Source organism: Callorhinchus milii, unplaced genomic scaffold, assembly GCF_018977255.1.
Source record: "Callorhinchus milii isolate IMCB2004 unplaced genomic scaffold, IMCB_Cmil_1.0 Scaffold2, whole genome shotgun sequence".
In the NCBI taxonomy this organism is placed as follows: domain Eukaryota; kingdom Metazoa; phylum Chordata; class Chondrichthyes; order Chimaeriformes; family Callorhinchidae; genus Callorhinchus; species Callorhinchus milii.
The window spans coordinates 26012203-26123309 of record NW_024704743.1 but is presented as its reverse complement, the minus strand read 5'-3'; the positions used below and the strand labels follow the sequence as shown (position 1 = coordinate 26123309).

The 111107-nt window shown below is 42.4% G+C and overlaps 2 protein-coding genes across 13 annotated transcripts; one reads left to right on the top strand and one right to left on the bottom strand.

Annotated features, from left to right (window-relative positions):
* Positions 1-23560: 23560 nt before the first annotated feature.
* Positions 23561-60065, bottom strand: brd9 (bromodomain containing 9). Of its 12 annotated transcripts, none has more exons than XM_042331742.1 (17): positions 59966-60065; positions 56141-56361; positions 53123-53258; positions 52433-52493; positions 48891-49035; positions 47494-47604; positions 46409-46587; positions 45114-45246; positions 43420-43495; positions 42923-43027; positions 41634-41766; positions 40051-40162; positions 38819-38878; positions 37456-37527; positions 34757-34868; positions 32163-32333; positions 23561-23984 (listed from the first exon to the last, which is right to left on the bottom strand). In XM_042331742.1, exons 1-17 carry the CDS (start codon positions 60012-60014, stop codon positions 23863-23865), a joined length of 1998 nt encoding a protein of 665 aa, XP_042187676.1. In that variant the 5' UTR covers positions 60015-60065; the 3' UTR covers positions 23561-23862. The 12 variants fall into 12 exon arrangements, 10 of the variants coding, with proteins under 10 accessions (XP_042187676.1, XP_042187680.1, XP_042187674.1 ...); XM_042331746.1 differs by having other exon boundaries at positions 42923-43087; positions 46409-46524; XM_042331740.1 differs by having other exon boundaries at positions 42923-43087; positions 52433-52490.
* Positions 60066-60592: 527 nt separating this feature from the next.
* trip13 (thyroid hormone receptor interactor 13) lies at positions 60593-81729 on the top strand. Its single transcript, XM_042332462.1, has 14 exons — positions 60593-60705; positions 62957-63056; positions 64000-64165; positions 65590-65719; positions 66846-66901; positions 67630-67720; positions 69772-69844; positions 70901-70964; positions 71559-71645; positions 75336-75442; positions 76154-76307; positions 77219-77331; positions 79162-79231; positions 80310-81729. Exons 2-14 carry the CDS (start codon positions 62968-62970, stop codon positions 80403-80405), a joined length of 1296 nt encoding a protein of 431 aa, XP_042188396.1. The 5' UTR covers positions 60593-60705; positions 62957-62967; the 3' UTR covers positions 80406-81729.
* Positions 81730-111107: the final 29378 nt, after the last annotated feature.

The window sequence follows — 111107 nt, the reverse complement described above, 5'->3', positions numbered from 1 at the left end:
CGGGCTAATAATACTTATACATTTCCCTGCTGTGAAGGGTGAAACGCTCCTGTGAATCAACAAATAGATGGGCTGAAGGGACTTCTTCATCCAAACATATCTTGTGATCTTGAGCTGTAGACTGATTGGCCTGAATGATCTGTTTCCACACTTTCTAGGTAAGTGAAGGATACCTTTCGGAATTTCATTATTTCTGGCTGTGAAGTGATTCAATTGATATCCTCTGAAGATCTTCACTTAGCAGCCTGTTCATTTGAAGAGCCAAACCATCTGCGAGAGATCTTGAGAGAAATTTATGCTCAATTTAAAGTAGTCTAGTCGACTAACATACGAAGAGCTACAGTACGAGAGATGTCCTGTTCTGGTACATCCATAAACCAAACATTGTCGACAGGCTATCTCTGCAAGAATTGGATCCAAAGTACAATAAACTCCTGATAATTTAACCCTGACTTAACTTGTCATTACCACTTGAGTCATCGTGCTGTCAATATCCCGGTCGCATTTATTTAAATGTTTATACATATGCCTAACTCACTACTCCAGAGCAGTGAGTCCTTTTCCCTTGGAGCGACAAGTTATCAGTTTACTGCAATTCCAGGACAATTTGACCCAGATGCTAATCTTCCATAACCACTTTATCAGAGGAATGTCCAGCGTCAAGTGAGTCCTGATAGAGGAATCAGTGTTGGATTTGAGATTTCTTTCTTTGGAGATCAAGTCAAGGCATGCAGTCAATGTCTTATGTTTGATGCCGATGCTCCAAACTATGGGAGAATTGTGTTAGGTGAAACGATGGTGTTTAAGGGGTGAATCATCTACAGAAGCACTCTGTTACTATCAGGTTGACAGGAGTATGTGTTATTAGAGGCCGAGTCACTGAACAATGTTTCTCAAGTACATTTAGCAGGTAGCCATTATGCAAAACATTGAAACATTAAAAGAATATTTGTACATTCCTTCCTCGCCAGCCTTTGGTATATTATTTTTTGATACTCAAAAGGCTGAGGCCTGCGATGTGTTTTAAGTATAAAGTTCTCTGAGACGCCACCTTGCGTGGAGGTTTGCTATATAAGTGTAAGTTTCTGTTGTTATTGAGGACAATAGTAATAAATAGGTCACAAACAGTAAAAGGAATAATTTGGGCAGCAGATGAATCTGTTACACTGCGTCCTGGGAGCGTAGGTCAAATATTTAAATTATAGCAGGAACCAATTGTTGAGTGGACAATTACATTCGAATTTCTGCGAGACATCATCTGTGATTACCTTTGAAGTTGTCTCGTGAAAAATTACCTGAAATGCAACTGAATTGCAACTCCATCCAAACCTACAATGCAGACAAATAGAACAGATATTCGAGAGGTTTCCATGGCACGCGTTATTGAACAAGCAGCCAGGGTGTTATCTTAGCTTTATTGTTGAAGCAAAATTATAAGCATAGGTGTTGACGGCCATAATTGAGTCATGTAAGTAGTGCTTTGTAAAAGGCACTCGAGTGACTTTTAAAAGAACGTAGTGCTCAGCGGACAAACACGTAAAATTTTCTGAAAAAGATCATCTGCGGCGACATTTGAAATTGCATTTTAAAAAGTGACCTGAAATTGCAACTAAAGCTCCATCCAAAACGGCAATCAAAGCATCAAACCTCTCTGCTCAGCAGCTCACAGAATGAGATGAAAAAGCAGGGCAACTATCTTCCTCGGGGAGAAGGTAAGCTGGATGTCTTTGGGGAGACATCGAGCTTACTTCTGAGGCTGAGCTAGCTCTTAGGAGCAAGAGTGACATCTAGTAATGAAATGTTGGAAGCGAGTTGATTTTTGATGGTGGTTTGAGTCGTCTGGTTCCTGAGCCAGGTAAAGACATTGGTGCTTCAAAGCACTGCTGATGATAGACCAGTCAGCCTGGCTCACTAGCAACAACGACTTGCATTTATTTTGCGCTCTTCATGCAGGATAGTGCTGGATAATCCAACAGGACGTAGAGCACCAACCAGTCATTGGGGGCCTGAGATTTTCCTCACTTAACCCCCTGTTAACCCTGTAAACTCATAGGATTAGGTGAGCAGTGTCCCTCCAGGAAGAGTGTGCGCACTGCATCTCCATGCCAGATACAGGCAAACTTCCATTCAGATGTGGGACTCTCAGTAGTTTCATTTGAATATTCTTAAGCACAGTGATAGGTTTCCATGTGCAGCTGACCCCCAAAAACTGAGGGAGAGAAAAAATAAAGTGAAATAGCAGGAATATCAGTTGCACAGATTAGTTTGTGTCACAAGCAGATGGAAAAGGCTATAATTTTGCTGAATGGTTCACATTAAATTAAGCTTGTGATTAGATTAACAAGCTTGTAGTTTTGATACACGGTTAATGCTGATAGCAATGGGCTTTGCTACTGTACTACTTTGATTACACGTTATATTCTGTCATGTCATGTTAATGCACAATTCTAGAGGTTGGCATTGATTGTTATGCTCATGGTAATCACAATGAAAATTATGGCATGATACACTGCATTAAATGTGGACAAATAAAGTAGTCGGTTAGTAGAAAAAAAACAGTAATGACCATTCCTTGGTATTCCTACAGTTAAGCTAAGGATTGATAACGTACCTATGTTACTATACCTGATAAGAACTGGTTGTTGTGCTCTATCGTTAAGTATTTGACCTGCTTTTAATGCAAGCTTGCAAGCCAAGAACAAGAACTTCACTTAAAGTAACTCAACCAAAGTGCAGATTACCTCACAAAATGTTGTGTTTTGGGGTACATGCAGAATATGAATAGTCTACCCTTAAATCAAATAAGGCATCCAGACTATGTGTCACATAAATGGATCAGTTACAGTATAAAAATATGCCTTTGTAATCTCTTGTAACGTTTATAATAATAATAATAATCCTTGCATTTGATATAGCGCTTTTCACATCGGGAGGACGTCCCAAAGCGCTTCACAGAACACACTGTAAAGTGAATTGACTGTATATTTGTGGGTGAATGCGGCAGCCAATTGCGCACAGCAATGTCCCACAAACAGTCATGGATTGAAAATGACCAATTTATTATTGTTTTTGGTTTTGATGGGATTATTATTACGTGTGTGAAGTAAGGAAACTTGCCCAAGGTTTCGCCCTGCCTGGAATTGAACTCGGGTCTCTCGCTTGCAAAGCGAGTGCTCTAACCATTGAGATACAGGACTCCAGGGGGTTTGAGGGGTTATTAGAGAAGGTGCAATGTAGGTTCGTAAGGATGATATCAGAAATGATAGAAGCATTTTAGATAATGAAAGGATTTGAAAGAATTCATTGCAAAAACACTTTCCACTTGGAAAGGGATTTGAGAACAAGAGGGCATGAATTCAAGATTGTAATCAGGGGAGGTTGAGGCCAGGATACTGGACTCATTTTAAAAAAAAAAGCTGTGATGGGAAATGGTAGGATGAACAGATGAGCCGAAGGATCTTCTTCATCTGAACTAATTTAGTGATTGTGTGATACAGAGGAATGGAATTAGAGAGCGCAGGGAAAGGAATTAGTATTAGGATAAATTGTTTCTCAAAATACCAAAAATGGGCTGAATGGTCTCCTATATTCTACATTTCTATTGCAATGGAGATTGGGCTATGAAGTTATTACCACATAGGTGAAAACAGCTCTTAAACCAAGAGTTTGGAGTACTGAAATCATGCTTCTCCTCTCTAAACATTCTCCAACACTTCAACACCCTGTTGAATGTAGGATGTCCAAAATAGTTTACATTATATTCCAACTGTGGCTGCACCAGTCATATGTAGGGATAGAAATAATGCCTTTTAACTTATAGTTAAATTCTCCTGAGATGCAAGCTTGTATTTGAGATGCAACCTTGGTATTCTCACCGACACTTATCTCCATACCCCCATCACACCAGTCCTTGCCAGGCTCCACTGGCACCCTATGATAGTTTCAGATGTGTCAAAATAGCAGACTAAGACACACAGATTTGGGGTTGCCAAGCATAATTTCAGGCCAGACAGAAGAAGTTTTTCTTTACCCAGGGAATGATTGACAGGGTAATTTTCCAGGAAGGGTGATTGTTACCAGGATGCTGGACTCATTTAAAAAAGTTTGTTGTTGGAATATAAGGTAGGTATGTGTCAGAGTATGTATTAAGAACATTGTGCTTCTATACAGGCAGAGTAACTTGCTGATGACGTAGAAAACTGCATTCAGAATTATAGTATCATAGCTGGTTTTGGAAGATAATTTCTATATTTAAATGGCTTTGCTGGGTCAGTTTCTGAAAAACTTGATAACGCTGTCATCCTAACAGAACCTCAAGATTGTCACTGTTAACTGGTAGTTAAAGAAACCTTTTCACGCAGAGCATTATCAGAGCATGGAATACTTTGTCATCTGTAGCCATTGAAGCGAAAACTGTAACATTTAAGAGTATTGAATAAACACTCAAAGGGAAACAGCTAATTAAAGGATAAGGGACACAGAGTTGAGAATTGGGAATATTTGAAAATAAATCTGAAACAAAAATTGTCTACACAGCAAAGATAAACCAAAATGTATGCAAAAGAAGAAAGCAATAAACAAAATTAGGCTTTAACTGCAAAATTAAAAAAAGCATAACAGAAAATGTTGACAAACACATAATGTCAGAATCTGATAAAAGACAGGTGTCAGCTGCCTCAGCTGGTAGCACACCCACGTCAGAATCAGAAGGTTGTGGGTTTAAAAGCTTTGAGCTCATAGTCCGAATTTAGGCTGAGTCTCCTTCATAGTGCAAACGCTGCATTGGAAGAGAAATTAAACCGAGGTCTCGTCTGCCTATTCGGATGGTCATGGAAGATTTCATGACACTATTCGAAAAGAGAAAGGTGCTTCTTTCATTGAACTGACCAAAATTCAGATAACATTCCAGATAAAGTTGGTGACTCATTTCATGGCGATTTGTGGGGCACCTCATGTTGCAAATTGGCTACCTAATTCGCCTACAAATAAACAGTTACTACGCATACAGAAAAAATTAAATAATTGGAAAAGTTGAGGTTATGGGTGCGTGGTGTCAAATGCAAAAAATATTATAAGACGTGTTACATTTCAGAACTCAAATGAAGCATTGTCCTAACTTTCTCCTTCAGATGCTGAACGACCTGCTGTACATTTCCTGCAATTTCCTCTTTTACTTTGATCTTCTACCAAAGGAGAAAATTGCATTTGCTGCATGAGATGTCACAATACAGGGAGTTTTCATAACACTAGGCAAAGAACACGATTGCATTATTTCTCCAGATCACGTTGTTGACCTTTTTGAGTGACCCTGTGGAAAGACAGAAGTCTTTGTTTTGTTCATCTTCCCATAAAAAGAGTAAACTATTAGCATGGTTCAATAAGGTAGAATAGTAAGAAGAAAAGCCATTGGTAGAAAAATAGGAAAGGAGTTTGCAATGTTTGCACCATTAACGTTTTGTACATTTCCTGACTTAAGTACCATCTTAATACTGTAATAATCCTCGCATTTGATTTAACGCCTTATCACATCATCAAAATGCCTCAAAGTGCATCACAGCATTTACTGTAGATTGCAGTGACTGTGCATATTTGTAGGCGAATCTTTGCTGGTTTAGTGATGTCCAAAAAGTCATAATAAAAAAAAACCTAATAATAATTGCATGATAGTTTCACGTCGGAACGTCCAAAGCGCTCACAAAACACGAAGGAATGACTGTATTGGTACCAGCAATTGCCACAGCAATGTCCACAAACAGCGTAATTAAAATGACCATTTATTATTTTTTTTTTGGATTTTATTAGTCTGTGTATAGAACTGCCATTCGCCTGCTGATTATAGTTTTGCAAGAAGTAAATACATAGATTGATAAATACAGACATCAACAAACACAGCACTTTATTGGAAGAAGAAAATACATAGATTTGTATAGAATGAAAAGGCACGGAAACAGGTTATTCAGCCCAACTAGCCGGTGCTGATATTAATACTCCACCCTTTCTCACTTTGATTTTCTCGTCAACCATCTTCTCACAATGTATGCAGCTGAGCTGGTGCCAGCTTCAAATAAGGGTGGAGACAATTCACGTTCAAGTATCGTGATGTTCCTCTGGGTTATTTTGTGTTCCACTGGTTTCATGTCAATTTGTGAACCAAACAGAATCGATATGATCAGTTCAAATGTACAACTTTATTTAGGTATTGCATTGCTGACTATCCTGCAAATGTGTGCGTGGGGGGGTGGGGGGAAGAGAAGAGAGGAAGTAAAGTGAGCTTTTTCCTTAGAGCTTGGCAATGGAAAAATTGGAATGAAGTTCTTTGGCAGTCTTGGTAGTCTAGTTTTGAGACAGGTTGTTCGACAGTATTCCAGGGCACTGTTAATGACAACCTGGCTCATCAGCAGGACCTGGAGGGGCAGACTGGTCACAGGGGTCAGGGATTCTTCCTATTGACCTCCCGTTGACCACAGAAGCCAAAGTTCTAATGGGTAGAGCGATCCTAACTATTAAAAAGGAGCGGGAAGCTTTCCAGACAGTGTTTTCAATGGCAAGCTGTGTGGTTTTAGCTGGTTGAACTCTAGCAGTACACCAACACACATTCTAGGATCCTCATGTCTTGGCAATCTGCACCCAAAAGTCTTCGGAATTAGGTAAGAAGGGTGTATGCCTCTAGGGAGAGAGTGCACACTTCATTTCAGACACGGAAATGTCCTGGCTATAGACAGCAATGGTATCACTGCATGTACTATTTTGTGCAATTAATATGTTATCTACCACTTGGGCTTTGCTTTTTCTCCAATATTCAGCTGAATTCTTGGGATCTTTGTGAGTTTTATAGACCAAATAGCTTGTTCGTGCTCACTGCTGGTGCAGCTTTGTTGGCTGCTAGGTTTTCATCAACACATTTCTCTCACCCTGTATTTGGAAACTCCAGGTGCCCATGCGATTTTTGTAAGTGATTCACTTTATTCATCAAAAACTATTTTTTTTTCTCCAGTTTTTCTTCAACACTACCAAGTCAGGTTCTAGATTCCTCTGAAACTAAAAGTCCTGAGGTGCGATTTTGCAGAGCAGTAGATTGATTTACGATCTTGACTGTGCAAAAAAAGAAACAAGTCATTCCCGGATTCATGTACACACTTGCACCTGCTTCCGCTGTGTATACAGAATTATACCTTCTGAGCATGAAATCTTTAGCAAACTTGAAAAAAACAATTGAAATATCAAACGTATGACAAACATAAAGCCAAGTAAGAAAATCTATTTAGAAAACAGATGGTTATCAATGTTAAGTGATTAATTTTCTGGAGGTTCATTCCATTGTGTCCTTCTGGTGTCCCTGTTGATCTCATTAGGTTACAACACCTGTCTCTGTATTACATTACATTCAGTGTGTGACACACGAGGCTTAGAAAAAGTCTAGGATTGTAGAATTAAGTGTTAAGCGGTCAACCGAGAACATCGATCAAACCTTAATATGGGAGGGGACAACATTCACAACCGGCTGCGTTACTCTGATTGTGAATTCCAGTTTGTGATCACGACTGACATTTCACTTTTCAGTCCCTTTGCCAACTTTCAGGATTCAAATGTGGGCTTCTGTTTTGAAGCTCAAGCTCGTGAAATCCCTGTGAGAAGCACGAAAGAAAGCTAGGCAGAAAGGAACTTGCCTTACAAATACAAGGAGAATATATTGTGTGAAGCGCTTTGAGACGCCTTGAAGACGTGATATATTTAAATGCAAGGATTATTATTATTTTTCCTTACTCCCTCCCATACCCTTCTATTGCCCGTTCCCTCATGTTAATGTCTAGCTCCCTCTTGAATGCATCTATACTATCTGACTCAACCACCGTTTCAGGCAGCAAGTTCCACAATCTCTCTACCCTATGAAGTCTTTCCTCCTAAATTCTTTAAGATCCCCTGGTCACTACTTATATTTGGATCCTCTGGTTACAGACTCCCCAATCACTGAAAACAGTTGCAGTTTGCGTTCTGCGCATTGAAATGTCCCATAAACAGCAATGAAGTGAATGACTAATTTTATCTGGCAGATAAATAATTTTATTTGCCCGGACACCAGAAGAAACTCCCTTCTCTTTTTGAACAGAGCCATGGGATCTTTAACATCCACCTGAACAGACAAACAGGAATGCGGTTTAATGTTTAATCAAAAGACAAAGTAAAGCATTCCCGGCGCTATATAGGAGTGTCATTTTAGACCATGAGTTCAAAATCCTCATGGGGGGGCATTATTAGACAACCTTGACTCAGAAAGAGTTACCAACTGTTCCAGATTGACAATCCCCAAAAAAGGAATCTTGAGTATATGTTAATAATGAAAATTAATAGAAAGTATTTGGGCACCACACTTACTCGGTGGTTTTTATCTAGTGTTAGGAACTACTAGTTGCTTTGGTGAAATGTATCACTACAGGTTTTGAACATTATTAGTTTCAAACGCAAGTCAACAATGGATTTCACTGTAAAGCAAAGCAGGTCTGAATGGTTAGTTTGCAAATTGGAATTCTAGGAACTTTATAACACTTAATAAAACCTACTCAACTCTGTCCCTCTGTTCCAGAAAGTCAAAGCAAACATCCTCTACTTAAAACCACCAGAACAAAGGGCTGCAGTCTCAGGGCAGCCAGACATTCTTTGCCATCCATGTTTTCTTTCAACAACACAACAAAATTACATTTGCATAGTGCCTTTCACGAACTGAACAGAAAACCATTGTGTCCACTACACTAATGTTAAAAATGTACCAAACCAGAGAATAAAATAAACACGAGTGTATATTAAAAGTGCAAAGAGGATGTACAGACATACATTTTGCATTTTACTACAGCAAAAGTATCTTGTCGATCCAGTATTATTGCTTCATTCATAATCTTCAGACAATGGCTACTGACATGGAAATGTTATGCAAAATAGTTTTGAGGCAAGGAAGCATTTTCCATTTCTTCCAATGTCCCGGCCAACAATACTGATCATTCACCCACGTGACTGTTTGGGAGACTTTCCTGATGTAAATGCCTAAAAGCAGTCACTACAGTTGACAGTAAATGAGAACTGCAATGGAAAGGTTTCAAAATGGAACTCTGCCAATATGCATCAATGATCCAGGATACTAATACAGTATGAATGGAAAGTTGGCTTTTCCCCAACATTAAAATTTTTTAAAGATGATGTGATACATTTCCAAAAGTAACAACAAAATTACATTTGTAAAGGTCTTTTATGTCGGGAGGACGTCCCAAGGCGCTGGACAGACACAGCTTTGGACCCGAGCTGGGGGTCGGGGTCGGGGAGGGTGGAGGGCAGGGGGGGAAGCAGGGAGATCAAAAGCACGGTCAAAGAGGAGGGTCTTGAGATGGGTCTTAAAGGAGGCAAGGGCGGGGGAGAGGCGGAGGGATTACGGGATGGAGTTCCAGAGGGTGGGGGCAGAGTGGCAGAAGGCCCGCCCGCCCGCCAATAGTGGGGCGAGCGAGGCAGGGGGACGTGAAGCAGGCCGGAGTCTGCTGAGCGGAGGGAGCGGGCAGCATGGTAGGGGTTTAGGTGGTCGCAGAGGTAGGGGGGAGCAAGACCATGGAGGGCTTTGAAGGTGAAGACCAGGATCTTGAACTGTATCCTCTGTGTGATGGGAAACCAGTGGAGTCGGGTGAGGATGGGGGTGATAGGGTCACAGAGCCTGGTGCGGCAGAGGACGCGGACTGTCGAGTTCTGGATGATCTGCAGCCTAGGGAGGGAGGAGTTGGGGAGGCCGACAAGCAATGAGTTTGCAGAGTCAAGCCTCTATGTAATGAAAGCATTTATGAGGGTTTCGGCAACCTGTGGTTTGAGACATTGGCGGAGCCGGGTGATGTTGCGGAGGTGGGGCAAAGCAGAGCGGGTCATGGCGCAGATGTGGGGTAGAAAGGATAGTTGAGGGTCAAACAAGACGCCAAGTTTCCGGACTGGCTTAGCAAGGTGGAGTGTGCAACCATGGATGGTGATGCTGTCAGCGCCTGAGGTGAGGAGGCGCTGACGGGAGCCGATCAGGAGAGCCTTATTGACGTTCAACTGAAGAAAGTTAGCTCTCATCCAGGACTTGATGTCTGACAGACATTCTGTCAGGACAGCAGTGGAGGCAGAGAGGTAGAGTTGGGTGTCATCCGCATGCATGTGGAAGTTGACCCCATGTCTGCGGATGATGTCACCAAGAAGAAGCATATAGATACAAAAGTACTTTAAACTATAGATGCAGTTATTGTTTATCCATATATAGCATATATAGCATGTTATATTACATGCTGGTGGTACAAAGGATGATACACTTTCTCTTCAACATGGTCTTGGATTACTTATTTTAACCCAAATTGTGTGCAAACTACAACAGAATTAGACTGTTGCATACTCTAACAGCAGCAAAGGTTAAAATCGATGAAGCTTACTGAAATGCATGAGTTTTTTCCACAGTTTCCTCTATTTCCGGTAATGCTGAAGTATTATGAAATTCTGCCTCCAGTGTCCAGCAGTATGTGGCTTCCTCTTTTCTTGTGTGAATTCTACACAGTGCACACAGGGTACTGTGTTTCACAACCTCCAAGCAGCAAATTGGTTGACATGTGCTAAAATGCGGCTCTGACCCAAGCAGTAAGCTCAGGGAAATTGAACCTGGCATTAAAAATATCCGTAAAATAAATTTAAATTATGCATTTAAAAATCCATTCCATTTATTCACAAGTGCAAAGATACAAATTTGCTAACTGAAGAAAGTTAGCTCTCATCCAGGACTTGATGTCTGAACAGACATTCTGTCAGGACAGCAGTGGAGGCAGAGAGGTAGAGTTGGGTGTTAGTAAACTTACTGAACAGAGCAGGACAGTGTCAATGCTGTTGCAACAACAATTTACACTTACACAGCACCTTTCACTCAGTTAAATGTCACAAACCACTAGGAAGTAGATGACCGAAACCATACAGAATATACTGTAAAGTGAAGCGCTTTAAGTCATCTCAACAACATGATAAAGCGCTATGTCAAATGTAAGAATTATTATTACCATCATATTTTGCCCACAAAATATACAGTCAATTAACTTTACAATATATTCTGTGAAGCGCTTTGAGACGTCTCGAAGACGTGATAAGATGATATATCAAATGCAAGGATTATTATTATCACATGACCATAGTCAAAGATGTTGGTTTTTAGAAGGATTTTGAAAGAAGGAGAATGCAAGATAGGTGGTGGGAGGGCGGGACTTAGAGAGAGAAAGAAAGTTCACAAAATCAGTTTGTAAGAAGAAGCTCATTTCCTAATGAGCTCACAGCTCTGAAAATGAAGATCAATAAATGAATCTGAAATGTAAATATTGGAGCACTTGGCATAAATGTGCTGTTATATGCCTCAAAGAGCTAATTACAAGAACTCTATTATAATTTTATTGTGCAAATGCTAATTCTGGACTCTATTTGCAAAAGAAATTTGTGCAAATGAGGATACTGTCAACAAACAACTTGAATACAGGATGTTAAAGCACATTTTCCCCCAATGTATTATGTATAGAAAACATCAATAAAAGGACACAAGTATGAAGCAAAAGACCACCAGGGCTACTTCTTCGACAGACTACAGCNAAAAAAATGAGCACATCATCTTGGACTCCTCCATAGCCATTTCATCCTCCAGGGAATGTCCAGCATAGACATACCTTGATACCCAAAGGCAACCAAATTCAGATCAGTCACTACCTCCATCACAAATGTATCCCCCACCCACCTACACACACAAAAAAAAACTATCAGAGTAGTTGGATCCAAAATTGGCTCGTTTTTTTTTTACCCAGTTAGCTGAATATTGCAATGCTGGCTAAATTGAACAAAGATAATAAATAATAATAATAATCCTTGCATTTCATATAGCGCTTTTCACATCTTCCCGATGTCTCAAAGAGCTTCACAGAATAGAATGTAAAGTGAATTGACCTTATATTTTTGGGTGAAATAACAGGTTGCCAAGAAGGATGGTTGAGGCCAGGACAATGGACTCATTTAAAAAAAAGTTTGATTCTTTGATGGAAGCATTTAGGATGGGTGTTCCTGAAGGATGAGATCAGATGGGCTGAAGGGTCTTCATTCAAAACAATATTATGATCTTGTTACAAGCTTATGATCTTGGGGAAGTTCAATGAACGTTGTGTAAGGATTTCAGCTCACCAATGGAAGACAGACACAGTGTGTCAGCCTGGCTCAGTTAGTAGTGCTCTTGCCTCCCAGTCAGAAGGGTGTGTGTTCAAACCCAATGTTCGGTCTTAGAACTCATGCTTACACTCCGGTACAGTGCTGCATTGTCAGAGTGTCGTATTTTGGATAAGAAATACATGAGTTTTTTCTACAGTTTCCTCTACTTCCTCGCCGGCCTTCCCGCCACCTCCCTCCACAAGCTGCAGGTCATCCAGAACTCTGCAGCTCGTGTACTGTCCCGCACCAGGCTTCGGGACCACATCACTCCCACCCTCGCTCGCTTCCACTGGATTGATTTCAAGATCCTCATCCTCACCTACAAGGCCATTCACGGCCTTGCTCCCTCCTACCTCTCCGACCTACTATCCCCCTACCTACCTGCCCGTACCCTCCGTTCCTCTGGCTCCGGTCTGCTCCACGTCCCCCGCCCCAACCGCCCCACCATCGGTGGTCGGGCCTTCAGCCTCTCAGCCCCCAGGCTCTGGAACTCCATCCCCCAGTGCCTTCGCCTTGCTTCTTCCCTTTCCTCCTTCAAGGCCGGTCTCAAAACCTTTCTCTTTGACCGAGCCTTCAGCTCCCCTCTCGACTCTCTTCCCCCTCCTCGCTCCCTCCCTTCCCTCCCCTCACCCTGACCATTTCCCCCCTGCTCGGGTCATGACCCAACTGTGCAGCGCCTTGGGACGTCCTCCTGACGTGAAAGGCGCTTTATAAATGGAATCTTGTTGTTGTTGTTGTTGTACTTCCGGTCATGCTGAAGTATTATGAAATTCTGCTGAGATCTGAGGTTGCATCTATAATTTAATTTTAACTGAGGTCGCATCTGCCTGCTCATGTGGACATTAAAAATCGCATGACACAACTCAAAAAGAGAAGGGAGTTTCTCCCAATGTCCTGGCAAATAATTCCTCAAATAAAACAGGTGATTCACTTAATGGCTGTTAGACATTTCTGTATGCAAAATTGGGTATCACATTCATTCACAAAATACAATCACTATACTTTACAGTAAATCCTGTGAAGTGCTGCGTGACATCATCCTGACGTGAAAGGCACTATACCAAATACAAGGATTATTATTTATTATTATTATTATCATTATTAATGTTATTAGAGTCAGAGGGGGTTGCACACAGCCAGCTGGTTCTACAATTCTTAACTAGCCTTACTAACTCCAATTTATCATCTAGTCAGTTTTGGGTAACTTAAGGGTAACCTAAGATCTTGCCTGAATGGAACAAGAAGCCATAAGGATGTGAAAATGTTTGGAAACTCAGGGCCATCCTCCGCAGGTGTCCAATGTTAGTACTGCAGTAGTGTTTATCAGCCATGTGATAATTATCAACAACAACAACTTGCATTTACATAGCGCACCTCACGCAGGGTAGTGTCCCAGAGCACTTGACAGTGTCGCCGAGTGGGGGAGTGGGGGGACATGACCATAGGCACGGTCAAAGAGGAAGGTATTCAGGGGCGATCTGAAGATAGGGAAGTTGGGGATTGTTAATTATCATTCATTAACAACACAGATCACAATTTTCACCCAAGTAGTCCACACGTTTTCACCAGTAATCCATACAAGGTCAGACAGAGTAACCTTCTATGACTTACCGTCAACGTACAAGCTAGTATTTTATTAGCTTGTTGCTATAAGCTTCACATCGACTGGAAACCTTCCTTCACTTCTGCTAATGGACACCTTACCACAGCGCAAACAGATTTGCAGTGTTTTCTTCCAATATGATTCATCTTACATTTATCGACATTAAAATCCATCTGCTCTATATTGGCCCATCTGCTTATGTGATATTTATCCTTTTGTATTATTCATCTGACCACATAGATTATTATTACAATCAACAATTTTTACTCCATTAAAATAACTGCGCCCCTGCAAGTCTTTTTTTTGTGTATAAACTTAAGCAGTGAAGTGAAGTCAGGCTGCAAGGTCAGCAGAAATCTTTAGTTGTGCTCATGCCCACGAAGATACTGCGAACATGATTTATTTCCTCTCAACTGTGAATCTCTGTGCGCTTTCGATCCAGTTGACTAAACGAAGGAAGAAACGCACACAGACAGTTAATGACAGAGTCAGAGAGAGAGCGATCACACACACACAGTGTTAAGAAAGATATATACACACAGGAAAATCAGATATTTGCACTGTTTTCCAATCCACTGTCGTAACAAGTGCAGGTATTGGACTCTTACTGTACGTTTGCAATTTTCTGGTGACCAAGAAGAATCAGTTTGCAAATACAGTGTGTGCACTATCCTCATGGGACTCCATAATGCAAACTCCTTAATCCCAGTCCTCCTCCTGCAATAATAAATAATAATATATGCAATACCAGATCATGCGTTTCTAAACTGATGTATTACAATTTACAACTGATGCATTACATCAAATGCATCGATTATTATTATTATTATTACACTGGATCTAAAGCTTATTCTTAGAATACTGTTAAGGGTCTTGTACACTGTTTACACAGACCACCTCACACTATTCCCCACTGAATACAACAAAATCAAATTCACTCACACCAGTCTCCCCTTCCCCTTGTACAACATCTTTCAGTCACACAGTTAAATATCAAAGCGTATCAAAGTATGAATGAGAGACTTAGCAGAGTGGGACATTGCTGGTCTCACTGTTGTTATTATTATTATTAGCTTATGCTTCACAGATGGACCAGAGTATTAATTCATTCTATGTGCAGTAACGGTGACTATGCAATTGTTTTTTTTTCCCATTTGCAATACAAAGAAAAATAATGGGGAAAAAAAACCCCAATGGGTTTGTTCAGCTCGGACCAGCCCAGCAGAAAAAAAAACCCCAATGGGTTTGTTCAGCTCGGACCAGCCCAGCAGAAAAAAAAACCCCAATGGGTTTGTTCAGCTCGGACCAGCCTAGCTTTCCTGGACAAGCCTGCAAAAATACTCATTTTATTGGCTTCAAAAGGGGACACATACAGAGACAAAAAAAAAGATTGAGGAGAACCCACAGTTTGCAAACCCACAGTTTGCAATGCTCAACTTCTCAATGGTTTGGAGACCAGATCTTGTCACAGCACTTGATGGGAGGCTTTGTTGAAAGACCACGATCGACTTGCAGGGGGAAAGTGGCCAGTGGAAGGCAGACCCAGTGGCCAGTGGAAGGCAGACCCAGTGGCCAGTGGAAGGCAGACCCAGTGGCCAGTGGAAGGCAGACCCAGTGGCCAGTGGAAGGCAGACCCAGTGGCCAGTGGAAGGCAGACCCAGTGGCCAGTGGAAGGCAGACCCAGTGGCCAGTGGAAGGCAGACCCAGTGGCCAGTGGAAGGCAGACCCAGTGGCCAGTGGAAGGCAGACCCAGTGGCCAGTGGAAGGCAGACCCAGTGGCCAGTGGAAGGCAGACCCAGTGGCCAGTGGAAGGCAGACACAGTGGCCAGTGGAAGGCAGACCCAGTGGCCAGTAGAAGGCAGACCCAGTGGCCAGTGGAAGGCAGACCCAGTGGCCAGTGGAAGGCAGACCCAGTGGCCAGTGGAAGGCAGACCCAGTGGCCAGTGGAAGGCAGACCCAGTGGCCAGTGGAAGGCAGACCCAGTGGCCAGTGGAAGGCAGACCCAGTGGCCAGTGGAAGGCAGACCCAGTGGCCAGTGGAAAGCAGACACAGTGGCCAGTGGAAGGCAGACAAAGGCAACCACTGGACGTTTCACTTTGGGAACCCACCACCACCACCAGTGAGTGCAAAACAAGTTGCAACAATTCCAGTACCAAGCAAACAGGCAGAAGCAGCAAAGAGGGGATGGATTTTCCAATCAATACACCGAAACAAAAGGAGCAGCAATTCTCAGTTGAAGTCGTGTGGAGCTGCTGGTTGTCTTACCTCAGCACTGGGTCTGTCTGTCTGTCTGTCTGTGTCTGTCTGCTAGGAGTAGTTTATTCTGTCTCTAGGTTACAGACATTTTCAGAGGTCAGCAGTAATGCAAAATACTGTACAGCCAGGTGTGCTCCCTCTGCCCCCTCTCCCTCCTCCTTGCAGCAGCTCCACAAAGTTGGGGTGGTGGGGGTTGGAAATCAAATTGGAAGTCCCACAAGAGTCCATGCAATTTCTAAACGGACCAGTGGCCAGCACTTGGGTGATGGTAAATGCAGGGGTTGGCACTGGACAAGTGGTGCCTGTGGCTGTGTCTGAAGCTGCTTTGCTTTACACGGGGAGTTGCTGTACTGTGTAAAGATGTGGACAGGTGACTGCAAACCACTATGGAAACTGCCAGCTGCCACTCTCAACACAGCGAGAGGGGAGCTCCGGGTCCTAGAGCTCACCTGCTCCACCCCCACCCCCACACACACACACCTGTAGGTTTCTTTTGGGTCAGCCAGGTGTCTTGACATATTGCGGAAACCCATCGCCGTGCTTTAAGAGTATCCAAACCAGGCTGAGATTTCAGATTTCCGTGCATCGCCACCTACACACGGAAATCCCAGAGACAGATTGTTGGAATGGAACGGAATGGTTACCTCGCTCCCGCTTACCTAATCACGGAAAGTATTAGGTGCAAGTTGGCAAGACCCAAGGCTCGGGGAACCCAGCGTCTGCGTTGGGGTATTGCTGAAGTCTAACCAGGTAAACCCGTATAGCTTGCCATTGATATTGCTGACTGGCAAGCTTTTCCTTTGCTTGTCCAGCTAGGACCACCCTATCCGTTAGGGCTTTGGCTTGCAGAGTTGACAGGAGCTGAGTGGGATGACTTACTGCCCCCAGTGACTGGTCTGACCTTCCAGGTCCTGCTGGAGACTGTCGTCGGCAGTGCCTGCAATAATGTGGACCCACCTGGCTCAGGAAACAGACTACCGAGGCCACCACAGAGGGTTGTCTCGATTCTGACATTCCATTGCCAGACATGTCACCTGGAGCCAGTTCAGCTCCAAGGAGTCCCTGTTTACCTCTCCCCTCTCCCTACCCCCCAAGTTGGATAGTCACTAGTTGGTTGTTCGACATCTGACAAGCTTTGGTTTGAGCCCTCACTAGGTGGATGTTAGGTACAAGGAACACCCTGCGAGCTTCCTGGTGGGCAACACAGCTCAGTATGAAATGCATGAGAGCATTGCCACCATCTTCCTGTCCGCAGCTCGGGCACACACCCCTTCCCATTGAGCGACGGTTTCACCAATTGGTGGTGCAGAGTTTTAGCAGCAGCTGTTTCCCTCTCTGCAGGCCAGTCAAGGTGGAGTACAGCACTGGTTGTATGAACATGTGTTCATGAACTTGGACTCCAGGTATTGCCCCAAGCCTGAGTTTTCTCATCAACTATCTGGCGGGCATCTGCCTTCAGTGTGGTGGGCGGACCTTTACAGGACAGTTTGTGATGTGCTAGCCATCTTGATGTTCTTGAGGTCCAAAACCCATCACCATGCTTAAGAATATCCAAACCAAGCTGAGATTTCCATGCATCCCACCTACACATTGGAAAATCCAGAGATAGACTGTTGGAATGGGATACCCACTACACCTACAGGACAGAGTCAACAGTGCAAGTAAAACGTTTCATAATAGGGTCTGGTTTTTAAATAATATGAACATTCACTATTTACTCCCTCTCATCCTATTAGAAACTATAGTTTATCATGACAAACTAGTAACTGTAGTCTTGTTAATGTATACTTGTGGGTTAGCACTCTGTTGTTGGGCATTTTGTTCTGTGAAATATGGGTATAAGGCTTAAACAAAACTGCTTATAAATATACCGAGTTTAAATCTACATCCAAATTTGCTTTGCCTGTCCTGGGATTATTCACATTCCTTACCTTAATCTACACAATTTTATTTATTTTATTTGCAGAGAAGAATAAATCCTTCCTGTTTATCATATATGTTCTACTTGTGTGGTTTATCTTCCCTTCTTCATTCTATTTTCTGCCTTTTATCAGAAATGATGGGGTTAATTTCCATCTCTCTCTCTCCTCTACCACTCTTGATTCTAGAACTGTTGCTTTTTCTGCTATTAAAAGCTGAATGAATATGAACTTTCTGCAGCTCAGAGATGGCAATGCTAACACCAACTTATTCAGGTCTTGCAAGCACCTTGAGAAAGTGGAGCTGCTCCCAGATCTCTGCCAAGGCAAATGAACAAGGCATGTTGGATACACAATACCCAACTTTCTCTTCTGGGGAGTTGGGAGAAGATTTGGCTTCCAGTTCTTAATCTGTTCAGTGACTTAGATCAGGAATTTGGCGGAGTAGAGCGTGAATGTAAATTTAACTAATTTTTTTCCATTGCATAGTTAGTTTTAAGCGTTGGAGCTCCAATAAGTCCAGTGACCACTTTTTAATTCGTGCTACATTTCTATTTCGGAATTTGTAGTTTTTTTAATGTTTAAAAAATGCAATTAGTAAGGTTTGAGTTTAAAGCAAGTCATTATTTTTATATTGAACTTTCTCAAATCAGTGAATGTTATCACTAGTGCCCTTTGTCTGGAAGGGGTTTATTAAGAATTCACTTAGAAGTCTATAATCTTTTGATGAAGGAATCTAAGCTGCACCATGCAATGGGCACTCTTAAGGTGAACTTCCAACCATTTGGGGATTTACCAGGAAAATATTTCTCTACAAGATGGAATGACAATATCAATATCAAAAGTCACCTGGTATCCAATCAACAAAAGTGAGGGGTGGGAACAAATGCTCTTCCTTTGCAGTCTCAGACTAGTGTGAGGAAAAGAAAGAATTTAAGAAGAGCAAACTCCTGATAAATCATCACTCCAAGGCAAAAGAGCTGTGATGAGTTATCCAGAGTGGCGAGTTAGGCATATGTATTAATACATCAATAAACACAGTCAGGATATTTATTGACAGTTTGATGATTTAAGTGGTAATGACAAGTTAAGGCAGGGTAGAGTTATCAGGAGTTTTACTGTAAATCACCAATAAGAAGGGGAATGAATTTAATAAATCAGCAAGATTTCATTTTGTGCAACTTGATAGCACTGTTTTTCTTTTAAATGCTGTTTGTATCTTTGAATTTTTAAATATCCTTTTCACCTGTTTATTTATTGAGTGGCATAGATATAATTGAAATGAATTAGACCCATTTCTTTAAAGTCCATTTTCTCATATTGCACCGAATTGTGTACAGTTGCCATGGATTACTATATATTAAACTGTATTATATTGTACCAAAAGGCTGGGCCACATGACTGAGAATGTCATGATCCCCCTGATCCCGACCCACTGCTTGGGTCCAATTCCCTGACTGTCCAGCACCTTGGGACGTCCTCCCGACTTCAAAGGTGCTATGCAAATGTAATTTGTTGTTGTTGAAAATGTCTGGGTATATATTTCCCTGGTGGGGAACACAGCTATGATTGAAATGTGTGAGAGCATTGCCACCGTCTTCCTGTCCACAGTTTGGGCGCACATCCCTTCCCACCGAGCAATGGTTCCATCAGTTGGAGGTGTGGAGCTTGAGCAGCAGCTAATTACCTCTCTGCGAGAATCTCGGTGGATTTCAAGCCCTGGAGGTACGAACACGTGTTCATGAACCCGTACGGCACGTAACGCCTTCCAGTTACTGTCGTCCCAAGCCTCGGAATTTCCTCATCAGCAATCTGCCAGACACCTGCCTTCAGTGTGGTAAGAGGACCTTCACAGGACCACTTGTGATGTGCCAGCCCAGCCACCTTGATGTTCCCAAGGTCCATGTACCAGGATTGCTCAGCTGCTTAATCCAGGTCCTCATGTGAGCGACTTTGGCAAATAGATACGCTCACTATGAAGCTCAATCTGCCTCCAGGGTGCTCAGCGACAAGCCATGTACAGTGCACATAAACACAGGGAGGATGTAAGGTATCACAGTTCTAATCCCAATAAACTATGCAGTTCAGGTGGACATCAAAGTATCCCTATATACTCTATAGGGATCTTCAACATCCTTTATATGTTCATATTCATTTATATACTTTTTGGTCTCCCTGTATAAGCAAGCCAGGAACTTGCTTATATGATTGGGAGTTTAGGAGGAACTTCTTCACTCAGATGGAAAAGTGGAACTCACTATCAGAAGCTGTAGTTGAAGCAGAAAGCATCAACGTGTGTACATAACAAAAGAAAGCTTGGTACATACACCAGGGAGAAGAGAAGGGTTTAGGTGAGGGGAATAGAGAAGTGAAATATAAACTCTGGCACGGACTTGTATAGAATGTGTACAATGGAATGTAGTTAGAGCACTCGCCTCGCAAGCAAGAGGATCTGAGTTCAATTCCGGGCAGGGTGAAACGTTGGGCAAGTTTCCTTACTCCACACGCCTGCTTACCTAGCGGCAAGTAGGAATCCGGTTGTTAGTCGATGGCCTAATCGCTTTTCCGTGGGTAATAATTCCTTCAAATTAAATAATTGGTCACTCGATCCACGACTGCTTGTGGGACACTGCTGTGTGCGATTGACTGCCATTTTTCGCCCACAAAATATACAGTCAATTCACTTTGCAGTATATTCTGTGAAGCGCTCTGAGACATCTCGTAGATGTGATAAGTCGCTATATCAAATGCAGGACTATTATTATTCAAGTTATTCGGCGTTGGGACTGGCAGTGTAGTTGCTTACTCCGTCAAATGTGTTTTTGTAATAAATTTGAAGACAATTGCATTAAACATTTTGTAGATTGATGACTTGGGTTAAATTGCTTTTTTAGAATATGACTAACGAACACAATTATTAGTTCATAGATGATATTCTAAAAACGCCATAATCTTATGTGAGTCACTTCATAATTTGGAAGCTCAGGAGATGACATTATAAGGTCAGAATAACAATCTCGGTAGGATTCAGTGACTGAAATAGACAAGGCAACAAAGGCTGGTGGAGGAGTGAAGTCCTTTCAAGAAAAGGGAATGATTTTGTAACAGCCATTTTAAACACCAAGATGATCCACTTAATAAGGAATCCAAGTACTTTGAACAAGACCTCCTTGCATGCAATAAAACTTTGTTTTAAAATAAACAGAAAAAATACAGAAAAGTATACTGTTGAAGAGCTTCTTCAAACAATGCTCACTTCCTCCAGAAATACTCAAGGACAGACTTATGATATCCTTCTGCGGAAAGCAAAGAACAAAATGCCTGCACTACAGATATAGTTGCTGGTTATTTTGAAATAAGACTCAGTGCCCATGTTTTATTTATTAAATAGCCTTTAATTTCATATGATCACAAACGTGTTTTGGGGTGAAGACTCAATTTCATCCTTTCTGAATACCAACCCTACCGGATTTCCATTCCTGCCATTTCAACTCTGTCAATTTGTATGCACGCAGGTGTTTTCCTGATTTTTGTTTCTTCTCTCCTGGCCTAATCACAAATCTTTCTTGAAATCAAACAGCAGAGATCAGGAACCTACAGTGTCCTACCACTAGGATTTGGCAAGTATCCAACCTTAAGATCTACAGAGAAGCCACTGGAAATTTGCAGCCAGTCACAAGCTGGATTGACTAACAGTCAAATCATTATTCAGTCTACAATATCACAACTGAGTTGTCTTATGTTTAGTTATGCACAGAATAAAACAGTGGTTCAAATAATAACAATTTAAGGATTACACTTTTATAATTGTCGGCACATTTAAATACTGTACAAGTTATTCTCACATTACTTTTCCTTTATGAAAATAATAAACCACACTCATGTTCTAACATACACACATTAATTTAATCTGCAACACTAGTCATATACTTTCTCTCTCCAAAAACTCTAAATCAAAATAAACATTCCAAATACGCCATTTAACACATTAGGTTTAAAAAATATTTTTGGGGAATTGTGTTGGTAAAATCAATAATGAATGAAAGTGTGCATTCACATATACAACCGGAAAAAGTAGTTATGTGGTTGTTAAATCTTATAAGTGCAAAAATAGCAATATATATTGCCCATATTCACACCCAGTCACAATAGACCCAGTCCCAGTCACTATACCTCACTCAGCTTACAATTTCAAATATTGAATTTTGTAAAGATTTGAAAGATAAAATCCACACATTATCAGACTGAAATAATTCATTTAAAAACAAATTCTAAAAATTAATTTGAATCAAAACATTTAATGCTGAATTACACTGAGCAACATACAAAACAAAAACATCTCGCTATTCAACCTTAAATTAAGATATTTACAATCCCAAAAATATTTGGGAATGCATCTCTTAAATATAAAACTGTACAGGAAGCATAGGTTTAGTTTCATTACAGCATTAAATTGCACAAAGTTCATTCCCCTTGAACTAGAACATTTAAATATCCTTAGATACAGAAAGTTAAGCTACAAACAAGTTTATTTTTAAATCTACCCTCAATTGTTCATTATGAAATATTTCAGAAATGCGTAACACTTCCAAAATCACATTTTTCTTAAAATAAGTATTTTTGGGGGTCACAGCTATGTATTGATCAATTAAAAATATTTTTGTGGCTTTAGGTTTTGTTCTGGTTTGAATTCTACTTCTTATTTGCTAGATCTTCTTCAGGTATTATTTCAAAAAGTTTCACTTGCATTTCTAAGTTTTCATTATAAAAAATAATCTAGAACATTTAGAATTAGAAAATTGTCCTTTTAAAGCAGAAGTAACCTCTCGATTGGCATAGGTTTCATATAGGACAACCACAGAAAGGTGTGACAGAGCCACAAGCTCCCGCATTGTGGGTAGAGAAACTGCACAGTGGCTTACATAAATTATTGGTTAACTTTCTAAGTTCTGGCTGCAGAACAGTCTAAAATTGGCAATAGATAATACTTTCAATCGCTGACACGCACATTCTGTAGTAGCGCGTTGTTTCACATTAAACAAAACAGGCTGTGTTTACCAGACCATAGGTTCTGAATTTATCATGGGTCCAATAGAACACAACCCATTAGCTTCAACTAATTTAGGTGCTGTAGTAAACCTATCAGGAACCTTTTCGCACCACAATAAACACATGTTGAAATTAATCACTGCATAAACTCACATGACATTTAATTTCAAAGCCCCAGTGAAGCAGTGTAAATTCCTGATATTGATCCTTCACAGAATTAAAAGTAGTCCAGTCTATGTGGTAGCATTTTAGGCTTTGTTCTGGTGGCTAGGTATTTTCAGTCAGTACATCTGACAGTGCTTGCCTTCGTCCAGATTGGAGGGAGAAAAGACATGGTGCATGGTACAGTTTTATATTCATCAAGATCACATCAGTCTAACATTAGGATTTTTCTTTTTAAAAATACACTTCAAGACACTTATAAAAATGGAAATGAAGTCGATTGTACATAAATTATTTTTTCCAAGTAGGAAATCCTACAAGTTTTTTTAAAAAATCTACAAATATAATTTTGAAAGTGTCTGTTCTCACAAACACAAAAACAAATCTGATTCATATTCTAAACATTTGTGCAAGCTAATATATGAAACACAGATGAAATAACGTCATATTATACAAAACCATATTTGTTCATTTAGTGCTTGATTATTACTGAATAGACAGACCCTGCATGTATGCCATTCTGATTGGCAGTTTCATTCATGCAAGATGTTAATTCTGCATTGTACAGTAAAAACAAAGTCTTTCCCATAGAGTGAGATCTGGTGTAAAAATAAATCTCCAGTCTTTAACTTGTCATTTTTAGTTGTGTTAAGAGTTATCAGTACTGCGGTTTAGGTTTCCTGCAGCTGCGTTAGCTGGGGCCTGAAGAAATTCACGAAAGTCTTGGACTAGATCTCCCTGTTCACCGACATTTAGATGAGGAGGACTTCCTGTACAAGTAAAAAGACGAAACACGTCATCATTTTGATGAAAAATGTTAGTTGCAGAAACAATCTTTGCTGGTCGGAGAGTTCGAGATTATACACAAAATGTTCAACTGCAGAGCATACAGGTTTGTTAAAAAAAATCTTTAATAAGACATTCAGTTAAAATGGTCTGCAATGGGAGGATTGAAGTAATGTACATATTAAAAAGCTCTAACCAAATACACACTAAAATAAATACATACACTTTATTACATAATGTGGACTATAAAGTGGACTTTTACAGTCAAATACTGCATTACTAGTAGTTATGAATTTACCATTAGCAGAGTTTCACACAATTGCTTTTAAATGACCTCAGCCAATATACTTTGAATTACACAATGCCTTTCATTAAGCCTTGAAGACATCCATTTACTTAATTGAAAAGTCAAATGATATTAAGTGCTCCAGTAATATCAGCCAAGGGAATCCCTTGAATTCTGTGGATCCCTGACTGTCCAGCACCTTGGGATGTTTTCCTGACGTGAAAGGCGCTATACAAATGTAATTTATTGTTGTTGTTGTTGTTTGCTGAAGTATAAGATTTTACATGATTAATGATCCATTAGTTGGTCACTGTGCTCCAAACCAAATTGAGAGTTCCATGAATCCCATTGTTACTTGGAAATTCCAGAGATATTTATTGTAAGGAATGCATCCTGCTTATCTAATGCCATAAAGTATAAGGCGCAGGTTTGCAAGAGCCATGCCTTGGGGACCCCAGAGTGTGCCCTGGGATACTGCTGGAGTCCAAGCAGCTAAAACCGCATACAGTAGTTTGGAATTGAAAGCACTGCCTGGCAAGCTTTCCCACTGCTTGTCCAGCTTGGACCTTCCTACCTATTAAGGTTTTCGCTTGTAGGGTTAAGGGTAGCGTGATGAAGAGTCCCAGTTCATAATTGAAGCAGATGCTGGCTGCAAATCCAATCTTTTGAACATGAACAGTTCAATATCTTATTGCTTGAAGTATAAGATGTTACGTAATTTGTTTGAAAGAACCAAAGGGTAACAAACAATTAGGAACACCATTAGCCCTGATTAATCCAACTTTAACTGCTGAAGAGTCATCAATTTGGCATTAAGCAGTTAAGTGGGAGCATTACACAGGGAGAATAGTATCCAGGTATTCAGGTGCTATGACATTTAACCAATGAGTGTACTTGCCCAGGTAACAAATGAGCAACTTCACAAGACACATTACATCTGTAAATTCTATTTGCTCAAATATGGTATTACACTGGAACCTGAAATTATATTAAACTCTTCTTACAATGTATTTTAGTGTATTGATTTTTAAAAATATTTTATTAGAAGACATTTTAAGAATTTAAAATCTACTTAATGTTATTGGGCATCACGAATGAATTTTGCATTGCTTGTAGTCATTAAGCAGATACCTAGTGAATTTATAAATAATGGGTTTAAATGTGAATCATTGTTATTGATTTTTTTTGATGATTTATGGTTGATAAATGTAAATGATAAATAAATGCTGTAATACCTGGCCATAAGTACACTTCACAACCATTAAAAGCCTTGTAGTACCTTTCTGAGCAAATTATTTAATGCTACACCCATTATATAAATTGGATAAGATGGGAAAAAGTCAAGAATTAAAACTTCAAGTCTGATCTTTAACATTCATGCTGCTCAGCACTATAGCTGGAGCTGTAATATAGATACTCTGCAAAAACACTGAGCATGTATTAATAATGTGAAGATCACAGTTACAGGGACCACTGAAATCATTGTTTTTTCCCCCAGCTTGACAATAACAAATCACCTATATGGTTCTAATGCAAAAGGACAGTTAACCTAAGAGATGCAGTTGTAACCGCGGATTAAAATAGCAGCCCAAAGGATAAACATGGTCCTGACTGATACGACTTTGATGAATTTTACTGTATCAGACCTTGGATTTAACTGGAATCAAGAGGAGTGAGAAAAGAACGTGGACTTTGAACTATCACTTGTCTTCTGCAATGGTTCTGCACTGGAATACATTTTTAAAAATAATTGTGTCTATTAGACTAGCTTTTTTGGCATAATAATCATTACATTCGTTACAGCACCAAAAACATTACCCTCTGTTCTGGATGCCATACAACGTAGAGCACACATGTGCCAGAATCTTATGTAAATTGTATAATAAGTGAGGAATCAGCAAAGAAAACAGTCAGTAAACAGTGAAAGTCGATTGACACAAAGTGTTTACAGAAACAATTCCTTGTTCTTAGCCTGGTTGCAAGTACCTTGGCAGCCTGAGTGCAGTTCCTTGCTGTCAGTGCTGTTGGTGTTGGTGGTAACCCTACTTACCATGGCAAATAATTCTTCAGCGTACAAATTAATAATAAATAAATAACAATCCTTATATTTGACTTGGTATGTATAATATTGAAGCATCCCAAAGTGCTTCACGGGTAACAGTTGTAAAATGTTGTGACAGGACTATATTTACAAACCGACTAAAGCAGCCAATTTGCACAAAGTAATATTCCACAAACAGTCATTAAGTGAATGAACAATTTATCTAGAGGATTGTTGGCCAACATACTGGGAGAAACTTCTTTCTCTCTTTGAATAATGCTATAGGATTTTCAACATCTACCTGAACAAGCAAAGCAGGACCTCAGTTTAACGTCTCATCTAAAAAACATTACTGGCAATACATCACCTTTGACAATACAGCACTTCTCCACATTGCATTAGACCATGAGTTCAAAGTCCCAACAAGGGGTTTAAACCTAAAGCCTTCTGACCCAGGGTCCTACTAGCAAGTTGAGCCAAGTTCAGATATCAATTGTGCACCAGGACAAACTTCAGTCTTACACATAACTACAGAAGGGAGGACAATAGGATGGGTCTTCTGGAAGAACAAGATCAGATGGGCCAAAGGGTCTTCTTCATCCAAACCAATCTTGTGAAAATCTTAAATGCCATTTTACACATGTACAACATTTAAGTCAACAAGATAAAACATAAGATAGTTAATGAACAGAAGACACATCCTTAATTTTGTGGTTGACTATTAATGTACAATGCAGATATTTTTTCTAACCCCATTTCAAACTCACTTAAGCAAACATGAGTAACTGTTAAAAATGGATCAATAGAATCATTGAAAACACAACTGGATAAGCAGCTGAGAAGTAAAAACGTTAAGAGATGGTGGAATGTGGGATTATTAAAAAGGGAAGATAACAGCAGCACATACACGATGGATTGAATGCCCTCCTGTTTTGAAAATGTCAAGTGTTTCCATTTTTTAATATTTTCCTTCAAATGTGCCCAAAGTTGCACCTTCCTGTATACCATCACTACAATGAGCTGATCAATATTAGCAAGTTGGGGAAAAAGAGGGACTTGCTTCCACAGTCACGTGAGGTATCTCAGATGGAACTGGAGGGTTAATAGCATTGGTTTTAATAGTTACCAGACAACTAATCAAACTCTCACTAGGAAAATGCATTAGCCAAGATAACACTTCCAATTGCATAATCCGCACACATTGGTGAAATCAATCTAGCAAGACTGATAGTGTCACTCAACAACACAAAAACAACAAGATTTCATTTATAGAGCGCCTTTCACGTCGGGAGGATGTCCCAAGGCTGGACAGTTGGGTCAGGACCCGAGCAGGGGGAAAATGGTCAGGATGAGGGGATGGAAGGGAGGGAGCGAGGTGGGGGTAGAGAGTTGGGAGGGGAGCTGAAGGCACGGTCAAAGAGAAAGGTCTTGAGACCGGCCTTGAAGGAGGAAAGGGAGGAGGCGGCGAAGGCACTGGGGGATAGAGTTCCAGAGCCTCGGGGCTGAGAGGCTGAAGGCCCGGCCACCGATGGTAGGGCGGTTGGGGCGGGGGATGTGGAGCAGACCGGAGCCAGAGGAATGGAGGGTACGGGCAGGTAGGTAGGGGGATAGTAGGTTGAGAGGTAGGAGGGAGCAGGCCGTGAATGGCCTTGTAGGTGAGGATGAGGATCTTGAATTCGATCCTCTGGGGGATGGGGAGCCAGTGGAGGCGAGCGAGGGTGGGAGTGATGTGGTCGCGAAGCCTGGTGCGGGACAGTATACGAGCTGCAGAGTTCTGAATGACCTGCAGCTTGTGGAGGGAGGTGCCGGGAAGGCCGGCGAGGAGAGAGTTCCCATAGTCCAGCCTTGAGGTGATAAAGGCGTGAACCAGGGTTTCAGCAGCGTGAGGGGTGAGGTAGTGCCGTAGTCTGGCGATATTCCGGAGGTGATGGAAGGCGGTGCCAGTTGTGGCGCGGATATGAGGGAGAAAGGGCAGCTCAGGGTCGAACAGAACCCTGAGGTTCCTGACTGCTTTGAGAGGTGGAGAGTGCAGCCTCGGATGCTGATGGTGTCGGCGCCTGAGGTGCGGAGGCGTTGACGTGAGCCAATCAGGAGGGCCTCGGTTTTGCGCACGTGGAGCTGAAGAAAGTTGTTTCTCGTCCAGGACTCGATGTCAGACAGGCAACGCTGTCAGGACATCGGTGGTCGTGGAGTTGAGGGTAGAGGAGGAAAGGTAGAGTTGGGTGTCATCCGCATACATGTGGAAGTTAACCCCATGTCTGCGGATGATGTCACCAAGTGGGAGCATATAGAGGGTGAAGAGGAGGGGACCGAGGACAGAGCCCTGAGGGACACCACACGAGACAGTGCGGGGGGTGGAGGAAAAGCCGTTTGTGGAAACAAAATGAAGATGGTGGGAGAGGTAGGACCTAAACCACTCAAGGACAGAGCCTTGAAGGTTGAGGTGGGAGGACAAGCGGTGGAGTAGGATAGCGTGGTCAACCGTATCGAATGCTGCCGATAGGTCGAGGAGGACGAGGAGCCAGAGGGAGCCCTGGTCGCAGATGGTCAAGATGTCGTTGGTGACCTTGACCAGGGCAGTTTCTGTGCTATAGGCAGCACGGAAACCCGACTGAAGGGGTTCGTATAATGCATGGGTGGAGAGGAAAGAGCGCAGCTGGGAGGCGATAACTCTTTCAAGGACCTTGGACAGGAAGGGGAGGTTGGAGATGGGCCGGTAGCTTGATAGCTGCGACGCATCAAGGGAGGGTTTTTTCAAAGTGGGAGTGATGACACTCGTGTGACTACAGGACAGATATCATTAGTCACTTAAACATGCTCTGTAACCTTTCATTGAGAAGTAATTAAGTGTAATTATTAGTTTATGCTTTGAGTCACTTGAGATCAAGACAGATCAACTGAGCCATAGTTTGTGTGCTGAGACATTATACTTTTGGCAGCAGATGGGTTAAAGCTGACAAATCACTGTATTGATTATTGCCAGATACAGATCTCCTGCTTCATAGTTCAACACAACAGTAGCGTGGAGGTTTTACTCCGAAATCTAATCAAGCAAATAAATACCCTCCCACGTTTTCACATTTGCCTAGTTTCCATGGTAACATTACCACTGTTAGTGTGCATTTGCAGCACAGGTATCGGTGAGGCCTGAAACGACAGTGGTATCTTCCACCTAGAACAACAGTGATGTTAACAGGATCCAAGGTGGAAATTCAAAACAAGTTAAAAGCCTTCGATTAACGGCAATGCTTTTCTACACTGCACATAGGTTGAGCAAATTTCCAGACACCATTCCACATCATAAGAGATTCATTGAAGATTCCTACCAAATTCCATTTCTCTCCAATACGTATTCTTTATTCAAACATATGATTATCAATTACTATAACTGCCAAATTAATTAAGGAAACTTTTTCCTTCAATTACAAGTCCATACAATTAATCCAAGTGCTTATCCTTTTCAGGTTTATAACTTGCTTGCAAGACTCTTCCCTCCCCCATCTGCCAATATACTAATATAATAATATTGTGGGGTAGCAGCACTTTTCGAATTGCCCAGTTTAATTACTTGTTATTCAAGAACTTTTGATGACCCTGTATACCACTTCAGTAATGGATTCAAGATGTTGAAAAATATAATTTCTACATAAGTATGACATTTTATCAGGGGGGAAATAACTTGACTCCATACATCCTGCAGCCATTAAACCAAACTCTAAATGAAAAACATTAACTTTTAATGTAAATTCTGAAAAAATATAAAATGTCCCCACTTCAGCAATAGTTGCAGTTTCAGTTAGCATTAGAAAGAAGGTAGTTAAGGGAACTTTGCCAAAGTATATAAAATATCAAAAGTAAGTCAAGAAGAAAGCAAGACCAGAGGACATAAATAGAAATTGTATTCTAAAAGATTTTTAAAAAATCTTTATTCAAAGTGATCAGTGTTTGCAATACTTTGCCAAGCGAGTAAATAGAGACAAAAAACATTCAGTTGATTTAAAATACATCCATATGCCCTTAGTTGGATAATTAATATGGTAAAAAAGCGTTTGGAACCCGATTAGTCTTTTCTTATATTTGACTACTTACTGTCATGTTCTTATGAACTTCCATTAAAACAGCGCCACCACCTGGCAGTGGAACGCACAAGATTTATACTCGGAAGTTAGCAAGTAGCAAATTAATTCTGTTCCAGGACAAAATCTTCAGTATGTCTTAATTAACCTAATTTATATGGGCAAATCTGTGTTTTAAAAAATCAGTTGAGTTCATATAACTTAAGATTTTACAGACAAGTCTGTAAACAACTTAGTAGTTTTCACATGCTCTGTCTGCTTTTCCGACTGCCAGACACATGAAGAACAGATTTAAAATTAGCATTTCCTTGCAAATAGCTTGCTTGCTGTCAACCAAAGGACTGGGAAAGACCAATGAAAATACAGCAACACTTTCTCACAGCTACTTACTCATGATGGAATCTCACCACTGCAACTCAACCAATACTGTCATTTTACATACTGTGAGAAAACAGAATCTGTTTGTTTCCTGCTAGTCAATATTAACAGAAAGTTAAAACACAAGTGTTACAAATAATCAAATATTCAATCTAATATCTAATATGATCCCTAGTGTTGTTTTTTTAAAAAAATGCCTCATTCCATTCCTATCCAATGTTCCTAACAGCCCAAACTCTATATTATATGTGCATGGTTCGAGGAGCACTTTTCAATAAACCTGATGTTTTTTCTTGCATGGCAAATCTACATTCACATTGAGTTTGGTTTGTCATAATCAAAATATGTACACTAGTTACATATTTCGCTTTAGAAGGCTACGGTTCTAACTTGAGCATTGATAAATACAAATAATATTTACCCAGCACTCATTCTGTGTTGGACAATGCACGATAACTGCACAAGAGACAGAAAAGGTTAAACTCCTTTGCCTTCAGAACAAATGCCAAACTAATTTTAGTAGTTTCAAAACAGTCACAAGACATTATGACCCTGAATGTCAAACATCGGAGTCCTGCAGCTCAGTGGTTAGAGCACTCGCCTCGCAAGCGAGAGACCTGGGTTCGATTCCCTGCAGGGCGAAACCTTGGGAAAGTTTCCTTACTCCACACGCCTGATAATAATCCCCCAAGAAAAAAAACAGTAAGAAATTGGTCACTTCAATCCACGACTGTTTATGGGACCACTGCTGTGCTCAATTGGCTACCGCTTTTCGCCCACAAATATACAGTCAATTCACTTCACAGTATATTCTGTGAAGCGCTTAGAGACGTCTAGAAGACGTGACAAGAGCTATATCAACATACAAGGATTATTATTATTATCTTGCAGTATAAATAGTAAGATATTCAAACATTTTGGCCAGTCTGTGCAGATTACGTGTGAAAATTAAACTTCTTCATCAGCACAATCCTACATAAGTTTAAAGATATACTCTGGATGGAGGCCATCTCCAATTACACTGGAATCTCTTACATCGATAAAATTATACCCTGAAGGGTATTTTGTGAATAAAATTTGTGAATGCGTGAAGCTTAGCAAAAAAAAATTGAGAATTCTAAAGCAGTTAACGGAAAAACAACAGCGAAGACAGTAAAGACAATGAAAAGATGATCACAACAGTGCACTGAGAGATGGGAGGAGGGGAAGAAATCGCAACTGTCTGAAGGGATTCAAATGAAAATCTGCAAAATGAAAACACAAACTTTTTCACAAACAGCCAAAAGGAAGCTTGTGAAAAGAATGGCAGATTTTTTAAAAAAAATCAATCTGGAGGTGCTGTGGACACATGGAGCCAATGTTATTTTTACTTAGCTTATACCTAGATGGTGCTGCTCCCGGTCGGAGTTGCTGGAGATTGAACTGAGATTTGAAGAGGGTCGAGAGCCGACCCGTTCGGTCTGAGCCTCATGCAGATCCTGCAGCAGCTTTGTAGTCTCATCTAGATTCCTCTGGTTATCATCATGATCTGGCTCCTTCTTCACCGATTTCCCTAAAATTCAATGTTAAATTCTCAGATTGATGTCATTTTTAACTGTTTTCGGAGACCAGACTTCCGCATATCTGTAATGGGTTTTTCAAATACTTAAATCAAGTTGCGGAAGAACCAGTGGCAATCTTTCTACTTTTTTTATTCAAAAAACAAAATTGGTGAATTGTATGCTCACCTATGTTAATGCTGGGAATTGGAATGCTTTCCCATTTTGCCACCCAGAATCTCTATTTAGAACGTCCAGTTCAGGAATAGATCAGATACAGATCCCTCTGCTCAACCCCAACCTCAATAGTGATATTTTCTATTTCCCTCACCATCCATCATATGGTCAGAGTACGAGTCAATATACTGACAAATTAAGGGCAGTTTTTTACTGTGAATTGACACCCATTAGAAACTAATTTGAGACTGTGAATAAAAAGCAAAATACTACAGATGCGGGAAACAAAAGGTCATCGACCTGAAAGGTAAACTCACTCTCTGCCTGACCTGTTGAGTGTTCCCAGTGACTTCTGAGACTGAGAATGCTTTTTATGTAGAAATAGCAGAATATTTGGTCCTATTGGGCTAGGTTTCATTTAAACCCCAAACTGAGGGGAAATAATAGGGTGATATGCACCACACAGTTCCCTACTTCTATTTTTATAGTCAAGACATTTGGTCATAAACAGGTGATTTGCTGATGTACAGATTTCTTGCTGCTTTTCCAATCGAATGCTGACTATATAAAAAAAATTAAACCTCATAACTACCCAGGTGGAAATGTTCAAATGACAGCAATTATCAATGGATCTGCAGGAGTTGAGATGTTGCAGTGGAGTCTGAACCATATTCGCTCACTCAACCAGCTGCTTGAGGAAGTGTCGATGTAAGTGACTCAGAAGAGGAGAGGAAAAAAAAAGTTAACACTTTCTCCACAACACTTTTGCATTAACTCCTCAAAACATATAATCCTTAATACAATTCTAACACTGAGGATGAGTTTGACAAAAAACACATCTCAATTATAGAGATGAAATGATTGGTAGCAAGCTTGAAACCATTGATTAAGAGCGTAGTTCAGTTACATCAAACCATAAGGAAGGTAGAGCTCATAAAAACAATAAAACACAAGATTGAATTACTGCTTAAAATATACTGCCAGATGTTACATAAGATATAAAAAGATATTCTATTAATATTTTGTAGCAGATTATAGAAAAATATAGTATAGTAAATATAACACAAAATAAAATATTTGCATATGTAATCAGAATATATGCAAATGATATATTTGCCTTTAAACATAGGATAGGAATTGTCCTGTTATATGCACCATATCGCCGATTATCCAAATGACTCTGTTCCATTGTATCCACTGTTTTCTGTCCAGATGATTAGCAGTTCAGATTACCAAATATTAATGCAATTTAGTAAACAAAATGCACAGGAATACAGAATAAAATACAATCACTTTTAAATGCATTTTGCAAATTGGGCATGGAATGTTTTGCCCATAGTATAGATGAAAACAACCCTCCTTTGTTTTGTTGTATTAACTACCCCACACTCCAATGAAAACCGTTATCCTCAAACTCTTTCACAAACCTCACAGATTTTCCAGCAGAATAAGGCCAGATATTGGACTAGGTGGGAACATAGTACCTTCAGTATGTTTGTTTTTGACCCATGTGAAGAAAGCAGAGTTGAAGACTTTTTTTTTCCCCTTTTGAACTTTTGAGTAAACACCAGCAGCTTATCCTTCCGCTTCTGCATCAAACTCTGTGGAAATTCCAACTCCAAACTTGTCTGGAACAGCCACAGCCTCTGCCCCGTCTGTACACACTTCTTTATATTTTTTCTCCACCATAAGCAGCGTAACACTTTTTTTTTACAACTTGCTCCAATCATTCCCGGTTCAAAAGTAAAAGCAAGTCAGTAAGTAGTGTGTTCCAACACAAATCTTCCAGGTAATATGGATTTCCATGTAATTGAAAGTACAAGCATATGAATCTTTCCCTCATCTTAACTGGTTCTGTAGAATATGGTTCTACTAAACACAATGGCTGTTACCATTTCCGGCACAATGAAGCACGCCAAAAAGTCTAACTACCAGCTCACCATATTGCTGTCAACACCACTTCCTTCATGCTGTGAATACAAGCTATGCACTTGCAGTTATTATACACATTGTATATACAAAAGTGCAGAAAATGATGGTGACTTGATGACGTGGAATTTGGACAATTTATGTACGCTGGAAACCGACTGGTCTGAGCGCTGAAACCAACCACCCGTCCAAAGAGCACTCACTTTATAAGGAGGCCCGACTGTGGTAAAAGCAGATTAAATATTTAACCATTTTCAAGTAATAAGTTAGGACTCGGGTGATTCAGCTAGTTGAAATAATTTTTTTGGTTTTAGATCACAATGTTACTTACCTAATGAAGTCAATAGAGAAATATCCAAGGAAACGTCAGAGTAAGATTTCAAAGGCATGAAATCTAGGACAGGGGGTTGGTTCTCTCCAGTACTGCCACTTGCCCCTCCAACCTACAGTAGGTTTGGAAAGAAACATGAGGATATAACTTTTAACTTGTGTCATGTCTTTGGCAATGCGCACTTATTAATGGGGAATTCCCATTAGTGTCTGACATCGTCGATGCGACTACGCATAACACTGACCGGAAATTCAGATGAGACGTTAAACGGAGGACACATCTACCTTGTTCAGGTAGACGTTAAAGATCCCATGGCACTATTTGAAAAGTAAAGAGTTTTAGCAAGCGAGTGGACCTGGGTTCGATTCCCGGGGAGGCAAAACGTTGGGCAAGTTTCCTTACTCCACACGCCTGTTTACCCAGCAGTAAGTAAGTTGCTTGGCGGTTCACGTTTTCAGGGATAATAATTCGCTCAAAATAATAATAATAAATTGGTCACTCAATCCACGACTGTTTGTGGGAAACTGCTGTGCGCAATTGGATACCACATTTCGTCCACAAAATACACAGTCAATTCCCTTTACAATATAATAATAATAAATCTTGCATTTGATATAGCGCTTTTCACGTCTTCTAGACATCTCAAAGCGCTTCACAGAATATACTGTAAAGTGAATTGACTGTATATTTGTGGGCGAACACGGCAACCAATTGCGCACAGCAATGTCCCACAAACAGTCGTAGATTGAAAATGACCCAATTTTATTATTGTTTTTTTTGGGGGGGGATTATTATTAGTCTTGTGGAGTAAGGAAACTTGCCCAAGGTTTCGCCCTGACCTGCCTGGAATTGAACTCAGGCCTCTCGCTTGCAAAGCGAGTGCTCTAACCACTGAGCTACAGGACTCTACTTTAGGACAGGACTTGTTAACTAATGCTGATGCACTAAATGGATCTACAAACTTCCCCAGTACCACTTGAGGAAAATACTTCAAAAGCAATTAACACCACAGGAAGAACTCTTTTTCTTCCGTAACCTTAGCACTCATCAATTTATTTTCACTCAGTAACGTCATACAGCTAACAACTAAGTTGAGCGTTGGTCAGTACTGAAAACCTGGAACATTTTTGATGAGAAGGGAAAAAAAAACTATTTCACAACTCCTGTATGGGTTATATGTTGCCAGTAACTTTGATGAGCAGTCCTGCCCTCATCAAAGTCACAGACAATGTACTTTTTCTACATGGAGAGAAACAAAAAAACAGAATTTATCGCGTAGTTAAATTAGTAGTTTTCTTTGGGCCAGCTAGGTGTTTCACAAATGGGTACATCACCATAGTTATGAGTATCCAAACAACACCTGTACCTGTATAGCGCCCTTCACATCGTAAAGACGTTCAGGGCGCTGGACAATCAGGGGTTTTCGACCTGAGCTGGGAGTTGGGGTCAGTAGGGGTCATGGGGGTGGTCAAAGACATGGTCAAAGAGGAAGGACTTTAGAAGGGACTTGAAGGAGGAAAGAGAGGGAGTGAGGCGGAGGGATTTTGGGATAGAGTTGCAGAGTGTGGGGGCAGAGATGCTGATACCCAACCACCAATGGTGGGGCAGGAAGTTCAGGGGACCTGAAGCAGGCCGGTGTCCGCCAAGCAGAGGGAGTGGAAAGGGTGATATGGGTTCAGGAGGTCACAGAAGTAGAGGGGAACAAGACCATGGAGGGCTTTGATGGTGAGAATGAGGGTTTTGAACTTGATTCTCTGAGGGATGGGAGGCCAGTGAAGCCAGGCAAGGATGGGGGTGATGGTTTGCAGAGCCTGGTGCGGGAGAGGACACGAGCTACAGAGTTCTGAATAATTATGATACGAAGAGTTGTGAAGTCCAGCGAGCAGGTAGTTGGCGTAGTCAGATAAGAGTTCCACATATTGTCGGTGTGTCTGGAATATATTGCACACTCTCTACCTAAAAGGATGCTTAATTAATACTGTAAATTATTAGGCACAGGTTGGAAAAGCCAAGGCTAGGGAATTGCAGAATGTGTGTTGGGGCACTAGTGTAGTTTAACCAGCTAAAACCACATAGTTTGCCAAGCAGAACCACCATACTTAATAAGACATTGGTTTTCAGGGTTAACAGGAGCCAAGTGGAAAGAATCCCTGCTCCCATTTACCACAAAATAAGATAAGTTACAGTAGTTTCCAGAAAGTAATTGTCTGGCCATTCAGTGCAATACAAAGAACATCATTCTGGGGCTAAACATGACCTCATCTAAAACACTGGGTTTGGGCATTGCTTTTACAGAATAATTTTCACATCAGGACTTGGAACTTATACAGTGTAGGATGACACTCTAATTCAGTGCTAGTGGTGTGATGTATTGTTGGATGTGCTGTCCTTCAGATGAGACGTCAAACCAAAATACTGTCTGCCTGTTCAGGTAGATGTTAAAGATTCCATGGCACTACTCGAAAAGAGAAAGGTGTTTCTCTCAAGTGTCCTGGCCGACACGTGCCCAATTAAATGTTCATTCAATTCATGGCTGTTTGTGGGACATTTCTGTGTGCAAATTGGTTGCTGCCTATGCCCCCCCAAAAAAGTCACTCCCCTGCACAGAAATATCCTGTAAAGCGCTTTGAGACGTTCTCCCAAAGTGAAAGGCACTACACCAAATAGAAGATTATTCATGAGCATTCAAAGCCTCTCACCACGATTGGTTTAGACGTTTCAGGACAAGTGGGCTGCATTTTAGGTTCTTCTTTTATGAAGACTGCTGGGATCTGCAAAGAAACCAAATGTTATTCAGTTTGAACCTTCAGGACAAATGTGTTGTGTATTACAACTGTAGGATGTAAACATAGTTGCAAGCTCAGCCCAAATAGTTTTAATTTTCAGAATTTTGAAACAGCCGCCAATATAAGTCTCTCATCTTATATTACAGCCACATGCAGGATAGTGGCATTACTCTGCCTTTTGCCGCTTCAAGTAGGAATCCATTACTGAACACAATATGAAATTTCTATTTTTCACAAGATTAATTCTTGCAGTCTGGTTGAGACCGCCAATTTGTGCTAAAGTACAAGTAGTTTTACGCACTTTTTCATTTCACTTAGCACGCTTACAGTCAAGAGAGATGACCTTATTCTGAGCTTGATTCAAACCCTGAGGATACTAACCACAAAAATAACGTGCTTTCCTATCATTTATTTGGTTGTGCGATGTTACCTTAACTTTGAGTTCATGCTGAAGCAGAGCACGTATTAGTCTATGGAATGGCTGGTGACTGTAATCACCTCTGTGGCCTCCTAAACCCCTACCAACCTAATCGCTCCCTCAGCTCAGCGGGCTCCGGTCTGCGTCACCTCCCCTGCCTTGCACGCCCCTTCATTGGCGGGCGGGCTTCAGCCTCTGTCTCCACCCTCTGGAACTCCATTCCACAGTCCCTCTGCCTCGCCCTCTCGCTTGCCTCCTTCAAGACCTGTCTCAAGACCCTCCTCTTTGACCGCACCATCGATCACCCTCCTACCCCTCCCCCACCTTCCACCTCTCCTGATCCCAACCACTAGCTCGGGTGCAGATCCCTGACTGTCCAGCACCCTGGGACGTCCTCCTGACATGAAAGGTGCTAAACAAATGTAATTTGTTGTTGTTGTTGACTGTTTCATAGTACAGGGCAACGTAGTTTATAGCATGCTTATCTGGGTCCAGTATTTCAGTGGCTGAGTTATAAATAAAGTGCAAAAAAAAACCTCAGTTTGAAAAGATTTGAACTCTTATTTGTAAAGATGTTGTTTACCTACAAAAAAAGAGTCATACTCGTGGCAGTATATCTTGTGAAGTGTTATCTGGACCACGAATTTGTGAATAGTGTTCATACATGTATCCTTAATACCATCTTCAATAACAACAAGTTACATTTACATAGCACCTTTCACTTTGTCCCAAGGGACCGAACAGTCGAACTGGAGGCCAAAGAGGCTGGAGTTAGGGAGATAGAAATATAATGGAAGATGCAGAGAAAGAGGGAAGTAGAACCACAATATTGTGCAATATTCATTTGGCAGGCCTCACCTGCACTTCGTCGAGACTCAATTTGATGTCTTTACTTGCTTTCTGTTCAATATTTCTTTTCTGAGAAAAATAAGTGCAAATATTAGAACATTTCCTAATGAATCTCAAAACATTGTAGCTTTAACAGTTCACATCTCAAACTCAATACATTTCAAAGGTACTCAAGTGTATATTATTCCATTTTAATTTTAAAAAATTACATGCACTTGGAGCAAGACGGTTACTAAGAGTAACTGGCAGATATTTACATTCAACACAGTGAAATGAAGAGTGGATTTCTATCAACAACTGAACACCAATGTGTTTAAAACTCTGGAGTTATTAAAGAAATAAAATTAGCTTGTACTGAGATAATCAAGTCTCTTTAAGGATTCCAGAATTGTACTGAAACTATGATTATTAAAACTTAGAAACCAACATTTGACACACTAATGAATTGTACATTTTTCTTTATTCCCCAAAAGAAAACAGGCTTATAATAAAATATAACCTGAACTAATATCATGAAAAATGTCCAGTTGGATGTAGTTACGCCATGTTTCAGTTTACCATGGTTACATAGATAATGCAGGCCCATGGTGTACCCACAGTGTAATGGAAGCGGGGGTAGGAGGGTGATACACTTATGCAGAGTCACCGTTTCCCATGCAAAGCATGCCGGCCGGCACAGAAGAGCCTGCCAGCACCATCATTAAGCTAGCAACCGATGGAAATGCTTGTAAGAGCAGTCACCACTGTCCAGCTGGTTTCCTGCATGCAGTAGTTTAGTGACAGCACTCGACAACCCAGAAATGGCGACCTTCTGGCAATGTGGGTTCAAAACACAACATGATCTCTATTTTTAATGGACTCAAACTGCTGCATTTTAACAGGATGTGACTACATTTTTTTCTGCCATGCTTTTTTCTCTCTATTTTGCCTCTTCTAAAGGCAGAGATCTTTGCTGGGGAATCTCCTCCCATATTAGTGGTGACGTGGACGAAACTCTTATCCCAGCCTTAATTATCTCAAGACTGGATTTCTCTAATATCTTCCTTGTCAGCCTCCCCATCTCCACCAACCACAAGTTCCAGCGCATCCAAAATGACATAGACAAAATGGCTTAGACACCCTCTCTACTTGGCGGCCAGGACAATCTATATAAACACTTCAAGAATACCCTAGGTTGCAGGATGTTATTGATGACAATAGTTGTATAAATCTTTATTATAAATCAACCAAACCACACATACCTGTGCCAAATGATAGACTGCTTTGCAATGTTCACCACCTGTCATCTGATTCAACAAGTCGTCTACCATTTTCTTTGTGGAGCCTCCACAGTCTTTAACAAACTCTTGTAAACTGTAAAGAAAATGCACATTTACATTTTAAATTTACCTTTTAATCCCTGGCTTAGACTTAACATTTTTAAATCTTATACAATAACATTAGCATAAGTCTTATGTTTTATAAGTCATATAATCGCCTCAGTCATATATTCAACCGAATCCCATTTAGTTTCCTATCTAAACCACTTAAGATTTCTTTGCACTACTTGTATAAATCACTTCCTAACTAGTAACACTTCTCCCCTATCCCACATTGCTTCTGCATTTAACGTTTGCTTTGAATCACGGGAAATGACGTACGTCATATTGAATGTTATAGTCCCAACTGATACAACTTATGAGTTTTACTTACAATTTGATATAAATCAATTGAAAATAAATTATTTTATTACAATCCTACAGCGTGAGGAAAACAAAACGTGTAACTTTTGCTGTCATGTGGCATCTCAACTGTTTGATGGATTTACGAATCAGTACGAGGTGTATGGTACAAGCCATAATTTATATTTTTCTTTTGGAATCAACTGCGTATCTCCATAACAATAATAATCTTTGCATTTGATACAGTGCCTTATCACTTCTTCTAGACTCTCCAAGCGCTTCACAGAATATACTGTAGTGAATTGACTGATTTTGGAGCCATTAATTTAAATGGGCCTTAATACATTAGGAATAATAATTCTTGCATTTGATACAGCGCTTTTTCACATCTTCCAGGCGTCTCAAGCTGCTTCACAGAATATACAGTAAAGTGAATTGACTGTATATTTCTGGGCGAAACATGACAGCCAATTGTGCACAGCAGTGTCCCACAAACAGTCGCAGATTGAAGTGACCAAATTATTATTTTTTTGAGGATTATCAGGCGTGTGGAGTAAGGAAACTTGCCCAATGTTTCGCCCTGCCGGGCGTCAAACCCAAGTTTCTCACTTGCGAGGCGAGTGCTTTAACCACTGAGCTACAGGACTCCACAACCATGGGAATGAAACCATTAAGCTGTTTCAAGGTAGAAATATATTTTGACGGATAACAGAACACTGTTATTCTTTGTGTTCTGTATTATTCTTTGAAACTAACTGAAATCATTCCGGTCATTTTAGATGGATGATTTTAATATTTGCCAACACTACACATTTTATTAAAAATAATGCACACCACAAAGAATAGCAGTCTTTTTTGTGCCCACAAGATTAATGCCAATAGATGTAAATGAAAAATGATTTTGCTCTGAAATATAAAATTCACATTGCCTGATGAAAAGTAATATATTGATGATTGTTTCATATATAAACCATGGCAACATTAAAGCACATTACATCAATATTTATTTATGGAGAAATCATTTTGTAGAATGTATGTACTTCTGTATCATTATATGTTAATACTCCATTTGTATCCAAGAAGCTGGAAGGATTATTTTTTGCTGTAATACAAAATGAACACACCCTGTACATTTCCTACATTATATCAATTAACAGAATTACCTTAAGGCGCACTGTACCCCAGTCTCTTCTCCATATGTAGAATACAATAGCTCTGTTTCCTCTGGAGTAAGGTTGGGAAAGACGGTGTTGTTTTGTATGGACTGTGCTGTATACACACAGTTCAAGTAGGTAACTGCAGAGGGTAAAGCAAAGCATCCAAAATGCTTTTAACTCAAGGTATGTTACTGTATATTCAAAGGTGAAAAATCGATGGTGAGTTTACTAGTCTTATGCATGTTGTCACACACATAATTAACATGACTATTTTATGATAAATCCAAAATTGTCTTTGGATTCTTAAATTAAAATGCGGATCACATTAACTGAAAGAACTTGCATTTGTATATGCCTTATTACGTCAAAATGTCTCAAAGCACGTTATAGTAACTATTATCAAGTTTATTGCCCGTTGTAGGGAAATGCGACAGCCATTTTATATACAAGGTTTCACAAACTAGACAGCATTCGACGTACACATGGAAATTTCTCTATGTCTGGAAATGAATGCAGCTCCCCACAGAGAAGCATCCTGCTTACCTAATATCAGACAGTATTGGGCCAGGTTGGCAACAGTCAGGGTTTGGGGACTACTGAGTGTGCATTGGGGTACTGCTGGAGTTTAACCAGCTAAAACCAGTTTGCCATTTGAGAGCACTATCTGGCAAGCTTCCCACTTTTTATCCAGCTGGTACTACCCTAGCCCTTAGAGCTTTGGTTTAGAGTTAACAGGAGCTGAGAAAAAAGAACCCCGCTCGCAGTGACTGGCCCTCAGTATTGGATTATGATCTGAAGTCCCGATATTGGGTTTCAGCCCACAATCTTTGACCCGATCACTACTTACTAAATAAGCCTTGCTGACACACAAAGCGATTGACTCTTAATTATTGAAGACCGACCCTGTTATATAACATGATGAATTGGGTCCATAAAATTAGATCTTGTGTAACAATGGAGCACTATAAATATGGCTACCACTCCCTGATGCCACTTCCTAGTTCCAGCTGCTGGGATAACACTAGATGTCGGCTTGCTGCCTCTGCCTGCTTCAGCAAACGAGTTTTAGCTGTATCGTACCAATAATATACGTGTTCTTGTACAAAAGTACTGTGCAATAGGAAAGCAGTTACGAAGGAATGCAAGTGACACCAGGCATATTTAGAGACTACCCAAATGCTGAGCCACTGTTATACAAAATATAGTATGAATTTTTCGAAACACTCATCAATATCTCATCAGTCCTTTTAAACAACACTCAAAATCGTGAGTCGGTAAAGATTGACAAGTCTTACCTGATAACGCTTTGTTTCTCCGGTCATCTTTAAATCCCATGGTATTAATGCCTGGTTGAAGCTTAGTTGTAAGGGAACTCAGATCCACTTGGTGGATCTCTTCCTCTGCAACCACCAGCATTGAATTGTGAACATGCATTCTTTTGATGTGATCAATTTGCACAGCTATTCGATGCAGCCATGTAAAGTTAAGCATATTCAGTCCATACACAAAGCAACAAAGCATATTACATATTCCTACTGTAACAATAAACTTTTCNAAAAAATTATAAATGTCAACAGAAAGTTCAAAACATTGCTTGTTCAATGCATTTCTGGATAATGAATTAAAATAATGGATACTTTGGCACTTTGCCAATTATGGACAATCGGGCAGATCACCACTAAGACGAAATAATTCTACGTTTTTTTCCCACTTTTCCAAACATAAAAAATGATTGAAGGAGGTTAGAATATTTCAGAAACAATTCTGTAACCAAGCACGGAATGTAACCTGCCTTCAGTGTCTGGATCAGATTGGTTTACAACAGCAAACAGCAGAGCACCATCTCCTTCCTTTTTAAGGTAGCCAATCTGAATAGAATAGAAATTGCACATTAGAACAAAATGAAAAGTTGCATTGTACTTGTACATCTGGAATTATCACAGTTCTGTGTTTGCTGTAGAGAATAAAATGAGCACTTTCATAACAGCAACTAGTTATGATCTCAGGCCAGAATGTCTGTGCACACTTGTGGTATTTAAGGTAAGTTATATATATTATAACTGTGAACCATACACAATACACAAAATTCAATTAATTTAGAACTCCAGATAGTAACCTGCACAAAACTCTGTACCCCCATCACACTAGTCCTTGCCAGGCTGCACTGGCTCCCAATTACCGAACGGATCAACTTCAAGATCCTCTAAATCGCTTTCAAATAGCAATTCCCTACCTATCCGATTTGGTTATCCCCTACTCCACCACCCGCTGCCTCTGCTCGGCCAGCTCCAGCCTCCTGTTCATCCCTCGCCCCTTCCACTCCACTGTCGGTGCCTGTGCTTTCAGCCGCTATGCCCCGAAGCTTTGAACTGTTTGCCTCAATCCCTCCGCCTCGGCCCCTCCCTCCCCACTTTCAAATCCCACCTAAAGACCTTACTTTTTGATTGTGCCTATGGTCACCTCCCCCCTCCTTCTGGCTCGTGGTCAGACTCCGCCACTGTCAAGCGCTGCAGGATGCTACCCCACCTGAAGGGTTCTATATAAATGCAAGATGTTGTTGTATTGTTCTTTAATGTACATTGCCTTGCTCGCTTGTTGGTAAAACATTTAAAATTCTCAAAATGTTTCTTATTGAGAACTTGGCATCACAGTTCTACATTATCCATCCTATCTCTTTGACCCTACTGCTCCAGCCACTCCCTCTGCTCAGCAGACACTGGCCTCTGACTTGCCCCATTCCTCCCCACATTCAAAACCTGCTAAGGCCGATATTTTCAACTGTCCTTTCAGCCACCTTCCCCCTCCTCAGACGTTCCGCCCCTCAATTCAGGATCTCAGTCAGCTGTGTTAAGCACTGGAGACATCCTCCTGAGACAAAAGGAGTTATGTATATTGTATAAGTGTATATTGTTTTATTGATATTGGTGTCATTCAGTATTAAATATACTGTTGGTACACCAACAGAAGCACTTCATGAGAATGGTTTATTCACCAGTTCAACAACTTGATTTTATTCGGCACCCTTCATGTAGGAGAACATCTCTGAGTACTTAACAATAGCAAGATCAGACACAGATTAAGAAGGGGTGGGGGAAAGAAGCACTAGAAGAGGTAGGTTTTAAAGTGAGATTTCAGTGTTTTCAATGGCAACTTGTGCAGCTTTTGCTGGTTAATCTCCAGCAGTACCCCAAGCATATTCCAGCAGTCCCCAAGTCTTGGCTCTTGCCAATCTGAGCCTAATATTCTCGGAATTAGGTCAGCATCCGTCTAGAATGAGTGCACATTCCACTACAGACACAGGAATTTCCATGCGGCATGTTTGGAACTCAGTCTGTTATGGATACTCTTAAGGATGGTGATGGGTTTCCACATGTGTCAGACATCCAGCTGACCCCAAAAAAATTTAATTTATGGACTCTGGAAATAAGTGAGAATAGTTGTCAAATAAATTTTATACACGTTATTCTCCAACTGCCCATGAACTACCTTGCTGTTAGGCGCGTGTCTACTGATCCGATCACGAGCTTCATCAGCTGCATGTTCCACCAAAGCTAGCACATGTTCCTCCGCTGTACTGTCTGTCGAACTGCATGCGGTCCCTTCTGGCTCATACAAATAACTGAAAAACAAAATATCATAACGCTTGATTAACAGGAAATTAATCAGGCACTACATTTTTGTATCCACTGCTTGCTACTGCAAGCACAGAACTGCTAACACTAACTAGATCTCAAAGAAATAACTCAAGTACTGCAAAAATGTGCTGAAAGTCTTCAAAAGTTGGAGGCTTTGAAGCTCTATAACACCCTCTCAGGAAATTCCACCAGGAATAGTTCTTTCAGTTTGTTACTGCTGATTCAAAAGTAATCTTTGGTCATTACTGTTTGTCACAAATACTACCGTTTCTTATTCATTAAATCCTTCAATTCCACAACAGAATACTCTCTTAAAATAGGCCTTTCTGAGACAGAAATTACAATGATGCAAGAGATTAGCTTTAAACTCGATATCCAGATTCACTTAAGTCCTTCCCAACTCTTCCCTCCACAAGCTGCAGATCCAGAACTCTGCAGCTCATGTCCTCTCCCACACCAGGGTCCGTGACACGATTACACCCACCCTCGCCTGAGGATAGAGTTCAAAATCCTCATCCTCACCTTCACGACCCTTCACGGTCTTGCTTCTTCCTACTTTTGTGACCTGCTAACCCCATATCAACCTGTCCGCTTACTCTGCTCAGCAGGCTTCGGTCTGATCCAGGTCTCCTACCCTCCATCCTCCTTTACCCCAAACCCCCCTCCCTCAGGTCTGAATCCCTGACTACATTATCATGAGACGTCCTCCCGACGTGAGAGGTGCTATACAAATGTGATTTTGTATTGTATGATATCACCAAGGGATGAAGCATATAGATATAATACCATAAGATGATGAAAGGGAAGACAGAGAATAGAGCCCCGAGTAACCCTGTAATGCTGCGCGGGCGCAAGAGGAGAAATTGCTAGAAAACACAAGGTGAATATGCCGGAATAGAAGAGCTGAGCCAGGAAAGGAGATCACGTGGAGGTGAAGCAGAGGTGGAGCAGTGAGGAGAATCAGTGGAGAATACTGATTCAGCCAGCAACATTTCAGCAAATAGGACACTTAGCATTCATTCATACAGCAGATTCTTTTTGAGATCTTCAAAATGTGGAAGTCACTGCTTATCAACATTGCATTACATTATTCCACTCCATTTTTAAATCCTTTGATACGAAGGGAAAGAATGAATTTCTATTTACCTGATGACTTCTTTACTCTGCTTCTTGGATTTCTTGGTAGTAGTTTCAACGGGCACCACAGTAACTTCTGCAACAGTTTCTTCTTGTCCTGTATCCTCATCACCTAACAGTGCTGCCTGCTGAGAAAAATCGATCTCCTGCATGAATGTCATGCTGCGCTTCAAAGCTAACAGGCGCTCCTGTAAGCAGAGAACACAGAAGGGCACGCTTTTTACTTCTCCCCAGGTGCTGGGGTGAGCTGCATGCACATGCACAGCACACAGTGGTAGCTGGTCATTGATGTTGCCTGTGTTTTTATGACTGACACTCCTGCAAATGAGGGTGATTTCAGATGACCATTGTGATCATGGCTCAATGAAGTACATCACTCATGTTTACATGTGGTGTACGGCACATTTCAGCAAAGACTCTACAGTCTGCAAAATCACAATGGAGGATCGCAAAAGGGTGATGGGGAAAAAATAAAATATTCAATGGGATGCTGAAAATCACTTCCAATAACATTAAAATGGGCCCAACTGCACAAAAAGCAATACACACTATTGAACACACACTACTGAATATAATGTTTACAACCAAAAACATAACAGCATAGAAAAAACAATAAATGTTAACTTACTTCAATTATGCATTTCAAGAATATTACAAAAACTCTTCCACTATAAAGGTAGTTTCTGGTAGTCCTAGCAATACAAATGATGGTGCAATAGCTGAATTATGCACAGAATGGATCACTCACAGTAGCGACAGCTCAACACAAACATCGTCTCTTGCTTGCTCCAGCAAAATTACTATAAGTGCATTTCACTGGTAGTTGGAGAAGAACGAAAATATGAAAAATCTAATCCAAGACTATTGCTATATTAATTGGATTGAACCAGTTGGTAATTTTTGTCTCTTCTCTCAGTATTACTTAATCTGAGTACCTCTCATAGTTTGTTATAAGGAGGCCTCATCAAATAAATATTTAACTGGCAAGCTAAAACCTCAGCTTCGAGCAACAAACTGTTGTGGTGACCCATCACTACTTGACAATAATTTTGTTACACACCACCTCATTGGCCCCCAAGTAAAATGAATCTTACTTTACTCATCATCTTAAATCCGGTGTGAAGCAATTTCTTCGCTGCCTTGTAGTATACGGTTTCGGGTCGATTGTAAGTCATTGCATTATCGCACATTAGTTTGAAATCAGCCTGCAAGCAAAAAAATAAAAAGGACTGAAAGTTATTGTGCTTATGACAAATCCCACATACAAAAAAAATGTATTCGTGTGCAATAGTTCACTGGAATTGGACACATAAGATCAATTAACAACAACAATTTGTACTGCGCCTCTCACGCAGGGTAGGGTCCTAGAATTAAATCTTGCTGCTGTGATTCAGGCAGATGGTTTCAGGACTTTTGATGAACAAAAAGCATATTAGAAGTCCTGAGACAACATTTAATTTGATATCAGCAGCAACTCCAGCCAACCACTGGAGTGACTGTGAGGAGTCACCACTGACTGGATGACTTCATGTGCATGACAAGTGGAGTGTGCCTCAGTAACATCGGCAACATCCCCAGCAAATCTAGAAGTGATAGCGAATGGCCGTGCTACTTTACGTCTACTTTATGCATTAGAATACAACTCTGTTCGAGGAAATTCTAATTCTGCTTTCAATCAGCAAGGCAGCCTTTCATTTCCCTTTCTATATTTGAGTGCAAGTTTGTATCATAAGTCAGATCTTCCTCTTGAAAAACAGACAATTTTCAAATGTTTAAGTATTACTGGAATTAAAACTCAGTAGAGACAAGCAGAGTTAAAACCCTCTGCAACTGATCTGAACAAGCAGGGTCTCCTTCGACCTGAACTGCCCCAAGGTGTCATGTTTGACAACGGAATGTAAGAATTGAGCCACCCCTCTGTGGCGGTCTCAGCAGTTTGGTTCTTCAGCCAGGCGGGTCCGCATTATTTCAGGCTGACTCATCAGCAAGACTTGGAAGGCCAGACTACTCACTAGGGGCAGGGAATCATCCCACTCGGCTCCTGCAAGTCAAAGCCCTAATGGGAAGGGTGGTTCTAGTTGGACAAGCAGGGGTAGGCTGGCCAAACAGTTCTCTCCATTGCAAGAGAGAGGGAAGGAGTGCGCATTCCATCCCAACAAATATCTGTGGAATTTCCATGGACGGGTGGGATGCACAAAGCTCTCAATTCGGTTTGATACTTTTAAGCATGTATCCCCACAATAAATCTAACACAGGAAACCTGGTGAAGAACGAAAAATCCTAATCTTTTTAAATCTTTTCTCAGCCTCCAATTAAAGGAGGAAAAAAAACAAAAGGTAGCTTAAAATGTATTAATGTTGGAACTGTATAATTTAAAAAATCTAGTTTGCTGAGCAAACATGGAGACAAAGTGCACGATCAATACATGCTTCATCATATGACAAACAATACACTCTCCGTACTCAACAAGAGTCTTAGATATTATCTCTACCTTGAATTCTGTGATGGAATTGTAATCATTTGTCAAGATTTTATCCTTCATGGTGCTGAAATCCATTGGATGTTTTATTATCATTGAATAGCCAGGTGCAATGCTATCCGTCACAGGAAATGCAAAGAATCCATGAGGGTCTTTCCTGAGAAGAAGAAAAACATTATTTAAAGCATTAACCATCAATGTAAACTCCAGTTTGCAATCTTCCTTTTCCCTCCATCTCCTGACATATCTGATCATTCTTGGACTACAAAAGAGTTATTTTGGTAGAAGGCTTAACTCACTTCATAAAACAGGAAGGTATGATACGCAAATTATTGAAATAAAATGTATTTCCATAGTAGCAAATTACGTGGAGTCCTGTAGCTTAGTGTTTAGAGCACTCGCCTCGCAAGCGAGAGGACCTGGGTTCGATTCCTGGCAGGGCGAAAATTTGGGCGAGTTTCCTTACTCCACACACTTCTGTTTTCCTAGCAGTAAGTAGGAACCTGGCTGTTAGTCGATTGGCGGGTCGCTTTTCTGGGGGTAATAATTCCTTCAAAATAAATAAAAAGAATTTGGTCACTCAATCCACAACTGTTTGTGGGACACTGCTGTACGCAATTGGCTGCTGGATTTCGCCCACAAATATAGTCAATTCACTTTACAGTATAGTCTGTGAAGCGCTTTGAGACGTCTAGAAGACGTGAAAAGTGCTGTATCAAATGCAAGAATTATTATTATTATTTTACCTAAAAATTCCACTCCACAGCTACTGAAGAAAGTGTATAATTATAGAGCGCCACAAAATAATCCTGTAAAACAAAACTATTTGAAAAAGAGTATCTGTCTGTATGAACTGAGCTGCTCACCAGGAAGCTTGCAGGGAGGACTTGGTACCTGCTATGTATCTAGTGAGGTCTCAACAGGCTCTTGTCGAATGTGAATGATCAAATAGTGACAATCCATGCGGGGGTGGGGGTTAGGGAGGAAAGGTTAACGGGTTCTCCTTGGAGCTCAACTGGCTTCAGGGTGAAATGCTTCACAATGAAATGTCGGAGTGAAGTCAATCCTCTATGGCGTTCTTGGTAGATCGGTTCCTGAGCCAGGCGGGTCCATAGTATTCCAGGACATTGCCTCGGAGAGGCAGACCAGTCACTGGGAGAAGGTCTTATTACCAATCAGTTCAGATTAATCCTGTAAGCTAAAACCCTGTCCTAGCTGGACAATCAGTAGAAACCTTGCCAGATGGGGCTTTCAATGGAAATCTATGTGTTGTTAGCTGATTAAGTTCCAGCAATACCTCAACATACACTCTGAGATCTCCAAGCCTTGGCTAGTCTAACCTATGCCTAATACACTCTACAACAACAAAATTACATTTGTACAGCACCATTCAGGCCGAGAGGATGTCCCAGGCGCTGGACAGTCAGTGTTTCGGACCTGAGGTGGGGTTCGGGATTGGGGAGGATGGAAGGCAGGGGCGGAAGGAGACTGATTGAAAGCACTTTCAAAGAGGATGATCTTGAGGTGGGTCTTGAAGGAGGCAAGGTGGAGGGACTGCGGATGGAGTTCCGCAGTGGTGGCAGAGTGGCTTAAGGCCTGGCTGCGAATGATGGGGTAGGCGAGGTGGGAGACGTGAAGCAGGCTGGAGCCTGCTCAGTGGGCAGTTTGGTAAAGGGTAGGAGGTCACAGAGGTAGCAGGGAGCGAGGCCACGGAGGGCTTTGAAGGTGAGGACCAGGATCTTGAACTGTATCCTCTATGTGATGGGAAGCCAGTGGAGTCGGGCGAGGATGGGAGTGATAGAATCACGGAGCCTGGTGCCGGAGAGGACACAGGCTGCAGAGTTCTGGGTGATCTGCAGCCTACAGAGGGAGGAGGTGGGGAGGCCGACAAGCAGGAAGTTTGCATAGTCAAGCCTGGATGTTATGAATGCGTGTATGAGGGTTTCGGCAGCCTGCAATGTGAGACAATGGCGGAACCGGGAGATATTGCTGAGGTGGGGGAAGGCAGACCAGGTCATGTCATGGATGTGCGGTAGAAAGGATAATTGAGGGTGAAACAAGACACCAAGGTTCTGGACTGGCTTAGTGAGGTGGAGTCGCATCCTTGGATGGTGATGCTGTCAGCGCCTGAGGTGAAGAGGCGATGACGGGAGCCAATCAGGAGAGCCTCGATATTGTTGACGTTCAACTGAAGAAAGTTAACTCTCATCCAGGACTTGATTCTGTCAGGACAGCAGTGGTCCTGGAGTCAAGGCTGGAGGCAGAGAGATATAGTTGGGTGTCATTCACACACATGTGGAAGTTGACCCCATGTCTGCAGATGATGTCACCAAGAGCGAGCATATAGACATTGAAGAGGACGGGACCAAGAGCCCCGAGGAACGCTGCATGAGATGGTGCAGGGGCTAGAGGAGAAAACACTTGGGGAGATGAAGTGGTGATGGTGTGAGAGGTACGATCTGAAACCTTCAAGGACAGAACTATGAAGGTTGAGGTGAGAGGAGAGGCGGTAGATAAGGATAGAGTGATCAACAGAATTGAAGGCAGCAGTGGAGGGGTTTATGAAGGGAGTGGCAGGAGAGAAAGAAGTGAAGCTGGGAAGCAATGACTTGTTCCAAGACCTTGGAAAGCAAAGGGAGGTTTAAGTTGGGGTGGTAGTTAGAGAGCAGGAATGGGTCCAGGGAGGTTTTTTTTAAGGATAGGAGTGATGACTTCCGGTTTTAAAGGGGTGGGAATGGTGCCACTGGAGAGGGAGAGGTTTATGATGGCTGTGAGTAAGAAGGTGAAGCTGGGAGGTAAGGAGAGGGGTAGGATGGCTTATGGGTAGGATGGTTTATGATGGCTGTGAGTAAGAAGGTGAAGCTGGGAGGTAAGGAGAGGGGTAGGATGGGGTTGAGGGAGCAGGTGGTCGTTTTCGTGTGGGTTATAGTGGTGGTGAGAGAAGAGTGGGAGACAGGTTCGAAGGTGTGGAGGGAGGGATGGGTAAGGGCCGGGGTGTGAGGGGTAGATGGGGAGGGGGTAATAGATGGAAGGGCAGAGGCAGCTGAGCAGATCCTCTCGACTTTGGTTTTGAGGAAGTCCAGCATCGCCTCGCAGTTGGCATTGAGGATGGGCGAGGCTTGAGAGGATGGGCGTAGGAACTGGTTGGTGATGGAGAAGAGGAGCCTAGGGTTGTCCTTAGCTTCCAAGATTGTCTTGGAGCAGAACGACAATTTAGAGGAGGCGAGGGCGGAGCGGTAAAATTTGATAATCTCTAGAATTAGGTAAGCAGTAATCATCCCTCTTGGGAGAGAGTGCACACTGCATTCATTCACCCACAAATACACAGTGACTCAATTTCACACTAAAACCCTGTAAAGCGCTTTGGGATTTTCTCTTAGTATGAAAGGTGCTATACCAAATGCAAGAATTATTATTATTAATCCAAACACAGGAATTTTCATGTGTAGGTGGCATGCATGGAACTCTATCTAGTTTAGATACTCCTAAGCATGGTGATTGTTTCCTAAATGTCAGACACCGAAATCCCCCCAAAAAATAATTACACAGCTTACCTCTGTAACTGACGCAAAAAATGCTCCAACAATTGCTGCAGTGGAGTGTTCTCATTTTCTACTTTTAAAGGAAAAAAGTTGTTTTATTAGTGAAGAACTTAACCAAATACTAAGATTCTAGTGCTCCCCAAAAAAACACAGTAAAGTTGGGAGAAGAGATGAATAATTTGGGAGTGTGACTGAATAGATTAATTTCAATCTATCCACTAATGCTCCAAAATCCCTCAATTGTATCACCCCGTGCAGACTATTATTTTGTTTATATTTCCAATATTAATTCTCCTTTCTTCATCTCATCATTCTGTTCATGTTTACGGTTGTCATTTTCAGCCTAACTCCTGAATCTATTCAGATCCTTCTATATTTCCAGTTATATAAATTACAACAACAAATTGGATTTATATAGCGCCCTTCACGCAGGATAATGTTTTGGAGCACTGTGCGGGGTTAGACTTCAAGCAAGGCAGAAGGACACGGCGGCGACCATATGTGGTGACTTTTGTGAGATTTAAAGATCAAGAGGGCGAGGCCAAGGGATTGAGGCAGGGAATTCCAGAGTTTAGGGGCGTAGTGGCTGAAGTCAATGATGGTGGGTTGTGCACTTCATATCAAACCTGCCTAATAATTGCCTACAATCAGTCCACTCAAAGAGAGATAAAACTTAAAAGAAATTATGATCAGATTCTCTACCGTGTTCTTTTGTTCTACATGATCTGACTGGCCGATCTGTAGGAGGCTCAACTTCCACCCTTTTTCCTGGGTCAAATTCATCAGCATCTGCTTCGCTGTCGACATGTTCCTTTTCACGCTTTCGTTTCTTCTCTTCCTATTAGAATACAGTCTAATTAGTAAAATGTACTCACACAGCCGTTTCATTAGATGCACCTATCCAACTAGAACGATATTTGGTGAACACCACCTGCCGGAAATGGTTCTAATTTTAACCTGTGCAACCACAGAACAAGAAATCGCCAACATGCAAAAGAAGTCCTTTAGCAATTTCATTGCAAATATGAACTTGTGTAAAACTTCACCTTCCAGTCAGATTCCCCTCTTAGAGAACACACGTTAAATAGTTAGCTCAGTAGACATGCAGTGCGCAGAAAAGTGAAAAATCTTCCCACAAGGTGACACAATCAATTGTGAATTTTCAAACAAGCAAATAGGTCAGCAAGCAAACTGGTGCAAATGTATAGTAGTTGAATATTGTACAGTGCCCATGTTGAATCTGGACATGGGCTCAACATGAAATTTAGTCACTGCCTTTGAGCCATTACGGAGAAAAGACAGATGTGGTGCTTAAAAGATGCAAACTGAATGCGTTGGGCAACATTCAACATGATGCCAAGCACATTACTTTGTGAGGCTCTGAGTAATCAGTTAAAAATGTGTTTTCAGAGATGATTTAATATACAAAAATATTTAACCATTAACATATTGGATTATATTTTCTGACCTAGAAGTCAATTAATAGAACTCAAATATTTTCTGACATTTGACAATTTGAGGATTATTGAGAACAGTCACAAACAGATGTCTTAATTCCTCCATTAGTGAAATATGTTTGTGAAAAAGTCTGTCTGTTGAGAAGTGTTTAACCGTTAAATACTGCAAAATATATTGGTAAACAAGAGTTAACCTGCGCCACTGAGTAAAATTGAGGAGTATTTATTTAGCATTGAACACAACCAGTCTCTCTTTTGGGAAACATATGTAGCCATTGATGGCTGCAAAGATCACAAGATTAGTTCAGATGAAGAAGGCCCTTCACCGATTTGATCCCATTCTTCCAGAATACCCACCCTACCATCTTCCCATAACAGACCAAGATGCTTTTTAAATGATCGACGATGCTGGCCTCAACCACACTTCCTGGCAACCTGTTTGGCATTAATTACCCTCTGGGACTGCACGCACACACGCACACAAAAGGTTAAAGAAAACATATACATTAAAAGCGCTTGCAGTCGGACCAATTGGGGAAGTGGGGAGATCCGGTATGGCGAGCAAGAATTTCCAGCTAAGTGTAATTATAATGCCAATACTAGCATTTACTGGTATTTTTCGGTGCTGAAAAAATGCCGGCAAATCCCGGTACTGGCATCGTAATTGTTTGAATCTCGTGAGCAGAAGATAGCGGATAAGCTTCAAAATGAGTAAAGTCGATATCTCTGGCCAAAAACAGAGTTGGCCAAAAACAACCCAAAGGCACTGTTCTCCACCATCCATCAACTCATCTACTCACCCCTCCATCCTCACCTCAAACACCAAGTGCAAAGAGATCCTAGTACTCTTCATGTCAAAAATTGAAAATATCCACTTGGCTGCATCCTCCTTCCTTACGTGCCCTTCCGCACCTCCCAGACCATCTACATCACCCCCTCCTTCCACAACAGACTCTACCATTCCCCGTTTCCTAAACTCCTTTGCCCCTTTTACTTCCTCTCAACCACCATCTCCCAGATGAAGCCCAACACCTGCTGCCTAGACCCCCTCCCCACCCTGTTGCTGGTCACCCAACTCCCCCTCCTCTCTCTGCTGCTGGCCGACAGTCAACCAGTCGCGCTCTCCTCCCCCTTAAAACCGCTGTCACTTCCCTCCTCATCCTTGATCCCTGCAACCTCACAAATTACCGACCCATTTCCAACCTGCCCTTCCTTGCCAAGGCTTTGGAACTCGTTATCATTAACAACAACAACAAGATTAGATTTGTATAGTGCCTTTCACGTCGGGAGGACGTCCCAAAGCGCTGGACAGTGTACAGCATTTCAGACCCAAGCTGGGGTCAGGGAGGGAGAAGGGAGGGGAGAAGGGGGTGACTGATGGCATGGCTGAAGAGGAGGGTTGTGAGGCGGGACTTGAAGGAGGCTAAGGAGGGGGCGAGACGGAGTGATTGGGGAATGGAATTCCAGAGGGTGGGGGCAGAGTGGCTGAAGGCTCTTCCTCCAATGGTGGGGCGGGTGTGTCGGGGGACGTGAAGCAGGACGCAGTGGGCCGAGCGGAGGGAGCGGGCAGGTTGATAGGGGGTTAGGAGATCCCAGAGGTAGGGTGGGGCGAGGCCATGGAGGGCTTTGTAGGTGAGGACCATGATCTTGAACTGAATCCTCTGAAGGATAGGGAGCCAATGGAGTTGGGCAAGAATGGGAGATGGGGTCATGGAGTTTGGTGCGGGAGAGGACACGGGCTGCAGAGTTCTGGATTATCTGCAGCCTGTGGAGGGAGGAGTTGGGAAGGCGACAAGCAGGGAGTTTGCATAGTTGATCCTGGAGGTGATGAAGGCACGAACAAGAGTTTCAGCGACCTGAGGGGTGAGGTAGTGGCGGAGTCGGGTGATGTTAAGGAGGTGAGGGAAGGCAGAGCGGGTCATGGCTTGGATGTGGGGAAGTAAAGACCCCTGAGCCACAATATTTAAAAAAAGCATTGATCATGTGTACACTACTGATCAATTCTGCCACTGAGATTCTAAAACAAACTGCTTTGTTCATCATCTCTTGAAGATCTGGGTTGGAATCTATAGTTTGTTTGTCGGAGAATAAGATGCTTGCATACACAACTTATTTCATGGCAAAACAGACCTTTCTACTGTGTCACAGACATGCAACCACCTTTGTAAAACTGAGGTTAGATTTCTAATACTATACCTTCTGTACCAACACTAAAATTCAAGAACCTCTAAGTGAAGAATTAATTAATAGTTTGACTACTTGCCTTCCTCCTCCGACGGTCTTCATCTGAAATATGTTTATCTTTTTCTTTCTCAGACTTCTTTTTCTTCTTCTTTTTCTTTTCCTTGTGTCGCTCCCTGTCATGGTCTGATCGATCATCGTAATAACTAGAATCATGTCCTGAGCCCGAGAGCTCAGTGACTTCACTTCCTCCCACCTTCAGTACTAGCTTAAGTGGCTTTTCAGTTGGTTTATCAGTGAAATCTGTTTTAAAAAAAGAAAAAAAATCTTAATACACAAGCAAGAACGTCTCCAATAATAAAGCAGGTGTTTACATTTGGGCTAGTTATCTGATTGTAGTTCATGTTTTTTGTATGCAAGGTTTATTATATGTTTGCAGGTGTAGTGATTGTGCATTCTCCGTCAATCTCAGGAAGATGGGAAAGAAAATAGATCCTTTTCTTAGTTTACCATCACTACAATTCTGCTACCATCTGTTTGGGGAAAGGCCGGTATAACCAGTGTACCCTTTCCCTTTTCTTGCCACTGGTACCTGCCCTTTGCTGAACACTTCCTCAGGTGGCACAGCCAACATCACAAATTGAAGGTGTTTGGAGCTGAGAGGGATTAAGGGATATGGGGATATGGCAGGCAGATGGAGTTACGTTAGAAGATCAGCCATGATCTTATTGAATGGCGGGGCAGGCTCGAGGGGACAAATGGCCTACTCCTGCTCCTAATTTCTATGCTTCTATGTTCCTAGTACAGTAAATTCCTGCAAATTACTGGCTTAACTCTGTGTTTAGAGTAAGCAAGAGACCTGGGTTCGATTCCTGCCAGGGGGAAATGTTGGGCAAGTTTCCTTACTCCACACACTTCTGTTTACCTAGCAGTAAGTATGAACCTGGTTGTTAGTCAACTGTTGGACCGCTTTTCTGGGGGTAACAATTCCTTTTAAAAAAAACGATGCACTGCAGTGTGTACTGTGAAGTGCTTCAAGACTCCCTCCCGACTTGATAAGGCGCTGTATCAATCACAAGCAGTATTGTTATGTTATTATAGTTTAAATTTACTCTGTACAAGTAATTTCTAAATGGTTTTAGGCTGGGCCAATAGAAAAGTCCGGCTGCAATTTTTCTGCGGAATCCACTACAAACAACCTCATCTGCTAAAAATCTCTAAAAATGCAGTCTGCCCGATCCCTGGGGTCTGTGCGCTGCTATTGACTATTTACTCGACACTATAGTAATAAAATAATATCCTTGCATTTGATATAGCGCTTTTGACGTCTTCTAAACGTCTCAATGCGCTTCACGGAATATACTGTCAAGTGAATTGACTGTATATTTGTGAGCGAAACGTGGCAGCCAATTGAGCACAGCAGTGTCCCACAAACAGTCGTGGATTGAAGTGATCCAATTTATTATTTTTTTTTTCTTGAGGGATTATTATCAGGCGTGTGGAGTAAGAAAGCTTGCCCAAGGTTTTGCCTGCTGGGAATCGAACCCAGGTTTCTCACTTGCGAGGCGAGTGCTCTAACCACTGAGCTACAGGACTCGACTCTACTGTGGGCAGAGCGGCTCTGGAAGCACATGTGCGGCGCGAGCGGGAAATAGGCTTCGCTCAACCCAGGCCCTACTGTTGAGATTGTACGTGTGTCTGTTTGTAAGTGTATCTATGTGAGTATATATCTCTCTCTGTATGTCTGTCTGTGTGTCTCTCAGTGTCTGTGTGTGTGATTGGGTGTGTGTCACTCTTTCTGTGTGTCTCTCCGTGTGTCTGTGCACGGTGTCAGTCCCGAGAGTCAGGAAATGTTGACCTCCTGGAGCCCCGCAGTCAAGACACTGGCGAGCTTGGGAAGCAATGTAATGTGGGTGTTTGGCAGATCTCCAGGCCTTTAAATGTAGTGCGGGGTGGAAACTGACCATTCGCCCCTTGGGGTCTGTGTTGCTGTCACCCCCGAGCAGCCCACCCAGTTATTGTTAATGAAAGCATTCATTTTTTTGTTGCACCAATTTAATGTCCGATTTCTTCACGTTTAGGTTGCATCAGTAAAGTGAAAAAATGTCGCTTGGCAGTAAAATGAACCATTCAACATCACCCCAGCATTTTCCAGCAAAATTTGTCAAATTCTCCTGCAATGTTTAGCAAATATTTTCACAATTTTCTATTGGCCCAGGTTTTCAGCCAGGCCAATAAGAAAGACTGCCATGTGACATGTGTTATATTACTTTGGAGTCCTGTAGCTCAGTGGTTAGAGCACTCGCTTTGCAAGTGAGAGACCTGAGTTCAATTCCAGGCAGAGGGCGAAACCTTGGGCAAGTTTCCTTACTCCACACAGAGCCTAATAATAATCCCTCCAAAACCAAAAACAATAATAAATTGGTCATTTTCAATCAACGACTGTTTGTGGGACATTGCTGTGCGCAATTGGCTGCCGTGTTCACCCACAAATATACAGTCAATTCACTTTACAGTGTGTTCTGTGAAGCGCTTTGGGACGTCCTCCCGACGTGAAAAGCGCTATATCAAATGCAAGGATTATTATTATTATTATTACTTTACTCAATACGTTTGAGCTTCCTAAAATAGCTAGAGACAGGCAAGTACAATTATTCTTAAGAACTTTTTTGTGAAGACGGGATCCAAGAGCGAGTTTGCCACAATGCTCGAGAGGTGAATTTCGCCTGAGGTAAGCTTTGCCCACAAAACACAGTCAATTCACTTGACGGCACAGCCTGTGAAGCGCTCCGAGACGTCTCAAAGACGTGAGAAGATGCTATATCAAATGCAAAAGGATTATTGTTATTATAAAAAAGGGTCTGACAGGTCCTGTGGTCGACATGGGAGTCTTTGTTAGCGGAGTGACTGCCTGTCTCCCCGCGGGTGGGGGGGGGGGCAGAAGCATTCACCCTTCGAATTGCAATTCACACGGCGCCTTTCCCGTCGGGAGGAGGTCCCCGAGGCGCCACGTTTTTGCTCCACGGGGGTAATAATTCCTTGCGCCCCCCCCCACCCCCCAAAAAAAATAAGGAATCGCTCGCTCGATCCACGACGGGTCGTGGGACCACCGCCGACGGCCCCTTCGCCCACGAAGCACTGACTTCACGGTCCGCCGCGCGACGTCTCAAAAGAACCCCGATGCCAAACGCAAGGATTGTTGTTGTCGTTGTTGTCGTCGTCGTGGTCAGCCATTATTTTCAAAATACATGGAAACACACCGCCCACTGGTGTGAGACGACGCAGGGTCACCGCCCTCCGCTCCCTTTTCTTTTCTCCCTCCGTCCTGTCCTGCTCCTTCCACCCCTTTCTCCTCCCTTTTCCCTCCCTCCCTCCCCCCATTTCCCTTCCCACCTTTCTCTCCCCTTGTCCCTCCCTCCCTCCCTCCCCATCCTGTCCCTCCCTCCCTCTTTCCCTCCCCCTGTTATCTCCGTCCCTCTTTCCCTCTCCCTCTCCCCGTCCCTCCCTCCCTCTCCCCCTGTCCCTCCCTCTCCCCCTCCCTCCCTCTCCCCCTGTCCCTCCCTCCCTCTCCCCCTGTCCCTCCCTCTCCCCCTGTCCCTCCCTCTCTCCCTGTCCCTCCCTCCCTGTCCCTCTCTCCCTGTCCCTCTCTCCCTCTCCCCCTGTCCCTCTCTCCCTGTCCCTCCCTCCCTCTCCCCCTCCCTCCCTCTCCCCGTCCCTCTCCCCCTCCCTCCCTGTCCCTCCCTCCCTCCCTCTCCCCCTGTCCCTCCCTCTCCCTCCCTCCCTCTCCCCCTGTCCCTCCCTCTCCCTCACCCTCCCTCTCCCCCTGTCCCTCCCTCTCCCTCACCCTCCCTCTCCCCCTGTCCCGTCCCCCTCCCCGTCCCTCCCTCTCCCGCCCCCTCTCACTGACCGTCGTACGAGCGCCACTCGCTCTTGTGCTTCTTGTGTTTCTTGCCCATTGCTGACAACGGCCGCCCAGACGTCGTCCTGAGACCACGGGAGGAGGGAGGGAGGGGGGGGGGGGGGGGACGGGGCCTCTGCGCACCACTTCCGCTCGCCTCTCGCGCACTGACCGTTACTGGGGCGGCACGGGGTGGGGGGGGGGGGGAGGGAGGGAGGGCGGGGGGACGTGCGCGCGCGCGCGCGAGCGGGCCAGCGGGTGGGGTGGGGTGGTGCTGCGCCGCGAGGAAGTGGAGCCACGCGCAAGCGCGTTTCTCTTCTCTCCGGCCTCCTTTGTTCCGTCAGTTTCCAGCACAGAGGCGGAGGGGGAGGGGCGGGAGGGGGAGAGAGAGCGAGAGAGAGAGAGAGAGCGAGAAAGAGAGAGAAGGAGCCAATCACAGCACAGAGCGACGTTCGGCTGAGTGGCAGGCGGGATGCACCAATGAGCGGCGCGGTCCGCCGACGCAGGGGGGGGGGCGGGGCGACGATGAGCGGCGGCTGGTTCAGCCAATCGGCGTTTCCGCCCCGACGGCCGGCGGGCGGGCGGGCGCGCGCGGGGTGAGGGTGGGGGCGGAGGGGTGCGTCCCGCCACCCTGGCGCGGGGGGGGCGGGGGCTTGGAACATGTGACGCATTGCGTGCCTGCGTAGGTGGGTGACGTAGGCTGAAGCGGCGGCGGATTCGAGTCGAGAGAGAGAGAGAAGCCCCGCGGGGTATGTGCTCCGGTCTCTCACAGCCCCGTCACCGTCACAGTGGTCGCCACAGCAACGGCGCCCACAACCGCCACCGCCACCACCACAACCACCACGAGATTTCATTTTATAGAGCGCCTTTCACGTCGGGAGGACGTCCCGAGGCGCTGGACGGTTGGGTCGGGACCCGAGCGTCGTGGGGGGGGGGAGGGGGGTAATGGTCATGGTGAGGGGAGGGAAGGGAGGGAGCGAGGAGGGGGTAGAGAGTCGAGAGGGGAGCTGAAGGCTCGGTCAAAGAGAAAGGTCTTGAGACCGGCCTTGAAGGAGGAGAGGGAGGAGGCGGCGAAGGCACTGGGGATAGAGTTCCAGAGCCTGGGGGCTGAGAGGCTGAAGGCCCGACCACCGATGGTAGGGCGGTTGGGGCGGGGGATGTGGAGCAGACCGGAGCCAGAGGAACGGAGGGTACGGGCAGGTAGGTAGGGGGATAGTAGGTCGGAGAGGTAGGAGGGAGCGAAGCCGTGAATGGCCTTGTAGGTGAGGATGAGGATCTTGAATTCGATCCTCTGGGGGATGGGGAGCCAGTGGAGGCGAGCGAGGGTGGGAGTGATGTGGTCCCGGAGCACTGGTGCGGGACAGTACACGAGCTGCAGAGTTCTGAATGACCTGCAGCTCGCGGAGGGAGGCGGCGGGAAGGCCGGCCAACAACAACAACAACAAATTGCGTTTGTTCAGCGCCTTTCCGAGTGAGGTGGGGGCGGGAGGGGAGGGAGCTGGTGGTTGGGAATCAGGAGGTGGGTGGAGAGCCGCCAGGGCGGGGTAAGGGTAAGGGGTAGGAGGGTGACCGAGGGCCCGGTCGAAGAGGAGGGTCTTGAGACGGCGGGGTCTTGAAGGAGGCAAGGTGGGGGGGGGAGGGGGTGCGAGGCGGAGGGACCGCGGGATGCAGTTCCGGAGGGCGGGGGGTGGCAGAGGGGCTGAAGGCTCGCTCCCCCCCCACCCCGCCCGCCCGCCTGGCCGCCAATGGTGGGGCGGGCAAGGCAGGAGACGTGAAGCAGGCCGGAACCCGCTGGACGGAGGGAGCCGATAGTTTGGCGGGAGGGGTTGGGGGCGGTCAGAGATCACAGAGGGTAGGGAGGACATTTCACAGTCTGGTGCCCTGCGATGACCCTTTTGTACCTCAAACGTGCGTGCGTCGCCTCCCGACTTGACTTTTCAATTGGCCTCTTCTCCGGTCTCGCCGCAGCTCCGCCGTGCACAGGACCCAGCCAACCCCAAACTCCGCCAACCGCGTACTCACACTCCACATCCCCATCAGACCAGTTCCAGCCAGGCTCCACTGGCTGCCTATTGCCGAATCGATCGATTTCAAGATCCTGACATTGGTTTTCAAATCTCTTCATGCCCTGGCACCTCCCTACAGCTCCAACCTGCTTACCAACAACCCTCCCTCAGCTCGACTGGCGCCGGCCTTCTGCCTGTCCCTTGTGCCCTTCATTCCACCATTGGCGGCCGCGCCTTCAGCCACTTCACCCCGAAACTCTGGAACAGTTTTCCTCTATCCCTCTGCCTTGCCCCTTCCTCCTCTTCAGATCGCGTCTGAAGACCTTCCTCTTCGACCATGAGTACGGTCACCTCCCCCCAGTTGGGTGTCGCGCCTCGTCAAGCACTATGGGACGCTACCCTGCGTGAGGGGCACTAAATGCAAGTTGTTATTGTTGTTGGCTAGTAACTGGAGTGGGAGTTGTTCTCCTGCGTAAAGTGATAGCTGTATTTTTTTAAAAAAGATGCAATATTTAAACCAAAGCTCAAGCCAGCTGCCCCCTCCCCTCTTCCTTACAGAATGGCATCAAACAGAAGGAGAAGCCTTCGATCCGTCCCTCCCAACCTTTAAAACCCAGCTTCAAAGCTATCTTTTCGGTCACCTTTCCCCTCCCTCCACCCCAGCCGTGGCTACCAGTCAGCTTTGTGTGAAGCACTTTCAGACATCCTCCTGACAGCGGTGGCACGATGTCAATGTAAAATTGTTATTGTATTCGCCTCCCTTTTAACAGGATATTCTTGTGAAAATTCTTTGTGTTTCAACCAGTCCCAAAGAATTTGTTAGAATGATCAAAATTTATTTTATAATATATGCTCCCATGGTACTTTCGAGAAAATGTTAATTGTTACAAGAACCCCCTACTCCCCACCGCGAAAAAAAACTCGAGTCGTAGTTTTATAGAGTCAAATTCGCAAATGTTGATTATATTTTTATATTTTTTTCAACCGGTTTTAGTAATTAAATAAATGGACACAGTGGCTGGAGATTTAAAGCAAGCTTTACCATCTTGTGATTCAATGCAAATACACGTGGAAGTCTGTGTAAAACAGAACAGGTGAGTGATTTGATTTTATCTGCATTCGAACTTGATCGCATTTTAGTTTGAGAATATTGGAGGAGAACCACCAAACCTGTTTAGAATTAGCTGCTAATGTCCTTTAGATTCTAGCTGATCATTCTCATGTTTAAATAAAGGCAAATTTGAAAAAGAAAACTTAAAGCCAGATCTTGAAAGGTGAAGAAAGTAATGGGTTAGTTGACTATTGAAAAAAACTATGACTTGTGTCTGCAGTTTTTCACATGGTAAATGTCATGATCACAGACAATCTGTGGAGATGGATACAAAATAAATACAAAATATGTATGCAGAGGATATTGTTATAGGCTTTGATGTGTCACCCAACATAGAATTTTTAAATGGTCAGCCAGGTATCTGACCTATCAGGAAGTCCATCACCATGTAAAGAGTGTTAAAACTAGATTGAAAGTTCCACATATGTTTGCCACTTGTGCATGGGAAATTCCCATGTTTGGAATGGAATACTCACTTCCCGGAGGAATGCGCCCTGTTTACCTAATTCAGGAGTACTTTAGGCCGGGTTGGCAAAAGACAAGGGGATCCCAGAGTGTGCATTGGGGTACTGCTGTTTAACCAGCTAAAACTGTAGAGATTGCCGCTGCTTGCCCTTCTGGGAGCACTCTGTTCGTTAGAATTTGAGCTTGCAGGGTTACACATAGATTACCATTGCCAAGACCAGGCGGGTCATTAACTGCCTGACTCTGGTAAGTGAAGGTGAGACAACCTAAATTAAAAACATAAGAAATGCTGGACGAGAAAAGGCGAAGGTCCATCTAGTTCGCCTTCTGCATGCACATGTGTCCCAACATAGAATTTTTAACCACGTCTAATTAGTTTAGACGTGGTGCTGTTCTGGTGTAGATTGTTGCTGAATGTATTTGTAAGTGATGTGCTACGAGGTTTCTTCCTATTTTTACAGTATTGTGAAGGAAGAAGATGTCAGGGGACGTGTCATTCAGCTGCTCAGCAGGCACAGGGTGGTGTTTGGCGATTACATCTGGAAGGAATTTGACGATGAATTTCTAGCGAGGAATGTAGATTCTGTATCTATCATAGACACCGATTTGAATATTAAAGACAGACAAGTAAGAAATGGGGACTGTAATCAAAACTGCTATTTAGGACATTTATAATTAGTACAGTACTGGTTAGTTAGGTGACGGCATTCATGTTCTGTTTATTTACCAATCTGGTATGCTTTTCAGTAGCAGTGAAACATAAAAGGAAAATAAGCAGAGGTCATGACTTCATTATTTTATTGTTTTTCTTTCTTGCGCATTATTGTAGAAATAATAACCCTCGCTTTTGCTATAGTGCCTCTAATGTCGAAAAGTGCTTCACGGAAAATGATAGAATTGTACTGTGTATTCTGTAGACAAACTTGGCATCCAACAATGTCTCACAAACAGCTATAAAATGAGTGACCAATTTATCTGGCCAGTACACCAGGAGAAATCCCTTTCTCTTTTCAAAATGATCATGCGACCTTCATCGTCCACCTGAACAGGAAGACGGGTCATCAGTTTATTGTTTCACTCAAAGTCGGCACCTCCATATTCCAACACTTCCGCAGCAATTCACTGAACTGTCAGTCTTGACTATGAGTTTAAATTCCTGATCTAGGGTTTTGGAGCCCACAAACCTGTTGACCCAAAACAATATTATTGCCAACTGAGCCAGACTGACACCCAACCAGTTGAAGTGGTGCACCCATGGATTGCTTATGTTGGTATCTACCAATGCAGTGTAACCCCGGCTGCTACACGTAGCTCTTCCCTTTTTGTTAAGGTTTTCTTCTCTCTGAATTGCAAAAGGAAGGTATCAGTCCAGGATCTGTACACATACTATATGCTCTTGTGAATGGCTTTTCTTCAGTATATGTGTTGCTAGAGCATCCAATGCACTTCAGTGCCACTGAATGTACTGTCAACTCTACTGGGGCCTGAAATTACTGCTGTTTGAGAGTCCAGCTGTGCAGTCTCTTGAACATCTGCAGGTAACATTATTGAAAAAAGTTGCATTTGATACAGCGCCTTATGTCGTTGAGAAGTCTCAAAGCACTTCACAGAATATATTGTAAAATGGATTGACTGTGTACTTTGTGGCTGAAACACGGGAGCCAATTGCACACACAGCAGTGTCCCACAAACGGTCATGCATTGTCATGCAATTTTTTTTTGAGGGATTTATTACATCCAGAAAGCGATCCGCCAATTTACTAACAACCGGGTTCCTACTTACTGCTAGGTAAACAAATGTATGTGGAGTAAGGAAACTTGCCTAAGATTTTGCCCGCCCGTGAATCGAACCTGGGACCTTTTGCTTGTGAGGCGAGTGCTCCAACCACTACGCTACGGGACTCCTGTGATATCTTGCTTTGCAATACTTGTCAAAAAAGGCAGTTCTGCTCTGGTGGATGCATTGATAGACTGCAAGGCTCTTATTTTTCAGATCGGTTATGAAAAGGTGCACCTGTTCTTAAACTGTATTGGTTATTTCTTTCTCGCAGCCCATTGACCTGAACAAATACAATCTTTCGATTTACATTTTTCGCCTGAATGAAGAGGGTCCATCATCTGAGATTCTCGAGGGGGAAGAAGAGAATATGCCTGCAGCAAGCAACTGGCTTTTACCTGCTGGTATGTGCCACATGTTAGTAATGTTCAGCATGGCTTGTTAAATAGGGCTATGTTGGCCTAGCGGCAAATTGCAGTGAAGAGGAAATCTTAATTGATTTGTCAATTGATGGGACTTTCTTTAGAAATTCTCAGTAAATATTACAATCTAGACCCACTCTATTATCTGTTACAACTTGGTGCTGTATTTTGCAAAAGTGCAACAAGATTTTGTTCTTGTTTCTAAGTCTGTATGTTTTTGACCCTAACTGCTCCTTAACTTGCAATAATTCCATTTCTTTTGAACTTCTTCAGCTAGGTGGTTGGAGCCTTTGGCTGCTATACCACGAGGACATGTGAGAACAGCATTTACCCAGCTTTTAGTCAAACTAGTCAATCTGATTCGAACTCCATCCCGGAATTTGTCCGACGCTCGCACTCCTTCAGCTCTTTGAAGGTTCATCTCAAGACCTTCTACTTGGACCACACCTGCAGTCTTCTTTTCCCTCCCCAACCTCCTCAGCTCACACTCCCACCTCGGGTGCCAAGCCAGGACTGTCAAGCACCTTGGGATGTTCTCCCGACGTGAAAGACATTATATCAATGTCTATTTATGTTACTTGACCACAGCTATTCTCTTGTTAAGACTGAAGGTTTCAAGCCCTGTAATTCCCAATTCCAGCAGTGCCTTGCAGTCCTGTGGATCTGCCTGACTCAGAAACTCAGACGATCGAGTTGATTTTGATTATAGATGGATTTTACAGATTATCCCTTTGTTGCTGTCAAATGTTGTACATTAAGGTTGCACAACCCACGTTTAACAGTAAAATATTTTACTTGACTTAAACTCTATGGTTTCCACACCTGCATTTAATGACTAACATTCAAAATGTTACTTTGAAACAGTTGTTTACAGATATCAGAACCATTTAAAATATTGAATTGCCAGTTTGTTCATCCTTGGGACCTTTTTATATTAAATACAGGAATTTGTATATAGGGAGAGAGATGATGGAATTGCACATTGATGTTGCATTGTGAATTATCTGTGTGCGAATGAAATAACAGCCATTGTTATCAAACTAGGGATATATGATATTATATATCCATTTCTAAATTTATTTAATAACAGTTTCTTCCCTCTTTCCAGGTGAATTCCATGGTCTCTGGGAGAGCCTGGTATATGACACCGAAGTTAAATCGCAAGTAAGTAATAGGCGGAAAAGACAGGCACAAATACTATTTGCAGCTATTCTGACGTCTGCTTGAAGTCTATGGGCAGATTTTTATAATGCAGCTGATTTGTGTCAAAGAATATATACAAGTAATACAGGAGGAGCCATTTTAGCCTAATTGAGAATATTTTAATAATTTGTTTATAAATGTTGGATCTTCTGATCTTGGCGGATTGCTTTTCTAGGCTTAATAATCCCTTCAAAATTTTTATTTAAAAAATAATAATTCGGTCACTCAATCCATGACTGTTTGTGTGACACTGGTGTGGGCAATTGACTGCTGCGTTTCGCCTACAAAATATACAGTTAATTCATCTTACCATATGTTCTGTGAAGCGACGTCTCGAAGTCTTGATAAGGCGCTATATCAAATGCAAGTATTATTCTCTTTGAATATTACTATTAAACACGTGTTCCTTACAACATCCATAACTCCACATCAATGTAGGATGTACAACAACAACAAATTACACTTGTATAGGGCCCTTCATGTTGGAAAGACATACCAGGGCGCTGGAAAGGGGTGCTGCAGGGAGGCCACTGAATATCAATAGTTCTACTTTTTAATCCTCTGCTATTTATGCCATGATATTTTCATTGAAATTCGATATTTTATGTTAATCTTTTTGTGCTTCGAAGCAACCCTGTGTTGTGTCTCTGGCAGCTATTAAGCAACGTGTTACCTTGTTTTCCCGGCAGCTGCTTGACTATGTTTCGACGACCTTGCTGTTTTCTGACAGAAATGTTGACAGCAATTTGATTGCTTGGAATCGGGTTGTGCTGTTGCATGGTGAGTCTTGGGCTCCTTTACAGGATCTGATTATTTTCTTCTCCAGGACGAATCATGGCCATCCTGAGTACCTGATACCCTGTAGAGTGGTGGCCAGAACGGCAGGGAGCAAGCTCTGTGTGTTCAGCATTCACATAACTTACAACACACTGAACCTTTCAGATCGACTGCTGAATTAGAGATGAACAAGTTACAAGACAAAAATGTTGCTTTAAAAACAGTTATCCTCTAATTTTACAGCCTGTGACATTTTAACCCCTTTTATTATGTTGTTGGGTTGAAAGTACAGTGACTTATTAATACCATTTGAATTATATTTTTATTAAACATGTTTTAAAATGGCGCATAATATACATGTATTTACACAACTTATAGAATAGAACCCAACACCATATAATTAATTAATCCTTCTCATTGAATGTTAACTTCATAATTAAAAGCACCCTTTGTACACTTGTTTTCATATGGTACATTATATACATGTGTTTACAATTACAAGACTTATATAATAGAGCCCATCCTCTGGGCAGGTACACCAGAGTCTCATGGTGCTCAATGCAGGAAAAGATTATTTTCCTATTGAGGAAAGTAGGACTATGAACAGTAAAGGGGGCTCATTCATTTATTGTAACTTTCATTGGATGCTTTGAAGCAATCAAAGGGATCCTCCCAAGTGCACTCCACAATGATCAGAACTGCTCTTCGGCAGCTAAGAGACTTTAGTAATAACATAATAATTCTTACATTTAATGTAGTGCAATTCATATTACGAGGACATCTCAAGTTGCTTTAAAGCAGCCAATTTGCGCATAGCGATATTCCTCAAACTGCCATGAAGTGAATGACCAGTATTTTATGTGGAGGATCTTTGGTCAGGAGCCTGGTAGAGCTGCCTCTTTTTGAGTAGTGCCATGGGATCTTTAGTGTCCACCTGAACAGGCGGGTGAGACCTCTGTTTAATGTTTCATCCAAAGGACGCCACCTCCGACAATACAGTGCTCCCCCAGCACTGTCCTAGTGTGTCAGCTTAGCTTATGAGTTCAGAGTTCCAGCGTGGTGCTTGAACCCACAACCTTCTGATTCAGAGGTGAGAGTGTTACCATCTGAACCAGGCCGACACACGTTTAGTTACATGTACAACTATGATGCAGCATATCACTGAATGCAACATTTAAGTTTACTAAAAAAGAAAAAAATGGTTTCAGAATTCTGGGTTGGAGAAAGGAAAATTAGCCAGGGTTCCCGCTTTCTACTAGCCCCTTAATGGACGCTGAAGGGATATGTTATGTTGCTGAAATTGCTCTTGCAGTATGGTGACTTTTGCAATGAGCATTTAGAATTTGGGACTGTCCCACTATAAAAGTATACTGTCTGCAAATATACAGTCTCTCCACTTCATAGTAAATCCTGGTGTGAAAGACGCTATACCCAAATCCAAGGATTATTATTATTATTGTACAAGTCCTACATTTAGTGGGAAGTGAGAGGAAGACTAATCTTATCTATCATATAACTCTAGGCTCACGTAAAGAATGGGCACAAGCTATGGGAGGTCAAGTGATGGGTTTGGTCGTGGTTCTTGGGGAGGGGAATTCAATCAAGTCCTTATTGCTTAACATGAGCTCCTTCACTGCTTAGTGTGGATCCAAGTAACAATCTGTGCACATTTGAGATGCTCCAAAATGAGATAAGATACATATGGGATTGTATATTCTCCAAATTCTCCGAACGTTGCTAAAAAGGTTTGGACTTCCTTCCTGGAATATTCTGTATGATAACAGACAGAAAGTTTGTACCTTTACTATCCCGCCTCGTCCCTAATTCCTATGATAATAATTTGGTCATTCAATCCACAACGTCTTGTGGGACACTGCTGTGCGCAATTGGCTGCCATGTTTCGCCCATAAAATATAAAATATACAGTCAATTCACTTTACAGTATATTGTGTGAAGCGCTTTGAGATGTCTTGAAGATATGATAAAGTGCTATATCAATTGCAAGGATTATCATTATTATAAGTTTAAAATGTTTTTTTTCGTTTTCGACACAGGCCCTCCAGGAACCGGCAAAACATCTTTGTGTAAAGCATTGGCTCAAAAACTCACCATTCGATTATCTGACAGGTGATAATGCACAAATGTATTGTTCCACTGTCTGAATCAGCTTTTTGAGAGAAGTTTGCATTGCATTGCTGGATGCTCACATTTAATATTGTTTGCTTTGGTTTGAGGTAATGTGTAGCGTGGGGAATGTTATTAGCTACAACTGAATTTGAAGGCTGTTTCCATGGACATCATGGACATAGGGAAAATTGAGACATGAAAAATTGCATTATGTGGAGAACTAAGGATACGGTGGTGGCTAACATTTTAAATTATTCGACTGTTGCTAAACTACTAGACACTGAATGCACACTTTTGGCCACTACTCTTCTTCCCCCTCCACCGCCCCCAACCCACATCTCAGGTTCCTGGCCAGTTGTGTGAAGGACTATGAGATGTGCTTCCGATGTGTAAGTCACTTTATAGATGGAAATTGTTGTGGTTATTGGAGATTGAATGCACTAGACTGAGCGCTGGATATAATCGTTCATCTCTGTAACTTGGGTTTAACTGGACAGTTGATCTGAAATCTCTTTACTGACTATGAAAGTTCCAGTTCAAGTGAGTTTGTGAGCTTGTTGAAGGCCCTGCTCACTTCTCTGATTTATATTTTTAAAAAATGGATGATTTTTATTTGAGTAGATGAAGCATGTCAGTGGGAAATACAGTCCTGTTTAAATCAAATCAACTGCGGCGCCTGAAGAAAGCACTAGAATCAGTCAAGTCCAGTCTCAGAAGAGCACTTCCTACAGGAGCCAGTCTGACGTTTTCCGTTAGCCGCCCTGCGGTTGCTCTGAACTATGAATGATAATTCGTGCCAGTTTTGTGCTGTGGGATTACTCCTGCTCTGAAGTGAACGTCCAGCCAGCAGACAGACATAGGAGACACTGTCTGGGCAGGATTCCTACTACTTACCCAGAAGTGAAAAGCCTGTGTGCTGAACAAGTTCTCCACCCAGCCTTTGGCACGCTTTCATTAAAAAAAAATCAATAATTTATATAACAAGTAGTTTTTCAAAAAAAAACTACATGAAAACAAAATAAAAGCTTTGTATTAATGTAGCTGCATTTGTTTCAGGTACCGGTATGGGCAGCTAATAGAAATCAACAGCCATAGTCTCTTTTCTAAATGGTTTTCCGAGGTAAGCCCTACCTTAAGTGTCAACAATTACGTGTTCATATCATTCAGGGGTTCAATGTTGACAGTGTAATTTGCACTTCTTTAGGCTTTATTTAATTATAATGGTTATATTCAATTTTTTAAAAAAATAAGTGCAATTTGAAGTAACTGTTAAATTCTTGATCTTCGGACAAAGCAATTCTACGTGGTTTTGTATTTACTGACTGATGATAATGTCCCAATGGCTTTTTGGATTTGAACTACAACAGCTCAATAGTACAAATACTAACCTGACTTCTTCAACCTTTTCTGTTTCCTTTTAATATTTTGATTGATGAGCTGCACTAAGTAACAGCTAATTCTGGATAAACTTGCATAATCAGTTCCTTTCAGCTAGAAATGATCTTATACCCAACGGCAAACCACTGTCAGGTTATATTAAACTGACTGTTGCTTGCGTAGCTGAAATGAGGGGGAGGGGGGGGGGGAGGAGAGAATGATAAGATCCACACATCACTGTAAAACAGGAAAGTTCTCGTAACCCATAGAATCATATTTGTGCTTTTTCGGAAAAGTGTATAAATGCTAATTTGATATTAAATCTCTTCTTAAACAGAGTGGCAAACTTGTTACGAAGATGTTTCAAACCATTCGGGATTTAATCGGGGATACCCAAGCTCTTGTGTTTGTTTTAATCGACGAGGTAAGAGGGTGTATTTTAATCCTGGAGAAAACTTGATAATTCCATCATTTAGAACTGTGCAGCAGGTCATGGTGTCGAAAAGGTTGGTGTTGAAATGCATGTTTCCGAATGGTCAGTTGCAGCTCTCATTGTCTACCAGTAGATGACACTACAATATGACTGTTGTGTGTGATTTTATGCAGTGGCTGCAAGTTGTTTTGTGAGCTACAGTTGTTTAAAGTTCATGTCATCAATTCTGAATGATTTCCACCTGTCGTTCGATTGATAGTCTCGAATGGAATTAAAATGGTCGTGTGTCGTTCGGTGATTCTAATAATCCTTGCAGCTGATATAGCGTCTTATCAAGTCGTTGAAATGTCTCAAAGCTCTTCACAGAATATACTTTGAAGTGCAGTTGCTGTGTATTTGTAAATAAACACAGCAGCCGATTTGTGCACAGCAATATCCCACAAACAGCCATGAAGTGGATGAGTAATTTTATTTGGAGGATCGTTGGCCAGGACACAGAAAGAAAATCCCTTTTCTTTTTGAAGAATGCCATGGGATCTACCAGAAATAGAGATGCGTCAAGATCTGGTGTTTTGTGAATGAATTGGAAGATTAAGTCATAAATGAAAGTTTAAATAAACTGCGATTTAAAAAAGAGGCTATAATAATAATAATCCTTGCATTTGATATAGCGCCTTATCAAGTATATTTTGGCTGTATATTTTTGGGCAAAATACGGCAGCCAATTGCGCACAGCAGTGTCCCACAAACAGTCATGGATTGAGTGACTAATTTTTTTTGAGGCATTATTACCTCTGGAAAAGCGATTCGCCAGTTGGCTAACAACTGGGTTCCTACTTACTGCTAGGTAAAGAGAGGTGTGTGGAGTAAGGAAATTTGCCCAACATTTCGTCCTGCCAGGAAACGAACCCAGGTCTCACTTGCAAGGCAAGTGCACTAACTGAGCTACAGGACTCCAGAAAAATCCTAGTAAAATCAGGAGAGTTTGTCTGCAAATACAGTCACTGCACAAAATAGGAATTACTGTGAAGCACTGCAAGATGTTTTGACATGATAAGGCACTAAATCAACTGCAAGGTTTATTAAATGCAAAAAGCTTAGAACACTGAGGGCCAAGAGAGAGTATGAAAAAAGACCAACAACATATAGGGTAATATAGTGCAATCCCTTTATAACTTCAAGTTCAAGTGCTCGGGCTGTGGACTCTGACATTTTGTTACCTGAAAATCCAAATTCTGCCATCATGCTTCAAATCCGACTCCAAGATCCTCATACCAGTGCAAACTTCCTGCATCTGAATGGGGACAAGACAGAAGCCATACTCTTTGGCTCCTGCCAACAGCTTCATTCCTGCGGATCTGAACTCCTCAACCTCCTTGGGCCTCTCGCTCACAGTTACCGAACCAGAACGCAATCTAGGAGTCCGGTTCAACTACCAGCTGTTCTTCATCCCCACATCCTGTCCCTGACAAGGACTGCCTTCTTCCACCTCCGCCACATTACCCACCTCCTACCGTACTTATCCCAAATGCAGCCGAAACCCTTGTGAATGTGTTTGTCACCTCCCGCCTGGATTACTCAAAACACACTCCTCGCCGGTCTCCCCAGCTCCACCACTCACAAGATCCAGCTCATTCAAAACTCTGCCGCCCACATACTGACCTGGACCAAACTCCATATCCACATCTCACCAGTTCTGGCCCAGGCTCCACTGGCGCCCCATCACTGAATGGATCAACTTCAAGATCCTCACTCTCGTGTTCAAATCCCTTCACTCCCTGGCACCTCCCTACCACTCTGACCTCCTCACGACCCAATCCACCACCCTATGCTTCCACTCGACTGGCACCGGCCTCCTGCTCGTTCCTCGCACCCTCTGCCCCACCATCGAAGATCACGCTTTCAGCCACTACGCCCCGAAAGTCTGGAACACTCTCCCTCAATACCTCTGCCTTGCCCCTCTCCTTTTTCAAGCCCTGTCTGAAAACTTTCCTCTTCGACCGTGCATACCCCCTCCCAACTCGAAGTCAGGCTCTGCCACTGTTAAGTGCTCTGAGATACTACCCAGCAAGTCCATTTATTTTCCCGGACCTGTTTAATGCGGAGTTTTATTTTCTTGGGATCCAAGACATCGCATTATAACTGTTGTACAAAGTGACCAAAAAGTTGTGATGTCTACCCTAATATCTAAAAAAAAATCAGCATAATTTCTTTAAGACTTGTTAGACATTTTAATGGTATCACAATATTTTGGCCACCCTGTGCATCACTGAATCAATGGAACTGTTTGTTGAATGATTGATTCTCTTCTGCCAATAATAAGATAACCGCTATTACTTAGTGTAAATGTTATCGTACGTCTTAGGTGCTTCAGTGTTTGTCAAGACATTTTTCTTGCTTTGAAATGTCTTGTCAATGGTCACATGTGGGCTGTATAATCATAACCGACTGGAATCACTTTACACTGCCCACTAAGCTTCTTTATTGCCACAGTGTATATGCCGAGCCAGCCGAGTGTTGCCACAAAATTGAATAAAACCGCTCCATAAAGAATATAAATAAATACACATTGTGAAAGTAAAAAAAATGCTGGAGTGATTCCAGTCCAAGAATCCGAGCATGGAGCTCTGATTAGGCAGCAAATTCTCGAGGGAATTAGCTAGTGATTGCCAAAGAATTTAGTTGCGCGGTGGGTATGAGCATTGAGTAGTGCAGGATTATTTATTTATTTAATTTAATGTTTTGTTTTACTTTGAATGGTCTTTTCCGGTCCTCTGTAGTTCCGATGGCCACTGTATTACTACTCAAGCTTAGCTATGTAAACTACACAATATGTGAAGGCTTGTAGTTGTCCTCTGGTGTCAATTCTTCTAGGGCATCAATGGGTGACTGAAGTTGATTGATACTGAATTCCTATCGAGGACTACAGGTTTTGTTTTAATATGTATAAAAGATTATTTGGTGTTTTAAATTTTTCATCATAAAACTATATCAGATTATGTAATTCCGAGTAGGTTGAACAATTATTGTTTTTTAAGAGTAAAAAGCTTTCGTTCACCACCCATGAAGTTGGATTTAAAAATGGTCTGTTGCAATTTATTTGGGCTTACTCCATCCGCTTCTGTTTACCTAGCAGTAAGTAGGAACCTGGTTGTTAGTCGATTGGCGGATCACTTTCCAGGGGAAACAATCCCTTCAAAAATAAATAAATAAATTGGTCCCTCAATTCACGACTGCTGTGCATAATTGGTTGCCGCGTTTCACCCACAAAATATAGTCAATTCACTTTATAGCATATTGTGTGAATCACTTTGAGACATCTTGAAGACGTGTTAAGCCTGTGGAGTTCTGTAGCTCAATGGTGACAGCACTTGCCTCACAAGTGAGAGACCTGAATTCGATCCAGACAGGGCGAAACCTTGGGCAAGTTTCCTTACTCCGCACGCCTAATAATAATCACTCAAGAAAAGAAACAATAATAAATTGGTCACTTCAATCCACGACTGTTTGTGGGATATTGCTGTGCGCAATTGGCTGCTGCGTTTCGCCCACAAAATATACAGTCAATTCACTTTACAGTATATTCTGTGAAGCGCTTTGAGACGTCTAGAAGACGTAAAAAGCGCTATATCAAATGCAAGGATTATTATTATTATACAATCATTCTGTCGCCTCCTGCAGGTGGAGAGTTTGACCGCAGCCCGCAACGCTTCCAGAGGTGGCACCGAGCCGTCCGATGCCATCCGAGTAGTGAATGCTGTGCTGACACAAATAGACCAGATCAAAAGGTACGTCTCTAACCACCTGCACAACCATCTGACCAGAAGTGTGGCTTAGCATCATCAGGCCAGGTAAAAACTTTTAGCGAGGCTAAGAATCATTCAAGATTATTATCTTTGTGGATCTTTGATGGGATCTTCCACATTTTTGTTTTAAAGTGCAGTGAATTACCATATAACCGGAACGCAGAAAACACCATTAAGCATCAAATGGATCAGCAGTTATAATCCTTGCATTTGATATCGCGCCTTATCACGTCTTCGAGACATCTCAAAGCGCTTCACAGAATATAACTGTAAAGTGAATTTGCTGTGGGCAAAATACTGTGGGTATATTTTGTGGACAGTTGATAGTTGTCCTAATATTGAACTGTTTCTGACTCTGTTCTGCATATGAACAAAACCAGTCTGAAAACTCGGTACTGTAACATGCCTGATGAGAGTACGCGGGAGGGGGAGAGGATTGGGGGCAAAATATACTTGTGTAGTTGTGAGTGCACATGTCTTTTGTTGGAGGACGTCCGTTTACACTGTGCTCACTTGTTTAGAAGTGAGCCTCACTGTGAGAATGGTGAGTTGCTGGGTCAAGATTGGCCACACATTCTGAGCAGGTGCATTTGGGGCTGGCCTCAATCCCTCCTCCTCCTACCCTTACAATCTCCACTCTGACTCTTGTCTGAGCTCTAAACTATCTCTGGTTGTTTTCTCCAAACCACACAGGTACCCCAACGTTGTAATTCTGACCACTTCCAACATCACTGAAAAAATTGACGTGGCCTTTGTAGACAGGGCAGACATTAAACAGTATATTGGTCCACCGTCTGCTGCTGCTATCTTCAAGATCTACCTCTCTTGCCTGGAAGAATTAATGAAGGTATGAAACTGACCCATTTCTAGTTGCTGTTTCTCGAGCTGTTTTAGTGCTGAGATTGTTCAATGTTTCGCTGGAAGGAGATGGGAGAAGAAGGGAACAGATTGATTTAAACTAATAGTGTCGGATATCATTCATGGCCAACAACAAATTACATTTGTATGGTGCCTTTCACGCAAGCTCAAAATGCTGCTCCAGACCATGACTGTTCCACTCTCTGTATGACTTAATTTACAGTAACTCGTGATGCCTGTTATTTATTTGGAATATAAATAATAATTCTCGCATTTGACATCACGTGTTTCATGTCGGGAGCACGTCTCAAAACGCTTCACAAGATTCACCGTGAAGTGCAGTGACTTTTTTGTATGTGAATGGGGCAGCCACTCTGCGTGCAGGGGTGTCCCCATTAACAGCCATGAAAGTGAATGAGCAATTTTATTTAGGGGGAATGTTAGCCAGTGTTTAGAAACCTTAAACTTTCAAGGATGCTGCAGTTTCAACATAACCAGAAGCATAATTGATCTTCCCACCGCCGCAACTGATATTTTTGCCAGTTCTATGTTAATAAATGTGGCTATGGATTTAGTTTTAGTGAAAAAATAACTGCCAGGCTTGCTCCAAACTGCCTCATGCTGGGGCACACTTCCATTGGTACACTTTACCCACAATACTAAATGCGCTCGCAAGATATTGATTGACGGCCACTCTCAGAGCCCAGACATGTCCAGTCCTTACCAGGAAACAAATCTGGGCTTGTCTTATTCTGTGGCTCAGAACGTGTCATTCACACGCATTCAGTCAATCCCTTACCCAACAGCTTTGCCAAATCTACAGGAACAGGAAAGTAATCTGTCCTCTGCTGGACGTCAGTTTGCTGTGAAGGTTTTACTTATTGTATGTTTTCATTTTAGTGCCAGATCATCTATCCCAGACAGCAGCTGCTAAGCCTGAGAGAGCTGCAGATGATAGGCTACATGGAAAATGATGTGTCCAGACTGAGCTTAGCACTTAAGAATATTGCAATGTGAGTTTCTTGTAAAAGCTTGATCTGTATCTGTAATTGTAAGACATTCTTCCCTCTTGTCTGACTATTCTTATGAGTATCATGAATCCTTAGAAATGTACAGCACAGAAGAAGGCCATTCGGCCCATCGTGTCTGTCCTGGCTGTTTTAAGAGCAGTCCTTTCATTTCCATTCATTTGCCCTTTCCCCGTACCTTTATAACTTAAACAAAACACAAAATACTGCAGATGATGGAAATCTGAAAACAAAAACAGAAGTCGCTGCACCCAGCGACCCCTTATAACTTACTCTGTTTTACATAATCTATCAAGTTCCTTTGGAAAGCTGATAAGGATTCTGCTTCAATCATCACTCCTGGCAGGGCATTCCATATCCTAATTACTCTGCAAATGAAAACATTTCTCTTTACTTCCCCATTTGCTGAGTATCTTAAATTGATGCTCTCTAGTACTGTGTTCTAGGATTGTCAGATTTATTGAAAGTGCTGGTAAGCAAACCTAAGCCCTTCTTCAAGTGACTACAGATCTACTAACTAGATATAAATTGGATTCTGAATATGAAGACAAATGTGAGAAGAAAAATAGTGAAATTAATTGAAAACTAATTCGCCGCTGGCTGATTATGATCAACATTTGTTGTTGGTCAGTTATTGTCGGTTGCGTAACATTTGTGCAACTCCTGACTGTTTTCAGAAGTTGCTCTGGCTGCTTTGCAGTCCTGTATTCTTAGACCAATAAGCCTTGAATCCTACAAGGCCAAAATACTGTTTCTGCATAATTGTTAGGGTAGCATCTCCTTTTGAGGTGTCTTTGTCTCCCCATTCTTTTCCTTAGTTTCCTAATTTTGTTGAGGGCAGATTGTGAGGTTACCTGATTCCAGAACCTGTGCTATGAAGTCAGCAGCAAGGAGGGTACCAGTGCAGCCTGAGACTGACCTACTCTTCTCCCCACACTGCCCTATCTCTTTGTGGGAGTTGCTGGTCTCCCCTCAGTGCTTCACCACATTACCAGAGTTTGTGGGTAAATCCACTCCTCCTCTGGATGGCCACACCTGTTAGCGCTCTTAACTCACTGCATCCACTCAGCAATTTATAACTAATTTAGTTATTGTGTATTGTGTCTACTGTTCTGTATCATAATCCGTACTAATTATGATCGGTCCACTTTACAGATATGCAAACATTGTGGATAATCCAACTTCACACAAAATACAAATTGGCTATAAGACCAGCTAAAGAATTATGAAACACTGTGCCAACCATTCTCTCACTCTCTCTCCTCCACACTGATTTTATTTCACTCTGCCCTTTTCTCTCTGTGTGTCTCTCTCTTAGTGTATGTATACGTGTGTCTCTGAATCTCTCTAACTTTCTATTTATCTATCTCTAGCCCTAAACTGTAGAATGTAAAAGTATGAGTGTGTGCATGCAAGGTGCCAGGACTGCGATGGAGACTAGTCAGAATGTTCCTAGAAACCTTGTACGTAACCGCCCATGTGGAACATCTTACATTGGAGCCCCATGTGGATAAATGCACATGTGGATAAGTGGCATGTGGATAAGCAGCGCTCTGCTGCACAGTGTTTCTCCTCTTTTGTTAACCTGAAACTGACTGGCTGGACTAGAAAACTCCCTGCAGTAGTTTTGTTGTCAGTGCCTCAGCTCTAAGATGAGGTCATATGTAACCTGGTGCTGTGACATAAATCCACACCATGTTGGCAGACATGGACTCCACATTTTGTGTCATTACGATGTGCTTTTTAACGTAGGGTCTCGTACGAATTTGGAATACAAATTTCCAGTGTTAACATTTTCTTCCTCCTCCTCCTTAGAAAAAGTGAGGGACTTAGCGGAAGAGTGTTGCGAAAGCTTCCCTTTCTGGCCCATGCTCTGCACATTCAGGTGAGTTTTGTCACAGCCAGTTTATAACTGGTACTTAATGAGTTTTTCTAGAGAGTCAGGTGGATTTTATACATAACAAATTAAATCTTGGGAGTGATTAGCCATTTAAGAATAGCTTGATGCTGTAATGGGAGGAAGGTCAACAAAACAACAACAACTTACAATTATAACTTACTACTCCCTTCATACCGGGTAGCGTCCCAGATGTCAGGTGGGTATTCAGGAAGAATGGGATCAGATGAGCTGAAATGCCTTCTTCATCTGAACCTCCCTTGTGATCTTTCTAATAAGACAGTAGCCTAATTGCCCATTTCCTCCCTCCCCAATGCTGTTCTCGGTGTTGAATTGCATGAAGCTGCATTGCACTTGTGAATTGTGACCTTTGACTATCATTAAGCAGGACACCAGCCTTTCATAGAATTATACAGCACAGAAGGAAGCCATTCGGCCCATCGTGTCTGTGCCGGCTCTTTGAAAAGAGCTGTCCAATTCAATCCCACTGCCCCGCTCTCTCCCCATAGCCCTGCAAACTTGTCCTCCCCAAATAATTATCTACTTCTCTCTTAAAAGTTGTTATTGAATCAGCTTCCACCACACTTTCAGGCAATGCATTCCAGATCCGAACAACTCACTGTGAAAATGGTTTTGTGTTCAGTGAACTAAAACCATGAAAAGCCTGGTAATAAACGGCATTCAGTCCAACTTCATAGACGTCACAATTGAGAACAAAGTCTGGGAAAGGAGAGAGAGGCATAAACACTATTCAATGAGGTTAAGTATCAAATTGATCTGTGAACTGACCTCATTACGTCCAGTGCAAAGCTATAGCATGTCAATTTGTCTTAAAAGCAATAATACTGCATACTATAACGGACAGTCTGTAAATACGTAACTGGCATTGGTGTCTGATGTTGAAAGATTTTGCTGCATTATTCAGCTCATGTTAAATGGACTTTATCTGCTTCAGTTGTGGCTGCTGATCTGGGCCCTCAAAAATGCATGGAAAAATAGTGCCTTGGAGTTGTTTTGCTCATGCTTATGTGTTCTGCTCATTTTTTTCTCCACCTTGTCTCCTCAGTCGCCATCTGCAACAGTCGAGAAGTTTCTGGAAGCTCTGTCCAAGATCGTGGACAGGCAGTTTGAAGAGAAGAAGAAATTAAACAGCGAGATATAAAGATATCAGGTGCAGAAAGCACTTAGGTGTCTCGAGACACGTAATTCAAGGTGTGCTGCTCCTTACTCACAGAAACCCCCTCCGTACTCTCGGCAAAGCTCCTCCCAGCAATGTGTTCTGAATAGCTGGATTTTTCCCTTAGCCTCGGGATCATATCCCGAGAGCAAGCACATTTCTTTCCAAGTCACTTGCCTCCTCTCACGGTCTCTTCACGAGACTCGTGCAGGCTGTGAGCAGCTCACCTCTTTCCCCCAGGGCCTCCTTCCTTGCCGTTGTCTGTTTTGTGAACTGGATGCTTGGGTGGGAATGGGCTGCTGTAGAGCTGCCCAGTGTTGTGTTGTCTGCTTGTTGTTCAGCCCTCCCACTGCAGGACTGGCCTTCAGTGTTGGGAAGCTTCCCTTGTTAACACACATGATTTTGATCAGTCTCCCTGCCTGTAGTGCCACCGTTTGCAAGTGTTAGCCTGCGGTCTATCATTCCATGTGCCCTGACCTTCACAGCTCCATCAATCATCTTCCCACGTACGCTACTCTTGCTCTACACTTGTAAAACCAGCTCAACCGGTGGCCAGTGGACAAGGGCCACGCACAGTGTACTGCCGTTCAGTCCTGCAAATCAGACGGTGACAGGAGTTTATTTCTTGCTATGCTGCTCTGTGCTCAGTTAGCTGACCTGAGCCAGGCCAGAGGTTGGGCTGCTTCAGTTGGCTGTAGCCCGGATGGAAAGTAGAACAATTATGCCAGGGTTTCAACTCATGAAAGTCCCCCCCACATTGTCAAACAGCCTGTCGGTACTCACTGTTGAGCCTCGCACATAAATAATGGTCACAGTCAAGGAGACGGCTGTCGAGGGAACCATACCCAACAATAGACGGCGCTTTCCAGAGATGAAGGGCATTTATTTTACAACGTGTGTGATTTTTGCCTTCTGATTTGAGCGTTTTGTACTTATTTTTAAATTAAAATGTAGAGTCGAAAGATTTGAGGAGTGGGGGAGGAGGGTGTAAAAAGCAGTTTGTAATCGGAATATGTGTGAAGCATGCAAAAATCCAAGCTGGTGAGACATCTATTTTTAATTTTGAAGTGCGCTTGGTTCAGTATGTTAGATGAAACGGGAGTTCCAGAGTGGAGGAGAGTGGTGGATTTATTGTTCACCGATTGCTGCCATTTAACCCATTACACAATTTAAACCCTTTGTTATCTCAGGATATTGTTATCTTTGGATCAGATTTTTCCACTCTTGCTACGTTTTTTTTAATGGTTAACTTGAAAAAACCAAATATTTTGTACAAAGTTGAAATAAAAACATGTTTTTTTTTCAAAACCAAGTCTGGCACATGATTTTGTCAGTGGGGCCCATCAAAGGGATTTCTGACGTGATGGATCTTGCGAGTGGATCTTGTAGCTTCTTGCGTTGTGCGTAGAGCCGGCACGACAGCCCTACAATCGTGAATGCTTCAATAAATAACAGGGCAAAGCTGACGTAGAATGCAGTCACTGTCTCAGTGGCAGTCAGCTGCATTGTGAGGACATCTTGGGTCTCTTCCTTGCACTCCACTGCAGGTTGGGTAGTGGTGGGTCCAACGGTGGTTGTCTTCGTCCCGGGTGTTGATGACTTCCAGTCACTGCTGCACCATTCTTCACGCTGCATCTGGGGAACAAGCTCGCTCCAAAGGGCCGTTTCCTGTCTGCGGTACAACCTGCCCACAGACGTCAAACAGTTTGCCGTGAAATTCATGAATCCTGCACCAGCGGCTGTGTAACTTGGCCAAAGTGGCATCCTGTGGAGCCCTCTGTTTGGGTTGCTGAGTGCGTTTAAAAATAAAAATTGAATAAGGACAGGAACTCGATCTATCAACAATATATTTGAAGAGAAAATTCACACAACCTTCAGAATTCATAGGTCACATAGTCTTACTTTTAGGGGAAATAATACCCGACCTGTTCCAACAAATTGCATTTATATAACACCTTTTGTGTCAGCAGGATGCCAAAAAGCACTGGAGGGTTTGCACCTGAGTTGGGGGTTGAATTCAGGAAGGTTGGGGGCTAAGGGTGGTGAGGGTGGGTAAATGACTGAAGATACAGTCAAAGGGAAAGGTCTTGAGACAGATCTTGAAGCAGCTGAGGGAAAGGGTGAGGTGATCATTTTTAGGCAACCAGGGTACTGAAGTGGGTGAGTGCACTGTCCTTTTCACCTCCACCTTTTCACAGGTTAAAATGGAGCTGAACCTGAAGGAGGTCACAGTTGACTGTAAGTGTCTTGTAACTATTTTGAGCAGTCTCAACATAATAACAACTTGCCTTCATATAGTGCCCTTCACGCAGGGTAGTGTCCCGGACTGCTTAAAACTTGAGGTAGTTCCTTACGGAACATGTTTCCAAGACTGCCCTGACTTCAGCATTGAACTGTGAGGAGTGTCAATCTTGGGCAAACTTTTCTTTACATTTATTTCAATTCAGATAATACTGGAAGTCATTAAAGCAACTTGGCTTATGCAGCCTATACTATTATGTACAGTCACATAGAATGTTACAGGACAGACACAGACCATTCAGCTCAATCAGTGTCAGTGTTAATACTACATCCCTCCTAATCCCGACTCCAAACCGCCTCTGCTCTGTCCCACATGTATGCAAAATGGGTGGCCTGTGAAAGGACATCAGATCCACGGGAATGAAGAGTAGGGTCAGTCCACACATGTACCAGGGATGAAGGAGTATACTTATGAAACAGGTTCAAGTAATTGAGTTTGTTTGCACTGGAACTGGGAATGTTAATGGGATAAATAAAAAATAATCCTTGCATTTGATATAGCGCTTTTCACGTCTTCTAGGCATCTCAAAGTGCTTCACAGAATATACTGTATAGTGAATTGACTGTATATTTGTGGGCGAAATGTGGTAGCCAATTGCGCACAGCAGTGTCTCATAAACAGTCATGGATTGAAGTGACCAATTTCTTAAGTGTTTATTTTCTAGAGGGATTATTATCAGGAGTGTGGAGTAAGGAAACTTGCCCAGGGTTTCACGCTGCTGGGAATCAAACCCAGGGCTCTTGTTTGCGAGGCGAGTGCTCTCAACCACTGAGCTACAGGACTCCACAAATCTCCACAAATTTGACACATCTTCAAATCCTGAAAGTTTTTGAGTGAATGAATACTGAAAAATTATCTTCCCACCCGTGCCCCCTCCTGTCAGCTTTATGAGCTTTGCTCAGTTAGTAGCACTCTCACTTCTGGATTGAAGCCTTGATTGGAAGCTATACAAATGTAATCTTCTTGTTGTATTCCGTGAAGCATTGAGACATCCTCCAGTTGTTAAAAGTGCTATATAAATGTAAATTTATCGACGTTGTTGACTTCAGTGCAGGACTATTGGAAAATACAGTCAATCAACTTCATAGTATATCCCGTGAAGTGCCTTTCAATGAGGTGATAAGACTCTGTATCAAATGCAAGTATTATGATTATTATGATTGGTGGTTCTCTACTTTGCATGAGATATCAAAGCAAGGTTAGGACTCTGTTCAGGTTTGATGTTAAACATCTCAGGGCACTATTCAGAAAGAGAAGCAAAGTTTAGGTCATGTGCTTCAAATTCTGATCAGTGAGTCAGGGACTTGGAGGGCATCGAGGAAACGAACAAATGGGGGAGATAAGGAGAACTTTTTTCACACAGATTTCTTATGACATGGCTGGATCATTGGTTGAGGCAGATTCCATATTAGCTTCCAAAAGGGAACTAGATATTTGAAAAAAAGTAAATTACAGGGGTATGGGGAAAGGGCAGGTAAATGGCACCGAAAAGACAGCTCTTAAAAGAGTCACCCCAGATTCGATGGACCAAATGGCCTTTTTCTGTGCTGTAAATTTCTAACTGATCAAACTGAGAGGGTTGACAACGGCTGTTTCTGATCTTGGCCTCAGCATTGGGGACAGCCCTGAGCAGAGGCTGGGATGCTCCTCTCTAAATAGGAAGAGCACAGTTGCCTTGGCTGTCCTCGGAATTCCTAGCAGTCGTAGGAATGGAGGGGAAGGCCCCGGTGTCTTTGTCGGCGATTAATGAGCAGGACAGAGGAAGTTGTAAACGGGCAAATTACAATACAGTGGAAGACGCTTAGCAACGACACATCGGGGACGGACATTTTGTCCATCTTAAGCGGCATCTGAGGTCCCTCACTTCTCCCCGCCCTGCAGAGGAGCAGCGTCAGCATCATCTCCCTCCCTTTGCCATTCCCATTGGACGGGAAGAGGGCGAATTAGCGGCAGCTCCGAGGTGATTGACAGCCTGAAGCCGCTTGTGAACGGATGGACTCTACCCATTCCCAAGCGGCTCCAACTGTCTTTGACTCCTCCTTCCATTCCTTCCCTTGTTTCTTCCCGGTAATCCACGCCCCCCACACCCCCCCCCCCCACTGAGTGACAGCCTAGATCCGCTTGTGATTGGCTGGAGTCTGCTGTCAATCAATTGGAGTTTGACTCCTCCCATATCCAGTGATGACCAGCCAGTATTTTGTCCGGATTAAAACAGGTAAGAACACAAATGAATCAGGACCGGACATTTTGTCCGATTTACCCAGCGCTTGGGGTTAACAGGCGTCTGTCTGGCTGAAGCAGCTTCCACTGTACTGCAATATATCTTTTCAAAACCTCAAAAGTACTGAAAATATGATCCTACCCGGTGTGAGCAAAGTTTGTCCAGTAAGCCATGAGACTGAAAGAGAGCTGTTTCTCCTCTTGGGTGTATTGGTGGCTCGGAGTCCTGGCAACGGGATCTCCCAGGAGATAAAGTAAATCATCCAGGTGGGACGCTCCAACCCACGGAGGCTCCTGGGAGAACGAGGGACGATGGCTGGGGAGAAAAGATCCTTATTTAATTTTTTCATATAAGGAAAGCTGCAAAGTCTTTTACCCTTTCATCCTACCTCATAGAATTCTCGCTTATAACTGTAAAAAATATCAACACTTTATTGACTGCTCAAATGCTCAATGGTGTATGTTATTTACCATGTGAAAAGTAGGTTCACTTGCAACTCTCTGCATTGATTGTGGCCGAGCCTTTGGTCACTGTGCATTCAAGGCCCTCCATGGCCTTGTCCCTTCCTACCTCAGTGACCTGCTAATCCCTTATCAACCTGTTCTCTCCCTCCGCTCAGCAGGCTCTGACCTGCTCCATGCCCCCGCCCAGCCTGCCCCACAGTCGGCGGTTGGGCCTTCAGCCTCTCTGACTCCACCCTTGGGAACTCCATCCCACATTCCCTCCGTCTTTCGACCTTGCCTTCAGCCACCCTCCTACCCTAGCTGCCCTCCACCCCCTTGCTTACCCCTCCCCTTGCTCGGGTCCAAACCCCTGACTTTCCAGCGCCTTAGGATATCCTCCCGACGTGAAAGGTGCTATACAAATGTAATTTTGTATTGGTTTTGCATGCCTCTAACCTCTGGAACTCCCTTCCTCTACTCCTCTGCCTCAGACCTCTTTCTTTAAATTACGCCTTAAAACCTAACTCCTTGACCACGCCTATGATCACCTCCCACTTCATTACTCCCCCTCTTCCTTCTCCATTACTCGGTACCCAACCCTGTCATTGTGAAATACTCTGACGCATTATCCTAGTAGGACCTACTTCAGTGAAGGGCACTATATAAATGCAAGTTGTTTTTTCATCACGTAAGGGCACCCACGTTCCCTCTGCTCACTTGAGTTTACTCATTTTGCAGTTTAAACTTAAGGGGTCTGTCACCAGGAAAACATATCTTGATTAAAAATCTCAAGTACTAAATCTGGATTCTTTACTGCTGAAACTGAACTCCCCTTGAAAAAGAATTAGTGTGAGGGAAGAAATAGCTCTCTCTTCTGCTAACATTAAGTTACACAAAAATCCTGAACGGACAAGTGAATATCTTATTATTCACATTGATAAATGGATACAAGTACAGTAAATGGGAATTGAATAAAAAGCTTTATAGCCTCTACTTGCATATTTTAATTTTAACCAAGAATTTGTGCTATTTTGCTGTAAATTCCTTGTTGAGTTCTTTTTTGTTGGATTCTTTTTCCTACAGAGACTGCTTCTGTCCCAGGCCCTCAGGCAGAAAGCGCTTTTTCAACATTTAATCACAATAAACCTGAACATAAAGGAAACATTGCTACAAGAGATTTATATTTCAGCATACACCTTGGTTATGAGCAAGTCACAAGTAAATCATTCACTGTATTAAAGCCAGTTGTCCTATTCTTAATGGATTGTAGAATTGAATTTATACTTATTTGTTCACTGGTATATGGAGGTCTATCAAATAGATTGCATAAGGTATATTACGCCCACAAAATAAGTTTGTCCACAAAATACATAGTCATTATATTCCGTGAAGTGCTTTGAGATGTGCTCCCAACATGAAAGGCGTCATGTCAAATATAAGGATTGTTATTATTACTATTACCTATAAATGTACAGGAACGTATTTGTCCTGTTTGAGTGCAGGTCTGCCAGCTGATAACTCGGTGCCAGCCATTTGTGGTCCTGGACTAGTAGTCTGAAGCCATCTCTGAGGGTGGCTGGGTTATTTGGATCTGTGAAATCTCTGTAGAAATAGGTCACAACGTCCGCTATTTGGGCTAGATTATTTCTGTAGGAAGAGACACGATTACTTTGTGTTTCACCAACAGGTGTGAAAAATATCTTGCTCAGCAGCAAACGCAGTTTGTTCCAGGGGAGGCACTGAAAGAGGAATCACAACTTATAATATTACAGATTTTGTCTCTGGTACCAAGCCTTGTGGGCAGTGAATAACACAAGTAAGGTTAATTATGATACAGGAAGATCTTGAGCAAGTAAGAAGATCAGCTAAGGAATGGCAGATAGGTTTAATGTAGAAACTCTGGGTAATGCATGTTGTAACAAATCTATTCAGCAGAAATGGAGAATGAGAAGGATTTCTGTGTGATCATTTGCTAACTCTTTCTGGTCAATGTGAAGCTGTCAAAAAAGGTAATAAAATCATAAGATTGTTTTGGATCAAGAAGGCCCTTTGGCCCATTTGATCTCATACTTCCCCAAATAGCTACCCAACATCACAGGATCATGGTGTTTTTTAAATGAGTCCAGTGTTTATCCACTGCAAATCAGTAAATCGAAACATTTAGAAATAAATGTTTCAGATTGAGGAATATTTGACTTTATATTGAAAATAATATTAAAAGAGTTTGTTGCGGTTCAGTTAAAAAAAATTAGAAACAATATACACACCGGAAATGATTACTGACGTAATCCAGAATCAGATTATGATAACTTTCTGTATCAATCCCATAAGCGTTGCCCAAAAGGTCACCAAGGTAAGCTCCAGCCTCATCACTGGTCAGGCCTATGATGTAAGGAACCTTCATGTACTTTCCTCTCAGAAGCATTTCCCGAGGTGACTCTGGTAAGAAAGCACCATCTATAACAGGAAGGAAGGTCAGTCCATACTTTGGCTTAGGCATTGTTGCATTCAGAAGAGTTTCCATTGGCTTTGCTTGCAGGCAGTTTACTATATTTTTGTTGTTATCCGTTGGGCAGCCAAGTCTTTTGGCAAGTTCTTTGCCAGTGCTAAGAGGGTCGGAGTACATGATACCTTGTTCTGTTGCAGACTCTGGTACCAAGGCATTCCCACTGCTAGAAATGGCTCTGTGCAAGAGGCCTTTGGTTAGAGGAGACAGCAGAAGGTAATTCACAGCCAGCCCTCCAGCCCCATGACCGAAAAAGGTGACGTTGTTGGGATCTCCCCCAAAGTATTGGATGTTCTCTTTTATCCACTGAAGGCCCTTGGTCATGTCCAGGAAACCAACATTCCCAGGAGCATGTTCATCCAGTGTGCTGAGAAAGCCAAACAGACCGAGGCGATAGCTAAATTCCACCGCAACAATCTGAAAGCAAATTGATACTTTTTAAAATGACCTGCTCCCACTGTCTCTCTGCTGTCTGTCCCCTCTCCCCGCAAAACAGTCACTAAGAAAATCACTTGGTTTAAAAAGGAAACATATTATGATTCTATGATTGTCTTTTGTAAATAATAATAATCACCCTCGCATTTGGTATTGCGCCTTTCACATCAGGAGAACATCGCAAAGAGAGTCACAGAATTGTACTGTAAAGTGAGCATTTGATAAGGTGATCAATCCCATAAGCGTTGGTCAAAAGATCACCAAGGTCAGCTCCAGCCTCATCACTGGTCCATTTGCATACAGCAATGGCCCCACAACCAGTCGTGAAGTGAATGATCAATTGGGATTGTTGGCGAGGACACTGGGAGAAACTCCCTTCTCTTTTCAAATAGTGCCAGGGGATCTTCAATATCCACCTGAACCGGCAGACAGGACCTCAGTGCATTGCACTCCACTGGAGTGTCAACCTAAAGAGACTATGTGAGTTCAAAGTCCCAATGTGGGACTTGAACCTCCGACTTCTAACACAGAGGTGAGAGCATTACTGACTGAGCCAGGCTGATACTTGCAAAGACAAAGGCTTGTGAATTTTCCAGATGTTTAGTGACTGTACCAGACTACCAGAAAAACAGGTGTTCAACATGTAAAGTAATACAAAGAAAGAACTGGACATGTGTGCTAAAATATACTTGATGTCTATGACTGTACTGGTTGGTGCACTTGAGTAGACATGAGCGCGCATGCGACGTCTTTCCGGCATGAAGAGTGCCGTACATCTGTAATTTGTTGTTGTTTTAGACTCAGGCAAGAGCAGGAGTAGATTTGGCAATGCTGCCTGTCACAATCTAATAGCCTGGCAGTGCTTATCATCAAAGCTCAGATGCTAAAAATATTTTTAGGCCAGTTTCTAACAAGAAAATGTAAAACCCATACCCTCTCCACAGCTCGATGAAAGACTTTTACAGAAAGCACGAGGCTTGGGAAAGTCTTTTATCGACCAGACTGTGGAGAGGGCAGAGTTATATAATAATAATAATCCTTGCATATTGATATAGCACTTTTCACATCTTCTAGACGTCTCAAAGCGCTTCACAGAATAGACTGTAAAGTTAATTGACTGTATATTTGTGGGCAAAACGCGGCAGCCAATTGCACACAGCAGTGTCCAACAAACAGTCGTGGATTGAAAATGACCAATTTATTATTGTTTTGTTTTTTGGGGGAATTATTATTAGGTGTGTGGAATAAGGAAACTTGCCCAAGGTTTCGCCCTGCCTGGAATTGAACCCAGGTGTCTTGCTTGCAAGGCGAGTGCTCTAACCACTGAGCTACAGGACTCCACGTTTGTGTGTGTTTGTCAGATACTGGTCTAAAAATAATTTAAAAAGTAGAAATTTGACTCTATAAAAGCTATTTTAAATATTTGATTATTTATAGAAAGAACTTTAATGCTGAATAAATTCTTGGTTCTCGTCTGCATAGAAGATATGACAAGGTCCACCTCAAGACTAAACCTCTTTGATCGTGCTTTTGATCAGCTTTCTCCTCCCCATTCCCCCCTCGGCTCCTACCCTTAGCTCAGATGCCAAGCCATTATTATTAAGTGCCTTGGAATATGCTCTCAACTTGAAAGGTTTAATGGAAATTTGTATTTGATTCTATCTGTAATGTCATGTTTAGAGTCATTTACCTGTCCGTACGCTGCAAGGTTCTTCAGGTCATAGGTCCCAGCAGCGCCTGACTGGAGGGAACCAGGGTGAATATAAACCATGACTGGGAGAGGGTGAGAGATGGTGCCTGGCTGTTAACAAAATAAACCCAATAAGCAAATGAAACTACGTGTTAATAAATGGCGAGACAAAATTCCGAATCAGTCTGTAACACTTTTAACATTTCTTCACCATTTGGCAGGAAAAATTCTCTTGAAACTCCTCCTCGAAACTGAATTGTCAAAACAAAGGCTCCAAGACTTTCAATTGGAGTGCAGTATCGTTTTGTATCTATTGCACTAGGATTTTATCATTCAGTTGAGTAAAGCAATTTGGGGCTGGTAAGTGTGTTCTTACCCTGACCGGTGCATAGATGTTGAGGTACAAGCAGTCTTCACTCATGCGGCTAACGCCATCAGGTAAATGATTCGGAAGCTGGGGGCAGGCAGGTCCTAGCTGTGTCGCCTCCAGCAAGCTAGCCCATGGTCTGGCATCCTCTGGTGGCTGAGAAATAATAAGCCAATATGAAAAAGCAACACCCTTCATCAAGTCTATTCTCAGTTAGTTTGATTGGACTATAAAATCCTGAATGAATACTGACCATGTAATAGATCCACTGTCAAAGGGACATTTTGTGGCAAATCAGGTTTGAATCTGAGCAAGTATTTGGTCCAGTTCCTCAGTTTAATATATTAATAGAAAGACTATGTGAAAACCAACATTTAATAATCTTTTTAATGAAGTGAAGGGAGATTCTCCTGATGTCCTGCTCAACTACCCACCAGATAAACTTGGCTATTTGTGGGACATTGCTGTGTGTAAAAATGCTGCTGAACATCCTCCTGACATGAAATGTGCTATATCAAATGCAAGGATTATTATTTATTTATTATTAATGCTGACTGTGGCCTCTAAGTCTCTGGACAGGCAGCCAAAAATGTAGATGAGTTGTATTATAAAACTTTACTCAAGAAGGTGGTAGCCTCTGACACAGACCTGGAACCGGAGATTCCCAACAGGTGGAGAGGCGTAAGGAATTCCTAGGAAAACATTCAGGAATCCTCCCAGGAAATCTTCAACACTGAAGCCTTGAGAAACAAATTCTATTAAGAAACACTGGAAAGATTTACTCACTGCAAATATAAATACATTCCTACAACTTGTGAAATATTTTTTGTTAACATTGCTAGCTCACTAACTTTCTATCAAAGATCTAACATCACAGACAATGTCTTGTTCATTGACTATTCTCGGGATTGCTGTGACCTATATTATTAACTTCATCTCTACTTTTGCCTGAAGACTTTCCTCTTTGACCCGAGCCAATGGTCACTTTCCCTTTCTCCCTTGCTCAGCCTCAAACTACGCCAGAGTTAAGCCATCCAAGATGCTTTCCCACATGAAAGCTACTTAAGTAAATGCAAGTTGTTGTACTTGCCCACATGGAAGCTAATTTTAATTTCTCTTTGAAATTATTATTATTAAAAATGCAACAGGTCGTCAAGCATGGAATTGCACTGTAAACTGTTTCAAAGATTTATTTATCCTCAGTACAATGGCTTGTTGACACTTGCTGTCTTAGATCCTCACATGAAGACCACCCACGTGAATGAAAGGGTGACTAGCCTCCATGGAATCGTACTCCAGTGGAGAGAAAAATTGAAGACAAACTCCTTCAGGCAGGAAGTGAAGACAATTTGAGCAGAAAGAAAATGTAAATAATTATTTCTATTTGTTCTCTCTCAATTAGTCTCTTTGTGTCAATCACTATTCCCTGATCAAGAGGAGAGACAAAGAATCTAATAATAATAATAATCTATTTCTGACCTCAGTTAATGCTAGTGTTACGATGGCCACTGGGAAGTGTGCAAGATTTCCTTGAGGAGTATACCCACAAGCACTCTGGAACACTGCCCATGTGAAGGGCGCTATATAAAAGTTGTTGTTGTTAGTTTCTGTACATGGAAGAAGCCATTTTTTTCTTTCCAAATGTTCAAGGATTAGCTAGTCTGATCAGGTCTCCGGTGTCATGTAAAGATCGACCTTGCAGGGTAAGAACACTGTCTTTGTACCTTTCACTTGTCCGTGATGAATGGTCACAATAGGTGGCTCTGGTGGAGAGACTGTTCCATTTGGAGATGGGTCCTGGTTCTCAAGACACTCTAAGTTTCTGTAAACCATCTTGGGAATCAACTCATTCCACATCGCGAATGGCCTGCAGAGTCAACCCATTATATTTAATCTTCTTGGTAAACCAGGTCATTCATTTCATGGCTTTTTGTGGAACACTGTCCTATGTATACAGGCTGCCACATTTGGCTGCCGTGCAAATGTACAATCAATACACCTTATAGAAAACTCTGTAAAGCACTTTGAGAAATGTTTATGTAGACACAATACCAAATATAGGATTATTTATAATAATAATAATCCTTGCATTTGATATAGCGCTTTTGACGTCTTCTAAACGTCTCAAAGCGCTTCACAGAATATACTTTAAAGTAAATTGACTGTATATTTGTGAGCGAAATGTGGCAGCCAATTGAGCACAGCAGTATCCCACAAACAGTCATGGATTGAAGTGATCAATTTATTATTGTTTTTTTCTTGAGGGATTATTATCAGGCATGTGGGGTAAGGAAACTTCCCCAAGGTTTCAGGAATCAAACGCAGGTCTCTCGCTTGTGAGGTGAGTGCTTTAACCACTAAGTTACAGGACTCCTTATTATAACTAATATTCTGCAGAATTCCACTAATACTCTGGGACATTCAGTCTGTTAAAGTACCAGGACTAGGTCTATTCACCTCTTCACCCTTTCCTGGGTCAATAAAATGGGGACGATGTTTTAGAATGTCTCGGGTGGATGGTGGGGGGGTGTGGGAGGGGGCTGGTGGGGGGGGTGGTGTGAGAGGAGGGTGGTGGGGGGGGTGGGTGTGTTGGGGGTGGGGTTGCAGGGGAGAGGGAGAGGTAAACATCTCGGACATTGAGAATCATTTGAGATCTTTAAAATCTTTACTTTACTAAAATGTAGTTAGGTACATGCAGTCCTCGGCAAGTCAGGGTGTCATGGGGTGTAAGGTGAAGAAATGAGATTGAAAGAGCCGCCACAATCGAATAAACCTGTCAGAACAGGCTCAATGATTGAATGGTCTCCTCCTATTTCCTACTCTTTAGTTTAGTTTTAGGTTTTTTGCAATGAATGACATTTTCAATTTGAGGGTGTGCAGAATTATTCTTACTTTGGACTAAGGTTGCTGCCAACGGACTCTGCAGCTATGTTCACATTCAGCTCCATGTGGTTCTTTTCATCATCGTACTCTGGCCAGGCAGCAGGAACTGGCTCGGGATGGTTAGGATTCCTATTAAATAAGGGGGAAATGTTCCACAATGACAGTTGTTGGAACTGCCTGAGATCGACTGTTGTTACACACCACTTCCATCAGCAGAACAAAAAGCAATGGCAACTGGCCCGAATCAAATCACCGCGCAACAGAGAACTGATTCTTCCTTCCTGAATGTACAATGGGTTCTATTTTGCATTCTTAATAAAAAGTGCAGTTATAAGCCGAAATGTGTAATTGTTAGAGCCAAACTAATGTATCAATAACAGCTGTGTGTATTACATGTTTCTGATGTGAGGATACGTTTGGCTACACATAACAAAGTCGTTTAGACAATACTGCCCCAGCCTCACAACAGGAGAAAGATGAGTAACAGGCTGACATTTTGCGAGAGCAGGCTGTTATACATGTTTCTTCTGCCACTCTGTCCCCACCCCCTGGAACTCCATCCGCAGTCCCTCCGCCTCGCCCCCTCCCCTGCCTCCTTCAAGACCTGTCTTAAGACCCTCCGCTTTGAATGTGCCTTTGATCACCCTCCTTCCCCCCCCGATGCTCTCCACACTCCCCAATCCCGAACCCCAGCTTGGGTCCGAAACACTGATTGTCCAGGACGTCCTCCCGACGTGAAAAGCACTATACAAATGTAATTTTGTTGTTGTGGTTCTCCTCCACATGTTATGTAGTTTTAATTGAAGCTGTTGCAGAGCAATAGTGTTCATTTCCAAAAAGGTCAATGGGAGAAGAGTGCAATTTGTGTATTTTTAGTGTCTAATTTCAAACTCAGTCACCATTACCCAATTAGATGACAAATGTTGACCATGTTGCAATATTCAACCTATTGAAGTCACTCCATTGCTGTATCAAACAATACACAGCATCATCAGGCAATTGAAGGGGGGTAAATTCTGAATAAATCCGTGGAAACACTACTTCAGTGAGCGAGTAGTAAACGTATGGAACAGGCTCCCTAAAGGAGACGGTGCAAGCAGAAAGTGTTGATTCTTTCAAGAACAAATTAGATTTCTGTTAGGAAATAATATCTTGGGATATAGTGTATAGTTTGGGACATGACATGTACATACGACTGCCAGGATGATGGAAGGCAAATTGCAGGTCTTCTTTCGCCAAGCAAATTGTTATGTTCTTGTGAGTATATTCTTAAAGTGTGTTCCCAAAAAGATAAAATGGTGTGTTCAGTAATGTGGTCAGTGGCATTTTACATACGGACATAATTTTATTCATAGTGGAATCGAAAGTTGATTGATTTTTTTCAGGACCATAGAGTTTATTGTACTGTTTATATATAGAATTCATACACACAGATGCAGTAATAGGCAGTAAACACTGCCAAAACCCTCATTCATGTCTTTGTTACTTCTCAACTCACTTCTCAAACACTCTCTTCACCTGTCCCTGCAGTTGCACTGTCCAGAAGCTCCAGCTGATACAATACTCTGCCACTTGCATTCTCACCCACACAAACCCTATCTTTCATGTCCTAGCACTTGCCTGTTTCTGTGATCTTTTCCTACCCCACTCCTCTGCTTACTCCCTCCTCTCGGCGAAGTCAGGCTTGCTGCAGATTCCCATGCCCCCAACCCCTGTGCCACCATCAGTGACCAAGCCTATTATGCTTTGGTATGTCTTCCGATGTAAAAGGTGTTATACATGCAATTTGTTGTTGTTATGGTTCTAACCTCTGGAAGTCCATCCTCTACCCCTCCATCTGGCCCTCTCTATTGGTCTTTAATCTCATTCCATAAACAATCTCTTCAATCTCTCCTATGGCCGCTCCTCTTACTCATTCCACTCTTTGCTTGGGATCTGACCCCCTCTCCCACTCCGTCTTTGTGAAATGCTGTTCGCTGAGTCACTTCCTTAAAATTAAGCTTGAAATTAAAAGTTAAAAGGCCTGGGATTCCTGCTAACTGAAAAAAATGATGTGCATTTGGAATCTGAAAAGCATGTGCGTGAAGCCATCATTCCGAAGGGGAGGGGAAGGATTGTGATTATCACATCATATCATGTATCCCTCTGCCTTCCTAGGAATTCCAATGATTCACAATCTCAGGGATCCATACAGTGTCTAGAATTGACTCACCCGGTTTTTGCAAAGTTGGTCCAGTAATTTATCATGGCTCTGCTCAGCTCTCGTTCTTGCTGGTTGTAGATCTTCGGGTTGGAAAAAGGTTTTCCGAACAGAAACTGGAGTTCTCCAGCATGGATAGCACCAATCCACTCCGGCAAAATCAGATTAGGCATCCGGGATGGATAGGCAAACAGGTAGGCGTACGTGCTGCTTGAATGTCTGGTAGAGAAAAAAGGCTGAGTAATAATAATCCTCACCTTCAATACATTACCTATGACGTGATATTGAAATGTCTCAAAGGACTTCGCAGGTAATTGTTGTCACGTGTAGCGACTGCGTATTTGGAGGAAAACATGGCTATCAATTTACAGACACTCACAACAAACGGTGGCCTCAAACAGCTATAAAGTCAATGGCCCAATACATCTGGAGGATTGTTGAACAGGTCCCCGGGGGAACCTCTCCCTCTCAGCTTTCTGACTCAGAGGTTTAAATGCTTTAAACTGTAGGTTTTACTACTGAACGATTTGACTATTGTTGTGAGGATTGTTCCAGTGACCTGAGGCTCCTGAATAACACACCAGAGCTGCCGAGACTTTTCCTCAAGGCCTGATATAAAACACCAGCATGGCTACCTGTGTCATACAATGGAGCAACCAGGAAATGTTTTGCTTACGTTCTGAAAGTTACATTTATTTTCCTCTTTTTAAAAGAAAACATTATTGTGGCAAAAAATACTTTAAAAATGTATTCTCCACCCATTCCTGTTGTCCCCTCGTCCTCCTCGACCTCTCTGCTGCCTTTGACACTGTGGACCATTCTATCCTCCCCCACTGTCTCTCCTCTCAACTTAACCTTCAAGGTTCTCTCCTTGAATGGTTCAGATCCTATTTCTCACACTGGCTCCACTTTATCTCCACAAATGGCTTCTCTTCCAGCCCCTGCACCATCTTGTGTGGTGTTCTTCAGAGCTCTGACCTGTACATGCTCCCTCTTGGCGACATCATCCGCAGACATGGGGTTAACTTCCACATGTACGCGGATGACATCCAACTCTACCTCTCTGCCTCCACCCTCGATCCCAGGACCACTGATGTCTTGACAAACTGTCTGTCAGACATCAAGTCCTGGATGAGAGCCAACTTTCTAGAGTTGAGCGTCAGCAAGACTGAGGATCTCCTGATTGGCTCATGCCAGCGCCTCCACACCTCAGGCACTGGCAGCATCAGCATCCACGGATGAACGCTCCACTTCACCAAGCTAGTCAGGCACCTAGACTTCTTGTTGGACCGCAACAGTCTTTTCTCCCCCACAGCCATCCCATGAGCCGCATTGCCTTCTCCCACCTCCGCAACATTGCCCTACTCTGCCAATGCCTCACCCCACAACCTGCCAAAACCCTCATACATGCCTTCATTACAATCATGCCCGACTATGCCAATGCTCTGCTTGTCAGCCATCCCAACTCTTCCCTGCACAAGTTGCAGATCATCAGAACTCTGCAGCTCATGTCCTCTTCTGCACCAGGCTCCGTGACCCCATCACACCCACCCTCGCCTGGCTCCACTGGATCTCCATCCCTCAGAGGATCGAGCTCAAAATTCACCTTTAAGACCCTCCATGGCCTTGCCCCCTACTATTTCTCCAACCTGCTAACCCCTTATCAACCTAGTTGGTCAGGCCTTCAGTCTCTCTGCCCCACACTCTGGAACTCCATCCCACAATCCCTTCACCTCGCTCCTTGCCTTGCCTCCTTCAAGGCACGCCTCAAGACCCTCCTCTTCAACTGTACCCTCGGCCACCATCCTACCCTCTCTGCCTCCACCCTCCCTATCCCAATCCCTTTCTCCCCGCTCAGGTCCTAATCCCTGATTGTTCAGCGCCTTGGGATGTTCACTCAACATGAAGGGTGCTTTACAAATGTAAATTTGTATTGTATTGCTTGGTTAAATTTTGAGGTAAAACATTGGTGAGGATATTCCCTGCCTTTGTTTCTGCCCTCTCACCAGTAGCCTGTGGAGACCTCCTCCATGTAGCTCACAAAGATGTTCCCAGGAAAGACTTAGCTGATATCAGGGCTGAGTCCTCAGGTTGGAAAATATGAGCAACTTATGAACTAATCAATATGTTACAATTGTTGAAAGCAAGTGACCACATTGCTTGCCATATAGTCTATATATCTGCCATATAGTGATGTGTAAGTCTGTGTATAAAGGATGTTTGAAGTGAAAGGAAGGTGCAAAGGGAGTACTTTCACTTATTATTATTATTATTATAGTACTCCTCGATGTATTGGAAAATAACAGTTTTATTATATAATAATCCGTACATTTGATAAAGCGTCTTATCATGTTGTCGAGATGTCTCAAAACGTTTCACAGGATTTATTGTAAAGTGATGTGGCTGTGTGTATTTTATGGGCGAATGCGGCAGTCAATTTTACACACAGCAATGTCCAACAAACATGGAGAAAGTGACCAATTTTATTTGGGGGATTGTTGGCTTGGAAGAAACTTCCTTCACTTTTTCAACAGTGCCATGAGATATTTATCATCCACTTGGAAAGGTTTAACATCTCATCTGAAGGATGGCACCTCCAACAATGCATCGCACCCCCACCTCTGCATTGGAGTGTCATATGGTTCCAAATCCCGACTTGTGCTTGAACTCACAACTTTCTGACTCGGGCGAGAGCGCAACCAACTGAGCCAGGCTGACTTCACTTCCGCTGAAATGGGCTCAAATGTCAAGGTTGGATCTTATCCTAAACACTCCAAGTTGCTGCCTGCATGAAGGGTGCTGTATAAAAGCAAGCTGTTTTTGTATTCATCTGAGGTGCTCTGGTGATTCTATGTATCATTCACTGATGCAGGTTGGGTTAATAGCTTATGTGTCAAAATGTGCATCTTTGGTTAACCATGTGTAAATGCACGTTTACAGAGAAAAGTACAAGTGCTCTTAATTATGTATTTAAAAAGTCAATGAAAAGGATTGACACGTTATTCTGGAATACTGTCCCTTGGTTGTTATTTACCAAATTAAATAAATCTGAATGGTGTTTGCACGTGGTTAACCCAATTAGCAAATTAGACCCCACCAAGTGGTGGCCCTATTTGTGTTAATGGAGGCAGATGTTTCAGATTAGCATGGAAGATGATTTAGATTCCCCCTCAACCTGGGGAAAGAAAGTAGTGCGAAGTATGCCGTGAGGATGGTCACTGTGCAACAAAAGTGAAGTGGATAATAATAATAATAAATAATCCTTATATTTAATATAGCACCTTTCACATTGGGAGGGCATCTCAAAGCGCTGTATGGGATAGAATGTAAAATGTAAAGCTGACTTCTGTGCGCACAGCAATATACCACAAGCAGCCATGGTGAAATAACTAGTTTTATCTCAATGCCTTCCCTGGGTACAATAGGATTGTGACCTCTCCTTCATCCCACTTACTACATTCATTCTTAGGGATTCCCTTTTACCTGCTGATCTCTGCATGTTTTTGTGCAGAGCTGAAAGCTGGAGCACAAAACTGCATATCCGTGTACATCCGCACTAACCCGAACCTTCTAGAAAATTCTGTCGGATTCTTCCAGTCAGTATACTCGAAAATGACTGACTCCACTGCAGCCTGACCCAAGGAACCTGCAGTACATATCAGAACAGTGTGCTTCATCTGTTAAATACACATAGCTACCTGGAGATATATTTTTTTAAAAAATCATATGCCCCCGCCCCGACAGACCCACTGTTTAACCACCTTTCCTGCCTTCATGTCTCCATGCTATCATCCTTCAGCCTAAAGAATGATGAAGTCTGAGAAGCAGCATCCTTCTGGTGTCACCCATGCCAATCAGTAGTTGTCAGTAGTTGACTGCTTTGTGTGAAGAGCCAAAGGATCAATGAGGATGATCCCTTGTGTTACAGGAATAAGTTACCAGCAATGATTAGACAGTCTCTTCTGTCTTCAAAATATTAAATGAGACTGAAATGTAAATCTAGGACAATCCTTTCAGATTGCACCAAGAAAAAGAGTTGAAAGGCAATTTCAGGACAAGCCATAGTAATACTTCATTACCCAGAGGGTGATAAAGGATGAGCGCTGAAGGGTGGTAGAGTTCAGGATGCTGGACTCCTTTAATAAACAACTCAATGCTGTGATAGGAGAAGAGCAGATTTGGTATTCTGGAAGAGTATCAAATGGACGAAAGGGCCTTCTTCACATGAACCAAGCTTGTGATCTTGAGCCTGGCAATATTTCTTTGTCTTTTCTATTACAGCACCATTAGAAATGTGTTCCATTGTAGAATTCACTTAAAAAGCAGCAATGTTGATCAGTAGAGGGCATCAGAGATCACACAATAGTCAAGAGTGGACCCTCAATGACAGAAATGCTTTTAGCGATATAATTATAGGGAGATCTTCATTCCTTGTTATATAACTCTTTCTCAGAATGATGATCAATCAACAACTTATAATATCTGAATTTCACTAATCTCCAAGTTTCTACGAAGGGTATGACTTCATGCATTGAAAGATCCATGAATGTTATAGTCGCACTGTGCTTTGCCCAGCTAATGATTTGTAAGTCAGAACAGGAAAAGCCCATTAAACTACGGCTGCAGCATTTATTTCTGTCGAGTACCGTGAAGAATTTCAAGCAATTTTGATTTAATCTAAAATGTTTCCTCACCATCTCCCAACTCATTTCTTAACCCACTAAATACTCACCGACACCCTTTTCTGTAGCTGCACGGAATTTTGCTTCACTGATTCCGAAGGGAATATTCACACCAGGGAACCAGATAGATACAAACAAGTGTGCATCTCCGCTGTTACAGCCCAGCAAATAATCGATCTCTTTACTGTTCTCAAACAGCTTGACCGGCTCATGCGGCAGGAACTCCCCTACAACCACAGTGACAGGCGATGAGTTTCTAAAACTGAAGTCAAACGAAGCTTCAAAAGCTAACAGGTGATTTCAAAGCTTTGAGGACATTTACTGACATGTTTAAATCTATGCCTTTCCCGAGGCCTTGAGGCAGGATGGAGGAGAGTTATGTTTACTTTCAGATATGCCAAGGCGGCAGAGCAAAAAAGAACACAGGTTCAAGGTTGAGAATGGCAATTTCAGGACAGTCACTAGGAAAATATTGCTTTACCCATAGGGTTTCCAGCAAGGGTGATTAAGGCCAGAATGCTGGACTCAATTAAAAATAGCTTGATGGTATAGTGGCTGTGAAGGGTCTCTTTACCATTTGGATAGTTGGATAGTTTTGTCAAACTCCCCTATTGCCAGGAGCCTAACAGTTTTGCTGGCTGTTGGGAGGTGCATGAGAAGGTAGTCCAAAGTAACCCAGCTACCACCTCTTCCCTTCTATGTGGAGCGGTACTTGTCTCCAATCCGTGCCTTCCTTAGTTGGTCAAAATGAAAAATTGAGTCCTGAATATTTGTGTGTGGGTGCGCTTCTGAGCAGAAACTTGTGTCCGACCGCACCATGGTCTACGATTAACTTAGCATTGATTAACTTTATATGTTGTCTTTGCTTTTGTTTCTTGTGGCAGTTAAATGTCTATGTTAGTTCAGAAATAATTACCATCTATCGTGGGAACAAATGGAAGAAAGAAGAGTATCTCCTTGTTGCTGAGCGACTCTGTCACGCGAACCGCCAGCACAATATCTTTGGCCGGCACTCGCCTGAGGCAGAACATCATGGCAGCCTTGTCCTCTAACGGGCATCCCACTGCCTGTGCCACCCTGCGAGCGGCGCCCAGTGGCCTTCGGTTCACAGCCCACATTGTCTGAGCATCTCCACTTTCTGAGATAACACGCCTGCAAAGCAGTGCATACAAAATCAAATTGAATATACATACAAGTTGCCATTAATAATTCTTGCATTTGATGTAGCACCAGATCACCTCTTCGCCAAGTCTCAAAGCGCTTCACAGAATATATGGTAAATTGAATTGACTATATACTTTGTGGGTGAAACGTAGCAGCCAATTGCACACAGCAATGTCCCACAAACAGCCATGGATCGAGTGACCAAATTGTTATTACATATGTTATGTATGTGAGTCTGTTCAATATATCTACAATACAATATTTCCCCCAGTAGTATATTGGAGTGACCCTTTTGTTTGGTCAGCCGGGTGTCTGACACATGACGAAAACCTAACGCCATGGTTAATTATCCAAACCAGACTGAGTGTTCCACATATGCATTACATCCTACACATGGAAATTTCCCATTTGTCTGGAATAGAAGACACACTCTCTCCTTGGAGGGATGCACATCCTGCTTACCTAATTCCAAAGATGGGGAAAGAAACCTTCAAATATAGTAACCAGTTTAGCTCAGTCCGTAGCATTCTTACCTCTGAGCCAGAAGGCTGTTGGTTCAAGCCCTATATTGAGACTTTGAGCTCATAAACTATTCTCCTTGGGGAACAAACTGTGGGTGCTCTTGGAGGAAGCTCAGCACTATAAGCTATGCTGTTTTCGCTAGTTAGACTCCAGCAGTACCCCAATGCACACTCTGGGGTCCCAAACCTTGGCTCTGGCCAACCTTGCCTAATACTCTCTAGAATTAGGTAATATATAATAATAATAATAATAATCCTTGCATTTGATATAGCGCTTTTCACGTCGGGAGGACGTCCCAAAGCACTTCACAGAACACACTGTAAAGTGAATTGACTGTATATTTGTGGGCGAACGCGGCAGCCAATTGCGCAAAGCAATGTCCCACAAACTTAGATTAAAAATGACCAATTTTTTTTATTATTGTTTTTGGTTTTGGAGGGATTATTATTAGGCTCTATGTGGAGTTAGGAAACTTGTCCAAGGTTTCGCCCTGCCTGGAATTGAACTCAGGTCTCTCGCTTGCAAAGTGCTCTAACCACTGAGCTACAGGACTCCAAGATAAGTAGGGTCTGGGTCCCTCCAAGCAAAGAGTGCACTTTCTATTCTAGACAAATGAGAAATTTCAGTCTGGTTTGGATAATTGAGCACGGTGATGAGTTTTCCGCATGTGTCAGACACCCGGCTGACCAAACAAAAGGAACACACTCCAGTATACTACTGTGGGAAATACTGTACTGTTGGAGCTGCGGGCTTTTGGTTTCCACAACAAACCAAAGTGCCTGTTTTCAAGTAGAAAAATCCCATGCAGCTATTTAAAAAGAGTGGGAGTTTGTCCTGGTGTCCTGGGCAATAATTCTCCAGATTCATTGATCAGTCCCTCATAATTGCTCATACAACTTTGCTGGCACAAATGGCTTCCACATTTTCCCACAAAAGCAGTCATTACACTTAATAATAATAATAATCCTTGCATTTGATATAGCGCCTTTCACTCCGGGTGGACGTCCCAAAGTACTTCATAGGATTTACTGTAAAACAGATTAACTGTATTTGTAGGTGAATGCAACAGCCAATTTCCATAATCAGCCATGGAGTGAGGGAGCAATTTTGGGGAATTGTTGGCAAGGGCAATGGGAGAAATGTCCTTCCCTTGTGGAATAGTGTCATGGGATCTTTAAAATCCACTTGAACAAGCAGATGGGACATCGGTTTTAAGTCGGCCTCACCGGAAGGATGGCATCTCTGACAATGAAACAAACTCCCCTCCTCCATACTGGATTGGAGTGTCATCTTTGATGATGTGAATTCAAGTCCCAAGTAGGGCGAGAGTGTTACCATTGAGCCAGGTGGACAGATAGACTTAACAGTAATTGCCCTTAATATATGTTTCAACATGATAAGGAACTCTAAAAGTTTGATTCATTTTCAGTCTTGTTTGACAATTTTAAATTTTAAACCTCTGCCCTCTTATTCCATCCTTATAGTCCAAGTCAAACAGTTTGCTGACTTCTACAGTTTTTGTGCCTCTCAGCATTTTAAAGATTAGGTTTGAACTGTGAGTTCAAAGTCCCAACGTAGGAGCTTGTTGTCCCAAAATCCCATGTTGAGACTTTGAATTCGCAATCTAGGTTGACACTGCAAATATAGTGCAGTGCTGGGGGAGTGCTGTATTGCTCAAGATGACATCCTTTGGAATTGCTAAATCAAGGTCCAGTCTAATTTTTCAGATGGATGTTAAAGATTCTGTGGCACTATTTCAAAAGAGAAGAGAGTTTCTCCCGGAGTCCTGGCCAACGAACTCCGAAATAAAATAGCTGATTCACTTCCTGGTTGTGTGAGGGACATTACTGTGTGCAAATTGGCGGTTGCGTTCAACTACAAAACACACAGTCACTACACTGTACAGTAAATCTTTGAGATGTTTTCCTGATTTGAAAGGCGCTATATCAAATGCATGGATTATTATTTTTACAATTTATTGTGTAGACAATAAAAGTTCAAAATCATTTGATCATCCTAAGCAGATTCCCAATGTTAGTTATAGGTAGATTTTGCAGTATACAGTTGTTATAGAGCTAGGAATGGACAGAGAACTTGTAAAAGAAGCATTGTTCCTAATTTATTTGATTTTACAACACCAAAATAATTACATTTGTATAGAGCCTGTCATGTCAGGAGGACATCCCAAGGAGCTGGACAGGCAATTTCGTACCCGAACTGGGGTCGGGATTTGGGAGGGTGGAGGGCAGGGGAGAAGCAGGGAAATCGAAAACATGGTTGAAGAGGAGGGTCTTAAGATGGGTCTTGAAGGAGGCAAGGGAGGGGGCGAGGTGGAGGGACTGTGGGATAGAGTTCCAAAGGGGTGCAGAGTGGCAGAAGGCCCACCCGCCAATAGTGGGGCGAGCGAGGCGGGGGACGTGAAGTAAGCCGGAGCCCGCTGAGCGGAGGGAGTGAACAGGATGGTAGGAGATTAGGAGATTGCAGAGATAGGTAGGGGAGTGGGCTTTGAAGGTGAGGACCAGGATCATGAACTGTATCCTCTGTGTGATGGGAAGCCAGTGGAGTTGGGCAAGGATGGTTGTGATAGGGTCATGGAGCCTGGTGCGGGAGAGGACGCGGGCTGCAGAGTTCTGGATGATCTGCAGCCTATGGAGGGAGGAGTTGGGGAGGCCGACAAGCAATGAGTTTGCATAGTCAAACCTTGATGAAACGAAAACATGTATGAGGGTTTTGGGGACCTGCGGTGAAACAGTTGCGGAACCAGGCCATGTTGCGGAGGTGGGGGAAGGCAGAATGGGTCATGGCGCAGATGTGGGGTAGAAAGGAGATCGAAAGCATGGTTGAGGATCATACAAGATGCCAAGGTTCCGGACTGGCTTAGTAAGGTGGAGTGTGCAACCATGGATGTTGATGCTTTCAGTGCCTGAGGTGAGGAGGCGCTGACGGGATCCAATCAGGAGAGCCTCGGTCTTGTTGATGTTCAACTGAAGAAAGTTAGCCCTCATCCAGGACTTGATGTCCGACAGACATTCTGTCAGGACAGCAGTGGTCCTGGAGTCAAGGGTGGAGGCAGAGAGGTACAGTTGGTATATTTTATTTGCCTCTACTAACAGATATCAGAAAATTGGCCGCCCTCTGTTTTACCCAGAGTTATGCATTAGTAACACAGCCTTTGGGAATATAATTCTTCATTCTTTCTTGAGAAGTTGTGCCAGATATATGAATAAAGATCTGTGGCCATGCATTGCTTTAAATGTTGGCAAATGAACTCTGAAGTAATTATCAGATAACTGTTCTGTGTTAAAGTCATGTTAAAACCATGATTCAAAGAATAGCAAGAATATTGAAATATAGACTGTATAGGTCACCAAACTGTATAGGTCTGTTTCTTAATTTTTTTTCCCACAAATTGGCTTTTGTCACAAAATATATTGCAGTGTAATTTTAGTACAAAATATGTTTCTCCTTTAATGATTCACTAAGGGACTGAAATCANTTTTTTGCAATAAAAATGTAGTGATTTATGATGAGACGTCAGATCTGTCAAAAACTACAAATTTATATTATCCTAAATAAATTGCAATATAAGGATGATTTACCATATTTTATAATGCATTTGATGTGATCACATCAAATATAAAATGTTACAAATTTCACTGCATAAAAGGCTAGTGCTTATAGCTTATGTAGACCCATAAAGTGGTGACTACAGTTTTTTCTTATCAAATGCAAGGATTATTATTATTATACAGTTTTTCTCTTGCTACCTAACCTATTCAGAGTTGCTGTCTATTCAGCAGACTACTGGGCTAATAATTGCACTCAGTTTACACATGTTAATATGCAAAACCACACCGTCTGCTCTCCTGCAGTGAAGTGTAATTTGTTCACCTCTTGCTGTCTGCACCAAGAGTCCCACCAAGTGCCAGAAGATCCTGAGCTCAGGGAACTTATTGGTAGAAAGATGACAGTTCTTTGCTCACCCTCAAAAAAAGGATAGAAACGGTATAATAATTCTTGCATTTGATATAGCGCCTTATCGCATCTTCAAGACGTCTTAAAGTGCTTCACAGAATATGCTATAAAGTGAATTGACTGTATTATATCTTGAGGGTGAAATTGCGCACAGCAGAGTCCCACAAACAGTTGTGGAGTGAGTGACCAAATTTTTATGTATGTATGTATGTGTGTGTGTGTGTGCATGCGTGCGTGCGTGCGTGTATTTATTTTTGAAAGGATTATTATCCCTGGAAAGCGATCCACCAGTTGATTCAAAAGGTTTAATAACTCTGAACCCTTTTGATAATCAATATTAAAAGGTTTAGTAATCCTGAAGTGTGTTCCCAGTGTTCACACCATCAGATTTCACAAAAGCAGTTAGACCACTCGCCTCACAAGCGAGAGACCTGGGTTTGATTCCCAGTAGGGGGCGAAACCTTGGGCAAAGTTTTCTTATTCCACATGCCTGATAATAATCTCTCAAGAAGAAAACCAATAATAAATTGGTCACTTCAATCCATGACTGTTTGTGGGACACTGCTGTGCACAATTGGCTGCCATGTTTCGTTTATAAATATACAGTTAATTCACTTTACAGTATATTCTGTGAAGCGCTTTGGGACGTCTAGAAGCCGTGAAAAGTGCTATATCAACTACAAGAATTATTATAGATTCTGACATTGAAATACCTGAAGAGTCCTTTGTTGACTGGTGATAATGCATGCATACTGGTACTGGCTCCCCCAGCAGATTCACCAAACAGAGTGATAAGTCCTGGATTGCCTCCGAAGTTTGCAATATTCTTTTTCACCCATTTTATGGCCATGTGCTGATCCCACAAACCATAGTTACCTAAGTTTGAACACAAATGGATTTTAAAATGCAATAATGTTCACAAACATTTGCAGCGTTATAATCCTTGCACTTGCTAAAGTATCACATCCAGTAGTCAAGAGGTCTCAAAACATTCACAGGGTTTTTTTTCCCTGTGAAATGTAGTGACTGTATTCGTAAGCAAAACGTGGCAGCCAATTTGCACACAGCAATGTCCCACAAAACAGCCATGAAGTGAACGATCAACTTTATCTGGGGGATAGTTGGCCAGGACTCTAGGAGAAACTCCCTTCTCTTTTCGAATAGTGCCATAGAATCTTTAATGTCCATCTGAGAAGGTTTAACATCTGATCCAAAGGACATTACCTTCAACAAACGAGCACATCCCCAGCACTGCATTGGAGTGACAGACCATGAGTTCAAAGCCCTGATGGGAAACTTGAACCCACAATCTTCTGACTCAGAGGTGAGAGTGCTACCAACTGTGCTAGGGTGACAATGTTTCCAAAATTGGGCTATTTCTTATCCATCTGCTATCCTATTGCACCATACCACACTTTATTCTATCGGAATAGCTTGATCATGTGTAATCTATCCTCTACTTGTATGTTCATCAAAACTACCATGAAATAATCATGGCATCTCAAAAATGATTTTGAAGGGGGTGCTATTAAATTGGCTTCACCTCTTCCATTTTCATCACCGGTACTGAGAAAGCCAAGAGAAGCCAGGCGGTAGTTGATAGTCACAACGATCACGTTACCATGGTGCGCTATCTCATACCCATCGTACAGTGTGCTGTTCATTATATCAATGCCCTGGCTGGCTCCCAGTGCAAATGCTCCTCCGTGAAACCAGATCATGACAGCCAGCTTCTTCTCCAGCGTTTCTGTGTGCACAGACAGAAATGAAAAAGCGAGGTTGCAATGAAAGACTGTAGAGCTGTTTACATTAAACATACTGTCCGCAGGGTGTTTCTATCACTGGCCTATGCATGGGCTCGACAATGCTTTTGTACCAATGGTGGGTTTATTTTGGAGTCGTACTGCCATCATTCAACTGCCCTGGGACTAAGCCTTTATTCAGTACAACACAATTTATATTTATATGGCACCTTTCATGTTGGGAGAATGCCTCATAGTTCTGGATGGGCACCTGAGGTGGCAGTGGGATCTAGGGAGGGAGGAAGAAGATGACCACAGTGAAGCCACTGAAAGGAGTAATGCCAGTGGAACAGATGGAGCATGGAGTCAATGGAAGAGGGTGAAACCAATAGAAGAGCCATCACGGCCACCAATTAGAAAATAGAAACTGGCCAAAATGATTTCACCTAGAACCATTACATTGAACATAAGACTTTCATCTCTTTGATCGGAGCTGGATTTGGGTGAGAGGACACTGAACCACTGGTTGGGATTCTTCACATTTGGCTGGTAACCCTGCAAGTCAAAGCTCTAAGGGGTGGTTCTAGCTGAAAAAAGTAAGTGGGAGTTTGCCCGTGATCTCAATGACAAGCTATGTGTTTTTTGCTGGTTAAACTCCAGCAGTACCAACAACATTGGAGCTTGCCAATTTGTACTTAAACTCTCTGGGATTAGGTGAATTAGGTGTATCCCTCCAGGGAGATATTGTACACTTAATATCCAACAAAGGCAATAAATATATGTATATGTATGTATGGATTACATTTGTCTGGTATGGAGTGGTTTGATTTGGAGATCCTAAGCAAAGTTTTTTTTTATATGTGCGAGACTACCAAAAGAAATCTCAATCTCAATAACCGCTCTAAAAAATCAAGTTATATGTTTTTTTAAACATACATTTTATTATAGGGAGTATTTGCAAGGTCTTATTATTTGGCAAGCAAACAAAGCAGAGTTTGCAACACACTTTTAGACAAAGACTGTATCCCATTCACATAAATACGATTCCCTGTGGAATTGAGAGTTGAAAAGGTAAGAGTTTGCACAGATTGGAAAAATATAAGCACAGAAATGAGAGAACCACATAAGAATCTCAAATTACCTCAATACAAATGTGTTTTTACTTGGAAGAAAAGGTTTCAGATTACTGAACGATCAAGAAGGGTCAAGTTTCCAAATGTTTTCAGCACATTATACACTGGCTTGGTTTCCTCTTTGAATTGTTTGCACATGGTTCATTCAAAAGAGAGATCACAAATATAGCTACACACGATACATTGACTTGTCGTTGTCTTCACTGTTTGTTGGAAACTCCTCCCCTTGCCCTCCACTCTTCCAACTCTGATCTACTGTTCATTCCTCATTCCATCCGACCCACTATCAGAGATAGTGACACTTTTGATGCTAGTGGTGGGATTATTTTGCAATGGTGCCTCCATCATCCAACTGCTCTGGGACTAAGCCTGATTCAATCCAATCTAAATTTCGCTTTATAAAGCACCTTTCATGTTGGGAGGACGTCTCAAAGCACTTCACGGTGCCGAATGGGCCACTAAATTCTCCCTGTTTCCTTTAATCTCGTATCTTCTCTCTCTCCCTTCAAAACCTTCTTTACAACATGTCTCTTGACTCTGCTTTTGGTCAACACCCTCAAACGCTTTCCCTTATTCTCCCTGATCAGTGATCCTAAGTATTGTTGTGAAGTGCTTCATCCTACATGAAAGGCTCTATATAAATCAGTTATTGCTGAAATCCAGGTAATAAGTCCACTGAATCAAAGAGGGCAGCATAACAATTGCAAAAACACAAGTCAGTAACTGACAGATGTGACCTTTGATTGTGTTGAAATTATCCTACTGCCTTCAAATGGATCTTGTGATGCAGATCACAAGGAATGATTGGTGAGATGACAGACAACAGAGATTTGCACTTTAACAATTTTAATAAGTACTCACAGGGAGATAGCTTGCTCTCTGGGTATATAAAAGACGAGACTCCCAACTAAGGACCTGAGCTCAAATCTCAAGCTTCGCAATGAGAAGTATCCCTATTGATCAGAGTTCACTGCTTCCCAGCAGATCTGTCGAACAGAGCATCTCTTTTTATCTAGATACAGAGAGTAATTTATCTCACAGTAGAGAAGGAAAACAGGAGCAAAAAGCAAATTCTGAAGCACAACTTATGCCACCTAACAAATTCAGTATAATATTATATTATATTCAGTACAATGTGTTGATCAAAAGATGGGGGTGGGGCGGGTGGCGGGGTGGGAGGGAATGCAGCATCTGATATAATCAGATGTAATAATTATGGCATTGACCAAACATGTAGCCAAATGAAATCAATAGCTAATTATTAACCACTGATTTGGTCGATTTGATAATTATCTTGCTGATGTTATCCTATACTATTTTTCTCTCCATACAATAGATTTCCCCTGCATTAGAATACTTTGGCCATAATCATAGGGGCTCAAGTTTGCCAACATCGTCAAGATAAAATCCATAAAGTAATAAAAGTCTATTCTTTAGTGATGAAGCACACATTTACAGGTACATGACACACATCAGGAGTTACTTACTAGTTCAGTGCTGGCTTTTACTTTAAATCCGATTGAGAGATCTGAGGACTCAATAGGAAAATGTCTCAATTTGGTAATAACAGTGGAACCAGAGGTCCTGTGGTAACAGGGAGTCAAGGAGAGGTCAGACAATAATGTTACTGTCTTGGAGAATTTTTACTGAATTTATTGTTGGGCCAAAAAATAGCTTGTTTTTACTGACTGTCAGTAAATACGCTGATATTCTGCAAGGCAACGTTAACCCTCGACCTGGTACGTAAAACCTTTTGGCTGATAGTTAAACGTAAGGGTGAGCTAGCTATTAGCCTGAGGTTGCCTATCTGCCTAAGTCTGATCCGATTATCTCATTGCTTTTGAATTGTAAAACCATAGAAATTACAGCACAGAAAACGCCCATTCAGACATCGAGCCTTAAATATTGCTTGTTCGGGGCTTCAGGATGTCCTTCCAATGTGAAAGGTGCTCTATAAATGTAAATTTATTGTTACTGTTGTTGTCGCTCCCTCACAGGAACTATCTTCTCTCATGTCAGTTCCCTGCTATTTCCCTATATCTTTTATAAATTGTTCCTTTTCAAATCCGAATCCAGTTCCCGTTCAAATAGCACGGCTGCAAAACTCTTTGTTCTATTAACCCTCTGTGTAAAATAAGTCCCTGTCTTTCTTCCAAAAATATACCCAATACAGTTCTTTTCATTTTGAAATGTATTTGCTGTTGCTCATTTATCAGGACAATACATGAAAATCCAATGCATTAACCCTGGATGTGTCCACCAGTTTCACATGGTAGAAAACAAACTTTTAATTAGTTCAATTTGGTTTCATTTTAATTTCATTCAATCCATAGCTTGCCAAACAACAATACCACTCTTGGTTGGAACAAGATGAAAACATTTTAATAATAGCCTGTTTATCTCTAAGTCATTTAACACAATA

Coding starts and splice junctions, on each gene's coding strand:
- brd9 (XM_042331740.1), bottom strand. CDS start 60,014: ATGGGCAAGAAACACAAGAAGCACAAGAGCGAGTGGCGCTCGTACGAC. Junction 52,491..53,122: donor ATGTAGAACAAAAGAACACG/GTAGAGAATCTG, acceptor CTTTAAAAGTAG/AAAATGAGAACACTCCACTG. Junction 47,605..48,890: donor ATTCCATCACAGAATTCAAG/GTAGAGATAATA, acceptor TTTTGCTTGCAG/GCTGATTTCAAACTAATGTG.
- trip13 (XM_042332462.1), top strand. CDS start 62,968: ATGGACACAGTGGCTGGAGATTTAAAGCAAGCTTTACCATCTTGTGAT. Junction 63,057..63,999: donor GTCTGTGTAAAACAGAACAG/GTGAGTGATTTG, acceptor CTATTTTTACAG/TATTGTGAAGGAAGAAGATG. Junction 65,720..66,845: donor CAACTGGCTTTTACCTGCTG/GTATGTGCCACA, acceptor CCCTCTTTCCAG/GTGAATTCCATGGTCTCTGG.